The sequence below is a fragment of the Diceros bicornis genome, chromosome 32 (genome assembly GCF_020826845.1).
Source record: "Diceros bicornis minor isolate mBicDic1 chromosome 32, mDicBic1.mat.cur, whole genome shotgun sequence".
Taxonomy (NCBI): Eukaryota; Metazoa; Chordata; class Mammalia; order Perissodactyla; family Rhinocerotidae; genus Diceros; species Diceros bicornis.
The window spans coordinates 33,648,962-33,793,140 of record NC_080771.1 but is presented as its reverse complement, the minus strand read 5'-3'; the positions used below and the strand labels follow the sequence as shown (position 1 = coordinate 33,793,140).

General features: G+C 46.1%; 1 protein-coding gene across 2 annotated transcripts; it reads right to left on the bottom strand.

Moving 5' to 3' along the window:
- Positions 1 to 48,794: 48,794 nt before the first annotated feature.
- Positions 48,795 to 121,578, bottom strand: USP10 (ubiquitin specific peptidase 10). Of its 2 annotated transcripts, none has more exons than XM_058528398.1 (14): positions 121,473 to 121,578; positions 90,013 to 90,081; positions 83,497 to 83,557; positions 77,401 to 78,444; positions 66,898 to 66,989; positions 66,261 to 66,370; positions 65,776 to 65,831; positions 65,439 to 65,542; positions 62,602 to 62,701; positions 61,640 to 61,817; positions 58,855 to 59,020; positions 55,469 to 55,613; positions 53,531 to 53,596; positions 48,795 to 49,832 (listed from the first exon to the last, which is right to left on the bottom strand). In XM_058528398.1, exons 1-14 carry the CDS (start codon positions 121,491 to 121,493, stop codon positions 49,645 to 49,647), a joined length of 2,400 nt encoding a protein of 799 aa, XP_058384381.1. In that variant the 5' UTR covers positions 121,494 to 121,578; the 3' UTR covers positions 48,795 to 49,644. The 2 variants fall into 2 exon arrangements, with proteins under 2 accessions (XP_058384381.1, XP_058384380.1); XM_058528397.1 differs by lacking the exon at positions 121,473 to 121,578 and adding an exon at positions 90,362 to 90,417.
- Between the last annotated feature and the right edge of the window lie 22,601 nt (positions 121,579 to 144,179).

The following is a 144,179-nucleotide window of genomic DNA, read 5'->3' as shown; positions in this document are numbered from 1 at the left end:
GATAAAAATACCCGCCGTCCAGAGGGGAGGCCTGGCTCCCTTGCAGTGGGCGACATGTGGCCTCCCTCCTGAGGCATTCCCTTCGGGGCAGAGCCCCAGGGACGGTGGGGAGGACTCCTGAGCGCTCACTCGCCCCGCGGGGAATCAGACCAGTACCGTGGAACCTCTCGGGGCCCCGGATTCCTCCGAGGTCAGTCACACCACCATATATGGGCATTTCCCAGCTGCAGGGGGCAGGCGCAGAGAAGAGACGCCGAGACACGCTGACGCTGGACTGAGACGTGAGACGCAGTGAGAGCGGGGCTGACATCACAGAGCGGCCACTCCACCGTCACAATAACACTCGATTTGCTTTACGCTTAAGCAGCTTGAGGGGCAGGGCACCTCTGATTATGTGAATCGCTTATATGACTCCACTGTGACTCAACTAGACCAAAACCTGGGTTTGGTTTAGATCACCGATGGGCACAACTCACACGGCTACAGCAGGGGGATCAGTAAACAAACTGTGCATAGTCGTGGGTGCAATATCGCACAGCAGGTAACAGGAATGGCCTAGAGCCACATGAGTGTCCCCATAAATCAATCTCACATATGATGTTGGGTTAAAAAAGCAGGTTGTGGAGGGGGCCGGCCTGGGGGCGCAGCGGTTAAGTTCGCTCGCTCTGCTCGGGCAGCCCAGGCTTCACAGGTTCAGATCCCAGGTGCAGACCTACATACTGCTTGTCAAGCCACGCCTTGGCGGCGTCCCACGTATAAAGTAGAGGAAGATGGGCACGGATGTTAGCCCAGGGCCAATACTCCTCAGCAAAAAGAGGAGGATTGGCAACAGATGTTAGCTCAGGGCTAATCTTCCTCATCCAAAAAAAAAAAAAAAGCAAGTTATGGAATATTACACTAATGGTACTATTTGTGTAATTTTTTGTATTTATGTAAACTTAAAAACGTATCAACCATAGTTTGTTTAGTTTATGGATAATATGCATATGTCCATACTACACAAACATATGTATGTCTGTATATTATATACACACACATCTGTACACAAACATTCAGAGACAGATACTGTGCACAGTCCATGGTGGCGGCTGACTCCAGAGTGAGACAAGGAGAACGTGAGGGAGCTCATCGTTACCTGTAATAGAGTATTTCTATTTTAGAATCTCAAGCAACTACGGCACAGTGTCAGCCTCTGTTCACTTAGGTGGACGGGCCGAGGTGGCAGGAACTGCGAAGTGGGACGCAAGGAGGGCGCCCTCAGGGGCTGGACCTAGGTGGTAAGAGCATACTATCCTGTGGACTTGTCTATTTTTTATTCTTTTAAATAACAAAATGCCAAAGCACGACAGGACAATGAAACAGCTGCTGGTTCCAAGTGCATCCTTCTAGCACGTTCTCCCAAACAAGTGCGGCCTTACTCTGAAAGGCTGGACCAGCCGTCCTTATTTTGAAGGTTAAGGGCTTTCCGCACCGCACGGCCTTAGATGGCCCTTCCCTCCCGGGTTCCAGAGAGAAGTGACAGAGCCTGGGGCAGAGCTGTGGAGTCGGGAGCACAGGGGGTATCATGGAACCTTCCCGGGAAGTCTCACAAGTGAAAGGAGAGCAGACGAGGGCTTCTCCCGGTCAGTCGCTGGCCTGGAAATACAGACGTGTCCTGGGTGGCATCATTGGCGGCTCCGTGCTGGAGCTCAGGGGACCTGGGGTCCACGCCGGGAGGGGCAGGGCCTGGACCCTGACGCTCCAGCTCAGTCTGGGCTGCAGGAGGACGCTGAAGATTTGAGCAGAATCGCGACGGTAACAGGGCCAGCAGATGGTAACGGAGCCCAGCCCAGGGTTGGCACAGGGGAAACGAGCCCAGAGTCCTGGGCTGAGTTATGTCCCCCAAATTCACATGTTGACGCCCCAACCCCCACCCCAGAACATGACTGTATTTGGAGACGGGGCCTTTAAAGAGTGATTAAGTTAAATGAGGTCATTAGGGCGGCCCTCATCCAGAATGACTGGTGTCCTTATAAGAAGAGGGGATGAGGACACAGTGTCGCACAGAGGACGGCCATGTGAAGACACAGGGAGGAGACGGTGTCTACACGACAAGGGGAGAGGCCTCAGGAGAAGCCAGCCTGCCCGCACCCTGACCTCGGCCTCCCAGCCTCCAGGTCTGTGAGGAGATAAATCTCTGTTGTTGAAGACCCCAGTCTGCGGTACTTTGTCCTGGCAGCCCGAGCAGACCAATACATACATCAGCTCATAAGCGGATGAACAGAACTGTGTTCTGAATACCCCCCGCCCTGCATGGAAGGAGCAAGGGGAAATCAGAGAGGCCAGTTAGGAGGCCGAGGAACCTGTGCAGTGACGGCCAACTGGCCGAGGCCCACGTCACCAGGGCAACGCCAGCACCTCGGCCATGCTGACCACTCAGCCGCCACTGCCAAAGCCGCTCAATCAGAACTCAGGGCCCAATTTCAGCCCCTTGATCATCTACAATTAAAAAAAAAACAAAACCTTTCTCCAAGTGAGGCCTGTACACTGTCCAAGGCTGCCTGGGGCTTTGCAAGGACAAGTACAGCTCCCACCAGGGAGGCGGGGGCGGGGCTCACGTGGAGGGAGACCTACCGAGCGCCAGCTGCCGCATCATTTCACCCTCCCAACGACCCGGAGGTCGGGCGTCTGTCACTCCCATTTACAGATGAGGAGACCCAGGCTCTGGGGTTTAAGGAACCTGCCTCAGGTCACATGACTGCAAGCAGAGAAGCAGGGTTGGAAGGCAGCTCCCCCTGAGCTCAGAGCCCCTTGCTTACTGTCCCCTGCCTTCCGCGGGAGTGTACTTCCTTACAGATCCCCGTCACCACCCATGCAGGGGAGGGACCCCCATAAACAACCCCTGCAACCCTCCTCGCCCTCATCGGCTTCCTGGGCAGAGTGCTGGGCTCCTGGAGCCGAGGCACCGGCCTCCCGGATTGGACAGTGACTCTGCCCATGAGAAGGCATCAGTGTGTCACCCCCAGGGGAGCAAAACCTTCACATCATGGTGACATTTCCCCAAAACACGGCCCCGTCATCGGGCCTGGCACCCATCCATCCTCTATCTGCCCAGGCGCCTTTGACTCAGTTGTGACATGCTGACCTCTGACACCCGGTATCGAAGGGTCCTCTCTGCAAAGTGCTCTCTGGTGGCTCAGGTCCTGGCTGTTTTCCTAACGGCCTAGAGGAGCTCATGCTTCGGCAGCCGGTGGGGGAGGCAGACACGCTGGCTCTGCACTTTTGCCCCCGATTCTCCTCCGGTTGCCTAACGCAAGCCTCGTTTCCAGAGAAGCCCTCCTCAGCCTTCACTCCTGGCCTCTTTCCAAGAGTGTGAAACATCCGCCACCGACGGCTGTACGATGAAGCAGAAACGCTCCCTGCAAGACCCAGTTCTCCTTAGCTGCGGTTGCAAAACCCAGCCTGAAGACCACAAGGAAGATAACGGTGCCACAGTCTCATGAGAACACCCCAGAGCTCAGGCCACCAGGGGGGTGGGGAGGGGGATCAACAAGGCTTTCAAGCCCCAGAGTCCACAGGGAGACCGAAGCCTGGCAAACGAAAGTCGCAGGAGTCCAGTTCCAGCAGCACTGCCCAAAGCTCTCAAATGCATTTGGACTCTGCCAGGGAGGTGGATACTTTCAACCCCATTTTACAGAAAGTAAAACTGAGTCCAGGAGACAGTGCCTGGAATTTGCGAGGTTGTGTGGCTAGTTCGAAGTGGAGCCAGGACTTGAAATCAAGCTTTCTGGAAGCCTGGGGAACTTTCACCATATGTCTGCTGCCAGATCAGCCCTGCACCCACCCTCTTCCCCCTCGCCAGCCAAGGCTCTGAGGACATTTAGGGGACCAGCAGATCCTCGTGTTCCCAATCTAGCAACGGGGGCTCCTTGATGCCTATCTCCTGGGCGCTGTCACCACTCTCAGGAGCGAGTGAGAGAAAGGGAACGGGGTTTAAGTTCAGTGCGTCATCTCACCCGCTGCCTTCGCCTGTGTTTGGGAAAGTCTGCCAGAAAGATGAATCTTAGGACGGAGCCTGTCAGCCGTCAGCTCCCAGACTGTGCCAAGCTCTCTGCTTTTGCACATGCTGTTCCCACAGCTCATCCCATGACCCCAAGCCGCCCCCTCCGCCAGCCTGGCCAGGCAGACTAATTCCTGCTCTTTGGTTGAGACTCAGCTCCAGGGTCGGGCTGAATCACGCTCCCAGACCTGTCAGGCTTGCTGGCCGCGGAGTCGCCGCTGTCCAACCAGTCAGTGTTCAATAAACATTTACGCAACGAATGCGCGGACCCCTCCTCCTCCCAGCGAGGCCAGAAGAGCCGCAGGAGAACGATGGATGGTTTGGCTTCATTGTTGACAGCAGCCTGGGCTCTCAGGGAACAGAGACTGGGGTCCACTCCTGACCCTGCCCCTCACTAGCTGTGTGGCCTTGGACACGGCATTTAGGTTCTCTGGGCCCCAGTTTCTGCATCTATAAAGTGGAGGGGAATTACAGGATTTATCAGACGTTGGCGATTCAGCGATGAACTAGACCTACAGGTCTGCGGGTGTGATTGAGCCCCGGGGGGCTTCCAGGAAGCAGTGACCCTTCGGCTGAGTCTTCGCTGAGGAGCAGAGATTAATCTCTCTGGCCGGGGCTGGGGGATAGGGATAGGTCGGGGAGGGATGAGCTGGGGGGTGAGGAATGGATGGGATAATGGACATGAACATTGCAACATTAGTGTCAGCTACGTGGTGCAGAGCTAATAGCGTTAGCTGGTAAAGTCGTGGAGATGCTGCGGCATGCTCCCCAGACGCATTGTCTGAAGGAGTTTTTAGAAGGCTGGGATTAATAATGGAGAATTCACGGAAGAAGACTATTCTCTCTTCACCACATTATTTCAAAGTTCCACCTCTGCCTTCAGTCAAATCTGATTTTTAAAAATCCTATTAAATGGCTAATGCTTTGCGGGGGGGATCCTCCCCTAAATTTGAAACACACTTTACTCAGTGCGTGCCTTGAGCCGTGGCCACTTTTTCCCAGCTTCCTGGGGAAGCAGGTTCCAAGATGTTGTGACCCAAGTCTGGAGCATCGATGCTGACCACCTGGCCAGGAACTGTCTGTACAAATTCACATGGTAATTCATGTTGGTGACAATTACCAGGTGCAGACGCCATCGCTGCCATGAAGCTCCATCTCCTTCCAGGGCGTGGCCTCAGCCGAGTCAACAGACCCGTGGGTGGCCTAGGACTCACCGCCCTGCGTTGTGTCTGCTCACGCTATTTGCCTCTCCAGCTAGAGTACGCGCTTCTTGAGGGCTGGAAACTAGCGGTGTGCTGGTAACTGTTTAACAACCAACGCTCAAAAAGACAACAAAAAAGAAAATACCCTGATTCGTAGTGTCTGCCAATTCCCTTGATAGAAATACTCCCCCCACGGCCAATTTCAAGCAACCAATGTGAGGTCGCTGACTATGGAGTTTCTGGAAAGAGACTCTCAATGGCACCGTTATGTCGTCTTTCCATCACATGGATACGATCGATGATAGACACCAATACCCTCAAGAGCAGAGACGACAGTAAAGTGGAGTAAAAAATTAGGATGTGACAAGTTTTGAGTATTTATGACCCTCGTTTTGAATATGACTGACTTAACGGTAAGTTTATATAATTTAACCTTTAATGATGGTGCTGAACTGGCTCACAATCTTCCTGAAACTTGAACTATCGGCTCTCACGAGCCGGTAGGAGCTGGTACACGATGGCTCCAGCACACCACTGGCTGGCACGGAGTCTTGTTCAACTTTATACCCCAGCATGTATTAACTGCTCGACCAACATTCATCTCCAATAACCCAGCCAACGCTTGATGGGTGTGCACGAAGCAGCAGACAGTGTGCTGGGTCCTCTGCTCCCAGCATCTCCTAGTTCATCCTCTCCACAGACTGATGGGGTCACTGTGATGATCAGCCCTATTTTACAGACAGGAAAACCAAGGCTCAAAACAGATAAGCAGCTTGCTCACCGGCACGCAGAATGCCTGAGGACAGTGCCGATGGATCTGTCACCCTCCCTTCGCTCACCAACCCAGGCTCATCCATGCAGCAGCTCTCCAAAATGTCACGCAGGTCTGACCTACAGCCCCACGGCAGCCAGACTCATTCAGTCAGACCCGCCCACGGCACAGCAGCTAACCCCAGAGGCCAGGGGTGCGCAGGCTCTGCTCTTTCTGAGAAGCACAAAGGAGAACTCAAAATGTGAGCGAGGCCAAGGGCAGATCAGAGCCGTACCCACAAACCACCCAGAAATTCCGGGAACGGAGCCGTGGTTGGCAGGAGGGAAGAGGGACACCCCAGCACGTCTCAGGCAGATCCCAGGACTGGGCAGAACCTCCCCGGAAAGTGTCTGGGTTAGTACCAGACGGGCTGTCTCCCCTCCTTCATTGGAAACAGTCGCTTTCCTTAAGCCTTCTGGACAGGGTTAGGGCTGGACAGGGGAGGAAGCAGGCCCGTTCCTTCCCTTGCTGGCCACTCTGCCCCCAGCCCTGGGGCCCCCACAACCGAGGCCGGCCTGCCAACAGTCCGCTCGGCTTAAGAAACACCAACCCCACGGGCACCTTCCTTCCTCCTGTCCCCTCAGCAAAAGATGCGCCCTTATGGGATGTAAGAGACAATGTGTCTGGGTGCTAAATTGGATAAATACAATATACAAAACCCATTCTATTTTTTAATACTATGCTGAGGGTATAGGTACACAATTCCGGACAAAAAGACAAGAAAACTCATTCAACAACACTTAATCTTCTTTGTGCAAAAAAAGAACTAAAAACCAAGTGTGTTCACTGGTAGCCAAGATAATATATAAGAGAAGCCACGTTAGAGTGACTGGATAATAAATTAATATATTCTTAAAATAGCCAGTCCTAACTCCTGGGGCCCCTTTCTCCCTTCTTGCAGATGTGTGGGTGTTTCTTGGAAACGATGCTCCCAGCAAAGCTTTCAATAAATGGCAGGAAACCTCCACCTCCGAAGGATGAGAAGTTAAGGACTCCCAGAAGGCAGAGTGGAAAGGCGTTTGCATTGGGTCAGACGCGAGTTTGAATCCTGGCTCCACCACGTAGAGCTGTGTGCTGCCAGGTCCCTCAGCCTCGGAGTCTCCAATTCCTCACGGGCACGAGGAGGCCCCGAATCTCCCCCAGGGGCAAGGGAGGGAGGGTGCCAAGATGACACAAAATAGTGGTCTGGAGAGCAATCGGCAGAGCCCGGGAGTTCCCATGTTGAATGACTGTTCTTTCGCATCTCCTCCGGGTGAACTCAGGCACCCAGAGCATCTCTGCTCCAGGCTATGTGACTGGAGCACCTGGGCCTGCCTCCCGGGAGCCTGACCTGCGTGAGTCACTGGTGGTGGGTGGTATCTGCAGGGTGAGTCATGGCCCCTGGTTCTGAACCAAGCTCAAAGACACACGGCTCGGGAACTCTACAGCACCAGGCTATAGAATCTGCACCCTGCTTTGCAGGTGAAAATCCTCAGGGCAAACCCTCAGTGGCCGTGGAGTCCAAGGGTTACCCAGGTGAAGGAGACAATCCGCCCTTGACCTCGGGAACGGGAGGAGCCACTGCAGTAAGTTGATCAACACAAAAGGCAGGAGGCAAACAGCCCCAGGAAATGGGATGGTGACGGTGGGCAGAGGGGATAGGGACCACTCTGGCTGGGGTGGACAGCGAGGTCCCGCTGAGATCTCAAGGAATGGGAGCTCCAGGCAGCAGGCACCACACAGACAAAGGCTCAGAGGCGGTCACCGTCTCGGCGTGACTGAGGACAGGCGCAAAGCCAGTGGAGCCAGGGAGAAATGGGGTCACAGAGGCGGGCAGGGCCAGGTGGCCAGGGGCCTTGGAGGCCCGGTCGAGAAGCTTTGAGTTACCCTAAATGCAAAGAGGAGCGTCGGGGCGCGGGGAGTGAAGCCGATGGCGACAGGGCCTGATTTACGCTTTGACAGCCCATCGGCAAGCGACGACGCAGACGGGGCTCGAAGACCTAACAGTGAACAAGAGGAGCCAGACTCCCGTGATGAAACAGGCAGGGTTCCGTGTTTGTAAAGTGCAAAACCAGGCAAAACCAACCCAGGTCGTCAGAAGTCCGGAAACGCTTACTCTTGGGGGTGGGGCCGTGGGCGGGGCCCGGGGGCTGGCCAGGCTCTGCAGCTCCATGTGGGGCCGGAGCACACACGTGTGCACTCTGTGACAGCTCATGCACCATACAGTGAGTGAGCATTCTTCTCTAGCGTGGTAAACTTGAACAGACAGTTGGAAATCGCTCTGGCTTCTGTTTGAGGAACGGATCAGGAGAAGCCGGAGCGGCTGCAAGGAGAACACCAAGACGCACGGGAAACTGTTCAGGGCTCTCACCTGGAGGCGTCTCAGAGCAGAGACAAGCTCGGGCCTGGTCTCAGACAGCCCTTCGAAGTGACAGTAAACGTGCTGGAGCCCAGATCAAGCCGGTGGCCAAGGGGCCTCCCACTTGGCTCAGACACCGACGCGCCCAGACAGGGCCCGGTTCATCCCGAGTCTGAGAGGGCACTTTGTCCAGCGCCGCCAAAGCTGAAAATATCTTCAGTCCCAGCGAAGCCCGAGCCTTGAAGCTTCCCAGGAATAAACAGTGTTTCAGCGGCCGGTGCTTCCCCGATGAGAACAGACAGGCTGTGTCGGGAGCTGGTCTGGGGCAGGAGGGAGGGGCATGGCAGCAGATGATACACATACGTGCGACACGTTTTAGATGCTGTTGAGGAAACAGCTCATTCTCTCCGAGGGGGCATCTGGGGGTCACAAACAGATGCACTTCACAAGCTGTGGGGCACATGGGGCACTAAATACGCTGGAGAAAGATGCTGGACTCTCCGGACGCCTGCTCGCGCCCCAGAGCACCAGGAATCACAGCCCTCAGCGCCAGTGCTAACAGGCTGAGCATTCCTCCAGAAGAAAGGCGTATGGATCCGCCCACAACTGATCTCAAGGGGCCTCCTGACTCCAGACGGAAGTGGTCATTTCTGCTCCAGCCACTCACTCCATTCCTCCCCTGTGACTTCTTTCTGGTCACACCAGGCAGGGCCTTCCTCACAGCTTCACCTCTGCCCCCACTAGCCAGCCCCCACCCCCTTCTTTGTGCCAGAGCCCCAGGGCAAGTCTACAGGGCTTTCTAGGGCTGTGGGTCTCACCCTTGAGCCTGCACCAGAAAGTGCTGGAAGGCTCGTTAAAACACGGATTGCGGCCCCACCCCCTACAGCTTCTGATTCGGGAGGCCTGGGGTGGGGCCTGAGTCCCGGGAAGCTGTTGCTGGTCGGGGGACCCTACCTTGAGAACCGCTGCTCCAGATGCTAACAGCCTCTCCAATCTCCTCTAGCTCCACCTCAGCCCAGTGTTTCTCGAACTCCAACCCTTGGCACACACCTTCCCAAGCTTTGCCCACCTTCCTACCGTCTACCTGTATAAGTACATATTCCATATTTTTACTTAAGTTGGTCTGTTTTGAGGGGTCAAAGAAATTCACCTGTGAAAGGTCACTTTCTATCACCACCCTGTACAGAGAAGCTGAGCACTTCTGCCTCAAATGGAAGGCGGGAGTAAAATCAAGCACCAAGAAAACTGAACAAAGTCGGTATCTCCCTGCTGGGTGCTGATACCGCCAAAGGCTTTGTTGTAGAGAGCATGCCCTCTTTGTTGTAGTGGGGGGTCGGCGGGGGGGCATTAGGGACAGACACCACCTGAGCCATTCGCCTTGCCATGAGTAGAAGGACAACAGAGAGTTGAGAGAACGGCTCCTGGACTGGGGGCCTTTGCTGCTGGGCGTGTGCACATGCTCAGTCACTGCGGGGACCAGCAGAGATGGGCTGCCTGTACTACTTTCCAGGCTCAGTATAGCTCACCCCACCCAAAAGGCAGAGCCATGCCGCCCTGAGCCTGACCCTTAGATTCCACCACACGGAACTCCTCGCCATTCTCCAAGGGTGCCAGCCCCCCCCCCCACCTCCAGGCTTTTGCACACACAGTCCCTTTCCTTGGTGCACCCTCGACAACTCCTCACCATCACCTGTCCCTGCCAGCAGAAGGCGGCTGCCTGTTTGCTCTAGAAGGACTTCCTAGGCTCTCATCAAGTCAGTCTCAGCAGATGCCAGCGGATGCCAGCTCCCAATCTCACAGAGATCTGAGTGTGTTTTTTTTCCAATCCAAAAGAACTTTGAGTCAGCGTCAATTCCAGGACCATTTGACTGCAGGCAAAATGGCAGCTCAATTCTTTTTCCCTCTGGGATATTGCCATCCTGGACTCACAATGGGACATGGTCCAGAAATTCAGATTGAAAATGTGGGATTTCATAAGTTATAATATTTTTTAAATGATGGTCCAGAAGTTGCGTAACCCTCATTAGGACATTTCTTTTCCCCCTGAATCTGTGGTTTTTGTCGAAGCTGACGCAGCACTTGAGACAATCAGAGAAGATAAATCTCCCTCAGGCTGGATCACAAGAAACTGTCTGTCCTCATAGCCTTAAAAGGGGGGTGTCTGTCTGCGAGTACCCACAATTGTACAGCCTGGGGTGCAAATACGGCTCCCACAGAACAACATCTGAGACAGGATTCTCTGCCAGTTGCTGCCATGACCCTGGGTGGAATGCCAACACTTCCCCCAGACACCCAGATGCCAGATTTCCCTGCACCCACGGCGGAGGGCCTTGACTCATTCTGGAATGAGATGACCCGAGTTGATGCTTCTTCAAGAAGGACGTCAGGAAAGGGGACATGGGTTCCTCAGTCAGTGAGACATAAAGTCACCATGACCCGGCAATTCTAGCCTAGCTGTAGACCCAAAACAAATGGAAATGGGTGCTCAAACAACAACGTGTACATGACTGTCAATAGCGCATTATTCACAATAGCCAAAAGGTGGAAGCAGCCCAAATGTCCAGCAATGGAAGAATGGATAAACGAATGAAATGTGGTCCATACATACCACGGAACATTACTCAGCCATAAAAAAGGAATGAAGCACTGACACAGTCTACAACACGGATGAACCTCAAAAACCTCATGCTCAGTGATAGAAGCCAGATACAAATGGCCCTTATTGTGTGATTCCTTTTATGTGAAACGTCCAGAATAAGCAAATCCATAGAGTCAGAAAGCAGATTAGTGGTTGCTGGGGGCGGGGAGGAGAGAATGGGGAAGTGACTGCTCAAAATGGCCATGGGGTCTCCTTTTGGGATGATGAAAATGTTTTGGAATTAAGATAGCGGTGATGGTTGCACAACATTGCAAATGTACTAAATACCACTTAACTATATACCTTAAAATGGTTAAAATGGTAAATTTTATATTTATGTGTATTTTGCCACAATAAAACAATTTTATTCAAGGAGGAAAAAAAAAGGGAAAAAAGGGCATGGCTGGCCCTACCAACTACCACCCAGATCTGCTCAACCCTCCCAGTTCCAGAACAGAGCGTGCTCTACTTAGGACTTTACAAGGAGCTCCAATCCCCTTTCCATGAAGGTCTGAGCATCTGTTCAGCTCAATGACCTGAAGATGAAATGTAACGATGCCTGTGTTGTGTTTTCCATTCTTGACAAGCCGTCAGCCCCTGTGAGTGATGCTGGGTTTGCACATCTGGGACTGATCAAAAACCAGTGAGTTTGCAAAAAAAAAAAAGAAAAAAAAAAAGCCTCCTAGGTCGGGAGCAAGCAGACACAGAGGCACCTCCCATACATAGCAAATTACACTGGTGACAGAAAGAAGAAATGTTCCAGCTCCCGCAGGGCCAAAGAGGGCAGTGTTGGGGGTCCTGCCTCTAAAAGCCAGCTTTCAAATGCAACCTACAAAAGCCAGATATTCAATGTGGGGGCTTTGAGGGAGAGAGGAAGGGTGGGGGCTTTCAGAGGGATCATGCTCTTCTGCCAAAGCTCCAGGCCCTCCCCCACCAAGCCAGCTCTCCTCTGGGCCGGCCCCGTGGCTTAGCGGTTAGGTGCGTGCGCTTCGCTACTGGCGACCCGGGGTTCGGATCCCGGGCGCACACCGACGCACCACTTCTCCGGCCATGCTGAGGCCACGTCCCACATACAGCAACTAGAAGGATGTGCAACTATGACATACAACTATCTACTGGGGCTTTGGGGGGAAAAAAAAGCCAGCTCTCCTCTGCAGTCTGGAGGCGGGACTGCGGGAGCCAGCTTTGAGCTGAGTCCCGGGGCAGGGCTCTCTGCGCACTGATACCGGGACCTGTCGCAGAGTGGAGCTGGAGCCCCCGTGTTGGCGCATTCTCCCTCCAGGCCCACCCCCAACGGGGGCCAGAGACCCAGATCCAACATGGCACGAGAAGCCTTGGCCAGCAGCAAGCTCTGCTGTGCCAGCATGTGGCTAGCCCCGGACAAGCACCTTCCTCCAGAATCCGGGGTGGGGCCCAGCCAGGACGGCAGCTCTCTGCCGCCTTGGCTGTGTCATGTTGGGTCCATGCCTTACTCACTCTGAGCCTCCCTTTCCTCCTTGTAAAAGGAGGATGGTCCAGCACCCACCTCATAAAGAAGACAGTGATTTCATCCGTGTAAAACCCCAGGCATGTCTGGCCCGTAGTAAGTGCCGGATAAATGTCGGCTGCTGGTATGGTTATAAGTGTTAGTATTACTATTCCTACTCTTACTTGTTAAGAGACTCTGTGAAAATCAAAATTATTCTCTTCATTTTCCCCAGGTGTATTGTCAGGGACTCGGGGCTTGGACTCAACTCTGCTTACCGCTGTTTTACCCGGAGCCCCTCTCGGACAAAGGAATACCTGTGTGAAGGTCAGGTCCAGAGGTGGAGTCAGTGTTTGGGCAGAGAAGTGTCTTAAAGGAGGCAGGACCCAGGAGTTAAGAGTGTAGGGTCTGCAGCCAGACAGACCTAGGGGTGACAACATCACACACCAGCTATGGGACCTGAGCATGCACTTCACCTCTCTGAGCCTCAGTCTCCTCATCTGTGAAATGGAGATCAAGAGGCCTACTGCCCAGGTGTGTTGCAGGGATGATAATGCAGGTAAAGTGCATGGCACGGGGCCTCACACCTCACACCAGCAATACAGCTCCCACACTTTCTGCTCCTTGTCCCCTGTGGAAACCACCAGATCAGGGGCAGAAGCAGAAAATCAAGTGCACAAAACACCAAGAGCCCTGGGAGGTCCCCTCTCGGTCTACCTGGGGAAGGAGGCGTGCCCCTCATCTTGTTCTGCAGGACCCTGGTCTCTCATGTGTCAGACTCTAGACCCTAGATGTCCCGACCCGGCTGGGGAAGGCAGGCTTACCCTATTCTGCCAGGCAAGGAGCCCAAAGGCTCAAGGCATAAACTCACAAGTCCACTCTTGGTTGGAAGGTGAGCTGGGCATTTGCACAGGTTTCCAGTTGCTTCTTTCAACCAGAGCAGCAACTTATCTTTTGGCTAAAAGACACTGAATTCAAGTTAGACTTCGATGAGCAGCCATCAGCTAAGCCCTTTCTGGCTTGTCCACCAGCCCAGCCCTTGGCAAGGGAGGCTCTGGGTCTGTGCCGCACAAAGGGCTGGCTCTGGCTTTGTCCATCTAGGGCAGCCAATCTCCCTATGACCCCAGAGCTGAGCCCTCAGCTCCCAGCACAATTCTCCTCTACAAGGAGTTTGTGCAGATGGCCCCTCTGGCTGAAGAGACCCAGGAACATGTTCCCAAACCTGCAGGAACTCTGACATGCCCCACGCCTGGACACGTCCATCTGGAGCTTTGGAGGGAGCTAGAGCTGGGTTCTAGCCCTGGTCCTGCCTGGACAACTCACTTCACCTCTCTGACCCTCAGTGTCTTCATCTGAAATATGGGAAGAGGAAGGCTAACTTGCAGGTTTGTTGCAAATGAAATCCTAAAGGGGCGTGGCCCTGTAAACTGCGCAGCAGAATGCACATGCCCTTAGGATCATCCTGGCCGTCCACACGTGGGTAGAACACATTCAAACTCCTATCACAGCCACACCATCAGCTTTCCATTTATTGATACGAACTTTGTACAATGGAACGCAACAGATGCTAGCGAATTGCACAATGAAGGCAAGAGTACACAGCCTGGGAGCACAGATCTGTGGTCAGACCAGCTTTGAGTCTCTCACTTCCTGGCCGTGAGGTCTTGGGCAAACAACTTGGCTCGCTGAGCCTCAGTTTCTCCATCTGTGAAAGGGCATGCTGCTGAGCCCAGTTCTGAGATGCAGGCAGCGCGCTCAGCTTAGTGCTTCTAAGCCCGAAGAGACGGCATCTGCTCTCGCTGCTCCTCAGGGATTACGGGGAGCTGATCGCAACTTGCAGAGGAGAGGAATCTAAGTCACACTTACCTCCGCAGGGCTCCAAGCACCACCTCGCCGGCGTCTCCCGCGTCCAGCAGCAGCGGCAACGGATGCGGCCGCGCGGGCACAGCGGGTACAGCGGGTGCAGCGGGCGCAGCGGGCACAGGGGGAAGAGACGCCCGGTCACGGAACACACGACAACCGGGCCCCGGAGGGATGCACTGGGTCTGGGGGCACAGCGCGCGGCCTCTTGTAGGCTGCCCGGAGCCCGGAGGCCACGCCCCTCGGCGGCCGGCGACGGTGATAGGGCCGTGCCGCCGTGGCCCCGCACTGCCCTCCTCCGGCCCCGCCCCTCCCGGTCCCCCAGGCCCCGCCCTCCCCGGGCTCGCCCCGCCCTGGCGAGCCCCGCCCCGCGAGCCCCGCCCCGCGAGCCCCGCGGACTTGGGGAGGCGCCGGCGCCCGGAGGCCCTGGGCCGCGCGACAAGGGCCAGGGCGCCCGCGTCCTAAAATCTCGGCTTGGGAAGAGGACGTGCTCGGTTTTCTCATCGTGACCATAAAAGTATCGTTTCCACTGGGCGCTTACTATGCTCCCGGAGCGGTGCCAAGCACTTTCCACCAGGGGTTTATAAATTTACCAAATCCCGTTCTCTGGGCTCAACTGGAAAATGGGAATAGAGAGGCGACCTCCGGGGACTGCAGCAAATGTCATCGGGAAGGGCGTGGGCTCCGTAAACGGTGGCACAGAATACACACTTGCTAAATTTATTCCCATCCTCTGCACGTGGGTTGAAAACTTCCTTCTTGCCACCCTGACACACACACACACACTATTCCCAATGTGCAGATGAGATGAGGCAGTGCCACCACAGTCCAGGTAAGCGCTCTGCCTTCCTCCTCCCAGCACACGTTCACAGCAATCCAGGGAGGCGGAAAAGATCCCATTCACAGATCTGGCGACTGAGGCATGGAGAAGAGAGCCACAGCTGGTGAGCAGGCAGCGCAGGGTCAGACCTTGCTCTTACTGCCTTTTGCCCACAGGCCTTTAGCATCCTTGACCTGTTCAGGTAAATACAGGAATCAATTTAGAGCCAGAAGAAATCGCCTTTGAAACATGTAATCCAAGGCCCTTGTTGGCAGGTGAAGAAACCAAGGCTAGAGGAGCCGCAGGACTTCCCCCTGCTTTCCACTCAGGCACACAGTGTGGACCTACTGTGTGCAAGCAAGGGTGGGAGGGGGCTGTCCTCATGTGGCTTATCCCTGCATGAAGACACTGGAATCAGCTCACCACACACACTCCTGTTGAGTCACTGTGCTGCCCCTGGGGGATGCAGCGGAGAGCCAGCACAGAGAGGACCGCTCTGGGATCCCAGAGTCCGGGGCGCCCAGAGGGGTCAGAGCATGTGGGGCTGGGAGGAGAAGAGACGACCCTTTGGTGACTGGCGGGGCGTGGGTGACACAGATTCAGAAAGCTGGAAACCTGTGCCCAAGATTTTGGTGCAGCTCAAATGCAGATAAAGAATAATGCTATTTTCTTTTTTCATTTCTTTTACTTTTCTTTCTTTCAGTTTTGAAGCACCGTTCTCAGCTCAACATTCATTGATTCAATACTTATTAGGTACCTACTGTGTGTTGGGCTCTGTTCCCAGCATTGGGGCATGCAGTGGTGAACAAGAGACTGCTCCAGAACAACGGTCCTCGGTTTGACAAAGGGCATACCTCTGAGGCTGGTGCTGTTGCTTTCAGGAAATGGCACAGAGAGTGTAAGCAGCTTTCCTGAGGCCACACAGCTCCTGAATGGAGGAACTGGGATTTGAACTCATGCTCTCGCCTACTCAGTTCCACTGCCTATGTGCAGACATTAAGACTTGGGTACAGGGAGTGGGATAAATGGAGGCCCCGTCCCAGCAGAGGGGAAAGGTAGCTACACAGGATCGGATCTCTCATGTGCTCAGTGTTTGGGGGGGGTGGTTAATAATGAAATGTCCACCACAGCTCTGCTAACTCGGACCTCCCTCTGCTTACCGATGCTTTTTATGGCAACCCTGCAGGCTCCTTGCTGGTCCGGGATGGCTCTGGGGTCAGCCTTTCCACCCCAGGTGTTCCAGGAGCGTCGCCGGCAGAGCTGCAACCTGAGGGCACCTCTCTACAATGTCATCCCTTGGCCGAGCCACCAACTCTCGTCCAGCTTGGCAGCTACCACCCAAGCACCCTCACACCACGGAACCTTCCAGACCCGCCCCCCCCGTGTCTCCTTTCCTCTCCCTCTGTGGTCTTCTCCTCCTCTGCCCCCTGCTTCTCCTCTGCCCTGCTGAGCCTCCCTGGCCTGGCATCTGACCGTGCCCACCACTGCCCACTGACTTCAGCAGGACTCACATGTGCCGGGCTCTGGGCACAGGGCTTCACGGGCATTGGCCTGTGAACTCTCACAACCCGGTCAGGGGAGGGGCTATCGTTGGCCTTGTTTCATAGATGGGGAAACTGAGGCTCGGGTGGGCAAGGCACTTGCCCAAGGTCAGTTGGCTATTGAGTGGTGGGGTTGGGACTCCAATGCAGGTGCCCAGGACCACAGCCCTTGAACTTAGCCTCTAAGCCAGATGGCCTGAAGGGACTAGGGAGTTTGGGTTAGCTGCAGTGTGAACCCACGGGGCGTTTCTGGACTATTTCATTTCTCTTGAATCTCTCAGTTGGGTTAATGTTTCTCCAACGGGACGGCATGGTTACTATTGCTGTGTAACACGTGACCCCAAAAAGTGATGGCTTAAAACAACCCTTTTATTTCGCTCATTATTTTGCAGGTCAGGAATCCGGGACAGGCTGGGTGGACGGTTCTTCCTTAGGGGTCTCTCATGCGGCTGTGGTCTGATGCTGGCTGGGGCTGCAACATCCACAGGGCAACTGGGCTGGACATCCATGATGGTTTACCGATGTGGTGGGAGCTCAGCTGGGGCTGCAGACCGAAGCCCCTCCACGTGGCCTTTCCAGGAAGGCAGTCTCAGGGTCATCAGACTACTTCCCCCAGAGCAAGCCTCCCAAGAGAGCCAGGCGGAAGGTGCATGACCTTCTATGACTTGGCATTGGAAGTCACAGAACGTCACTTCTGCCATCCTCTTGGTCGAATCACAGAGCCTGCCAAAGGTCAAGGAGAGAGGACATAGATCACTTCTCGACAGGTGGAGATCAGAGAACTGCAGACGTGTTTTAAACCCTCTCCAGGTTTTAAAGCAGACAAGATATATGAAGACACACAGCACAATGCCTGGCACCAAGCAGACACGCAATAAAAGAGAAGCCATCCTTCCCAGGGAGCTAACCAGGCCATCCAGTGGAATGAGCACCATCTTTGCATCTAGACAGATGGGTTTGAATCTTGACTCCATCATGCAGCAGCTGTGTGTCTTTGCTCAAGTCACCCAACCTCTCTGAGCTACAACTCCTCCCAGGCCAGATTATTCAAGCAGCAGACTGAGTCCGTAGCTTGCTGGTTGCTGCCATCGTCTGGAACCAGTCAGGCTGGGTCCCAGTCCCGGTTCCTCCACTTCCGAGCTGTTGGCCTTGTGTTCAGCTTCCCATCTGTAAAATGGGGGTGCTGATAATGGCAGCTTTCTCCCTCAGGGACAAAGATACAGAAAATAATTGGAACAGGGCCTGGCACATGGCAAGTATTAGTTAATAGTATTGTTATCAGGGCCAACAAAGTAAAAAGAGAGACAGAGAAGTTTAATTTTGATCAACTTTTCCATCATTGTGCAATCTTAGAATCTAATTTCCAAAAAATAACATTTGAATTTGAATAAGATGGTGTGTCATGGGCAACGTGGTCTCCTGGAAGGTTCTGGATGGGAAAGGACCAGATGCACCCAACAGTTTTCCTGGGCAGGGACTGGCCACTGATATCCTTGGAAATCCCAGCAAAGGGTCCTGTTTGCTGTCCAGGCAGGAGTTAAGTCATGGAGAGTCTGAGACAAAGGAGAAGGTCCTTCTGGTCATAATGCAGCCCAACCCCGGAAAAAGGAACGCGTGGGCCTGGTCGGGACACCCTGGAGAGGTTCCAGCCCCTCCTGCTCGCTCTCTCGGAACCAAGGTGGGCTGGTGGGAGGACCACCACATGAGTGCAGACGGTGGGGTGGGATCATTCAGCGCAAAGATCAGGGTCTTTCTTTCCTATCTTGATGTGGCTGCCGTGGGACTGACGGGTCTTGAACTCACACCAATGTCGTCTTCTTCACTTGTTTTCATTGGAGTCTCTTGAGCTGGACATAAGAGCCAAGGCCGGGGAGTTCCAGTTTCTCGTCTGTTCCCGCCACACCCATTCAGCAGCTGCAGAACGTCACTGAGCCTCAATTCAGCAGCAAAGACCACTAATGGTGTGAGTCAAGGAGACCTGGAGGTACCATTCTGTGATGGGCATTGCTTAGCAAGGGGAGCCAAAAGGAGGGGAAGATGGCGACCCCTCTGCATTGACAGGTGCTAATTGTGTGGTCCTCAGGATCTCAGGGGATGGGTTTGCTGATTTGGAGAGGAGGGGTACCGGGTGGATTCCACATCTTAACATTGGCAGGAACTCTTAGGGGCAGTGCACGCCCTGCCGGTGCGGAGATCTGGGGCAAGATCTTGACCAATGTGCAAGTTGCAAGTAACAGAAACCCACTCAAGTTAGCTTAAGCAGAGAGGGGGGCTTCTTGGTAGGATACTGGGGTATTGTGGAACCCAAGAACAGCCCAAACCCTCAGAGAACTAGAATCAGTCCTGAAAGGGGTCAGGCCCCCGGCAGTGCTTTCTGTGTATTTCTCACCTCTTCGTATCCTTCCCCCTCTGCAGCCAGGCCTCACCCACTCGCTGTGGACTTGACCATCCCACCAGCATGGGGGTTCACATCTTCCTTGTTCCAGGGACCAGCTCAGGCTGTGCCCAGCCACCTCCCAGTTCTAACTTCCTGGAGAGAGAATCTAATTGGCCCTGTTGTGAGTAAATGTCACCCCTGGTCCAATCAAGTGAGACCAAGGGGACATTGCCAGGTACCGGGACCATGATGGCAAGGCACTGCGAGCTGGGTGGACACCCCAAAGGCCAGATTGATGGGAATGATCCACAACAAAGAGTCTGTTGATATAGCCAGAAAAAGGCCCAGAATCCAATGAGACAACGGCTTGGGGCAAAAACTCAACCTACAGGACTAAAGCAGATGGCCAGGGTTCCCCTCAAGTCCCTCAAACCCCCACCCATTTCTGCGCACACCAGCCTGACTTCCAACAGCCGCACCTGCGCCTGCTGGAGGGCTGCCCCTGGGCTGCACGTAGCTCACGAGCATGGTGGCCCCAAAGTGCCTACAATTTGATACCCCGGGACATCGGCTGACAACAGCTAACAGGGCTGGGGGTATAAACACTCCAGATCCTCTGCTCTCAGCTGGGAGATTCAGAGACAGGTGTTTCCTGGAAGGAGTCCCCAGTCGGCCACGTGGTAGCTGCCTTAATGACGCACAGGTTACCAGGCTCCTTCCTTTCCTGTATCACTAACTGGTCTCTTTCCTGTATTCCTTGAGCCTTTCAGATAAACTGCCTGCCCTCAAACCCTCAGCTTAGCATCTGCTTCTGGGAACCCAAACTAAGACAAGGACTCTGAAGTCTGGGGAGAGGGGCCCAGAAGTCACTCTCTGCTCTCAGGACACCTGTGCATTCATTCATCCAGCCACTGAATACTGGCCGAGTATCTACTACAGGCCAGGGAATGCGCCGACAAATATAGGAGAGAAATAGGAAAAACCCGACAGTCTCAACAGCCATATAAAGAGAGGAGGGCTTTTTACAAGAAGAGCTTGGGAAGCCAGAGGCTGAGCTGTGGTATTATTTAACTATATAAAAACTATGACTCACATAGGAAAAGTGAACACTGAGTCCCAGAATATGATGGGCACCCCCTTAAAATTGGAGAGAGGTAGTTTAGGGCAAATTAAAGGAATTCTTCATCCGACAGTGAATAGCAAATTTATCCAACTCCAGTTACCACACAAGAAGTAATACAAGCAGAAAATGTAAATAGATTTTTAAAAATAAATGAACGCTGGAGTTCATTTTTTATTCTATTTGACGACGTTGACTGAGGACTTTCTTTGGACCAGGCATTCTGGAAAAAAGAGGTGAGTAAGGCAGAGACAAGGCTTTTGATGGAAGGACCCCCAGTGAACGGTCAATGCAGGCTTCTGTTCTAAGTGCAATAACAGAGGGATCTAGGGTTCCAAGGAGCCCCGGAGAGGGCCGGGTGTTTGGAGCGAGGAGTGAACAGAGGCTTCACAGACGTGATGCAGGGCCAGTGTGGGAACCAGGCCTCTTCCGTGGCATGTTCCAGAGACTTAACTAGGACAGACTGAAAAAGAGGCCAGGTGTCGGCTCCTGTAAGTGGGAAGTCCCGGAGGGGGCTAGTTTCAGGTGTGTCTGGGTCCAGGACCTCAAACAAGATGGTCACGTCCCCTTCCCTCCCCTCCTGTGACCTCCCCCCTCCGTGGAGCTCTGCCTGGCCCCCTCCTGTGACTCTATGAGGCAGAGAAGGTGGCTGCTGGCAGCTATCGATTCAGCCCACCCCAGCTCTGACCCAACAGGCCAGCACCTCCCACCTGGCCGCAAACTGAGAAATAAAATCCCAGAGAAAGACACGATTGGCCTGGCTCAGGCCGTGCACCCACCCCAGCAGATGCCGTCATGCCCCATCCTGGTCCTCTGACCCTGACAGCCGTGATGCACGCCAGCCTGACTTCCAGCTGCCAGCACATGCATTCCCTTGCCTTGGAGCTTTCTCTGGGCACGGGCGCCCATGGCAAGCCAAAATCGACATGGAATTACATCCCTCAGAGCAGCAGCATCCAGTGATTTAATAAGAATTGGAGTATAGATACCCCCACTCCCTCGCCTCTCAGGCAGGACCACACTGGCTCCCTGAGGCCCCACAGGGTTACGCTCCAGGTGCCACAGCGGTAGCTGGTGAGACAGCTCACCCTTTAGGGGCTCCTTCCCCTCCCTGTCTCACTTCCTCACCCTCCTCCGGGTATTTCCTGGGGTCATCTCCCCAATAAACTACTTGCACTCACATCCTGACTCAGAGTCTGTTGGGAGGAGCCCAAACGAAGACACCCAGCCCTTGCCACAAGCTGTGGCCAGGAGACGGGACCTCGGGATCAGCTGGCTTGGCTCATGTGCTTGCCCAGGGGCCAGGGCAGCTGGAGTCTGTGACTGGAGGCGGGAGGAGCAGCTGCCCCAAGGAAGTGGGGCTGGGCGGAGAGACAGCCAAGACAGATGGATCCAGAAGGATGAACAGGAGACAGGCCAGGGGCTGTCTGAGCAGAGGGCAGCGTGTGCAAAACCCGGAGGCAGGAAACTCAGCACGTGCAAGCAGGGTCATAGCGGGCTGGATGGGTGGGTAGCGAGACTCAGGGTGAGAGCAGGAAACAGCACGTGCAAGCAGGGGTCATAGCAGGGGGCGAGACTCGGGGTGAGAGCCGTGAGTGAAGCCTGCTGAGCGATGTGGACTTTAACCCAGGAGGAGAGAACCAGGAGCCCCTGAAAGGCCAGACTTCCATTTTGGGCGGATTGCGGGGCATCCCTGGGGAGGGTGGCGGGGGGATGGCAGAGCTGGGATGCATGTTTTGGGGGAGCTCCTGGCACCAAAGAGAATGGCCAGCCATGGGCCCCGGAACAGTTCCCTTCCTCCCTGGGCACCTGGGTGAGCCCCGAGCTCAGAGGAGGGAACTGGGAACGCCAAGTTCATCGTCTGCTGAGCAGTTCACAAGAACTGGCATCCGTCCTCCCACCAACGCTGTGAGGTGGGATCCACAGCATCCCCATCAGACGGGGAAGAAAACCGAGGCTCACACGCATGAACACGGGGCCCAGGAACACACAGCAAGACGTACAGAGGGTGTGGACCCAGGGGACCCCGAAACCTGAGACTGTAACAATTCTGTGATGTGTTAATTGTTAATAGGTCCAATGCAGGTCCCCCCGCTTCCGAATCTATTCCGGTCCCGAGTACCAATTGTGAGCTTTCAGCTAGCGAGGGAGTCCTGTTGAGGCAATGAGGCAGTCAGAAGGGGGGTATCCTATTGAATCCTTCGGTTAGAAAGTACTGGAACATTTAGGCAGCTTTTTGTCACAGGACTTGGGATGGAAATGCGTTTATGGTTTTGAAGTATAAACAATTATCCTGGAACACTCACAAATCCTCCTCCTCAGCCAAGGAAAAGTTTATAAAAAGTGATGAGGCTGCCAAATCATCAACACCCTGAGTGACACAGTTTGTGGCCACCCTGGGATGATAATGCCAGCTTCCCAATTCTCCATCTCAGCGCAAGGTCCCTTTTACCAAAAAATTCCCCAGCAGTGGCACCGACTGCTCAAGTTCCCTCCCGATACCTTTTCTCTTTTCTTCCTTAAAAATAGGAAGATTCTTGATTTCTAATTGAATACACTGTCACTCAACTAAAAGACTATACTTCCCAGCCTGCCTTGTGGCTTCTCCTGTCCATAGAACTACGTTTAAGCCAAAGAGAAGTGAATAGAATAGTTGTGTGTGGCTTCAAGGAAGTCTCCCTAAAGGGAGGGGGAAGTTTGCCATTCATTGTTCTTATTCTTCCTTCCTCCCTGGAATATGGATATGATGGCTGGAGTACAGCAGCCAGCTTGGACCATGAGGTGCCTTGGGAACAAAAGCCATAAATGGTGGCACCTGGGTCCATGACACTGTAGGTCTCTATATAAGTCCCACTACCTATATCAGACTTCATTTACATAAAAGAGAAATAAATTTCTATCCCTATTTAGGTGGGGGGTGGGTGGGAGTGGTCTTCATTACTCATAGCAGCTAATCCTGATACACCTTCAGTTTAAAAGTGAAAACAGATCTAAGGTTAGAACCAGGGAATTTTCTTTGTTATTGTTTCTTAGTTTTCTCTCTTTTGAATCATCCATCTGGCACCTCTTCATTCTTAGGGGAAAATGAACAAATGGATGTATGATTACATCTCTACAAAAAGGGACAGACTCCATTTCACAATTTCATTGGAGACTTCTTGCTCACACTGCTTTCAAGTCATTAACCTGGGATGGCCTGAATCCACGTCCGAAACACGCCTGGTCCCCCATCAGCGGGGCTTCTGCCCCTCCCGTCTCTCCAACACCCAAGCACAGGAACCAGAGAACACCCCTGACCACGCATGACCGGGAATTCTTTGGGAAATTCAGCTTTTGGCCAATGCCACCACTGCGATTGCTTTCTCCCCGGGTGACAATCAGGCTTCTCCAGAGGAGGCTGGGCCCCGAGTTTCATGCCCAGAGTGTGGTGTTTCTGGAAGATTCTAAAACTTTCTGTCAGCCTGGGAGGGAGCCAAGCCTCCGGATGCTGCTTGCTCTCCCCGACGGTGTCCCCCTGGGCGTGTGCTGGGTCCCTACGTGGGCTGGACCCCTGCACGCCAGCCCGGGGCGGGGGGACAGGACAGAATGGAAGCCGGTCCCCCCTCCAGCCCCCAGCATGGGAATTGGCAGCACCCCACCCCTCCTGCTGGGGGGCCTCACACGTCTCCTCAGGGCACTGGGTGTCCAGGTCCCCTGGGCCTTGATTCCAGCTCCATCACTTCCTGCTTGAGACCCCGGACAACTGCCTGGACTTCCCGGTCCCTCAGTCTCTTCACCTGTAAAACGGGAATACCAACAGACCCACCCACAGTGCCACTGTAGCCAACGAGTCAACTGTTGAGCATTCTCAGCCAGCATCATCCCTGTCGTCTTTGTTCCCCAAGTTGTCACCACTCCTGGTTCTATAAACACTGTCCCTGCCAAGCATTACCTCCTAGGAGACACCCTCCCTGATCACCCCAGAAAACAATCAGACAAGTGTAGTTGTGGTCAGAGTTTGAAGAGCAGGGTGATGAGTGTGGTAGTGTCCTGAGGCGACCGTAACACACGACCACAAACGGAGAGGCTTTGAACAACTGAAGTTTGTTCTCTCACAGTACCAGAGGCCAGACTCGGAAATCGAGGTGTGGGCAGAGCCATGCTCCCTCTGGAGGCTCTACGGGAAGAGCCTTGCTTGCCTCTTCCAGCTTCCGATCTGCCCGTGTCTTCTCCACTTATGAGGACACCAGTCGTGTAGGATTAGGGGCCGCCCTGACTCAGTATGACCTCAGTATGGTTACAGATCACATCTGCAAGACAAAGATCCTATTTCCAAACAAGGCCACATTTGGAGGTTCCAGGAGGACGTGAATTTCAGGAGGACGCTATTCCCTTGACTCCAAATGGCATGACCAACAATATGGCGGAAGGGAGGCTTTGCCAGGCCTTAGGAAACTGACAGCTTCCACCTCTTCCTCTCTGGACGCTTGATCTGGGCAGCCCATCGCCATGCTGGGAGGAGGCCCACGCTGCCCACGGAGAGCGCCAACAGCCAGCACCAACCGGACCTACAGCTACGAGAGTGTGCCATCTCGGCGGAAAAACAAGAGAAACGCCTGCTGTTGTTCTAGGCCACCGGGTGTCGGGGCCTGCTGTGCAGCAACAGATAACAGGCACAGGAAGGATCAGCCTGCTCTGGCTTCCACTGCACAGTGCCGGGCACACAGCAGCGCTCGCCAAGTGCTTGCTGACTGGAACAGAACCATCTCCGACTCCCAAGAAGCTACTCAACAACCGCAACAATCACAGCCATTAATACCCTGGGATCTATTAACTGGAACGTGCCAGGCCTCTGTCTTCCTTCTTGCCTAAACCAAGATAAATTGAGATTTTTATTTCCAAAGGATGGTGTGGCTTCAGTGTTCCTGCTAAATAGGCAATACTGGCCCTAATGGAAGACAGACCTTCCGGAGTCCTTGGCAGGCGTTAGCGGGGTGAGTAAGTCAATTCCTGAGACCTGCAGCCGGGCAAGTCCTGGCGGGTGCTTTGACCTGGGGACAACAGCAAGGGTGATCTCATCCAGCCTGCGTGTATTCCAGATGGTTGTCATCGGCTGATGACTTGGGTCTGTTGGTCATTGGGTCTTGCTTTCAACTCAAGCCAAAGCCGAAATGTCTCCTCAAGAGTAATGGCCATGGGGTAAGTCACTATAGTGATGGCACCCAACGAACCCCACTTCCCTGTGTCCTCCCCCTGTTACCATGGGACTATGCCCCTTGTCTCATCTAGAGGTGGAGTCTATTTCTCCACGCCCCTGTACCTGGTTGGCCAATAGAATATGGTAGACGTGATGGAGCACCTGTTCCAAGCTTGGGACTCGGGGTATCTGCAGCTTCTGCTCTCACCCTCTTAGCACCTGAGACGGCCATGCCATAAAGAAGCCCAGTCTAGCCTCCTGGAGGATGAGAGGACATGTTGGGGCAAACCGACAGCCAGCACCAACTGCCAGGCATGAACGAGCGACCTTGAACCCTCAGCCCTAGTCAGGCTGTCAGCTGCATGAGAGAGCCCTGGCGAGACCACAGGAGGACCACCAGATTGCCACCCCACAGAACATGAGAACAATACACTGTCATCATTTGAGCCCCTAAAGTTCGGGATGCTTTGTTACGCAGCAAAGGCTAGCAGACAGATCATGTCATGTAACGACAAACCTTGTCAAGGAGAGATTGTTCTGAAAGCCATGGATTTCCCCTCCAATGCAGCCAGCTGTCCACTGAAAAATCCTGGGGAACATTTTGTACTTCTAAGCTGAATTGTGTCCCCCGCAAATTCATATGCTGAAGCCCCAAACTCCAGGACCTCCGAATGTGACTGTATTTGGAGATAGGTCTTTAAAAAGGTAATTGAGGGGCCGGCCCGGTGGGGCAAGCGGTTAAGTGCATGCACTCCGCTGTGGCGGCCTGGGGTTCACCGGTTTGGATCCTGGGTGCGCACAGACGCACCACTTGTCAGGCCATGCTGTGGCAGCATCCCATATAAAGTGGAGGAAGATGGGCACGAATGTTAGCCCAGGGTCAGTCTTCCTCAGCAAAAAAGAGGAGGATTGGCAGATGTTAGCTCAGGGCTGATCTTCCTCACAGAAAAAAAAAAAAGGTAATTGAGGTAAAATGAGGTCATCAGGGTGGGCTCTGATCCAGAATGGCTGGTGTCCTTAGAAGAGGAGGAGGTTCGGACACAGACACGCAAAGAGGCACGACCATGTGAGGACGTGGGGAGAAGGCGGCCATCTACATGCCAGGGAGAGAGGCCTCAGAGGAACCAGCCTGCCCACACCTTGATCTTGGACTTGTAACCTCCAGAACGGTGAGAAAGCAGCTCTCTGTTGGTTAGGCCTCCTGTCCTGTGGTACTTTGTTAGGGCCGCCCTAGCAGACTGATACAGCTTCCCACGCAGCCCCCCCCGAGGTCCCGCCTCCCTCCTCTCCACGCCCTTGAACTGGAAATTTGCACTGACCTTAGCTCAACCCTGCTTTGTCATCGAGGGAGAGGGAACCAGTTCATTTCTCCAAGGCCCAAGCGGCCCCCGGCCCTGAGCCCTGGCGAGGCGCTCGCTCAATACTGTTGAATGAGAACTCCCGATACGCCGGGCCCACGTGGTCTTTCGTGCAGCCCTCACACTAGGCAGGGGTAGGAGTCTCTTCCCCTCTCACAGTGAGGGAAGCCCAGAGGGGCTGCCGAACCTCCCCGTGGGCACACAGCTAACGGCGGGGCTGGGATTCGGACTGAGCCAGGCCCTTCCACCTCTCGGTCTCTAGCATCCCAGCTCCTCCCCGGCATGGAGGTTTCTCCACAGCTCTAGGGCTCTGTGGTCGGCTGAAGAATGGCCCCAGAGGTGTCCACATCTTACTCCCTGGACCGAGAATGTTACTTCCTGTGGTGCGTTCATTTCCTGGGGCTGCTGTAACAAAGGCCCACAAACGGGGGAGCTTAAAACAACAGAGATGCATTCTCGCACATTCTGGAGGCCAAAATCAAGGTGTCCACAGGGCCTCACTCCTCCAAAGGCTCCGAGGAAGGACTGGGTCCAGGCCTATCTCCCCGCTTCCTGTGGTGACCGGCCATCCTTGGCATTTCTTGGCTTGTGGCCACATCCCTCCAACCTCTGCCTCCATCTCCACATGGCTTCTCCCGTGCGTCTGTGTCCAAATGTCCCTCTTCTCACAAAGACGCCAGTCGCTGGATCAGGGCCCACCCTAACCCATGTAACTCGATTACATCTGCGAAGACCCTACTTCCAGATAAGGTCACATTCTGAGGCTCCAGGTGGACGTGAATTTGGGGAGACGCTATTCAACCTACTATGCATTGTAAACGGGACTTCGCACGTGTGATTAAGGATCTTGCGATGGGGAGCTCATCCTGAATTATCCCTATGGGCCCAATGTGACCAGGAGGTCATTCAGAGGAGAAGGCGATGTGATGATGAAGGCAGAGGTTGCAGCGATGCACTTTGAAGACGGAGGAAGGGCCACGAGCCAAGGAATGCAGGTGGCCTCTAGAAGCTGAAAAGGCCAGGAAACGGATCCTCTCCTGGAGCCTCCAGAGGGAAGCAGCCCTGTCAGCACCTTGACTTCAGCCCTGTGAGATGCATTCTGGGCTTCTGACCTTCAGAACTGCAGGAGAGTACATTTATGTTGTTTTACGCCACTAAGGCTGTTGTTTCTTACAGCAGCCACAGGACACTCGCGCAGATCTGTGACTAGTTGTGTCTGCAAAAGGCTTTAGGGCTGGGCCCCAGGCCCCTGGGCCGCCCCTCAAAGGGAAACCACCGTGAATCAGCCACAGCGGCGAGGACCGCTTCCAGGCAGAGCCGCGAGGAGGCCAAGGCAGCGGCCGCTCACAGACCACACAGCGCTCGGCACAGCCTGAGTCATCGGGCTCCGAGAGGCACCTCCTTAGAGCCTCTTTACCAGAAATGCCCTGAGTTCGCCTGATGATTTTCCTAGTGATCAAGTAACACTTTCCAGATGCAAAATTTGGCCGGTGGCCAGGCTCAGACTTTGCGTGGTCTGAGAGGTCCACCCAAGCCATGTGGGTGGGTTCTTCGGCCCGAGCCGCCGTCACTGCCCCTCGAGTGCCCTCGAGTGCCGGCAGCGTCCTGGTGGGCAGCAGCCATCCTGCCACCATCAGGGGAGCCCGAGACGCCTGCAGAAGCTCTGACCAGGCTGCACTCGAAAGTGGCCATGGCCGTGGGCAGAAAGCCCGCCGCGCCCTCCTCTGCGCATTCCTCATCCCCGTGGCTCGGGGCACCTACGTTCACACCCACATCTACTCGGAGGTGTGTGTTTATTTTCTGTAACGGGGAGGCTGGGGTGCTGCGAGGAGTGGGACTTAACTCGACAATCAGCAGCATCCCAGTTTCTCTCGCTTGACCTCGTCTCTGTTCATTTGAAAAGTCTCCGGTCACCAGTCCATGGATGTGCCATCTCGAGCCTCTCAGGGCAGGGTCTTCCTCGACTCTCCCCTTCCTCAGATGCCGACTGGGTGGGGGGAAAGTTTAGGGTCTTCACAGTTTTGCTGGGGGAGGGGAGCCCACCCAACCCCCACATCCTTTTACGCAACACAGGAGCCAAGATTAGCTTAGCTTCCCGGGGCTGCCGTAACAAATGACCACAAAACGGGGGGCTTGAGACCACAGGACTTTATTCTCCCACAGTCTGGAGGCCAGAAGTCTGAAATCCAGGTGTCAGCAGGGCTGCGCTCCCTCCAGAGGCTCTAGGGGAGGATCCTTCCCGCCTCTCCCAGCTCCTGGGGCTCCAGGCGTCCCTGTGGCAGCATCTCCCCAGTCTCCGCCTCCATCCTCACACGGCCTCTCCTCTTCTTACAAAAGGACACTCGTCATTGCACTGAGGGCCCACCCGGGGAACCTGGGACAGTTCATCTCGAGAGCCTTGACTTGATCACATCTGCAGACTCTTTCCAAACAAGGTCGCTTCACAGGTGCTGGGGATGAGCACTTGGACATATCCTTTTAGGGGCCCCCATTCAACCCACTACAGCAATCTCGGGCTCACCTCGGCCGCTCTCCTGACCAGGCCCTGCCAGCAGCCTGGGCTCACGGCGCCGCCTCATGTTGGAGCTGGACCGCCGTGCATGGGGGGCTCCCCTCCACAGCGCATCGGGAGGTGGTTCTCAGCCCCTCTGCTTTCAGCCTTCCCCTTAATCTACCTCCCTCCCTCAACCCCAGTTCAGGCCCAAGGGGGGACAGCTCAGGAGAATTAATGGCCAGTGGCCCCCCATCTCTGTTTCATCTCCCCCTCACCCAGCTGGAGCCCAGAGGGCAGGATTTCCCATCTTCTGGCATTGGAAAGGATGCCCCTCTCGAGAAGCACTGAATTTTATTTCCACTCTGCTGATCATCAGCTTGAAGATCAAGTTCAACAGGGCTGACTCTTGCTGCAGAAGTGGGAGCTACAGGAATTCAGAAAACCCTTTTGTCTTTAACCCACGTCAGCCTTCAGGACCATCCTCTCAGTAAGAACCCTGAAAGCTCAAGTCGGACTCCTTCTCTCTTGCTGAGCTCCTGCGAGGCGTGCCTCGTCCCCCGAGGCAGACAGGAGCCTCAGCTGAGAAGGGAAAAGATCACGTACCCCGAAACACAGCAGAGGAAAGCACACCCACGTGTTCTAAACACGATCCCCCCATTGATTAACGGCACCCGCACTGACCCAACCTCACCAGCAGGAGGCCTCAGAGGCGTTTTTAAGTCAACCTCATGGGAGGTCGACTTCATGTAGGATAAAGTGCACACAGTCGATCAGTTCTGACCACTATCTACACCCGACTCACCACAGTCACGACACAGTGTTTCCACCCCCTCCCGCCCCTCCCCAGTCAACCTTCCCCCGTCCTCCCCTCCTGCCCACCTCCCCCTCCCTCGGCTGTGCCTGTTCTAGAACATCACGGAAACGGAATCATACAGCGCGGTAAGGGCTGCTCCTGGCCCTTCCCTCCAGGTGAGCACACTCAGGCTTCCAGCTCCTTAAGCTTGGCCAATGAGGATGGATTTTAAAATAAATAAAAATTCATTGATTTGTATGTTAAAAAAATAATACCTATTTCACTATCTTGTCATGAGGTTCAAAAGCGATTAGGTGTACAAAGGGCCTGGCACTTATTTAAAAACCTATAAATGGTAGCCATTATTAATGTACCTCCTCTCTGTTCTCCACTCTGCAACCAGCATTATCTGAAAACTCAAGCCAGACCAAGATGATCCACTGCTTAAAAACCTCAAGTAGCTTCACTACTGGCTGCCTGCTGGGGTCGTCTCCTTCTACTGTACCAACTCCCTGCCAGACCCACAAACACCACCCACCCTATGCTTCTGCCTCACCAAACTTCCTCCTGCCCTCTGAACCCACAGGGCCTTTTGTGCCTCTGGGCCTTTGCACATGCTCTACCCCTTCTCCTGGGAACTCCACTCCACCTTTCCAGACCCAGCACAAATGCCACCTCCTCTGTGAAGATGTGTGGTGGGCAGGTCATAGTTGCTTATATCTCTGTCTTCCTTAGCAGCATCTTTGCCTCCTCTCTTTTTGCATTTATCACGCAAATTGCTTTACTCACCTGTCAAAATGGATGAGGTAAGTTGAATTATGCGTCCCAATTCTTCACTCTGCTGGAAGATTGCTCTACAGCTCCATGGCTTTGGGCTTGCCATGGCCTCATGGTGGGCAGAGAGTAATTCCCACCTCTTGGCTTTGAACTTGGCCGTGGGACTTGCTTTGACCAATGGGCTTCTGCTGCGGCCACCAGGAGAACATGCCACAGGTAACCCACTGGCCAAAGAACAAAGATGTGTGGAGTAGAATTGGCTCCAACTTGCAGCTTGGAGGCAAGCCCAGCTGAACCTGGCATAGAGCAGGTGACCCTCACCCCTCACTCCAGCTGACCTGCAGACATGGGAGCAAGATAGAGCTGCAGAGTTACAGGTGGCTTGTTACTCAGCATCACTGTGGCAAGAGCTGTTATGTTGGTTCCATCACCTCTTTTTACGACAAGCATCTAGAAGACAGAGACCATATCTCGCTCCCTCTGTCTCCCCAGCACCAGCACAGGGCTGATTCTTGAATGGGAAGACGTTCCAGAAGGCCCTGTGAAATAACGTATTGTCCATTTCAGCCATGGGGAAGAAAAGACAGAGACAGGAGATCCAAGCACGCTGGGCCCTCCCTGGGACAGCTTAGGGGTGAAGAGCGTGGATTCTGATTGTCGGACAGCCCCGGCTTGAATTCCAGCAGCTTCCTTAAGGGCCTGGGCCTCAGTTCCATCAGCCACAAAGTGGAGCTAATAACAGTGTGAACCTCACAGTGTTGCTGGCAGGAGTAAATGAACTAATGTAGGAAAAGCTGTGAGGATAGTGCCTGGCACATTGTCAGCCCCCAAAATACTCCTAAAATTGATATATGGGAGAGACACACAAGCTAACCCAAGAACTGTACTTAGCAAAGATAAGAACTGGAAAGCACCAGTTAAAGCGAAGTATCCTTTGGCTAGGGAAGTTTTGGAGCATGGAATATACAGCTCCAGGGAGAGAGGCTTAGCACAGAGAAAGAAGAGAGTTGTGGGGAAAGAGGAGCAGAGGTGGGCATGTCATTCCTGATGGCTGGGCTTTTAGCCCATGACCTCATTTCTCCCAAATTTCCAGAACTTTCTGCTTTGCTCCTTTGATGATTCAAACCATAGACACCACAATTGTGAGCTTAGGGAATAAAATGGACCAGCTCCTGGTGTAGGTTTATTCTGTTTCCTAATGGCAAATCCAAACATGCATTATTATCACTGACCTTTTCCTTAGCCAGTCATCTCGTGACTGGTCTCATTATTTTAGGGAAAATCTCTACTTTCTATACATCCCTAATGAAATGTCAACTTTTTAAATATCTGCAAGCAAATAATAGAGATAAATTGTAATCAGATGAGCTATGCAATTAATCTAAAAGACAAGAAAAGGGCCGGCCGTGGCTTAGCGGTTAAGTGCGCGCGCTCCACTGCTGGTGGCCCGGGTTCGGATCCCAGGCGTGCACAGATGCACTGCTTCTCCGGCCTCGGCCACGTCCCACATACAGCAACTAGAAGGATGTGCAGCTATGACATACAACTATCTACTGGGGCTTTGGGGGGAAAAAAATAAATAAATAAAAATCTTTAAAAAAAAAAAGAACAATTGTTTAAAAAAAAAAAAAGACAAGAAAAATGAGAAAAAAGTAACAAGGAAGAGATAAGACAAACTGAAAACAAATAGCAAATGGCAGATTTTAACCCAATTATATTGATATTTATATTAAATGTAAATGGTCTAAACACTCCAATTAAAATGCAGAGGTTGTCACGTTGGATAAAAAAGCAAGGCGCAACTAGACGCTGTCTACAAGAAACCAACTTTACATACAAAGATATTGATGGGTTAAAAGGAAAGGGATGGAAAATGTATACCATCCAACATGCTTATGCTAATCAAAAGTAGACTTCAGAACAAGGATTATTTCTAGGAATAAAGAGGAACTTATTATAATGATAATAAGGCCAACTCATTAAGAATATGTAAAATTCCTAAATGTGTGGATACCTAATAATAGAGCTTTAAAATACATAAAGCAAAAACATATAAAATTAAAAGGAGAAATAGGCAAATCCGAATCACAGTTGGAGAGTAAAATCTAAAAATACCATTTACAGTAGTTAAAAAATATGAAATACTTGTTAAATCTGACAAAAGATGAGCAAGATTTGTACATTGAAAACTACAAATGTTGCTGAGAGAAATTAAAGACCTGAATAAATGGAGAAATACACTGTGTTCCTGGACCAGAATCTCAGGAACTCTCCAACTCGATCTATACGTTAAATGCAACCTCAATAAAAATTCCAGCAAACTTTTTTTGGTGGAAATCAACAAGCAGATTGTAAAATACATATGGAAATATAAAGAATATAAAATAGTCAAACAACTTTGAAAAAAGAACAAAGCTAGAAGACATACATTCCTGTTCAAGATTGTTGTTATAAAACAGTAAGCAAGACAGTGAGGACTGGCATCAAGAGACACAAACAGACCAAGAAAACAGAATCAAGAGTCTAGAAATAGACGCACACAGACACAGTCAATTGTTTTTGCAAAAGTGCAAAGGCAAATTCAATGGGGAAAGGAGAGTATCTTTAACAGAATGTGCTGGAAGAATGGATATCCACAGGCAAAAGTTAAGTTTGATCCAGACCTCGCACCATATACAAAAATCAACTCCATCAGATCATAGACCTAAATGCAAAACCTAACACTTTATAGTTTCTGCTAGAAGAAAACATAGGAGAAACTCTTTATGACCTTGGGTTAGGCAATGATTTCTTAGATACAATATCAAAAGCACAATCCATAAAAGAACAAATTGATAAATCGGACTGTTTAAAGCAAATATGATAACGCTGAGTTCTTGGGTTTATAATAAGTATAGAAAAAATGTTTGTGACTACAGTAGCAGTAAACACGGGGGAGGGGTAACAGCTGGAAATATCCTGTTGCTCGGCTCCTGTATTCTCCTGGAGTAATCCAATATTAATTCTAAGTAGGTTGTGGTAAGTCAAAGTACACGCTAAAATCCCTAGATGGTGTTTTCCATGGCCTGGGGAAATATATTAAGCAAAAATAGAGGAAAACAGCATCATACCAAGGGTACAATCCTAAATATATGAAGAAAAAAAGGAATACAAAAAGGCCAAAAAGAAGTAGGCATGCATGTGAATGACGAGATTATGAGTTGTTGGTTTTTTCCCTACTGTTCTGTGCCTAACAAAAATGTTTAGAGTAAGTGTGTATTACTTGAGTAGGAAATGTGCAAAATAGGAAAATGAAAGAAAAATGAGATGGAGGGAAGAGGAAGGAAAAAAACAAGGAAAGAAGGGAGAGAGGGAGGGACAGAGGGAGCGCAGGAAAAACATGTGAGGGGAATCTGCAGAGCAGAGAGAGGAGGGATGGCCCGGGCATCTGCAAGCCAGGAGCTTCCCGCGGCCCCTAAGGCACTGTCAAGTGTGGGACGATGGCTGCCAGGTGACTGGCAAGAGCAGGGCATCCTGTGAACTCGGAGCAGCAGGCATGCACGTGTTCCACAGTCCACACCGTAGCCGCATGCTCTGGGCTCACTGTGATCTGAGGCAGATGGAGGCATGCGGCGACCTATTTATTAACTGAGATCAGCAACCAGATCTCCCTCTTGTAGCTATGAAAGCGTGCCAGCGACTGCCGGGAATGAAGTGCTTTCTGTGCCCATCCACAGCCTGAAGGGGGTCCTGCAGCAGCCCCCGTGGCCTGTTTCTGAGATCAACCAAAATGACAGGGAGGGGCCGGCCAGTTGGCAAAGTGGTTAAGTTTGCGAGCTCCGCTTCAGCAGCCCGGGGTTCGCAGGTCTGGATCCCGGGCACGGACCTACTCACCACTCATCAAGCCATGCTGTGGTGGCGGCCCACACACAAAATAGAGGAAAATGGGCACAGATGTTAGCCTAGGGCTAATCTTCCTCACCAAAAATAACAAAAACCAAAAAAGACAGAGTCAGGGAATTGCTGATTTCACCTCCCTCCAAGGCCTAGGGAAGGGGCGGGGATTCAGACCTCTGAGTCAGTCTTGCTGACCAAGACTGGGACGGGTCAGCGGAAGAGAAGGTTATGAGGTTCCCACGAGTGACGTGAGCTTGCTACATCTGCAGAAGCAGCCAGCTTTGGCAGGGAAACGGCAGCCCTCTACGCAGAAACACGTCCCTGGCTTCCCAGAATCTTAATCAAAACACCATAAACGACAAGCTTTTCAAGCGTAACTGTTCGTTACTAACATTTCCCATCGAGAAATTAAAGTCATCTGAGAGAGTGCTGGCTCCTTGGCCTCCTCATGAGGTCTCTGTGAAGAGTGTTTGCTGACACAGTGGCTGATCTGCTGGTTGTGCATTACAAAAGCTGTGATCAGCAGAAGCCTGCAATTCTGCAAGTCCATCACTGGAAGATAAGCCAGCCTGCTGTGTTTACCTGGCAGACATGTCTTCAGAATTTTATTTTTTAATTTATCTTGGCCAGGAGGCACCATAAAAATGGGCCTGGGTTCGAATCCTTGCCATAGCATTTCCTGGCTGTGTGCCCTTGGGAAAGTCACTTCCCTTCTCTGGGCCGCACTCTCCTCCTCTGGAAATGAGGACAGTGAGCATGATCGACCTCCTGGGGCTGCTGGGGAGATAAGTGAGAGGATTTTGAAGTGTAAATGTAAGTGTATAATGGTCAGTGTGCAAGTAAGCATTTAAGAAACGGTAGCTCTTGTTATTAGTTTTTAAAATACAGATTCTTGGCTGTGTGCACATGACCCAAACGCTTTCACTCCCTAGATGAGTCACGTTCTGTTGGCCGAGACTCCGAGCACCCTTCTGGCGTTGCCCAGGCCCCCTGGGGTTCAAGTACCCCAGTGCTGGTGTCAAAGCAGCACGGCCCTGGGAGGCGGGAGATCCAGGTGGGATCAGCTCTGCCACGCTTTCGCTCTTTGCACCTGGGTTTCTCCATTTGTGACGACAAGACTTGGCAAGCTCCCTAAGAGGCCTTCCACTCTGACCTTCTCCACTTTTCCAGTTTAGAGCAGACAGAAATTCAGCTCAACACACAAAATGTGGAGGGAAGCCGGGGACGCCCGTGTGCCCAGACAAGGTGAAGTCACAGTGGAACCCTATGCTATTGCAAAGGAAATGGCCTTCTGAATTTAAACCTGATGGACTTCCTGGGTCCCTGCGAGGCCAGGATGCGCCGAGTCCCTTGACACCCTCGACTGCCACTGGCTCCCACGTGGGTTATTTTTATTAAAAATAAACATGGGGAGGGGCCAGCCCGGTGGCGCAAGCAGTTAAGTGTGCGTGCTCCGCTGCGGCGGCCCGGGTTCGCCAGTTTGGATCCCGGGCGCGCACCGACGCACCGCTTGGCAGGCCATGCTGTGGCGGTGTCCCATATAAAGTAGAGGAAGATGGTCATGGATGTTAGCCCAGGGCCAGTCTTCCTTAGCTAAAAAAGAGGAGGATTGGCAGATCTTAGCTCAGGGCTGATCCTCCTTGCAAAAAATAAATAAATAAATAGAAATAAACATGAGGAGGTTGGGTTCCGTCCAGAGGGATAAGCACTGTCCTTCCCGTGTCTCCCACTGAACGCAACATAACCCCTGTAGGCACGCAGGGAGCAGCTCTCTGGGCACTGAGAAGCCAGCGGAAGCAGACACACCAGGAAGGAGCCAGGACTCAAAGTCTCATGGGAGCTGCAGTGCCTGTGCTCTTGTTTGTGGGTATCTCCAGGCCGGAGCTCATGGGCGCTGAAAGTGATCTGCGCACTGGGCACACCAGGCGAGGCCGAGAGAGCCCCTGTTTCTGGACTGAGCAACCCAAAGGGAAATTCTGAAGAGTCAGAGAGAGAAGGGGAGATGCCCAGGGTTATTTTTCCTTTGCTGTGTTTTTCCATCGTCTCCTGTGCCAGCCCCCAGGCAGTCTGCCACATGGACTCGGTCAGGCAGGCACCTGAAACTCCAAAGGCGGGGAGGCTGCTCTCTAATCAGAAAAACTGTGGTCCCAAGAATGGGGGGGATCCTCGTAGCTCTCCCCCTCACTCCGCCCTCTTGCCACTTGCCCTGGAGGTGGACAGCGGCAGGAAGAGTACAGCAGAGAAGGGCACTAAGGCCCAGGCTCTCTGGCCACAGGGTGGGGAAGGAGGCCCCCTGGGAGGGGAAAGCTTGGAGAGGTGTGAAGAGGAGGGGGCTCAAGAAAGCAACCTGAGAAGAGGTGTATGAATTCCCGGGCTCATCTCTGAGATGCACATGCATGGAAGTCTCCAGGGATATCAGAAAATGTTCTGAACTGAAAATGACAATAGAAAATATCAAAATTGGTGGGATGCAGCTAACGCCACGCTTAGAGAGGAATTTATAGCATTAGAAAAACTTGGAAAAAATAAATAAAGGTCTCAAATCCACAATTTAAGCTCCCACCTTAAGAAATCAGAAAAATAAGAGAAAAATAAACCCCAAAAAAGCATAACGTGGGAAATAATAAAGACAAAGATGAAAAGCAAAAATCAGTGACATTGAAGTCAGTGACAAAAAACCAATAGAGAAAATCAGTGAAATCTAAAAGCTGGTACTTTAGAAAGATCAATAAAATTTGACAAACCTCTAACAAGACTGACCAAAAAAAAAGAAGAGAGAGACACAAATGACCAAATGCTCAATATCCAGAATAAAAAGGAACCATTACCACAGACAGCCACACAGACATCAAAGGATAATGAGGGAACACTCCGAGCACCTCTATACACTTAAACTCACTGACTTAGATGAATCAGAACTACTCTGGAAAAGCCACAGAGGACCCAAACTCATCCAAGATGAAACAGATTATCTGAGAGTCCTATATCTACTAAAGAAATTGAACTTGTAGTTAAAATCCTTCTGAAAAGGAAATCTTCAGCCCCAGATGGCATCACTGGTGAATTCTACCAAACATTTAGAGACGAGATATCACCAATCCTACACAGTGTCTCCCAGAAAATAAGAGAAGGGAATGCTTACCAGTTCACTTTATAGGGCCAGTATTATTCTGACACCGAAACCGTATGAAGACAGGACAAGAACTGTGTTTGAACCATGAACATAGACACAAAAATCTTCAACAAATATTAGCAAATTGAATCCAGCAATAGAGTAAAAATATAACACACCGTGACCAAATGGTGTTGATCCCAGGAATGCAAGGCTGGTGGAATATTTAAAAAATCAGTCAATGGGCCGGCCCCATGGCTTAGCGATTAAGTGGGCGCGCTCCGCTGCTGGCGGCCCGGGTTCGGATCCCTGGCACACACTGACGCACCACTTCTCCAGCCATGCTGAGGCCGCGTCCCACATACAGCAACTAGAAGGATGTGCAGCTATGACATACAACTATCTACTGGGGCTTTGGGGGGAAAATAAATAAATAAATAAAATCTTTAAAAGAAAAAAATCAGTCAACATACTCCATCATATTAATAGACTAAAGAAGAGAAAACACACGATCATATCAATTGCTGCAGAAAAACATTTGACAGAATTCAATATCCATCGATGATAAAAACTTTCAGAAAACTTAGCATAGAAGGGAACCTCCTTAATTTGATAAAGAACATCTACCAAAACCCCAGAGCGAGCATTACATTTAATGGTGAAAGACCGAATGCCTTCCCTTAGGATCAGAAACAAGGCAAGTACATACATCCCTACCCTTCCTGTGCCACATTTTATTGGAGGGCCTAGCCAGTGAAGTATTGCAAGAAAAAGACATCGGAGGCATTCGGACTGGAAAAGAAGAAATAGAACTGTCCCTATTTGCATACATCATCGTCTATGTAGACAATCTTAAGGAACCTATAAAAAGAACCTTCTAGAAATAATGAGTTTAGCAAGGTCTCAGAATACAAAGTCAACATACAAAAATCATATTTCTATGTACTAGCAATAAACAATTGATAACTGAAATTTTAAACATAATACCAGTTACAATTGCTCCCCTCAAATGAAATACTGAGGTATAAATCTAACAGGATGCACGCAGGGTTTCTGTTTCATTTTGTGCGTTCTGTAACCCGAGCACTCACACACCCCCTTCACCTGGGTCCTGCTTTCCCCACTGACTCTCGACCCCTCAGGACGGCAGCTATCAGAATGCCCCCTCCTTCCAAGTTTGATCTCCCCACTACTGCAAGCGAAACCCGGCACCAAGTGGGCTCATGAACAGTCTGATGAATTAATAAGATACACTTGAAACTAACCCAAGACTCGATCCTGATAATGATTGATAGTGGACTGGGGGCAGGTATTTTTCGGGGAAAACAAAAGGGCTGTTTTGTGATTGTGGAGAGAGATTGGCCAGAGCAGTGTGACCCCCAGACCCCACTTGTGCCTGTATACATTCTCGGCACAGAGGTGTCCTTAGCCATTGACAGAACCAAGAATAGACTGAGAAAGCCCTTATAGACATAGTTATTAAGTATCCATTAGGATCTAGGCTGGAACCATGTAGGGTTTGGAAAAATGTTTTCAGATTATTTTCCAAGTGTTTGATGAAACCCCAAAGACATTTTTCCCAGGCATATTTTCCCCAGACGTTGGAAACCCATGAGTGTTTAAAGGAGAATTTAATCCTTAGGTTTAGGATCTGTCTGTGCTGAGCTCGTCCCGATGGAATGGCACACGACGCCGGGGGCTTGTGCTGTCTGTATTTTATACGTGGAATTAGATACTTGCATTTTGAGTGCATGCAACTGAATCTCACACTAATTCTCAAACCAGGACTTGAATTCCAAGAGGGTATAGACTTGGCAGACGTGTTCCCAATGACTGGAATCAAGAGAAGCCCCTTGGGTTGCTACACAGCCCAACTGCGGGTCTCGGAGAACTCGGGACCCTGGGTCTGCAGAGAAGTGGGGGTAGGCGGGGGCTCCAGCAGCTTCCCTAGGCAGGCAACACCAGGGTGGGAGAGACAGAGGAGAAAACATTTTTAAATCTAGAAAGTAAAAAATGCCCATTGTAGAAAACCTGGAATACACAAATAGAAAGATTGGAAAAAAAGAAAAAACCAACTTACAGAGACAACCCTTGGTGATACTCTGGACGAGGGTATTTGCATTCATTTTTCTTTTTTTTCCCCCTGGGCTTTGGGAATTGGCTTTCAAGGTGGCAAACCTGTGACTGACATGAAAGGCGGACTTGCGTGATTAATCAGCCCTTGGCCCCTCCGGTAAAGCCGGGTAGCCCTCCTGGTGGGCAGCAGGATGAAGGGGTGGCCAGCCAGAGGGCAGGGCCCGGAAACCAGGAATCAGGATTCCTGCGCCAGCCGCACCTGTCACTCAATGAAAATTTCGTCTAGAGAATGTGGACACCAGATTCTGCCCACCTCACAGAGGGAGTGGGAGCAAATCAGGGGAGAGAGGAGATATGCCGTCGTGGATAGAACATGGAGACTTGGCAAACCACCACCAGCTAAGCTTCAGTTTCCTCATCTATAAACGAGACTAATCCCGCCCCCTCCTAAGATTTTGGTGAGGATTGGGATGATATTGTGCGAAGACTCAATGTTACCTGTTTAGTGTGGCATTTGATTACTTGGGGAGCGTTCAGTAAGTGGTAACCAGGAAGAAAAGGGTTTTACATCGTTCTGAACTGTGAGAGCTTATCATTTGGGGAATAACTTATTAGTGGATACACTGTTATTAAAACTGGCACTCTGGGGGCTGGCCTGGTGACGTAGTGGTTAAGTTTGCACACTCTGCTTGGCGGCTCAGGGTTTGCAGGTTTGGATCCCGGGCACACACTGATGCCCTGCTTGTCAAGCTATGCTGTGGTGGCACCCCATATAAAGTAGAGGAAGATGGGTACAGATGTTAGCCCAGGGCCAATCCTTCTCAGCAAAAAGAGGAGGATTGGCAACGGATGTTAGCTCAGGACTAATCTTCCAAACAAAAAAAAAAAAAAAAAAGCCAAACTGGCACTCCAGATGTGTTTCTGTGTGCTTAAGTCTCCCTATTGTGAACTTCAACATCAAAAGGATTACATTGACCCTGCGGCACATTTAAAATCATGACCAGAGCCCCAGACTGGCTGGTGGGAGTGGAAACTGGTACAACCACTTTGGAAAACTGTGTGACGGTGTCTACTGATGCTAAACGTCACCTACCCCAGGACCCTGCACGTCCACTCCTGAGTGTGTACCCAAGAGAAACAAACACGCATGTGCACCAAAGACAAGTGTGGGAATCTTCAGAGCTTTATTCCAAGCAGCCCTACCTGGAAACGACAGACTGTCCACCAACAATAGAAGGCACAAATACACTGTGGTCTATTCCTATAATGGACTACTACTCAGCAAGGAAGAAGAACTACTGGGACAACCAACCACATGGATGAATTGCAGAGAAATAACGTTGAGTGAAAAGAGCCACAATGAGTACATACTATTTGATGCCATTTATGTGAAGCTCAAAACAGTCAAAATGATCTACGGCGTGGTTCTCAGCCAGGGTGATTTTGGCCCCCAGGGGACACTTGGCAATGACTGGAAACATATTTGGCTGTCACCACTGGAGGGGATATATTCCTGGTACCCAGTGGGTGGAGGTCAGGATGTTGCTAAACCTCCTACAAGGTACAGAACAGCCCCCACCACGTAGAATTACTGGCCTCGAATGTCCATAGCGCCAAGGAGAAAAAACTGATGCATAACAGACATCAGGTTCTGGTCACCCTTAGGGATGCGGTAGTGACAGGGAGGGAGCTCGGGGGCCCAGGGGTGCTGGAAATGCTCCTTGGGTGTGGAAGTATGCAAAAACCCATTTCCAGTTTGTGTGCTCTGCCATCTGTCAGTCATACCTCCGCTCCAGCCCCAAGGCCAGCCCCACGCTCCACAGCGTTACACCATCGTCCTCGCCGCCACTCCCACTTAAGTAGGACAGGACATTTTAGTCAATGCATCACTTTGACTCAAGTGAAATTAAAAGGTTTGGTTTTCGGGGATTCCAAGTCAAATATGAACCATATGAATGTGCAGACTCACGGTAGCCGCTCCGTTCTCTTGCACAATATTTTCCAAACCACCACCATTGCAGCGAACGGGTGTCTAGAGTTTACGGCCCCCCCAGCTTTGACTGCTCTGGCACTGCCGACTCAGAGAGCTCATCATTTCCGTGAAAAGGGGGCAGGCTCGGCCCACCCCTTCTGGCTCAGCCAGCCACAGACCTGCTCGGGGTGTCGGCGCTGGAGGGTCATCTGCTCAGTGGGCCAGGAGGTCAGTTGCGAGGAGCTGCAGCGGCTGGCTTGTGCTCAGGTTGAGCCACAATTTAATTCCGTCCCGTCCAGGGCAAGACCAGGCCAGACTGACGCTCTGGCTTGACCCTGCGAGGGTATTTTGCTGCGGCTACTGCTCCAGGCAGAGAGCTCTGAGGCTTCCACCCAGGAGGGGGAGGAGCCGTCTGCCCATTTGTTCTAATTTTGTTTCAGTGAATTTTATTTTCCCTTTCGTTCATATTAAATACCGTTAGGACTAACAAGACCAAAACACCGACACAGATTTGGTTCCAGGAGAAGACGATTCAGAAGTAAAGTAAATGTGGGTTTTCCAGGGCAACTTCAGGTGCTGGGGACTTCAACAGCCCGACGCCCTGAGAAGGCAGGCAGCCCACCCGCCTGTGAAGCTGGGACGGGCTTTCGCGCTAAGCGGACGGGCACCTCCGAATTTCTAACATGCAAACCGTATTGAAGACACTGAGACCTTGAGAATTCCAGAGTCAGCTTCATTTCTAGAAGAGAAACAACGACTAGCGTTTCCCTGTAGAGGTCAGGGGATGAGTGTAAAGGAAAGTGATGTCGGTGGCCGGTGGCCGCGGGGACTGTCAGCACTGCCTCCCCGAGGACCATGCTCCTCTCCTCTCCCCCATCTCCTCCACCGCCCCACACCCTCACCCTCCCCTGCCCTGAACTGACCAGAACTAAACCACACTTGGCTGTGTTTACTGAAGTGCGTGCTCTCTTCTTAGTTGTAAATGGCGGTGAGTTGAAGTTTTACCTTTCTATTTCTTTGAAAACAAATCTTAGGTTGCTCCAAATCTTAAGGTGGAGGCAGTCTTTGGCTTATTTTTCCTGTGCACTGGTGACTTTTAGTTTTAAAACAAGTCCTACTGTAGCTGTAAAGAAGAGTAGGAACAGAAAAATATAAGGCACGTACGTGCGGCAAACTCCTGATTACACATTCGAATGAAAGGAAGACAGTGGGAGGAAAACTTTTCTAACAAGCTATTCAGGATAACTTCCCTGGAGCAGTCCGTGATGAGACTGCCCACAACCCAGACTTTCAGACTATTTTTTAGTGGAAATTGGGCCAGCAACAAACGTCTTCATATCCTGGTGGACCCTGACCAGCTAGGAGACAATATCCAGCTATCTGGGTTGAAGAGAGGCATCCAGAACTGACAGGACGGCAGAATTCAAATGAGGGGACAGGCAAGCAGGGTCAAAGGTGATGGCAGGTAAAAGACAGAAATTTGGAAATTCGAAAGGCCAGTTGTCAGAAAGGAGGCCCCGGCCAGGCCATGCAATGATCTTCCCCAGGAAGGGCCCGCTCAGCCAGGGCTCCTGGCGCTGTGGCCTCCCCTGCAGGAGAATGCAACCCAGCTCCTCCCCCACGATCCCAGAAAGGCCACCAGTGTCCAGGGCTTGCTGAGCCTCCATGAGGTGCTACCAGATCACAACGATTACACCTTGTCTAATCCTGTCCCTGATGTGGTGCGGCAGTGCCACCCTGGCCATTTCATAGACAGACACTGGGCCACCTCCCCCAGGCCAGGTGACTGGTTAGTGCACGGTGAGTTTGGAAGGGAGGCGGTGTGGCTTCTGCAGCCCGCCTTTCATTACTTTGCTGTTTTTGTTTTAATGCTACAAGGGTTCATGCAGAGTTTTATCTGCCATTTCTCTGCAGTATCCCCGGCCCCGGCCTGCCATTCCAGTTTACTCCCACGTGCCAGGGACAGAACTCAGCAAGCAGGGAGGCTGCAGGGACCAAGAGGGGGAGCGCCTGCACACAGCACAGGGTATAGGGGCTCCGAGCAGACTCGGAAGGCAGCGCCAATTCCACAATGCAGGATGTAGGGAGAAGGTATCCATGGGGTCAACAGAGGGCCAAATGCCTGTGCAGAGCTCAGAAGTGGGCCTGGTCCATATATGTCTTAGCTATCACGGACAGATTAAAAAGAAAATATGTCAACCCCTGAGCCAAAGGAGAAAGACATCCTGGAGAGGGGAGGGGAGGCGGGGGAGCTGGAGGGAGCTGCTGAGGGGGGCGGCAAGCAGAAGCACCCGAGAGGTGACCACAAAGACTCTGCTGTGAGTTGCTGGTCCCAAAATGGGTGTGCTCCGGGGCACGAGCCTCACTGTGGGCAGCAGCACAAGCAGAGGGCTCCACTTGAGCCTGTGCTTCCTGCGCTGGGAGGTGTCGTCCTGGGGCAGCAAGGGGCCTTCGAAGCCACAGGAAACGGGTTACCTTGCTAAAAAGTCAGTTTTACTCACTACAAAGTTAACTGACACCTTTTCAAAAACAGGACAAATTTCATGTCCCTGCATCACTCCCTGGGAAGACCCAGTGGCTGGCCTCGGATGAGAAGGGAGGGATCCCCTGGGAAGCTGAGGGGCACCGACTTATTCTCTGCAGAGCACGGGAGTACACTGCTTGAAGCTGCGTGGGATAAAATAAGCAGCGAAGCAAACGCAGCCCCTCGGTCTCAGAAGCTGCTGAAGCAGCAATCAACAAAGGGAGCCTGTGCCAACAGACATGGATCAGCGGCGGTGACTCTGAGCCCAGGGCCGGCCCCCAGATGACAAGAGCAAACAAACAAGGATGAGTCCATTCGCAGATCTGTAAGTAAACCCACATGTTACACAAGAGGCTTCCACTTTTTTTTTTAAAGCAGAGGAAAAATTTTTTCTTAAATTATACAGAGAATAAGAAAATACATAAAGAGATTTGCTTTCTTCAAAAGATAGGTAGGAAACCCAAAGTCAGATTCACCAAACCCCAGAATCCAGGGCTCCCTGAACACTCTGAAAACCACGCAGATGGCCCGACGACGTAAACCAAAACACACTCCAGATGGGTATGGGTAAAGATGTTTAAAAAAACAAGAAGAAACATATTTAAAAAAAGACAAAAACATAGGGTTGAGGTTTATCCAGCTCCCCATGTGCCGACAGTCACACAGGCATTCCTCGGAAGCCTACCGGGAACTCTTCAAATGCACAAACATATTTTATTGGTTTGATACAGCAGAATAGACAAAGTTACCCTAATATTTTACTTGCTAGAAAACAAACAATATGTTCCCACCAAATGATAAATAAGACAAAGAGAGTGAGCACTTCAAGGGGACTCTACAAGAAAATGCAGTTTATAAAAGTTTCAGACAGAAGTATCTTAGATGCTATCTCTCAGTGTGAAATCCTAGAGGCAAAACAAAATGCTTCATCAAGACCACAGCAGCTGGGCCTGGGTAAATCTTTAATGCAAACAACAGTGATTTAAAAGCTTACTTGCCAATTGTTTCCAAGACCACTGGACAAACTGCTATTGTGTTCAGATCAGCGCTTAGCAAATTATCCCTAATGACGATCAGTGTACAGCCCAAGACGCCCGCACTGGCTAACTACAACAGTATGCCCTTTCCGGGGTGGGGAGTGATAAGAAGAGAGAGCGAAAAAGCAGAAAACAGGATCAAGCATTTATTCGTTTGTTTACTCTTTACAAGAACAAACACCACAAGGTGAAGGCAGGCCGTGAAATGAATTTCAGTTTTCAAGCAAGTACATTTTTCTCCAAAAAGTATAAATAAGATGGGAATGGTCAGACCAGATGAATAACAATGCTAAAAAAAAAAAAAAAAAAATCCTAGGGAGCAAGAGAAAGCGTTGATGAGTAGAAGGCATGCCTGCTTGGAATTTGCTATCATTGAGTTTGAAGAAGAGATATAACATTACAAGTAGGGTTGGCTGTTAACACGGGGCCTTGTGAGACGGATTATTTTTAAAACACTCGGATTTTGCCTTACGTTTTCTAAATCCACTGGCCCTCAGGAAACTGGTGTAATGGGTAACTATCCTCCCTGGGGACAGTCAACAAGATATTTTTCTTTCTTGAGCCACAGAATAGAAAAGTCCTGGGTCTTCTGTCTCTCCTGAGGGACTCTGCCCTTCCAGAGAGAAGCTGAAGAAACGGCTAGAATGACGAAGCCACCATGGCACAACTTCCCGCCGTTGACTCACTCAAGTTAGCTGATGGCCTTCAGTTCCAAACTCACTGGTTTATTTGGCTAACTAAAGCAACTGACTGACTGCTTAGCTTTCTAACCAGCTGGCCCAGTCAAGCACAAGTAGCCTCTGAGAGCAATAACCAGAAATTTCCACTAAGGAAAAGACATAAAGCGATGTGTTTTCTGATCACAAAGTTCCTGCTGGTGTCGCTTGCACGTTGGACCATGATGGTGTGACTGGCTACACTGAGAAATGAGAGCAGAGTGTGCCAGACCCACCCGGGCAGCTGAACCGTGTTACACAAATCGGACCATGAACTGACCGCCATTTTTCATTCTGAATGGAAGCCGCAGCGCCTCAGGCGCTTTCCCAGCTACTGGCAAACAACGTATCAACCAGGTAAACCTCATTACATTCTTCCCTCTAAGAGAACTTCTAAGTGTGTTAGAAATAATTTACACACTAAAGAAAAAGCTCCCTGTAATACACTTCTAACAATACCCTCATATTCACATTGGTTTAAAAGCCACCTATAAAGACACATCAAATACCAATGAACGAAAATCACTACATTTGCACCCGTGACACCAAGGTTAACGGGCCAAGTTCTAAGTGTAAATGACTTCAAGATAGGGAAATAGTCTATGAAACTTAGAAAAAATACTAAACATTGCAGCACAAAATACTAAATGTTGAGTTTAAAATCTCAAAAATGGATAACACGGGGGGCTAGCCCAGTGGCACAAGCGGTTAGTGAGCGCACTCTGCTGCGGCAGCCCGGGGTTCGCCGGTTCGGATCCCGGGTGTGCACGGACGCACTGCTTGGCCAGCCATGCTGTGGCGGCGTCCCATATAAAGTGGAGGAAAATGGGCACGGATGTTAGCCCAGGGCCAGTCTTCCTCAGCAAAAAAAAGAGGAGAATTGGCAGATATTAGCACAGGGCTGATCTTCCTCACCAAAAAAAAAAAAAAAAAAAAAGAATAGATAACACGGATAGGCCCACGATTTACTTGGGACCCCAGAAAATGCTGGATTTGCTAGAAAGATCTGATTCTCTCTCCATGAGCCAATTATTCACTCCAGGGACCAAATACAAATACTGTTAATTCCAGGCTGGCATCTCCTCGCTACATATCCTGTCCCTTCCTGAGTTTTGCACCTATCCACAGCCAGGTGTGCTGATCCCGCTGAAGCAAAACAGAATTGGGAAGCTCCATCTCTGTCATAAACACAGCTGGAGTTGCTAGGTGGTGTGGGGTTCTGCATGCTCTTTCAGACAAACAACACACTCACATACAGGGTCACCAAGGAGCCATCTGCTGCCTACCAGAGGGCTGAATTAACGAGTCCACCTGGGCCAAGGGGACAGCAGCCTCGAGAGTGAACGCAGTACTGCTACTCATCACAAGCTGACCAGGACACCCTAAGGTCCCATGGGACCTAATTCCTCTCTAACAACTTCTGAGACTTGAGATCTTTCAAAGTAAGTTTCTCAATATCTCAGCCATCTCCAAAATATTTTAGGCAGTTAGCATACCTTAGCAACGCAAAGACTATGTAGCAACTCCCACATATCTGAGGGAAGATCCTCTCGTCTAAACACACAGGACGTGCTCTAAGATCTGGAAGCAGGTTGGTGTACCCACAGCAGCATTCTCTGTCCGGCCTCTCGCTGCAGATGCCTGTAAATGTAGTCCCAGATCAGAGGGCCTTGCTCCTGACTGGCTGCTCAATACGCCTCACAGGGGACACTTTAATAACTTAAGCAGCAACAGAGCCCCTTTATCCTGCTGCAGGTGGACAACCAACAGCAGTTATGGAGGTGGGTCCTCAGGACAGATAAGCCATTCCCTACAGAAGGGACAGAACTCAACAAAGTACTTTAGAACAGGGTTTTATTTCATCTCTAGCTGGGTTATTGCTGGTGTGGGTTGCTTCCCCCAAAGTTTATTTGGCTTCCAAAATCCACGGTCCACAAAAGCTGTACATTATTTTAACGAGAAACTAATTATAATACGACTTTTAAGTTAGTCAAGCAAATCAGAGCAGGGTTACAACAGGGTAAGTAAGCCAAGTGGACAATGTCTGTCCTGTAATTTTAAAAAGCTAGCTCTGGAGCCAGGAGTGGCACAAGGCTACGATTAGGAACAGCAGATGGTTAAGAGGAAGAGGTTGGGGGAAAGGCTCAGACCACGTAAAACCGCTTCTCGGGGATCCCAGTACATTACTATGAATTGTCTGTACAGGCCAGAAGCCGGGGCACCAGAGGCACAAGAGCCACTGGGAACGGCCTGACCCGTGTCTGCGACGTCCCTCCTCTCCATCTCTTCTGTCTAGGAAGGCTTCCCTCCACAACCCGAGGGTGGCGTCTGGAGATGCTGCTAAGATGCCCCAGTGGCACACAATTAAAAGGATGCTCAGCCATAAAGCCACCACTTTGGTGACACTGAACAATGCTGGGGACAGAAACAACGATGGGAGAGTTTACCCCCCCTTTTCAGCCACTTGAAGATTCAGAAAATCCATTTACCCAAATCACTACAGTTAATACCTTTGGAAATATTAAACGAGCATAACCCAAGTCTCGGTTCAGCTTTCACAAACACAACAGGCGGATCAAAGGCTTCTTTTAATCCTGGAGGTGTAGCCATGCCCACCTGAGTTCCAAGTTACCGAAAAAGGCATTTGCAGTCAAAGAAACACCAGGCACAGGTTTAAACCAACTTTGTGATTTTTATTGATGGGCGACAACTTTATACTCCTAGATATCACTAAACTGTGTACAATTAGAGACGCAGCATTATAGAAGAGCAGACAGCAGAATTAAACGGAGCAGACTTAAGGAAAGATCAATCTTCATTATTTTGCCCATTTTTCATTATGTGTACACAGAAGCATGAAAGCAATTTGAACTCTTTTAACGGCAATAAAGTTACAATCACCCATCTATGTGACTAAAGTCTTAACTCCAAATATTTGACCTGCAATGTGCACGTAAGCAATTTCTCATCGCACAATTATTAAAATGTATTTTACTTATTAGGAACCAGCAACTTATTTTTTGTGTTTATTTTTCTTTTGAAGTAAGAACTATTTCTTCTCTGATAACTGGCTCATTTTTATTGTTTATCAAAAACTAAAGGGTGGGGGAGGAAAGTGTGATGGATTAAAAAATTTATTTTTTAAGGAAAGATAAAATTCATTTTCACAAATTTACAAGTGTTGTTGCTGGTGCAGGATTTATTCTACTAAGCAATTAGACTGGGAATCAAACGCAAGTTTCCCCTTCTTACTTAGGAATCAGCATTATTTCAGAAATATGGGTTTTTGTGTATTTTCTTAAATCAAGCAACAGTCTGTTTCGACCAAGTGATTTTGATTTGGAAGTTAGAAGTCGACATAAACTATGTTGCGCACAAGCCCCAAGGCGTCTCCTTTTCATCCTAGCCCATTTTTGCAAAAGGGAGAAAGAGTTTCTCTCTACAGAGTCGCTAAAGAGAAGAAGGAAGTCAGTGAGAGCTGGTGTTCTACAAGCGGGTGTCGGGCACACAGCGCACAGGCGGTCACAGCAGGTCCACGCGGCGGTAGTACAGGAGGTAGGCTGTGCGGTCAGCAGTGGGCTTCACCACCTGGTACTGGTTAATCACCTTGACCATCTGGTCGTCGATGCGCAGCCAGCCATTCAGACCAATCTGGAAGACGTCTGTAGTGTAGTGACCACCTGTCGCACTGCTGCCGTGGTGGTAGACCACTGGAAGAGAGGGCCGGGAGGTGACTCAGCGAGAAACTGCACCCACCTGACTCCCTCCAACACCGCCCCTCCAGACATTGCACCAAAGCAGTGCAACAGAGAAACGTAATTACACAAAGCAACATTGTTTCAACTCAAAACCCCTAAACAATTTACAATAAAAAGTTATACATATACATCTTCATGACATACTTAAAATGTTCAATACCTCAGAAAACAATGAAAGAAGTGCCAATTAAATGGGGTTGTCCCATTTGTCAGCCCTTTAAGCAAGGATTATCAACCATTTCGATATTTAATCCAGGCGAGAGCACACTGGAAAGCAGAGCTGAGAGACGCTGGCCCACAGAGCATCAGGAGAACAAACTAGCCACCCTCTGGAAACTCACATCCAGAGACCTAAAAACGTTCATGCCCTTCACTGGCCAATTCCACTTCTAGACTCCTCTAAAGAGATTATCTGAATCTTGGACAAAGATTTTACAACAGTGAAAAAATGGAAAAATCTAAATACCCACTAGAAAGAAAGATTAGTGAATTATATTACAATGATTTTTTTCATAGAACAGATTAAGAGTGTTCGGTGATGTAGGAATAGACTCATATTACATGAAAACAATGAGATCCCCAGGTTTTCTACAAATTGCCATTTCCAACCAGTGACAGCACCCAACCCAGGAGGGACGCCAGGACTGTTAGCTGGGCTGGGTGCGTGGTTGAGGAGTGACCCTGCAGAGATAGCACTAGTCATTACGTTTTTCTTTTAAAAACATTTCCAAGTTTTCCACAACAATCTTTTAACAGGAAGAAATACCACTTGTTATTTACCTAAAAAAAAAATCCTGTTAATTCAACCAAAAAGCCTTAGTCAAAGGCCTAAAACAAATCTGTCAGAAGACGCAATGAAGACATTAAAAGCAGCCAAAGGACGCATGCTTCCCTCCTATCAAGAGGGGCTGAGGGTGGGTCCCAGCCAGCAGCAGCCGGGGCCTGGAGAGGGCAACAGCCTCTGGGGAAATTCCAGGGAGGACGTAGTGCAGAGGCGTGAGCTGTGTGCTACCGTCAGTGGCTAAAGGACAGTCACTTGGAGAGGCACAATACTTAGCTCGTGGGGAATTTCAGCAAAACAGAAGCCCACATGTCACTGGGCTCTAGCAGCAGTTGTCACTTCTAGGGAGGCCCAAATCCACTCCGGGCCCATGAGCTGGGCTGGTCAGAGGAGGACGCTTACAGCTGCAGTCATTGGACAGACTCCTGGGCCACGCACAAAGAAGCCTCTATGCTGGGGGCGCAGAGGAGACTGTGGCCCGAGCCCTGGCCAGCCACATGACAAACATGGCTGGTCACACAGGGACAATCAGGTCGGAAACCAGCAACGGGACGGACACAAGGTCACTGCAGGTCATAGCAACTGAGTGGTTGCCACAGGGCACAGAAGAGGCTCAACATCAGCATGTCCCTCCTACCCACAAATCCACTTCAGGGTTTTTGTCCTGGATTTTCATTTCTAAGACCTGACTGACTTGGGTAAGAGTTCTTTCAACGTGATCGAGTCAAGAGGATTTAAAGGACCTGTGGGTTTAACTAATCTGTATTTCCTATAAGACACCTCCATTCTAAAATTTCAGAAGAGAAGAACACTATAGGCACTCAGGTTTCTTAAGCAGCAGCCCTGGTAACTAATCTGGTAATATGTCACGGACACCTGGCAAACTCGCCTGACAGGAACAGAACTCAGAATCAGTGAGTTTTTAAAAAGCTTATGCACTTAACTAACTTGTTCTCTTTGGTCCCACAATCAGAACCATTTTTAAAAAGTACCTCTTTCCTCACATTTTACAGAAAATTCTATCCAACCCAGTGACCTTATTTCTGCGATTAGAAGACTCAAGCTGAGGATTCAGGAGGGCAGGCGAGAGCAACTCAGGTGTGAATCCTGGGTCATGGCAGGGGTGGAGCACGCACCCACACCGGGCCCTCGACCAGGAGACACGGAATTCCTGCACCTGGCGGTTGCTCATCAGCCTTCCCCTGCACGAGCCCCAAAGGAGAGAGCTGCCGGGAGATGAGAAGAAACACGCCACCACCGCTGGACCTTGGTGCCCAACTCCAGGGAGCCTGGGACTCCGGACCAGGACTCCCCTGGTCTTGGAGGGAGCCCGCAGAGCCTGAGCGCCAGCCAAGGCCTCAGAGCTGCCACGGCAAGGAAAGGGCTGGAGACGCAACGAGAGCGAGGTGCCCATCGCCACCCTCTCTGGGTCCCCGCAAGCTGAGGATGAGCCGTGACCAGCCACCTTGGGGGAGAAGAAAAAGTCAAAAGCAATAGTGCCTGGTGGGAAGAAAGCTGACTGGGCCAAACACCTTCTGATGTGGCACAGGGATCTCACCCACTGACCAGGGGCCAATCCAACTACCTAAAACCTTGGGAGTGGACTGAGGGTAGAGGAGTTTGAAGCCTTGCTCTGCCACTGGAGTCACAGAGTGGTGAATGTCCCTCTTTGAGTGTCAGTTTATTCTGTTATAAAATGGGGATATCACCACTTACCTCTCAGGACAGTTGTAAGGAACAAATGAGATAATATATAAAAGGTATCTAGTAGAAAGGCTCAACAAACATGTGAGGGCCAATCAATGGCAGTGTTATTTTAAATTACAAACAGACTCATCAAAGGCAACACAAAGGAGGAATGAGAGAGAAGCTAGAAAATTCTAAAAAAAAGCAGCCAGAAAAGTAAACGCAACGGCAACTATCAAAAGAGATATAAAGCCTCAAAGGCACCAAAGATTCCGGCTGTAACAAAAAAGGGTGGAAGGAAGGACAGAGGGAAAAGGACAGAAGGTGTATTAGACAAACTGGCTCTAAGCCAGGAGATAAAAGGTCTTAGGGGGGCCGGCCCAGTGGCACAGCGGTTAAGTGCACGCACTCCACTTCGGCAGCCCGGGGTTCACAGGTTGGGATCCCGGGCGCAGACCTAGGCACTGCTTGTCAAGCCACGCTGTGGCAGCGTCCCATATAAAGCAGAGGAAGATGGGCATGGATGTTAGCTCAGGGCCAACCTTCCTCAGCAAAAAACAGAGGAGGATTGCCATCGGATGTTAGCTCAGGGCTGATCTTCCTCACACACACACAAAAGAGGTCTTAGGGGCCCAGTTCTGGGACCGGGCTGTGCCATCGTCCCCCTGGAGGATTCCGTGACTGCCAGAGGAGTGTGGCAGCTGAGGAGCCCGTGGGAGCTTGGGCAGCTTCTCAGGCACAACTGACAGCACCGTATGGAAGATGATCCAGTGGAACGCCAGTTTGGGGGCACTGTCCTAGCCCAGCTGAGTGACTGGATGTCAGGGCCACTCCACGGCACCGTCACCCACAGGTACAACTGCAGCGGGGAAAGGCCACGTTCTCAAATTGCCAGCCTGGCAGCCTGAAATTCACTTCTCTGACTCAAAGGCCGAAACGATCATGTTAAACAAGGTCTTATGTTGGGCTCAGCTTAGAGCCAAGAGGATATTCTGTCAACTTCCAAGCACCAAATTTCAGGTAAAACACACATTTTCAAATGATTTCCTGACTAATAAACTCCATAAGGATAGCAATAGAGAAAACCATTCTCTGTGTTAAGTGGTATTACAGCAAAATTGTGCCTGGATGCAAACTCTTTTATCATTTCTTTAGTAGGCAATCAATGTACAGATTTACTCACCTGCAAATAGCCTATAGGTTCTGTGGCATTTAAAATTCTTATTTTTAACTCCTGGAGAAAGCAGTTCTGAAAAACAAAATACCAACAGCTCCAATCTATAAAAGCGCTTCCAGAAAGGTCAGGGTGACAGGAGCAAAGGGGTAACAGCAGTCTGCACTCAAGCACACTGCTCGGCAGACCAGGAGACACAACAAAACTCCGTTCCTTTACCTGCATTACAATTGACCCATGAGGAAAACGAGCTGTGCAACATCTGGCACCCAACCCATTAAAGAAGTATGAGCAACACACTGACCCTATTAAGCTCATGCTAGAAACCCCTTAAAAGCAGATGTTGTAAAGCATGGAAAAGAAAAAAGCTGCCCACTTCAAAAAACAAAACAAAACAAAACAAAACAGCCCTGGAAAACCTGAGAATTAAAATGTTTCCCAGTGAGTGAGACCACAAAGCTTCAGAGAAGTGACAGCAAGGTGATTCCTCCAAAGGATGACAGTCTCCCAGCTGGTGCCAGCTGGGAAGTCCTCTCATGTGGAGTTCCCCTTTGCAGAAGCCCCCTCCAATGCCAGGAAGAGCTCATCTGGAGATGGCTGTTCTTGCAGCCAGCACTGCTTCCTTCTCTCCTCTCCACCTCAAGACCTAAGCTAGGTCTTCCTGTCCTCATTTATGTCATTTCTGTTTCTAGAAAGCATTTGAAGTGGCAGCTGATATAAAAATATACATAACAAGCAAGAAAAGATATGCAAATAAAATCAGTGAAAACCATACAAGTCAGTCCGTCAAGATGGTTAATTTGGGGGTGAGGGAAGATGCAGGCGTAGGGGTCAAAGGCCGCCAGCGGACTCAGAGGGCGCGCTATGTTTCCAGACAGCTATGCAACATGGGATGGACGACGAACACATGATTCTCGGCTGGCGTTTCTTCCCCTTTCTGGTCCTCAAATGGGATTAGAAAAATATGCTGCCTATGAACGAAGCAGCAGAAAGTGTGAGAGGAGGGATGGGCCATAAACTGGCACAGGAGTCAAATCGATCAGCTGAAGGTGGCAACTCTTGCGAACAGGTCTGAACCTTAACCTGAAGGAAATGCAAGGGCCCTGGAGTGCAGATGAAGCCGACCATCAACAGAAGCCAGCTACCCACCAGTTCCCGAGTCACAGGCCTGTGGAGGAGGTGTGGGTGCCGTGTTGTGGAGAGAGAAGGAAGGAGGGAAATGACAGGCTTACTCCTCTACGAAACCCAGGGATGACGTCCCACGTCCTCTTTTCTGTCTTCCAGACACCTTGACATTTTGAGAATCATCGCTAGCTTGTTCCACTCTCGATCAAGCTTCAGGATTGCACGATACATTTTTCACAAATTCTGAAGATTTCAAGGAAAGTTTTTCTTCACGCTGTGCTTTTAGCAAGACAACTTGAACTTGGTGCTCTTCTGCAAGAGTGTGCTAACGCTGCTGAGGCCCGGTTACCTGCCGGAGACCTGTGGCTGACAGAGTGCCACAAATCTAACACGTGTGTCAATGCAACCAGAGGTCAGAGGAACCCCAGTGGCCTATGGGAAACATTCTCAATTCACTAAAAAAGTCCATTTAACCAGACTGGTCACCACAGTTGTTAACACTTAGTATAAGAAAAATTATTTTGTACCATTCATCTATAAAATATTCACAGAAAAATGATGCTGATTTTAATGGACAAAAGCTCCTGTTTTTCTAATCTAGTAAAATTATACGGTTTATTCATTTTTGCTTTTATTTTTAAAAAGTCATTTTAGTGATAATTTTAATATAAAGGTCTATTAAATGTCTAGAAATTTAAAACAAAATAAGTCATGAAAGAGAACTTCCTTAATCTCAACATGACAGAAATGCTCAAGTGTCAAGCTCACTGATTTCCAGGAGTACTGGCACCATAAACGCTTTTCACCTTATATGTTTATTACCTTTACTAATTTCCAAGTCCACAGGATAGTCAATATTTTTGACAAGCTTCTGACATCCACCAGTCTTCTCATAAACGAATCGTTTCAGGTGCAGCACGAGAACAGGAGGGAGTTTTTCCAGAGTCACTCTCCGACTGATCTCGACCTAGGACACAAGCACACCAGGACACAGCGTCCTTCTCACTTAAAGCAGCAGGTGCCATCTCCACCTTCCATTCAAAGACCTCCTCTGAGAGCTGACTGCTTCAATTCCGAGTCAGTGCTTCTCAAACTTCCTGGGTCATGGGATAGTTTGAGAGCTACTGACATTCTTCTTAGAAAAAGGCACATATCCTATAAACACAAGTGCCGAGGATCCCCTGGGTCCCTGAGCCCATCTGTGAACTCCAAGTGAAGAACCTTTGCTCTGTGGCATTACTGATGAACTGGCATAAAAACAGAAAAGCTAACTTAGTAGTACCTTGAATTATGTATGTATTAACTTGTTTTTTAATAACTCTCACAGTATTGATAAAACTGAGGCCAACGTTCTTAAATTAGATGTTTTACATAACCCTAAAGCTACTTATTCTAACCATTAGTTTTATAACAGTTTCAGTTTTATCAATTTAAAGCGCCCATTAAGTACTTTCACAGATCTAACAAATGCTTTCTATTAAAATGCAACTTCAGGGGCTGGCCCGGTAGCACAGTGGTTAAGTTCGTGCACTCCACTTCGGCGGCCTGGAGTTTGCAGGTTTGGATCCTGGGCGCAGACCTACATATCACTCATCAAGCCATGTGTGGCGGCATCCCACATACACAAAAAGAGGAAGATGGGCACAGATGTTAGCTCAGGAACAATCTTCCTCAAGCAAAAAGAGAAAGATTGGCCAACAGATGTTAGCTCAAGGCCCATCTTCCTCAGCAAAAAAAATAAAGAAAAGAAACGCAACTTCACAAACAATATTTAATACCTTTATCTACTGTTCTCTGTACTTACAAACTCTTTGATGCTTCCTGTGTTATATGGAGAAGACTTTTGGTAGAAATATTTGTTAAACAATCCAAAAGACAGCAGCATATATAAGATACTGAGAAAGCTTTCAGAGCACTCAACAGGCATCTGGTTGAAGGTATCTCAAGGGGCACGAGGCTTTTGGAAAGCAAGCTCGTGGTTATCACTGCTCAGGCTGATTAAGTTTCCAGACCCTTCCCTGCCCGTCCCCCCTCCTAGACTAAGATCCCAGGTGCGGAAACCACCCTACACTTCTCTACATTCCCACTGTGTCTTTGTATTCTCATGTCTCTCTATCCAACAAGAATATGTGAATGAATAAAAGTGTGACTCCAGCTCAACAGTTAAAAGCAGAGAGGATGACGATAAGCCTCCACTCTCCTCACGTGTGAATCAAGCGAGCTGGAGGAAAGTGTCTCTAGGATGCTTCTCAGTGCTCATGACCTTTGATTCTGACCTTAAACTTTCAGGCAGTTCATTAAGTGGCTAATCTAAAATTCGTAAACGTGTATTTTGGGTTTCCAGACAAAGTGAAGCACACATTCTTATTATCCAACAAAAATCAGACCTCTTCTATACAGTGAATATTTTGTATAATCATATTTTCCCATGGACCTTCACGTGTTCCCACAGAAAAAAAACTTTTAACCTAAAAATATAATAAAATTAAACTCAGTATTTTAAAAAGCATATTTACAAAAATCACATTCCAGAAAATGTTATTTGCTCTTTACAGATATTCCCATACGAGCTGTCCAAAATCTTTCCTCAAACATCTGCTTTTCTGAGTGTTCTTGATCATACCTGATAACACATGAACACAATCATGGAGCTAGAACAGTTAGCATCACTCTTTTTCATCTTCAAGGCTCCACCAAAATGCCATTTCTTTCTTGGAGCCTTCCTCCAAATCTGCTATCTAGAATAAATCCTCTTGTCCTCACCACTCTCTGACAACAGGCCAACAATGACCTCCATCTCAATCCACACACCCACCCAAATCCCTCCCCAAAGTCAAAGTGTAATTGCAGCAGGAGCAAAAGATAGGAAAACAGATACGCCATGAAGGGAGCTATCCTGGTAGCCCACGGAAAGGCTGAACACCTCCCCATCAGTACGAGGGGCACAGACTTGCAATGCCGCCTCAAAGGCGAGCAAGAAGAGGGCACAGTGGCTAGGACAGCAATGCCACCTCTGAGTCACGGCTGCCACAGAATGAGCCAAGTGGACAGTCACCACAGCCAAACACACAACTCAGCCACACCAACCACCCTCCCTAAAACAAATAACCACTATCGCTCCCTCTGCATTAAGTTCCACCGCCAGACTCTTCTTAGCTTATTCAGTAAGTCAACTGCCAAGATCCTGTCTCTGGCTCCGACCACTTGATTTTTTAAACAAAACTGCCCATAAGAAGCCAGTCAGAAAATACAGTGGAGGATTAGTCGTAACTGCCACAGACTCCCCAAGAGCTGGCTTGACCCATCCAGAGCAGGAGACCCCAGATAAAGTGAAGGTCTCCATGTCCCTCTGCTCTTCACTTAGAGCGTGGGCTGCAAGGGCAGGCCCACCTCAGCCAGGCGAGATGCTGACAGGTCTTCCATGTTCCCCTCAGAGCCACCACACACTGACAGTTATTTAAATCAAGCTTCCTAGGAATATTATAAACTGTTCATCAAACTACTGCCCATAACTAGCCTGCATCGTCTCCCCAACACACTTTATGAATTCACTGCCACAATCCAGGACATGTAATAAAGAAGACATTCTCTACCGCAGAGGAGAAAACAGGCATAAACTGACCCAGCTGGACAGCCAAGAACTGATACGCTCTCCAAGAGCAGAGTATTATCCACCTCAGAGGTGACAAGGACACCACACTAAGCTATACTCTGCTTTTCTTGACTCCTGAAGACTCAAAGACTTTATCTTTTTCAGATCAAATCAAAGAGTAATAGGCATCAGAACAATTACTTTCTATTTTTCAATGTCCTTGAAGATCTACAATTAAATGCAAAATGGATGTGTTCAGAATCTGTCATAATCTGTCATATTCTAACTAATCTCATGAAACCATGCTGTATGAGATCAGAAAGGTACTGATTTTGTGATATCATGATTAGATTGCCAGAAAATGACATGTAGCTCAGGATAAATAATCCAAGAGATCATTATCTTGTTACACATCATTGAGAGCGAAAGGAGGCTGTTAACGATCATCTGTTTGAACCATTTCATTCTAAAAATGTGGAAACCTTCAGTCCTAAAAAGTTAAACAACTGCCTTTAAAGAGGCAGAATTCAAACCCACTTCTCCTCATTCCTAATTCTCTGTTTCCACCACACCAGAACGCCTCAGTATAAAGGTTCGAGATACACTGTAAATATACCTCTTGTTTGGTTTTTGTGGTATAACCTTGGACTGATTCTCTAGCCACCAAGCTTTCCAATGCATCCTGGACTGTACGAATCTTGTCAGACTGGATATCCAACTGCAACGTGAAAAATGGCTGCAAAGTGGCAGATTCTTTTGAACTCTGCTGGTAAACCACAGACCTAAGAATTGAAAACAAAAACAAAAAATTTAAGAGATCACTCCTTCCCACTTTCCCTTAAGATTATCCAACAGGAGAAGGGGAATAAATACTGAAAATAAGATTATTCAATATCATTTTCATAAGACCAAAAAGAACAGAAAAGCCAAAAACACATTGAATTTAAAAATAACTCTCCTAAGTACCACCTCCTAAGTATTTCTAACAACGAAATCCACCAGTTGATAATTTTCCCAGCTCAAGTGCTCTGAAGAAAACACATTTCATCTTCCAAATTCCTTCACCTCCTCTCCACAAATGATTTAATGCACCAGTTAATAAATGTGACTATCTTGCCACAGCCTCAAAATGCTGACACTGTTCATTTTCTCAAAGCATCATGGCCTGTTCTAATAAAATAGAGGAAACCCCGAGGTAAACAGAATATTTTTAATGGCATCTTTCCCTATAAAAATGACTTACAAAAGAAGAGGAGCAGGGTGTGTATAATAAAAACAAGTTAACATTCCAGGGAACAAGCCTACCACCCTCAAGAAGAAGGGTGCCAATTCAACCTTGTTTTCTTAGCTGGTTTTTCATTTCGTTTTTCTTTTTCTAAGTTTTTCTGAGTAAAAATTGTGTGTTCGGCCCATCTCTCATTTAGCCTCAGCAAGGAAACATTCCAGGAGTTCAACAAGGGATTCTATTTCTGCAGTCTGAGTGACCTAGTTTATAAACGGAATAAGATGGGTGTGGAGAGGTATTCAGACTTCATAGAGCAGATGCTGTGAAGAGCAGGCTGAAAGCTGCCCTGCCCGGGGTTTAATTTCCATGTGCTGCTCTCCCCGCACCCACTACGAGGAGGCACCTCCATGCCCTTGGTGTACAGACGTGAGAGCGACGGCCGTTCCCATGGTTCCAAAGAGGAAGAATAAAGCAGTCATTAAAGCTGGTGAAGAAGCCAAGAAGTGGTCCTCTTGAGTCAAAGGGCCTACATTTTATCAACAGTGTCCCAGGGGAAAGGTGGAGAAAGGTGCTGGTCTTTCTGGGGAAACTGGAAAACCACTCAAAGATGGTGAATTTTAGAAGAAAAGCTTTCAACTGGTCTGAATAAAGAATCATGCTTAATCAGGGCTATTATACACAGAAAAGAAGTTGCTAAATTATAAGTAGTTCAGTATCCTTCATCATTTTTCAAAAAGAAATATCAACAACCAATCTCAACACAAAGAGCCCACAGAGGTCGAGGCTAGTGGCCACAGCAGAGCCATTTAGGCCAAGCTAGAAATTTCTCCAAAGTGGACTCTGGTTTTTCCCACTGATTATTCTCAAACAAATTTGGGATCTTTGGGTATGCTGGCCATCAGTGGCCTTGCAATTCTGACACTCCACCTACCTTACATCCATTTCGGCCGTTCCCTCACCCCTCTCCCCCATCTATAAGTGAGCACCCCTAGAATGCTATCATCAGGCTGCTGGTCTAATGGAGAGCTAAGCGCACAGAAGGCCTCCTCTCACTGCTGTTTACCAACCTGGATCCCTGCTTCCCTCTCCCCAAACAGCCCATCCCAAGGAACCCTATCTGGCAAAAACAAGTGAGAGGGGCAGCAGTCGGGGGCTTGGTGTTCCCCAGAGCACACCTGACCACAAGGCTGACACGGAGAGACTCCAGAATAGAAGGGGCCTGCAGAGTCTAGCTCACAGTGAAGAGCCCAGAAACGGCTTGTTCAAGGTCCCATGGCAGCAGCACATCCAGGCCTACATAGCATCGCCGACTAGCTTGTGAGGGAGTCAGCAGAATGTCTGAGGTTTTCACTAGCCTGTTTAAAGAGGCTCAACCTAAGTTGTTTTAGAGCAGAGAGAGACTGAACTAATAAGTCTTGACACCTTGAAAAGGGTGTTACTTCTTTGGGAAACATAGCATTTGGGACAACAAAAGGAGAAGAGTCTCACTAAAAGCCACCCTCGTAGGTCATGCTGTGAGGCCTTCAGAGACAACATCGTGCTCTTCAGGTGAGGAAACCTCCCTGGAGATGGAGCAAGTTCTAGTGAATTTCATATCACAGTGGTACTGAATGGCTCTAATGTAAATAAATAAAAACCTTTTAGAAGGACCTCGTGAACGAGAAAAAGCAGCTGGTGAAGGGCACTGGGGCAGAGGAGGTGCCCGGGTCTCCTGGAAGGTACGTGTCCTCCTTTATGTCAGAGTACCTTCCTCCACACTCCCTTAACTTCGCAGCTCACTTGGTTCCAGTGCCTAAAATTCCTCCAATCAGATACATGAATTTCTCCTCTTAACAAAACACAGATTTCCACTAACTTGCTTTTCTCTTTCTACCTAGCTGTGAGCAGCCGGAGGGGGGAATGTAAGTACTGATGGAGTGAGAGGAGCGAGGAGCTCACTGTGGCTGACGGGGCGTGGGGGACAGTGACCCCTGCAGAAACGCCACGATGGGTAGTATGAGAGCAGGGGGGCGCCAAGAGAAGCATTAGGAAGTCCAAGAGAAGAGCAGGCACAGAAGTGTAAAGGCAAACCATCGAGTCCAAAATTTCTCAGGACAAGTCTTACACCTTCCCCCTTTAGCAAAACGGCAAAACCCTGAAAAAGGCAAATACTAAATTATTCCAGAAAAGCATAAACCTGATGTGTCCACCAAAAATGCCGGTGATTGGAGTCTGAACAAAATCCGCCTGGCGAGTGACTGAAGTCTTATTTCTGGGGCCCACTTGCTCCCACTCGTCCTCACTTCCTTCGCCTGGTTCTTCCTGCTCTTCTTCGTTCACTGAGTGGCTTTTGGGTCCATTGGAAATAGTAAGTTCTGAAAAGCAGACAGTCCGCTTAGTACTATTTACAACAAGAACAGCAATAAACAAAAATAAATAAAGGTTCTACATAAACCACCTACACGGACTTGTCAATTGTAGCTTTAAAAACGAAATCAGAGTGTGTTCTACATTAAGAACAAACACGACGTGTGACTTTACTGAATCCCTGCCACGTAAACTGCTCTAGAAGACATTCTGGGGACAACTGGAGAAATCTGAAGACAAACTGGACAACAGGTATTACTGTGTAGTTATTTTTCTTAATTTGACAAAGGGCTTTGCTCATGTAAAAGAATATTCTTATCTTCAGGAGACGCATGCTTTAGCATTTAGGGGTGAACTAAACTGTTATCTGCACTTAATTTTGACTCTTTCAGGAAAAATGTGTACATACGTTGTGTGTGTGGACAGAAAGAGAGATAAATAATGAAAACATGTTAACAAGTGCAGAATCCAGCAGTTTCACAGGTATCCATCAAACTATTCCTTCAGCTTTTCTGCATGTGTGATCATTTTCCTAATTAAAAGTTTAAGGAAAAAAAGCAGAGCTTCTGGGTAAATTTTGATTTATCCAAACATAACATTCTCAATGGTATACAATAAGCATTATAAAAGTAACTAGAGTTATCCAAATGAGTAAATAAGTGATTTTTGGAGGGCAAATGACTGTTGGAGGGAAAAAAGCAACTTAATATATGAGCACATAACATTTGTTTAAGAATAATTCTTAAGAAAAATCTTCTCACACGATTCTGGAGCAAATACACCATAACCTACTTTCATCATTTGGTGAGAGCAGTTTCTTTAGGTTCAACATTTCCTCATGAAGTCCATTTAGAATGAAGCCCAGGTACTCCTCAGCATCTTCTTGTCGGCCCTGGGAAGGTTAGATATGATGCCATGAATTATAACGGATTACTATGCAAGGTATGACAGGAATATGATACCTGTATATTCAAACTATGCCTCCTCTTAAATTTTCAACAAGATGTAAGTAAAGTGTTTCCAAAAAATCACATGAACTTTTCTTTGGGTAGCTGAGATGGGGGAGCGAGGGAGGTGAAGGGGAGGGAGAGAGATTAAACACTTATCTCTAAGTGACAGAACTAATGGGGATTTTTATTTTATTATGCTTTTCTATATTTTGGAAATTTTCTACAACAAATACACATTCCCTAATAATAAAAACATTATTTAAAAGTTGCTTCTCTGGGGCCGGCCCCGTGGCTTAGTAGTTGAGTGCGCGCGCTCCGCTACTGGCGGCCCGGGTTCGGATCCCGGGCGTGCACTGACGCACCACTGCTCCGGCCATGCTGAGGCCGCGCCCCACATACAGCAACTAGAAGGATGTGCAACTATGAAGTACAACTATCTACTGGGGCTTTGGGGGGTGGGGAGGAGTTGCTTCTCTGTTTAAATGAAATAGAGCAACAAGAACTCAATGTCTAGGACCACCTCACTACACAATGCCAGGGGTTATCATTCACACTGAGAGCTGTGAAGTTAGCAGCCCTGTATGTCTCCTTGTCTATTTTTGATGATGAGCAACGATAGGGGAAAGGACCCAAATTCTATGTGAAAAACTCTATTGATTTAAAGATTTAACTGACCATTTTAAATACACACATGTCGACAAAACCATTCATAGCTTAGTCACACAATACAGTCACATATTAGTTTTATAATCTCACAATGGTTTTGTTTGATTATATAATCTACCACAACTAGTTCATATTTCATTCTTTGGAGCATAACCGCAAGTTCCAAAGATCTGTAAATTCTTCTGCTTTCGGTCTGTGGGTAGATTTGTTTGCTCCAAATGGAACTGCAGCTACGGACAGCAGCTGTTTGCTGTGAGTGTGCTCTGCACGTGTGTGGAAAAGGGCAGAAACTGGCATAGCACAAGATGCAGAAAAGAATTAACACAGCAGACCTGAGGCTACTGTCCTTGGAAAGTGTGCTTGCTGGGTTGGTCCTTAGCTGGCATGTGGGAACCTGGATTTCAGGAAGGTTCCCATCATTCCCAGAACTGATAAGGACTGTGCCTAAACTGTGCAAACAGTGTGGCTGATGCTGAACACCTGCTTTCCCTTCTGGGAGTCTGGGATTTTGGATTGTGCTAGGGAGAGGGTGCCTATGTGACCAGCCCCTATTAAAACCCTCGGACACTGAGTCTCTAATGAGCTTCCCTGGGAGACAATACTTCCCACGTGCTGTCACAACCTAATGCTAGAGATTAAGCACGCCCTGTGTGACAGCTCTGGGAGAGGGGTCTCGCAGGTTCCTGCAGACGTTGCCCCATACCTTTACTCTGTGCTGTTTTTGCTTTGCGTTCTTGCCCTATACTAAACCCTAACCACGGGGGCAACAGCTTCTGAGTCCTGTGAGTCCTTCTAGTGAATCACCAAACCTGAGGGTGGTCTTGGGGACCACGACAGAGCCAATACTAATTAACTTCAAAAGACACTTTTGTCCATGAACGTAACTTCTGAGCACGATCTCAGTGGGTCTCAACCACAGGAAGGCCCTGAACTTCACCTCTTTACCTCTGCCTCCACCTGAACTGGGCGGCCCTTCTCTGGCTTCTAAAGCATCTGTATATGCATCTATCTTAGCACTTCCCTTGTTGTCTGTTTTCTCAGATTATAGATCTAACTCCCCTACTGGACAGTGAGCTATCTGAGGGCAGAGGGCACAGTTTACTCCATTTCTGCATTCCTAACACTCTGCACATCTCCCATTACTTGGGAAATGTCAATTCCGAGCTTGTTACCAAAAGCTACATTATGAGCATGTAAAAGTCCCTGCTGGTATCCTGATACACTGCCCTGGGCATTCACCCTTCTCCAAAACAATGGAGCTTCAATATTACTTTACTCAGTTTTAATGGAAGTTTCTTGACTATTTTTCTCTCTAAAAATTTCCCTGAACATCATTTCAATTGCTTGTATTGATTCATCACAAACTCTGTCAGGGACGAAAGAAATGCTCCAGCTAACTATGCAAAGGATGCCTCTGAGTCACTCTCAACACCGTCGGACGCCTTTACAGGACCGCCTTGGCCCTTAGTCCCAGGCCTTTCGCAGCAAAGTGTATGATAAAAAATGTAGGTAAGAGAGTAAGGACCCAAGAAGCTGCCAAAGCGTGTGAGTGTGAGGAAGACAGAAGCTCTTCCGAACGCTGCCACTATTCCACTCCCTATCACCCCACTCTACCGGAAAGGCAGGACCGCGCAGCAGTCAAGGAGCTAACTCGAACACCGGGGTCTACCATTTATTAGCTGCGTGACCTTGCACAATGACTTCACTTTTCTCAAACGTAACAAGGAGACAATAATCATAGTTTACTCACAGGGGTAAGTAAGTTAATATATGGAAAGAACTTAGAACAGTACTTAGCGCACAGTAAATGATACGGCCCTGATTATGACAATTATCATCATACTCTTTAAATTCATCCAGGCAACTGACTCCATAACGAGGCTGGATCCTACTGAACCCCCAGCAAATCACAGCACTTAAAGCAGAGGGGCAAGCACTGAATGAGCAACAGTCAGGGCACACACTGGAGCAAAGGCCACCCTTCATCCCGGCTACGTCAGAGCAGTCCCAAACCTTTTCAGACAAGCTCGACTTGATGACTGTCAGGAGTCTATAAATATACGTGGGTTCAAAGGCAGCTCCAGGGCGGATGTCCCTCACGATTTTATCCCCAAGAGCTGCAAAGAAAACAGGACATAGACTTTCACAACTGAAATGAAGTCTCAAACTGATGAAAAGCAAAATCATCAAAACTCCTCCCACCCCCACCCAATGCTGAGAAGAGCACTGTGTAGCAACCTGTATTTAAAGAGACATTTTCTTTCCAGACAGACTGAATTTATCAAATCCAGTCATCTGACGTCATAACTCCCAGGATGTAAGAACATCAGAAGACTTCGTCTGTACTCACCTTGTCTGGGTTTTGGAGGTACTGGCATATTAGTAAACTCATTCATGAGACGAACACTAAACGTGGGGGGAGGGGAAAAACTTTAATTTAAATAGCACTTTTTTAAAAGACATACTTTTACTAAAGAGCCTTGATGGCTAAGGAGAATATTAATTAGTATGAAGACAGCAAATTTTAGGTAACCAATGCTACAAAAGCTAGTGAGTTTTTAAATCTTTCCTGTATAAGTTTTTGGGATATTTTAAGTGATATAAACTGGTAAACACTAAAATTTATTCAACTGAATCTAAGGAACACAGATGAATATGCTCCAATTCCATTTCTGGTTAGCTTACATATAAAATCATGAATGCTAAATTTAAAAAAAAAATAGAATTATAGGACTCATTTACAGGAAATCAAGAACTTTGCTAAGTTATTTGAATTCTAATTATCAGAAAGGAAGGAACTCAGCCCTTTAAAACATTTGTAAGCACCTTACTTACAAGCTATCTATCATGGGTGTTGACGTACAAGGCCTCTGCACTTTTGAGTACAGAGGAATGAACTTCATCAGGTGGTACATCGGAGGGCAGGCGACCAGGGCCTGCAGCGTCTACACATCGGCAGTAAGGAAGCGTAAAGGAAATGAAACAGACACTCCAGATTTCCGAAAGGCACCTTCAACACAACAGCATATAAAACAAGCCAAGGACACTGAACAACTTAGAGTACACACAAAAAAGAATAAACCAAGCCACCACGGGATAACTGCCTTGTGATATCCATATAAGGGGTTACTATGCACCCAGTGGTTTATACATGAGAACTCAATACAACCAAGATAATCAAATCTATTAAAGCAAAATTTCCAGCTGTGAGTGATCATTCTGCCCTATTATGTGGGACCATTCTAATGAGAATAAAACTCATCTGATTCTGTCAGTCACAGGTCAACAAATCATCCCTTTATGGGGCAGGAATAACCCTGTTTATAAGAAAGGTAGGCAGACTGAGTAAGGAACCAAGTTTTTGGATTCAAAATGTGGGGTAGACGCCCCATGGAAGCTGAACCAAGTCAAATGCACCTGAGAGAGAAAACTGCAGTCGGCTGGCCTTGGGGACAGCATCTGAGAAGGATACAGCGTTAATGTAGCACCAGTTTCCTTTATTGATCAGTCCACGGGGTTGCAGTGACACTGGCTTATGTATTAGGGTTACATTCTCCAGTAACTCTGAAAGAGTGAAGAAGCACAGGGAAGACGTTAATGACATCTACTGAATAACAGTGAGGTAAATTCTTACACTCTACACTGGGAGTGTTAAAAACCTCTCAAGAAAATACATACCCAAAGAAAAGTCATATTGTGCTAAAGCTTTCATTCAACATCATGTACATTATTTAATGATTAAAAATTTTTCAAAATGTTTCCCCCCCAAACACCAATATTTATTTATCTTACTGTGGGAATATAATTCAGGAGAGTGAAAACTATTTTAATGAGAAACAGAAAAAGCCTAGAAAACAACATATCAGTATTAGAGAATAGATCTAAAAGATGCAGGCTTCTTTCCTGACACACTGACAGTAGGCACGCCTCGCTGACAGCATGGTCCGTCAGACACTAGCTGTAAAGGTGTTTCCGTGAGAACCTGAGTCTCATTCATGCCTGAACCCCAGCAACTACTACAGCACCCAACACACCACAGTGGGTGCTCAGTGACCACTCAGTGAGTGACGATACTTCTTTTTGGGACAACTGTCTCCTACTTACTAAATTGTATTTATCAGTACAATGCCAATTTAGGGACTGTGTTATACAGTGGAATTCCTTCATTCCATTTAGAAACAAGCTCCTTATCCTCAGATTCACCCTTTGCCATCACTCTCCTTCATAGTCTTAAGATAACTGTGAATGCCATCTTTATACAATGTTTAATGCTTTAAATAATTAAATGCTTTAAATAAGTTTTCCCAGAAATGCTTTAAAACAAGTCTCCCCATGTCCCACTATGAAACTTCTAACAGTGACAGCTACAACTTATGGACACCTTCTAAACTCAGCAAGTGCTTTACATACAAACGTTAACCGGCTATATTTAATCCTCAGTAACCCGGAGTACCACCACCAACCCCTTTCACCAATGAGGAAACTGAGGCTCAGAAAGGTTAACTAGCTTGCCTGTGACCACACAGGAGCCAGGTAGTACAGCCAGTGCCTGAAATCCATAATCTGTGGCCATACCACAGTGCCTCCCTTTACTTTTAAATTATGTTCCAGGAAAGAAAAACCAACTGAGCACACCATTTCATAGTAGGATCCATCCAAGGCATCACTCAAAAGAAGGCCTTCTTTTCTAAAACAGTTGGACTGGTAGGTCCTAGACTTAAGCATTAGTCAAACGAGAAGCTAATTTGCAATCTGCAAAATTCTAACGTCAACACACACACATTCACTCCCTCCCTCCTGAGGGTAAATGCCCTCTTTCCTCTATTTGATGAAGCACAGGGAATAATTTTCATATTTATAGAAAGGAAAACATTACAGGCTCAAGAGAACCCAATGGAATCTGTTCAACTAGAGTAAGCTTGCAAAGCTCCTCTCATCTCCCTTCTACTACAGGGTACAATACTGGGCCTTCAATGAGTAACAGCTCAGTTACAAAACTGAACCACAGGCCTACTCGTGACAATACCCAGCACAGACAGTCCCAATCACATGGCAGACACTGTGCTAGGAGCTCGATCTGTCTAATTCATAACTGTCCTAACAACTCTGTCAAAGAGACAGCATTAACACCCCCATTTTACAGGTGAGAAAACTGAGGTCCAGGGGTGTTAGGTAATTGATGTAGGTCATATAATTGAGCTGACACGTGACTCCAGAGGCCAAGCTCTTTCTTCTCAATAGATAAGGCACTCCACTTTAAAATTCTTTTACTCCGAGGTTTCAGATACTAACTCTTCCCCACAGGATTAAGATCCTCTACTTACCATGGATTTTTACATTTGTCTTTGAGCCATATCATAACAACAATCCATTGTTTCCAGTGTGTGCCAAAGAATAGCAATTATTTAACATAATTACTCTACAAAAAAAATCTGTGCATTTTCAAATAAGCATCAACCCCCTCAATCCCAAATGAACACTCAAGCATGACACCTGTGAATCTTTGCCATGGTATTTTTATATCTAAAAACAATGAATAATAAGTTTTTTCATAAGCATAAGACTCAAAATCAACTGCCTTCCTAACACAGGGACCTCTGTTAAATGACACACTGCGATTTGCTGAGTCCTGCTTGGCACCAGGTCCTGGAGGGACAGAGATGACTGAGAGGTGGCCCTGCTGCAGAAGAGCTTGCAGACCAGTGACAAAGGGACATGGCAGTGCAGGCAAGCTGAAGAGGTTCAGTGAAGAGGTGCTCAGCCCAATCCAAGGACTGGAGGAACCCTGAGGAGGCCAGGGGCCAATGACAGCCAACTGCAGCTGACACCAGAAGAACGTCTCCGGCTGGGACAGCGGTGCCTTCCACTTGGAGGAGGAACACAAAAGGACGAGAGGGTTACTTCCTGTTGTGTGCAGTGATGAGATAATGAGTTCAGTCTTCAGGGTGCTGGTAAGAGGTACACCAGCAAACAGTACACCCAGACCAGCAGATAATGTATTCTCATACACACACAGCCCTGCAGCTCAGGGCTGGAACTGGACCTTCTGGCAGCACAGGCGGCAAGATGAACAGTGAGCCAGAAGGGGAACCTGAAGCACAACTACGCCTAAGTGACAGGCCAGGAAGAACCCATACGGTGACCTAGACAGAGCAGTGTGAATCAGTGGGCGGGGGGGGGGTAGAAGCAGGTTCTAGAGCCTCTAGGAGGGAAGAGACAGTGGATACCACACATGCAGGGTCCTCTGGCCGGAAGCCCGGCTGAGAAGTGAGACAGGATGGGGTCACTAAGGGGCTCACGGGACTGTGGGAGGGAAGGAGCTAAGGAAGGGCAGACTCACCAAGGTTTATGGAAGGAGGAGAAAGGAAATAGCAACCCCAATTTTCTTGATGATATGGGAGGCAAAGTCTTCTAGGGTGAGGGCAGGGGTGAAGGTTGCGGGAGGGGTGAGGAGGGGGCTTGACGATATTAATTCTTGTTTAATACAGACAATGGAAATGAAATGAAAAGGGATAGGCATACAAGATCTATCTAACACTTCCTTTTCATGTCAACTGTTTTAACAGACTCAAAAACATGCTTACAGATGGTCAAAAGCACTTTGAATTCATATCTTGTTAAATAAAAAAAATCGTTTATGAGAAAGCTAACTCCATTCTCAAACGGGAAGCAGGTGCAAAAATATCAAGAACTAACTGCTCTAAGCTGCACTGGAAAACACATCTCCTCTTATGTTCTTAACTGAGTTACGTGCTCAGAATAATCCACACACCTGGAGGCAGGAATATTCAAGCCCTGTGGAATCAGAAAATACACCCAATTTAAAATTGACCATTAGCTGACTTCTTTCCAACATTTATCTGGGAACCAGTGTGTACTGGTTGGACAGAAACCTTTAGTTTGTACATCAACCCTTCCCTTGAATCAATGCCAGCTTCTGGCCATTAATTTCGGTTTGCTTATTTTAAGGAGCAGGTAAAAAAGGTAAAGAGGCTGTTCCACCGCTGATCTTGCACAATATTAGACTCAAGTCGTTTACTATCACCTAGTGGTTTGTTCAGTAACTGCAAGTGATGGAACATTCCGAGTAGACATATATCTACAAAATCAGAAAGGCAAAACTCTAAAACATAATGTAGAACAAAAGAACACTCAGTATGTTTATTAGAGAATGTACTAAACTAGCTTCTTTTCAAGTCTTTAACATTCTTAAAGAGCCTTCTAGCACAATATTCATAAATGTAGATTATTAGGTCCTTACAGACTTAGAAAATACAGAGACAATGAACAATCTAGATTTTCCTTAATAACTATGCTGTTATTCTAAAAAAATTTTCCCCACTGTGGCAAGTCTTCTATGAGCTAAAACATAGTACCATTCTGCTGTTCTATCTTCCAGTGAGCCTCAACCCCACTCTCAAAGTAAGACTGCAGGCTGCTGGGGGACAGTCTTCCCCACAGGCACCTGGCAGCTGCGCACCGTGGGTCTCCAAGGGAGCAGACACCTCGCTATCTATCTTGTGTTAGGGTGTGCAGCTCCTTCCTTGAGCAGGGAGCTCCTCACAGACAACACCCTCACACAGCAGCCGCACAGCTGAGTCCTCCCCATGCAGGGTAACAGGACTTCAGGCCTTCTCTGTCCCCAGCCTGATATGCCATCCTCACTGGCTCCATCAGGTCACCCCCTCACCTCCTTCCCCTACACCCCTCTGCAAATGATTACTTCTCTCCTTCAGCTAAAAACAACTGCCATCTGTTCCTTTCCTATCTTATTCCTTGGACAACCCTCCAGGCAAGGCAATTGCTACTCACTGACCCAGTGGATGGCATCCAGTAAGTACTCATTAGACAGTAATTTGGGACAAATTAAACACCTGGAGACTAAAGTTGTTGATTATGGTTCATCACTCCTTCCGGGTTTGTTTGTCAGAAATGACCCCATGGACTTTAAAAGTCACTCTACCACATAGTTCAGAGAGCCTCCAGGAGCACTCCATGGGGAAGACAACTAAGGGCAAGAGTCCAGGAAGACAACCAGACGACAGGGTTCACAGCCTGCCTCTGCCACCTCCTTCATCCTGCCACCTGGAGCAGATGCCTTCGCTCCTCACCTGAGACAGAGACAACGAGCTGCACCATGCACAGCTCTGTGAGGATGCGGGGTAAGGAAGGCATGTACAGAAAACACCTAGCAGGATGGCCAGCTCATTACAGACGCTCCGTAAACCACATTAGAAAATAAAGAGGTAATACAGGCAGGAAGAGAAGGAAAAAAGAAATTGAGTTCGAAAGGAGTTTGAGAGAACCAACAATTTTCAGTGCTCCAAGAAGAAATAAGTTAGCTTAAATTCCTTAAAATTAACTTTTGAACGTTTTGTGAATACATATTAATAATTTCAAAAAGAATGAAAGACCGTAAAAAAAATTCAGATTAAATATTGTCTAGGATTTTCTCTTAAAAACCAAATATCCAAACAATTTAAAGGTTCAGTTTTGTGACATATTGTACATTGAGCCTTTTTCCCCCTGAATAATTTCAATAACCACAAACTGATCCAGACAGTAACACCTGATAAAGTCCATCCATGTGCTCCTCCTCTTCTCCCTCCTAATGAAATAGCGCAAGTGCAAAGACAATTCTAATTATCACCCATCACTATTATTGAATCCTGTTAAAATGAATGAATCCTAGTGATATGATTCAAAAGTCAATTATTCATGATTTGCAGACAAGCTAGTATGAATACTGCTTTTAATTTTTTGGTATAACTCTCGGCTCTATTAAGTTCCTTTTATAACACCACCACCATTTCCATTTACTGTTTTATTCCTAGCCTGAAGTCCAAGAAGCACTAGAATTATGGAGGTCAAAAGAACCATAACTGGGAAGGGCAGCCACGAAGGAGAGAAGGTAGGCTACTTCCTGAGGTTGAAACTTTAAATCTGACCTGCGGCCCAAAGTCATCACTGTTGGTTATCTATTTTACCTTCTTTTAGGGCAAATAATCAGAAGTTGGCTGTAATAACAAACTTTTCCCCCAGAGGCCTTCTTTTCAATTCATCATTGTTAGTGCAATTTACCACCCAGATCCATTTAGACACAACTTCAGGAACATGGCCTCCCCACTCCATCTTTCTTACAGGAATTGGTGGGGCTACCCAGAACAATGTCACTGGAATGGCACAAAACGCCAAGAGGACTCCATCCCAGAAAAGATACAGAATGGAAACTGGTCTCCTCACCTTTGTATTACCTCCAACATTAAGTGGTTGAATTAAAGTTCAACTTTCTTATGAAATCTGCTGACAGAAAAACTGAGTGGTTAACATCCTTTCTTGTATCTCAAGACATACACAGTAGCTTACATGTTGCCACAAATTATTCAAATGAAATGATTTACACACTGGATGGCAATACTAGCACTGTAAACTTTTATGTCAACATAAGCTGCGATGATACTTACACATATTTTACGCATCAAATTTTGTTTTCCTAAAATTAGGATGTAGAGGTTATATTATCACTTAAAACCCAAGAAAATGCAAGGTGCAGAACTTTTTTTGATTCTTAAGGCTCAATAACTGGCCCATAATCGACCTTCTGATGTTGCTGACCTGCTTTTCTGTCATATTCCTAACTGTCTAGAACATTCTCCACGTGTTTTTCTTTTCCTCATTACCTCATTTTGGAAGCACACACACTATCTTCGCTACCTAATCAGGTGGAGGACAGCAAAGTGACCAAAACATACCACTACCCACTGGCTACAGATCAACTTACATTTTATAAGTGGAGGGGTCTCAATTTAGTTCTATAAAATAGAGAGCATCATAAGAATCAGCAAGGACACAATCCATATGGAATCAGATATGGAATGAACTCTCGACCCCCAAGCATGGACTCCTGCACACAGGAGCTGCAGCTTCTCAGCTTAGGGCATGCTACATTGTCACAACCTTTGCCACTTGGGACAATTTGAAGAGAAAACGCAAAATATTTGATAAACCATTTCCCAAGGAGGGGGGAAGTATAAATACAATTTATAAGCCACAAAAATAAAGATCATAGGATATATTTTTGTTTACATTTAAAATAAATACGGACACAGGAATTCATTTTTCTGAGCAGATTCAACTTGTAATGATTTTGTTGTTCCCTCCAGGAAAAATTTTTAGGTATAAAACCACAGTGCAAAATCATATACTAAACAAGTCTGGACAAAAATTCATATAAATGATATTAGCAGATACTTCAACTTCCTCACAGAATAGAATTTTTTTTTAGAGCTGTCAAAAACCTCAGTTTATCGGGCCGGCCCCGTGGCTTAGCGGTTAAGTGCACACGCTCCGCTGCTGGCAGCCTGGGTTTGGATCCCGGGCGCGCACCGACGCACCGCTTCTCCGGCCACGCTGAGGCCGCATCCCACATACAGCAGCTAGAACGATGTGCAGCTATGACATACAACTATCTACCGGGGCTTTGGGGGGAAAAAATAAATAAATAAAATCTTTAAAAAAAAAACAAAAAACCTCAGTTTATCTAATTCTCTTTCACTGAAATTTTAACTCATTTTATTTGGGCATTTGGCCTAGATTCTCTCCTTGCCCACCATTATCTACACTCCTTTAAAACAAAATACACTGATACACAATTTAAAAAGAAAACAAAATACAAAATAGCTCTATTTGTGATTTGAAAGCATCTGATACAATTTAGGTTTGGGGAAATGATAAATGTACCTCAGTAAAAACCCAGGAAAAGTTTAATGTTCGTTAAAGGGATATATTTAATTTCAAACAACTCTCAATGACGGGTGTTAATGGAGGGAGCAACAGCACAGACAATCCCTACGTCACTTGTATTTGTCACACTTGCTCCTGAATATGGGTATGTCTAATGTTGTGCAACCACTTTCAAACACAAGCTAAGATCTTCAAGTTTATTTTTCTCACCTCCAGGCTCAGTTATTCCTACTGAAAAATGGCAAATATCCCCTCTCAGAGCACAGACACCACGCACTGACACACAGGTCCCCTATGCGCACCTCTGCAGCCTCTGTTCCGGGTCACACTCCCTGTGGGGTCGGGAAGACACTTAGTGTGTTCAGTGAAGTGCTCCTCCTCTACCTCCTTCTTAACTACGAGTTTATACTTAAAGAAGAAACAGCCAACGGAACAAAACGTTGACAAATAACCTACACCGTGAAGATGGCCCTGCCACCAAGAAGGTGAAAGCAGAACCCACTAAACTAACAGGTAACAGTTTACGAGTAATCAAGAGCTGGCTGTATTTCACTTCAAAATGCCTTACATGTGATTCTTCTTTGTTTACAGTTGATTTGTCTTCCTAATTTGTATTTCACTTGTGATTATACAAAAATTAGTTGGCATTTATTAAGCGCAGACTTATGAAAGGGCAGATGATCTAGGAATGTAGACATCCAAAATAAATGAACCTGGGATCAAAAATTTGCTATGGAGGGGCCAGCCCAGTGGCATAGTGGTTAAGTTTGTGCACTGCTCTTTGGCGGCCTGGGGTTCACAGGTTTGGATCCCGGGCGTGGACCTACTCACCACTTATCAAGCCATGCTGTGGCGGCATCCCACACATAAAGTAGAGGAAGATGGGCACGGATGTTAGCCCAGGACCAACCTTCCTCAGCAAAAAGAGGATTGGCAACAGATGTTAGCTCAGGGCTAATCTTCCTCACCAAAAAAAAAAAAAGGGCTGTGGATATTGTTATTACTCTAAGAACTCAAACAATAAACTTGATAATCTGAACTGTTCCCTTCTCCCTCTTTCCCAAAAGTTAGTAAGTAAATGATAAACATAAAAATTACTTTCTCAGTAGAACCAGTTAGATGCTAACGCAAGTCAAATTCTATGATAACCAACATCAATAGATCTTTTAATGGAGCCAGAATTTCACAGTTAAACGCTGCTTAAAGTAAGTGGCCCTACGCTTAAAAGCATGCCCATTAAAGGGAAGTCTGTGGTCGTGGATCTGACTTACAACAAACTGAACATATTTTACCATTTTTACAAAGTAAATCTCTAAGTAGAAGAACACGACAAAAGGAAAAAAATTCCAAATGCCACTTTACTTAAGCTCTACATGATTCCAAGAGTTATTAAGTGTGACTACTATCACTGAGTTATTTTACAGGACGTAATACTGAAAACCGTCAGCATCTACATTCTACACTTCTAAGCCTCAATCGACAAGCTCAAAAGAATGAAGTATTTTAAAAGGAACTACACTTTTACCCAGATAATTAAAACACTTTTATAACTGGCCTAATCAAAACAGGATTAAGAAAATAAATCTGCTGGGGAGGCATGGGGGAACAGAATACATCAGTGCAAATATAACTACTTGGATTGTTTGCAACAACGCTCTCCACCAATACACGGAACTGAGAGTGTCTTACCACACACTGTCTTACAAAGCAGGTTAACAGATTTTAGCAGGTTACTTAGATTTTAACATAAGCAGAACACAGCAAACTATGTATCAAACCACATTTAAAGTAACATGACTAGAATGTTTTAAAACATTTAAAATGAAGCTTTTCTTTCTTATTTTAAATAAAGATTGAAAAAATTTCCCAGGAATAGGAGGTTTTCCTTTGTGAAGTAGGAACAAAGGTATAATTACAAGGTCTTCATGACTTTGAACTTAAAACACACATTTTAAAAAGCATCCCACCACGCATTTCTCATTCATTATAGGTTAAAAATAAACTTTTAACTTAAATGATCTATAACAAAGGTTCATGCAGTCTTATCCTAACTATAACAACATTCCCTTGCAATGAATACATTCTGAAAGTTATAATAAAGAAACTACCCGGCTTTTAAAAATATATATGAAGCTCAAAATGACTGGCCTATTAATTACCTTCTCATTTTAAGAGAACTCCAGGCACCAAGATATTCAAAATTAAGTATTTTCTATAAGAGATAAAATGCTCACTTTTTTCTTTTAAAGTATTGCTTGCTGTCACCTTACTGCCATCAAAAGAATGTTTTCTACGTGATGGAATTCTGACCATTCATCAAAGGGTATGCATTTTGCAGCTTGCTACTGCATTCATTCTCATCCTGGAAATGCTGCCAGGCGTTCCAAAATGTTAAATCAGAAAATATCACATAAAACATACATGAGACCGCTTATTTTAACTCAGCTAATGGAGCAAGAATCTGAAGAGGTGGCTACTAAACTTCTTGGTACAATGAAACCAGAGAAATATCTCTGGCTTCTTAGATACCTATAAATATCCACACTCCTCTGTATTTCTGGCTTCCTACTTGAACTTAAAAAACAACTGCAAATTATGCAGCTTTATATTTTTATTGTGAATGGGTCCTACTTTTGAGCTTTAGCACTTCAAAATAAAATGTTAACTTTGGGCCAAACTGTTAGTTTTCCTTTTCCCGTCAAGAGCTGACCTTGGCGTGCTAAAACTGAGTAAAACCCATTTATTCAGTCCAAAACAGGCATTAAAAAGAAAAAACCCAAATGCTTTCTTATATCTTAAGAAATGGAGGAAAGAAACAGTGCAAAGTGAGTTCACATCAGGGATTCCCATACCAAAGGTGTACAACAGCTATAACACAGAGGACAAGTCCATTACACAGTCACACAACGGGCAGAGCTACTTAATCAAAAGCAAGAAATGGAAACGTCAATTTGTCAATAGAAAAGGACTGGTAATAGACAAGGATTTTTCTCTTAACATAAAGGTTATGACACCCCCCCCCCATTTTGCTTATGTATCATTTTACTTTTAGATAACATTTAAGGCACACACGTTCTTCAGAAATTCCTATTAACACACAGGTAATCCACTACTGCTCTGGGTAATGATCTATCACCACAGTTTATAAGCCCAAACTGTCTCAAACTTCTCATTCAACAGGCAATGAGATCTGCTCCCATCTTCACTTCGAACTGTATCTTTTCAACTATACCTGCAATCTTTATGGCTACAGGATCCTCTGAAACTGGAACAAGCCCTTCCTTGACTTCGGCCTGCTTTTCAGAGACCAGAGGAGATGTGGCAGGAGGGGAATACTTAGTTTCCACAGAAGCCACAGGCGAGGAGGAAGAGGGCTTAGAATCATGAAAAAGACTGGCCCATGACTTAGCAGGCTGACTGGCGGGAGCAGCGCCTGCAGCAGAGGCCGGGGCGTCAGCAAGAGGGGAAGCGCTCTCGGCTTTAGCCGGGTCCGAGTCTGTGCCTTCCACAGTGTGCAACTCCACCCCGTTGGCAGCTGTGCCCTCACCCAAGGATTCAAGTATTTGTCCATTAGCAACTCCAAGGTTTTCAGTAGTATCAGTCCCAACATAAGGCTGAGCCACAGCTGTCCTCAACAGGCTGTCCCTGCCAGCCTCTGCAGGGAGGCAGGATTGTTCAAAGTCAGCCCCGGGGCAGCCCTCAGGCTGCCCTGCAGTCCTGGTATCGCTGTCGAGGGCTCCAGGGAAAGAACCACCAGGCACAGCGTCACTGACAAAGTCCGTGGAGTCCTGAGGGCTGCTACAAGTTCTGGGTGTCCCCGACGGGGGGACATCGCCCATCAACTCTGCATCCTCTGTGCCTACACTGTTCGGGACTGCTGGATTGGCATGGCCATTGACCAGGGCTTCTGTGGAAATACTACCCTCACCGCCATCTTTCAAGTAACTGTAATACCCAGGTGGACGTTTTTTCTTCTTTTTACGCTCCCTTTGTCCAAGACCACCAGAGGCGTTGTCATTTTCCAAAACTTCTGCCTCCACATTAGAACTGCCACCCAGAGCAAGCGCAGAGCTTGGGTACTGGCAGTCGATGGAGCTGTAGTTCGCTTCTTTATCCAGGTCATCAGGGGTCTTTTTGGAAGTTGTGCAACTAAGAATAAATTCAGGGGCCTGAGGATTCAATGTGCTTGAAATACTGTAGCTGGGAGTTCTCGGCAAAGCGTCATTGGGTTCAATTACTTCATTCACACCAAACTCAATTCTCTGATATTCCTGTCCTGTTTAGAAAGAAAACCATCAGTAATTATCCCATTAGTTAAGAACACAGCTATACAAACTAGAAAAGTCTCAATAATTTTTTATTTTCTTTTTGAAAACTGAAACCTTGAAGTCTTCTTCTAATTAATAAAGCTATGACATATCTGTGCTGAATAAGTAATTTGCTGAAAATAAATAACTATAAAATTATATTTAATTTGGGAATATGAAAAACAGAAGCCTGTATTTACTTTCCACTCTCAGAGTAGCTAAGGGAGACTTTCAGAAGTTAGAAATTAAAATGAAATTATAACAAAAAGCAAATAATATTTTGCCTGTCTAAAAACACCCCTCCTTACGCACCCCTATGTTCATTGTAGCATTATTCACTATAGCCAAGACATGGAAGCAACCCAAGTGTCCTTTGACTGATGATGGGATAAAGAAGATGTGGTATATATGTACGACGGAATACTACTCAGCCATAAAAAAAGACAAAATCGTCCCATTTGCAACAACATGGATGGACCTGGAGGGTATTATGTTAAGTGAAATAAGCCAGAAAGAGAAAGACAAACAGTGCATGATTTCACTCATATGTAGAAGATAAACCAACACACAGACAGACAGAACTGTCTGGTGGTTATCAGGGGCCAGGGGGGTGGGGGATGGGCACAAGGGGTGGAGGAATGCACGTATATGGTGACTGATAAACAAGAATGTACAACAAAAATTTCACAATAAATAAATAAATAAATAAAATCCCTCAATGAAATCTGACTTCATTAGCTCACACGATGCCTGAGACTATGGTACATGTATTTTGGACAACTTAATTAAAAAAAAAAATCATGATGACTATAACCTAAGGACTTAAAATCACTGCTATATGTACAGCTTCTCTAGTTAGTGCAATTTAATAATTCAAAACATATGAACTACACCAAGAATTAAGGCTCTATATAAAAGTGCACTTCAGAGGCACTCTTTCGAATTATCCATCTCCTGATAATCTCCACTGACAACATTAACTGAAGTCTGAAAATAGCCTTGCAAGAATGCATGTAAACATCTACTAAATGAATTCATATTGGATTAATTCCATGGGTGGTGAGAGTACTTCCAAAAATACTAAAAGATAAAGTTAGCCCTGCGAACTTTAAAAATCTCTTTGCAAACTTCAATACTTCCTGCCAACTGACAACAATCGATATATTTCATCAATTCTAAGATGTACATTTTTTCATAGTTCACATCTCTGAAATTAGGGTGAGTTTTAGAATCACTTGTGTCTTTCAATAGATGCCAAGCATTAATGTCATCTTATATTTGATGAAATAGTTATAAATTTTGAAGTTAAGGAAAAGATACATGCCTTAAATTATTTTTAGTGCACAGCTGAAGATTTCTCCAAGTCTAGTATAAGAGGCCAACTTTTTTTCAAGGTACGTATTTCAAGCAAAAGAACCTTAATACCAAGAGTCGTGTTCTATTACAGAGAACTGAATATATTTTACCTTGGAAGTCTTTTTATAGAAGGAAAAATAGAGCCCCAGAGCAGAGCCAGTTAAGTGCAAGTTAGTGGGGGGCCGGGGCCTAAACAATCTCCTAATTCTTCATTTGTTTCGATATCACACCCCCTTGGGAGGGAGGGGGGGAGATATACCTGCCCAACAACAAAAAGAAGTTCCTGAAAAAAGAATACTAATGATGATGACACCTAACAGCAAGTTTATATAAAAAGCCACCAATATGACAATTTAAATCCTCTGGCTCCTGAGCACTAATTTTCTGTTTCCTTACTCTGAAAAGAATTACCAAAGAGAAATTTATTTCTCTATTATTATACCTAAAGGTGAAGTGTCCATTTTGCTTCCAGGCATCACCTATTTCACGACGTTTCAAGGGTGCAACGCTGCTACATGGACTGAAATGGATGTACCTGAAAAAGTGAAGAACACTCCGCATGGGGAGGCTACCCTTTGGAGACTGTGGTGTACGTTGTGAATTAAATTAAAAATTAGTACACACCATGTCATGTAGCTTGTGCAAGATTTTGATTATCTCCAACAGACACAGTGCCTTCCACATCTCAATTCTTAATCTTATCATATCATAAAACATTCCAGAATGTGATGTGACGTTAATGGAACTATTTCAATATGCTACAGCTATTATCAAAACATTCACCCAGAATAACATCTGATCACATCACTGGAAGACAGATTCCTACCCAGAACAGTTCCTTTTCTTATCTAGGAACACTCGTCATGGACACACATGTCACTGCACTGCAAGGCAGAGAGGTCAGCACAAAGCCCAATCTGCCAGCTGGAGGAGTCGGGGGAGGCCTGCAAACTCGTGCTTTCAACAACCCAGTCGATATACTGGGTAAGTGGGAACTCCGCGCTCGGCACATGCAGGCAGTGGGTTTGCTGGGGGAAGGAAAACCAGCTTGAGTAAAACCATGACATCCTAACACAGCATTTCTCTAAGTCGGCTCACTGCAGCACACGCAGTACAATGGCCCGGGATGCCTGGATGGGGTCCCGCAGTCTGCGACGTTCAGAGGCACCCAGGTGATTCTCATGCCCACTACTACTTGAGAACTGTTGATTAAGTGGCTTCCTCAGGGCCGGCCCGTGGCTTAGGGGTTAAGTGCGTGCGCTCCGCTACTGGCGGCCCAGGTTCGGATCCCGGGCGCGCACCGACGCACTGCTTCTCCGGCCATGCTGAGGCCGCGTCCCACATACAGCAACTAGAAGCATGTGCAACTATGACATACAACTATCTACTGGGGCTTTGGGGAGAAAAAGGAGGAGGATTGGCAATAGATGTTAGCTCAGAGCCAGTCTTCCTCGGCAAAAAGAGGAGGATTAGCATGGATGTTAGCTCAGGGCTGATCTTCCTCACAAAAAAAAAAAAAAAGTAAAAACCTTAAAGACATATATACCTCAAGATGGAAAAAGATGTAAATAAAAAATAATTTATAAGTGGCTTCCTCAGCTGATTTTCACAATCAATTCTTAGCAAGCTGATTCAATAATCATGAGCACCTAGCTATGTGCAAAGTGCTTATCATGGGATTAGTAAGGCAAGGTCCCTGCCTCAGGGAGTTACACTTACTAGGGAGACAACACATGGGACTGAAGATGACAATGCAGAGGGAGGGTGAGATGAGTCCTCAACAGCTTGACAGAAAGAATGCTTCCGGACACAGAAGAAAGCGGTCAATTTCAATCAGAAGCTATAGAGAGGTCAGTGGAACTGGCACGAAACTGAATTTGTGGGGTGAAGGGGAGCATAGGCTATTTCAAGCTTTAGGAACCGACTCAAAAACGCACAGGTATAAAAGCATGCCATGAGGAGGAGCCCCTGCAAAGAGCTTGCTGAAGCTGGCTGTGGTGGGAGGTAGAATAAATCATTCTAAATTATTCATCCAAAAACATGTTGAGGGTCTACAACATTCCAGACACTACAGAAATGGATGAATTATGGTCCCTGCCCTCCATAGCTGAACTCAACATAAACAGGGAGGCAGATTCATTACTGCACAGGGGGATAGGCACTGTAAAAGAAATAAAAGTAATGGAGACACAAGAGGACAGAAACGCCTCAGAGAAAAGGGGGCCTTGAAGCTGGCCTGTCACTAACAGTGTGAGCAGGTGACAAGATTCCAGTTGTGTTTTCAGCAGAATAAAAGATAGAGTTGAGGGAAGAGAGGAGTGAATGGAGAAAAAGAGCCAAGAAGCAATAACTGCACAGGGAGGACAGCCTGGAAGGAAGGGCGTGGCGTGAGAAAGAGGAGGAGGAAATGGACTCGAGGAAAGCGGAATCAGGACTCTGCATGCTGGGAGGAGGAGTTGGTGGAGGCTGCAATCTACACCGCAGTGAAGATGGTGGAGCCACTAACTGAACTGAAACAAAAGAGTAACAGGAAAGAGAAAATAATCAAACCCTTCTAAGCACTGAGTAAACATCTGCAGCATGCTTACTATGAGCAAAGTACATGGAGAGAGAGAGAAATCTGACTGACTCTAATGAAAAAGCCCCTCCAGGGGCTGGGCAGCCCCGGCAAGGGCGTTTGGGTCCCCCTAGCTTCATTTACGTTATTCTCGTCCTAAGCCATCATTAGAACCGCTCTTTCCTTTATGGGCTCCTACATCACTGTTTCTTTTAAAACTGCTAATAATTTTAGATATAATCACTTTCTGATTTTACCATAGAGAAAAAGTTTGGATAGCCTTTTCAAGATTTATATTTAAACCTAAATTATAATTAAACCACTTTCATAGATCTGACCACACTAACGAAACTGGGAACCAAATCCCTGGCTCTCAAATAAAAGGTCTGGCTTTCAGCTTCTCCAAGGCCAGCAACAGCCTTTAACATGATCCAACTGAAAAATGGTCTACACAGATCTGACTTGTGCCATGGCAACCTCCAATAATTAAATGAGCCCGCTGTTATTTAAACACTGGGTGCTTAAACAACACAAAATCACAGCATCTCAATAAGTACCATCTCCACTACTCAGCTCAGTGTCTGTGACAGAGGCGAAAAACAGTAGCAAACCAGGAGGTAAAGAGGTTACCTGAATTCTCAAGAGCATCAGCAACAGACAGAGACAGAAAAGCAAACTGCAGAAACCAAAGACTGGAACTGCCCCTGAGGCATGCAAAGAGCACACCCCAGAGACTCGCCAGCTCTGGGCCCAGCAGCCCCCACACCAGGCCGAAAGCCCCCTTCACAACTCTTACAGACAGCGCTCACTATGCAGAAAGAACATACCTGTGCCACTGAGAACTGTGAGGAAAAACAGAATTGAACAACTATTTCCTTAACTAAACCTTGAACATCTGATACCCTGAAGCACAGAATAAACTTTAATTCATTAGTCAAAGTGGTTCAGTGATAAAACCTGCTATAGTTTACAGCAAAAACATCAAGCAGTAAGGGAATGTTTACTCAAAAAGTATGAACAAACAGGAAATGCTGCCTCCAGGTAGCCTGCCCCCCAGCACGTACGGCCAGAATTCACATCAGGGGAATACAGGAGAGAACTAGCTTACCATCAGGTAGTTCGTCTGCAGCCTGTGCGCCACACAGAACTGTTCCATTGTACGGAGGAAGCTGCACAGGGAAGTGGAAAACAAATTTTAATTCAACAAAACATTAAAATCTGACACACACTATTTCATGAAAGCAACACTTCATTATAACTCTTTATCCATGCCACTTCTTCTCATGACATTATTTTTACCAAAATAACACACATGGAGAGATAGTAAAATTCAATCATCTTCATTTAAGAAAAAAACACCATAGGAATGCTTTTAAATATTTATTGTTATTAAACAGATCCAAAAATGAGGCAAAAAACAAAAATGGACTCCAATAGACATGTAAATCAGCTAGGATAAAATGCTTACGATACACCCTTTGTTCTACAGGATGTTAGAGACTGCCCCCTTGTGTTTGTCCACTAGTAAAGACGACTCTTAGGGAGCGCCTGTACTTTATGTTCAGGATCACCCTGTATGTCAGCACAGCCAGCAGAGGCCGGGCCCATGGCAGAAGGAGGCGAAAGCCCACTGGGAATGGGAAGTCTGGTAATTGAGGCTCCCTTTTTAACACGGTGCCTTAAAAAACCGAATTAACAGTTAGAAATCACATTCCCTGTTTGGAAGAGAGAAAGCAAAACAGCAAGTGTCTGACCTCTTTGTAAAAAGAAGGGAGAGTATTATGAATACACCAAATTTTTCTCCTTCCTAGCTATTTCATAATATTGAAGAGTTGGAACTGTTTCAAATGGACATGTTTGAGATGAGGAAGTTTAGGATGGTAAGGGGTAAGGTAAATGCAAAGATAACTGCTACCTGAAGGCAAAACAAAACCATGACATCCTAACGCAGCATTTCTCTAAGTCTGCTCACTGCATCACCTGCAGTGCAATTGCCTGGGGTGCCTGGATGGGTCCCGCAGTCTGCGACATTCAGAGGCACCCAGGTGATTCTTATGCCCACTACTACTTGAGAACTGCTGTTTAAGTGGCTTCCTCAGCTGATTTCCACAATCAACTCTTAGCAAGTCGATTCAATAATCACAGAGATAAAAGCTTATCACTCCAAGTAACCAAGTTCTCTCCCCAGAGAATTAATGACAAATAAGAAGCTAAGAAAACACAGTGATTCAAAAACTGAATGCTCTCAGGACTTGAGACTGCACACATTTCCACCTCATGGGGGCATCCAAGTATTCATCACAGTGACACAAAAGGAGAAAGCATTCTGTGTGCTGAAATGGACTACACTTGGCCTGGCAGCTGCAGTGCAAAGACCATTCCACTACCATTCAAACACTCGCAGCAGGCGCTCCAGCACTTACTGCCGGAACGGACCTATGGAGCAGAAAGGTGCATCTGAGGAAGCCAGGAGTCAGGTTCATGTCCCTCTGCAGTCACAAAAGAAGTTTAGCAAACTCCCATACACAGAATGCCTTCTCTTTTTCTATCAATGACACTAGGATGCCCCCTGGTGCTGGAAATGTTAAGGAGCTAAAAGCGTTTTGTTTGTTTTTTAAAAGCACACAACATCTAGTTAAGCGGTAGAGGCAGGATCTGAAAGACTACCCAGCTGACTCCAGGGCGTGATACCGCCATTTTCTGTTAGTGTGCTTAAAACACTTATTTTGATTTACTAATCTGGTAAGAGTGTACTTGTGGGAGTTACTAAATATTGAAATGAGTTCCGGCACAGAAGAAATGTGTGTGTGTATTTCCTTCTCTAGAGGCATATGGCTCCTTTAATTCAAAACACCTCTGCCACTCATAAGATGTCCCTTAGTCTGTGGTAATTGAGTATAATAAATACACAGCAGAATAAAATTATAAGAATTGTTCTAAGTTCCCTTTTTAACTATACAGCTAGTTAAAAGAACACAGAATTTAAAAATCAAAGCAAAAACATCAAATCTCACAAACAAATGCAAACTGAGCAATGTAAAAAACTGAAATCTAGTTATATTAGATACAAAGTCAAATCAACTTAGTCTGAAAACAGTTCTACTGTCTTGTGAAGTCAATACTTGGGCCCTTCAGTAAGAAGGCAATGCTTTAAAATCTTTTTGGCTGCCACTATTTGTTCCATCAACAGGACCCTCATGAACCCTGAATCTCTCCTCTGAAATCCCATTAAGACACCAAACCACTGAGAATAACTGTCTTAACTCTGCATTACACCACACACACACACACACACACGTGCACGCGCCTATGGCCTGTACTATGCTATCCTGGGCTTGTTTATTCAGTAACTGGTTGAGGTATACGTGTTGCCTCCAATGCTGTGATTCTAGGAAGTTTCAAGAACAATGAGCATTCTCTCCCTATTTTGAACACCAATAACATGATTATGACTGGGATTCAAAACATGCTTATTCAATAAGTTGACTTTATTTTTTCCAGTTGGAGAAATTCATTTTTAAATCACCCTGGCTTATAAACTAGAGCACAGCTTTAGAAAAGATATCAGTTACCTTTTATAAATTTACCCTCCCATTTAAGAGCACATACAAAAATCAGTGGAACTTGTTTCTTCTGATTCTGTTAAACCAAGGACCACCCTATCTTCCCAGTGGCAAGCTTTCAAACAGGCAAACTAAAAAGGAGTCAAAACATTCTCAGCTGAGGGGTATGATGATTTTTGCAGAAAGAGAGAGCTTACACATTTTTAACACCCTACATTTCTCAAATTTTGATTTTTCAATTCTGGGCCTCAAGTAGAGAAAAAATGCTTTATCAAGTTCCTTATAGCCAAAAAAGTATTCGAAGAATAGGGCTGGATTCTAATTTGTGCCATGGCCACATGGAAGGAACAGTGCAGGTACAAGGTGCAATTCTTTCACCTTCGAGATGAAAGGCCAAACAAATGACAATGCAGTGGAAGTGAGGTATCATTCCTCACACACCCACCATCCAACCACACACCACCCCATTAAACAGTCCATGTCCTATTGTGATTATATTATTATTAAAATCCAAACCCCTGAATTATAATAATTATATACTGAGAAAGACAACTCAGCCCGATCACATTAATTAGCCCGCATTTCCCTTTTGTGGGTTACTGGATCATACGTGATTTTGACAGACAACACTTGTCATACCTTCCCCCAAATTCAATGCATGCTCAAAGGCAAAAAAAACAGAAAATCCCCAAATAAGCTCAGACATACTAAGATTTCTGGCTATAACTCATTTTGATGAGAGACAGTCATTAATTACTTTTGCAAATAAAAAGTCTGACATAAGTCTACCACGAACATCCTTCATATCTACTAACATTTGGTACTCACTAAATGTTATCACATCATACATTAATGATTTCCCAATATTTCTGTGAGGTAAATAAGCATTCTCCATTTTTCAAATTAAAAAAAAAAAAAAAGAGGCACAACGAGATGGAGGAAACTGCCCAAGACTGCTGGCCCTGTTTAGGTGGCAACATGAGGAAGGAACCCAGCTCTTCAGACTTGAAATATGACACATCTTCTACTTTCATATCGTGGGAAAACGTAAGTTTGTATTCTGACACTGACCTGCAAACAGGCACTCACAAACCCACACATAAACACACATCTGAGAAAAGCTATAACGTACACAAATTCGGCTTTATCATTTTTTAAAACCTTAATCTCAAAGAACACAGTTAGATTGTGGTGTTCCTGGCAACCATTTTACTGTGATTCAAAGACAGAAAGTATTTAAAATTTGAATTACTAGTAGAGTATTAACAGTAAGGCTTGAGGAATATGGGATCTGATTACATTTTTCCTAATTAACTGTTTTTTAATCAGAAAAAACTAAACTTCAATCTTTATTCTACAGAATTCTAAAATGCATAAATATATTTTATTGCCTTAGGAAATACAATAAATAATTTAGCTTTCACTATTTCCTAGCTCATATCCTCAGATTCCTTAAAATCATAACTGTTAACATCAATGAGCACAAGAGATAGAGATGACGCTGAACTGAATTTACCCATTTTCTAAAATGAAATGTAATATAAGCTTTATTTTCTTTGATTTCCTTCTTTTTCCTAAAGTGAAGGAGAAGAAAACAAGTAACAAATCTTTCCTACATCTGTATAGTGTAAATACTGCTTTCAGTATGTTCTCATTTAACCCTACCTCCACAACCCTAAAAAAAAATTTAGAATTGAAGCAGTCAAGGTGAAGAGGGAAGGACTTGCCAAGGTCACATGTAAGTGGCCCACTCAGACCCCAACCCTGGCCTTTGACTCCTATGCTAAGAAGTCAGCTTCTCCTACCCCATTTTATCAAATAACAGAACTCCCTACATAAATATTTAATACATGTGCCAACAGACAACTGTGTATCTCTATCAGGGGTTCTAAAATTAAGGGATCTAGGGCCGGCCCCGTGGCTTAGCGGTTAAGTGCGCGTGCTCCGATGCTGGCGGCCCGGGTTCGGATCCCGGGCGCTCACCGATGCACCGCTTCTCCGGCCATGCTGAGGCCGTGTCCCACATACAGCAACTAGAAGGATGTGCAGCTATGACATACAACTATCTACTGGGGCTTTGGGGGAAAAATAAATAAATAAAATCTTAAAATTAAGGGATCTAAAAGTTAACTAAGATTTAACTTGATGTACTTACTTCTCCCCCCTTTTTTCCTTTTCAAAGCAATTTAAACAGTTTTCATATTTAAAACATAAAGCTGAAAAATGTTCCAAATAAGTTTTTACTAAACTAAAACAGAAACCATTAATCACATAAGGAGTGGACATACAAGAAGACCTCAATGAATGGAGAAATACACCACAATCATGTTTAGAAAACCTATCATAAAGATGTTAATTCTCCTACAAATTATCTATAATTTTAATGCAATTTCAACTGAAATTTCAATAGGATTTTTCATGAAACTTGACATACTGATCATAAATTCCTAAGAAAGAGTTAAGGATGAAGGAGAGCCAAAATACTTGTAAGTATAAGAAGAGGGTGTGTGTCCTACCATCAGACTGATTATAAAGCTGAAGCAATTAAAACATGGGGTATTGATACAGAGATAAAGCAAAAGGCCCACACAACAGGGGACCCACAACCAACTGAGCATATATGGAGATGTGCGACCTGACGCGGGGGCACTACAAATAAGGGCTGAGTTCTCAGTGCCACTCACACTGCCATGGGGGAGAGGAAGTTAGATCCCTACCTGACACACACAAATCAGTACCTCAATTTCAGTTATATTACATACTAAAGTGAAAACAAAAACCTTAAAACTTTTAGAAGAAAACAAATGTCTTTATTACCTCAGGGAAGAGAAGAATTTCTTAAAGATATTTTATTAAAAACCAAAAATCCACAAACCATGAGGAAAAAAAAAATCAATGTATTTGACATTATAAAGATAAAAATGCACTGCCCTTACCCACCAAAAAAAAGAAAAAAAGCATCACATATGAAGTTTAAAAGCCCTCATGCCAGGAAGAGATACCCATAATATGCAAAACCGAAGATTATTACTCCTATAAATCAATAAGAAAAAAGATATGCCATTTGATAAAAAATACGGACAAGGGATACAGACGGGATAATTCATAGAAGCAGAAGTCTATACTGCCAATGGACATATGAAAATAATGAAATAGTGCTCAACTCTTTGTAATCTGGGAATGTAAATTAAAACAATGAGAATCCATTTATTACCCATCAGGTTAACAAAAATTTTATATATGCCTATACTGAGAATTACCAAGAATTAAAAAAAAAAAAATAAGATCAAGAAAACTCTTGTGCACTGTTGATGGGAACGGAGACTGTTAAAACCACTTAAAAAGAACATCAGCTGTCTCTAGTAAAACTAGAGACAGAAATTGCAGAACCCAGCAATTCCATCCCTAGGAATATATTCTGGAGAAACACAGAGGAGCATGAGGAGACATGACAAAATATGTTTATCGCAACATTTTTGTAATAGTGGAAGAACTAAAGACCTAAATGGTCTTCAACAGAAAAAAAGGTAAATAAATCATGGTATGTTCCACCAATGGTATTTAGCAATTAAAATCAAAGAACAAGAACAAAATGTATCTGCATAAATAAATCTAAAGAATACGTTAGCTTAAAATAAAAAACTACAAAATGATGAATATAATATGAAACCATTTATGTGACATTTTAAACCACATAAAACAATACAACGTACTATCTGTTGCTACACAACACAGGTATATGTAATAAAAGGCAAAAACCATAGCCAGGAAAAAAAACTTACCAATTTTAGCCGAGTTGTTATTTCTGGGGAAGAAGGGAATGAGACAGGAGAGGGGTACAATGGAGGCTTCAACTGTATCTGTAATGTTTTGCCATTTATAAATATAGCAAAATGTTAATATTAGTCAAATCTGGTTGGTGGGTTCAGGCATTTCTCATATTAGTCTCTGCACTTTTCTGTACACTTGAATTCTTTATCAAAAAGCATAAATTAATAAAAAGTAAAACAACCATTAATTTTATCTACACATATACTCAACAAAACAAAGTTTTGTCTTACCTCAACTGAACAGCGAGGAGTCACAAAGAACTGATTGAATTCATCAGGGCTAAAATCTCCAAAAATATACTGAAAAAAAGAGAATCACTGATCACATAAAATGCACAAATTATATACTTTTGGAAAAAATGCTATATATTATAATAATCCTATGAAATATTTGGGCCAGAATCCCCAAGACCCTTTCTCGGTTAAACAAAACAAGGGTCTGCAAACTGAGATTTCTAGGTGTAGTATTTTCCAATTACAAACATGAAAATACTACTTAGCCTTCTCCATAAATTGTCAAAGAAAACTCAAGTTGATAAAGCTTATTTTGAAATAGGTCGATTTTGTACACCAAACTTACAAGCAGAGTCCTGCTTGCAGGAGAATTTTTTTGGTTCACAAACATTTCCAGTTGTTCCATTTACCTTTCTGCTGACTCATGTCATTACCTCCTTTTCAGTTTTCTCTGCCATACATACTAAAGAAAAGCAGAAAATGTGGTTCAAATGGGGAGATAGGGAAATCCAAAAGAGCAAAATGTTAATGATCCTGATGAATGATCTTTAAAAATATATGTGATTTTTATCTTAAAAGTGTACTGGAACATGACGCACAGATAAACATTATTCAATAGACACAAGCACAGTTGTGAATCCTCATTTCAGAGAATTCTAAATGTGACTTGATGGAAAAACAACTGGCTAAACTACATGGAAGCAAGTTTGGCAACTGCCTAACAGTTCTTCAAGAAATAAGTCCTAGACAAGGAATCAGTATGCCTAGATTTCTACAACAGAAAATCACTCGCTAGTTACTCATTCACTTACTCCATAACATTTAGAGCCTACTAAGTGCCACGCACGATCATTGGCACCGGGGATAAAAATGGTACAGCAGAGTTGTGATTCCTCCACTCTAATGGAGCCGATAGTCCAGTAACTTGGAGGGAAATCTACAAGCATGTGATTCACATATAACCAATAGCTTATTATTATACAAATGGATAATACCCACTATTACCATAAATGTGAATAAATGGCAACTAACTCTCGTACCCTATCGGTAAGAAGGCACTGATATTTCTGGGGAAAATATTTCTGGAAGGCTCTTTGGCAATAGCTACCAAGACTGTAAATACAGATTTAAAACCAAAATATCTTCATAAAATATTTACATATACTTCCAAAAGTCCACAAAGAAACTGTGCACTGATAGTAATGGTGAAAATAAGGAGAGTCCCAAAACAATCTAGAAATGGTCTTCTGAAACACTTTCACTGTGAGCTCAGTGAGCTTAAACTGTCTTATCATCTCCAACCTGGGGGTAAAGCTTATATTAAAGTCACTTAGGCACAACACCAAGCACTGGAAGGGAAAGGTATCTTTTAAGTGAAAAGGAAGCAGAAGAGAGGTCAGGGTGAGGTGTGTGTGAAGAAATGACACTGCTGACTAGTATTCTTTACAGTTCCACGGCAGATAAAGATCTTTAAGTCTAGATGTAAACCTTAAAACTTAGGAGAAAATTAAAAAGACAAGCCACAGACTAGGAGAATATATGTCTGACAACACAAGTGCCAGCAAGGACGTGAAGCAACTGGAACTCCCTACGTGGCTGATACAGATGCAGAATGCTACAGGCACTCTGGAAAAGAGTCTGGCAGGTTCTTATAAAGTTACTTACCATACAACCCAGCAATGCCACTCCTAGGTACTTATCCAAGAGAACTGAAGACCTATGTCCACAAAAAAACCCCGTATGCTGATGTTTACAGCAGCTCTATTCATAACCGCCAAAAGCTGGAAACAACCCAAATGTCCATCAAGTGGTGGATGTGGTAGTCTACACAACGAAATACTACTCAATGACTCTAAAAGAGCATCATGCTAAGTGAAAGAAGTCAGACTCAAAAGGCTACAAATGTTGTTTAATTGCATTTATATAACATTCAAGGACAAAATTATAGGCACAGAAAACAGATCAGTGGTTGTCAAGGTCTGGAGAAGGTCTGATTAAAGAGGCACAAAAGAACTTTTGCGGGTGATGAAAATTTTCACAAGAGAATCCTGCTGGAGAAACAGCAACCACCTTAACTGCCGAGGAAACACACCCACTAAAATATGATTTCAGCCCTCATATATGAATGGACAACAAACAATCACAAGACATGTGAGGGGTAAATTAGGGGGAATTAAAATTACGGGAAAATGATTGAGTAAACAGAACACAGAAACAGAAAAGAACTTAAAAAAAATTCTGATTTGTATCCTTAAAGCAATTCTAGCAGGTAAAATAAACAGAATGCCAAGAAAAAGGACCTACTAGAGAACAAGGAAGTGTCCACAGAAATCAGAAGATTATTAAATTTAAATTACTAAATTTACAAACTCAACAGAAGGTCTTAACAGCAGAATCAACAAGACTAGAAAACAATGGAGCAGTATTTTGAAAGTTCCAAGAAAAAAGTATTTTGTTCCTAGAATTCTAAAGTATTTTGTTTTCATAGAATTCTATTCTATTGTGAAGATTATTACTCAAGTGCAAAAGAAAAACAACATTCTGACACCCCTACACTCTTTTGTTGGAGTGGGGTGGGGAGGTGCCTGCTTAAGAATTCCAGAAAAGGAACTCAAGAGACACAAGAGTGGTAAACAGAGAAGGAGACCCAGGACACTGCTGACACTGTAGCTGTGAGGTCTAAAGAAAACATGAAGAGTCACTACACTGGAATCACGCTGTTTTATTTAATACCAACAGCAGAAACGTTGCAGTAAAAGATCCATTTTATCTTCTCTTACGAATGGTAAGGAAGGACTCTACTTTAATTCAGAACGTGGGGAAGACATAAGGATGAAAACTGGAATGTTCTACAGGATTGTTAAGCTATTTTCTTTAGGTAGCTTTTCTTCTTGGAAAAATAAAAATGAAATGCTCATTTAACACACACTTCTAAGCACATTCTCTTACTTGAGTACACATACAGTCTAAACTCTTTTAAAGAGAGAGATCTGGTTAACCCAGTAAGAGAACTAAAATTCCAAATGATTTAATAAAATCTGGTCAATAAGAGGGAGAGGGAGGAGGAAACGTGACTCCAAGCTACTCGCACACAAGCCTTCCCGCCTGCATGCAGGCCCCGGGGCCCAGCGCTAGTCCAGTCCCTGCGCTAGTCGGCTGGGCTGGGAGCCAACCCACAGCCAACCACTGGAATGCTTAGAAAGGTTCCAGAAAAGACTTCTTCTATTATTTTCAATTTTACTATTTTTATTTATTTCCAAAGTATTATTTAAAAACGTTGCTATAGATTGTAAATGTGCTTTTCTTACAACTTCATGTCAATAATTTCTCCACAGATATGCACCTTCAATCTGCTTACAAGAGTCACTCACTGGGGGAAAATGAGGAAGAGCTTGACGTACAGATCCGGAGAAACGTCCAAGGTACTGTTAAATGAAGAAAACATTCTTGCTGTAAAAAAGGGAGGAAAATAGAAATATCTACTTGTGTTTGCATAAAGAGATATTGGAAAAGGAACCCAGGAGAGGATGCAGCCGTCTACCTACTCAGAGCCATGGGGACCCCAAGTGGGGGGAGTGGAGCGGGAGGGAGATTTGTTAGTTTGTATCTTCTCAGAGTTTTTAGTTCTGAACCATATTAATACCTTATCTATTCCAAAAATTAACTGTAAAAAGTCAATGTAAACAACAGAAATCATTGTACAACTATTCAAATATACCCATTTTGCAGAGATGTTATAAGTTTGCACCTGTGTTAGTTTCAAGATCTCACTGACAACAGATTAGATCTTGATGAAAACATTTAATCCAAGAAAGACACCATAAGCAACTGCTATCAACTATGCAATGCCAAAATATCATTTAACACTTGACAGTGGCTAGCCAGAGCTGTTTTGAACTCCAAGTAATTTCCTTAACACTGGCTCACATATATTAATAGACAACCCTGACAAAATACACGAGTCACATCCTCTTGCCATAATCAGATCTATTTTCAATCCTCAAATGCATAAATTTTTGAAAGTGAGCAGTTACACTTCACCCAATATAAAAAACAGCTATTTCAACTTTGTCACAGAGTTAAAAGAGGGGATCGCTAAGAAGCTGGTACCAAGGATTACGAGCGTCTCTGCAAGGGGTTCACCACCAGGAGGTCTGGTTAGGATTTCCATTTCCTGTAGAATGAGTATTCCCCATACACTCACGGCAGATAAGCTACATGTAGCTTCTTCCTATGTGTCCGCACACATATTACTTATTCTCAAACAGGAATCAAATGTAATGCAGTAACTGCAGACAAAGGGAGGCTTGATATCCGGGGAGCTCATTCTCAAAGGTCAGAAAAGGCCAAGTCCCTGAGGTCTCAGGCTAGGGGAGGCTCATGAATAAAAGGGAATTTCCTACCACCAGAGTGCGTGTAAAAAAAGGAAAAACATTTCTTTCTAGGCCTCTTTGGTAACCGTCCAAACATTCATTCAGAATGATTTCATAAAATGTCCCATATAAACTTGAGGCAATGACATCATTCAGTGCTTAACAAAACCATGTGCCTCATTCAAAATGATTACAGGAAGTATACTATGAAGAAGCATTTATTATCCACACTGTTTCATAAAGGCAAATACAAGGATGGCTTATAAAATAAAATTTAGCTTAAATAAATTTATTGGGAGAAAACAGGTAATTTTTTGATATCCTGATAAAACTACAAAAGCAAAGAAAAGGCCAAATATTTACTCAGTAGTAAATCCCAGTGAGTGGACATAAATTACATTGCCCTGCATTTTAGTGACAATTATTTAACTAAAATTACATCTGACTAAAGGCTGAATCAACACAAGTGTTGTGACACTAAAGAGTTTATCACAGAAATTCAGGACAGCCAATTGCCATTAAAATGTTCAGCGTTCACCACCTCCTTCTCCAAAAGCCTTCCTAATTTTCAATCACAAATTATTTTAGGTGTTGGGCAAAATGAAGAATGTTACCAAAAAGGGGGGAGGCAGGGGACTGTGCTCTTCAAAAATGTCAATGTCATGAATGGCTGTGGAAAAGTCCCAGATTACAGGAAGCTCAAGAGACATGACAGCTAAGTGCAATACACCTGACCCTAGACTGGATCCCGTCCTGAAAGGGAAATGCCATAAAGGAGATTATTAGGTCGACTGACAAAATTAGAATATGCACAGTAGATTAGAAAGAAGTATTGCATCAGTGCGAACTTATGAAAGTGATAACCGTCCTACCGTGGTTATGTAAGAGAACATCTCTATTCTTAGAAAATACACATTCATGCATACAAGGGTAAAGCGTCATGGTGTACATAACCTACCCTCAAATCTCAGAGGTGCAGAAAAAACTGTATGTGCGTGTGCCTGTCTGGGAACATCTGTGTGTATTGTGAAGAGACAAAACGCAAGTGTGCACAAGCAAACGGGGTTAAATCTTAACAGGTCAATCTCGGTAAAGGAGTAAATGTACTTTTGTACTATCTTTGCAACTTTTGTAAATTTGAAATTCCCAAATATAAAGAGATTTTAAAAAGCCAAAGCTGCAAACACTCAGTTGTGAGGAAAACCTTTACCCTTCTCTTCATGTGAGTGTTGAAACGCTCTCCTTCCTCTGGAGGATTAATAAATATATTTTAAAGTCTACTTTTAGGGAAAAAATATTGTAGGTGTTTGGGTAAAAAAGGATGAAAATGATTCTGTGCCTGATTTCACAGGATTTCTAATCTAGTGGGGAAGAAAATGCTGCTGACAGCATGAATTAGTTTTGTCCTGTAAGAGCAGAGTGAGATAAAACACCGGACAATTAAGCCTGCATGGGAGACTAAACAGGAGGAACAAGTGCGTTCTTTCTTGTATTTCCAAAGCCCAGCGCAGGGCCTGGCACATCCTCCTGCTCAATAAATGGGTGCTGCGAGGATAAAACAAAAGAAGGTGCCTGAAGGCCCTCAGCTAGCCACACAGCATTACAGAAAGGTTTATCTTGTTATTAATGACCCTACTCTTCTAATAGCTATGCCAAATTCTGTAAGGCAAAGCTGGAAATTCCCCTGGGTTTTAAGCAATGCCCCACCCCAGAGTTAGAGGAATAATGGAGTCAAGAGGAGGAACAAGAAAGCAACATCCATTGCTCCTTTCCCAGCTGCTGTGATGCCCACAGGAAAGGCCTGCGGTCAGGGCACACACCACAAGAACTTTCGGCCTCTCCACCCCCCTCCTGGGGAAGCGAGCCTGTGAGGTGGGGCAGCTCTTCTCCACCATCACCAGGAGCTGAGCTCAGCTCCAGCTCATTTCTAACTGACCCCGCTCAGGCTTTCAGAACTCCCACTATTCACATGTTGGATTATTTTCTGATCCTTTCGAGATAGGACATTAAAAAGTATATACACATATAAGAAACACTCCAGGAGAAGAGGGCAAGCCCACAACACAGTTAGGATGGAAACAGGACACCTCACTGAAGCAGAGCCCCTGGGCGGACCGCTCTGGGTTTCATCTTCTGGAGGAGACCAGAGGCCAAAGGGAAGGGACTGGGCAAAACTCGAAATACCAGTGTTCCTGCTAAAGGAAAAGCAAAGACACAATCTCAGCCCAAGGAAGGTGAGAAAGAGATGTTTACCGTTCCCCTGCACCACCTACAGCTCTCCACAGATCTAATGAAGCCACAGGAAACACCACTTTCTGCACAACCCAGGAGAATCAGAGGACTACCACTACAGCATGGCACTAGGGGGTGCTGGAGAACAGCATGCTGAGCCTTCAGTCAAACTTCCCAAAATTTCATCTCCAGAAACACAAATAAATGCCAGTCATGTGTTGTTTAAGACTAGAATACAGGTCAGCCCCGTGGCTTAGTGGTTAAGTGCGTGCACTCTGCTGCTGGCGGCCCAGGGTTCGGATCCCGGGCGCGCACTAATGCACCGCTTCTCCAGCCATGCTGAGGCTGCGTCCCACATACAGCAGCTAGAAGGACGTGCAGCTATGACATACAACTATCTACTGGGGCTTTAGGGGGAAAAAAACAACTAAATAAAATCTAAAAAAAAAAAAAGACGAGAATACATTCCGAGAAATGCATCGTCAGCAGATTTCGTTGTTGTGTGAACATCACAGAGTGTACTGAAGAGGAACAAAATTTGCCACCCCAAAATGTCTCTCTTTAACATGAGGATTATTTCAGGCAGATTATTTTTAAGAAACAATAGACTCAAAGGTTTTCTTGTTACCTCCCCCTTGACTGCCTAAAAGAATTCAGATAAAAAAAACCTGTCTCAGGAAGCAAGCTCTCACCTTAGCATAATGTGAACTATGGGGTAGACAGGGAGGAACCTAGAAAAGTCTGTTGGGCTCCCCTCTGTGTTCTTCTGTTTCTGTGTGGCCAAACACTTGTTTTCCAAACGTTTGCTCCTTTTCACCTACCTGTGAATTGTCTTCCTTCCCTTTGAAGTCCCTGACTCTCCCCTCCCCCAACATCTTTTGTCTTTACCTGAGGATGGTATTTAAGATGAGGGCTTCAGCCATTTTGGTGAGTTACTCAGTCTTCTTGGGTGTCTCCCACGTATGTTATTGTTTGTTTTTCTCCTGTTAATCTGTCTCATGTCAATTTAACTCTTAGACCAGCCAGGAGAATCTTGAAGGATAGAGGAAAATTTCTTCCTCCTCTACAGTACTTAAACAAACCTAGATAGTACAGCCTACTACACACCCAGGCTTTATGGTACTAATCTGATGGGGCCACCATTCTATATGTGGTCTGTCATTGACCGAAGCGGCGTTATGTGCCACGACTGTATCAGGTGCCACCAAATCAATGTTCTCTGCCTTCAAAAGGATTCACGGAAATAAGAAATCAGCCTCTGGGGTAAAAAAAATTAAGAAACAAAGGCAGTGATCAATAAACCCTTTCCTGAATGTGCATCGTACTTCAGTTGCAAGGCAGTCAGACAACTATGACTCCAGCTCCAGGAATGATCTGTGTACAGACGCAAAGCCAAGCCTCACAGGGTTAAAAGACAAAACCAAGTCACAGCTAACAAACAGCTGAGAAGTACAAAGTCTTCTCCCTCCTTTCCTGACTCAAGGAAACTGAATTTGGGAGATACGAGTTAACATTAAGGAGTAATAAACTGTTTTGAGAGTGATAAAGCCTTAATTTCATCTCTAAAATGAAAGTGTACTGGACTAGACAGCCTCCAAAGTTCTCTCCAGCTCCAAAAATATCTCCTGGATCTAACAAGGACTAAGAAACACAGTTTGAAAATATCCTCAAACTAACACATGCTACCACATGGACGAACCCTGAAGCACACAGACTGAAAGAAGCCAGACTCAAATGGCCACATGTCGTATGATTCCATTCATATGAAATGTCCAGAAGAGGCAAATCCCTCGAGAAAGAAAGCAGACTGTGGTCGCCAGGGGCTCGGGGGAGGGGTCAGTGGGGAGTCACTGTCAATGAATAGAGGGTTTCTTTTTGGAGTGATGAAATGTTCTAAAACTGACTAAAATTGATATCACTATCTAAAATTAGTGATGGTTGCACAACTCAATATACTAAAAACCACTGAAATGCACACTTATTTGAATGGGTGAATTCTACGATACGTGAATTATATCTCAATAAAGTAAAAAAAAAAAATCAGGCCAGTACTGGATGGATGCTAACTGACATCTATTGAATAGTTACAGTGTGCTTTCAACTTTGGAAAGTGGTGTGGGTGATCTGGGGGACATTTGGAGATGGCATTGTTCAAACAGTCAACACACAGCAGGAATTTCATTGATTTAACAACATGTATTGAGTACCAACTATCCACACTAAACTCTGCTAGCCTATGAGAATAAACTTTGAATAAGACAGACACAGGGTTCAGGACATCGCGACATTTATAGCTTTGTCACAGCGCAAGTGGACTGCAAGCTGCAGTGAGTGTTACAAAAGGCAAAAGCAAAGCAAAGAGGGAGGCAGAGACAGCGTGTTCCTCGGCTGGCTGGGCTGTAGCAGAATTCTGCTTTACTTTCTTGGGGCAGAGGGGTCCTGAGAAGGGAACAAAATGGACAAACCATGTGACAAAGCCACTTCCACAGACAGCAGCCCTCCTTATTAGGATTCAAATGTCTAAGTACTGCAATTTAGGGTCAGTTTCATGTGGTTTGTGTATTTTATTCTGACTATTAAAGTCTTATCAAAAGACAGCCTCTCACCTTCCAAAGGAGGATTTTTTTATTGATGTCATAATAGTTTATAACATTGTGAAATTTGTACATTATTATTCGTCAGTCATCATATAAATGCGCCCCTTCACCTCTTGTGCCCACCCCCTAACCCCTCTGCCCCCAGTAACCACCAAACTATTCTCTCTGTTCAAAGGAGAGCTTTTAATAGGTTGGCTGCATATTCTTTAAGTACTTTCATGGAGATTCTGAGCTAAAACTTGTTTCCACAGACTGCATCTCCAAATTAGAAAACATGATTCATTTAACAGAAATCCACTTTTACCAACTTTCCAGTCCTATGTCTGCATTAGAGTTACAATACAGAATGGTAGTTAAATTTTAACTTGCTTTGCTCTAAACTGGTACTAAACAGCAAGATAATAGAGATAGCCCTCATTATATAATAACTTGCTATACAGAATTTTTATCACATGGAACAGAGATGATAAATTAGGGAGTGAATTCAGTGCATGTTATCTGGGATAGCCCTAGGAAAAGTTCAAGATTCCACCTATTTTCATATCGATTACAATCACCATGGTGCTAATCTCGGAAGGGAGGGAGGGAGGGAGGGAGGGAGGAAAAAGAAGAGAAAGACAAAAAAAAGCAGAAGGCCAATAAAAAACAAACTGTAACAGTAGTTCTACCTTTGCTGGGCCAGGGATGAGAGGACAGGTTGCAAGAGGCACAAGGGAAACTTTTGGGAGCGATGGAAATGGTGGAAACGGTATCTCAACTGTGGAGGTGATTACACAAATATATACATTTGTTAAAATTCATCAAACTATATACTTGAAATGGGTGAAAATCACTACATGTATATTACACCCCATAAAGTTGGTTTTTAAACAGGAACCAAGTTAAATTCATCTTTGTATCGCCAGCAGGTAATACAATATCTGGCATACAGTAGGTACTCGAAATAGCTTTGTTGAACAAATGAATTCAGGAAGAAGAAGAAGAAACAACCCACAACAAACACAAAGATAAGGAATAAGGAATGATAACCTCTCCATCCTCCACAACAATAGTTTAAACTTCCCAGATATCAGTGGGCTGCAAAATTTTAACTTGATCCCTCTAATTGGTTTTTATTCTCCTGTTTTTATTATCACCAGAGATGTTCCAGTCAAGAGCACAATTTTCATTTTTAAATATAATCTTTATATATAATCAAGATATAACATTTAATTTTTAAATATAACATTTAAACATAATCAAGACAACTAATTAAGCTTTACAGAAAACTTGAAGAGAATATCTGTTTTGACCTAGAGGAAAACCAATCTCAATTACCACGTGGTCTCCCAAACTAAAGAAAAATCAACTTTCAAAATTTTAAATCTAGAAGAAAAAAAGGGCAAAACAAACCATAGATGTGATCAGAAAGTATCACGGCAGGTTTTTTCCTGCCCTGATATTTTTTTTCCCCACCCCCCACTACCCTTGACAACCAAATAAGTCACCTGTGTCCAGCACGAAGAAGGCACTCTCCTAGACTTTCTTGTCCCCCTCTTTTTGCTTAAACTTAAACTTTTTTCTTGATATATTTCACTAAGTAACACATATTTGCAGTCAGATTCACTTTTCTGTCATAGACGTGGACTCATGTTCCTGTGGACAAAAAATTCTTTCCTTTTAAATTGATGCACAATAAAATTAAGAAGACTGACAACACTAAGTGTTGGTGAGGATGGAGAAGAAGGAGAATTATCATGTACTGCTGGTGTGAATGTAAAACAATACGGCCACTTTGGAAAAGCCTGGCAGTTTCTCATAAAGTAAAACATACACTTACCAAATGACCCAACAATTCCACTTCTAGGTATTTTACCCACGAAGAATGAAAACATATGTCCACACAGACTGGTACATGAATACAGACAACAGCTTCGTTCATAATAGTCAAACAGTGGAATGACAAATGTCCATTAAGAGGTGAAGAGATAAATTGTGGCAGGTCCATATAATGAATGGAATACTACTCGGCACTGAAAAGGAAGGAACTCTTACACAACATGGATGAATCTCAAAGCTGTTATGCAGAGTCAAAGATGCCAGAGAGATGAGTACACTCTATATAATTCCATGTAAAGGAAATTCTAGAAAGGGTAAACTCAGCCTACAGTGACAGAAAGCAGATCAGTAATTGCCTGGGTACAGGATGGGGATTCACAGCAAAACAGCATGACGGTACTTTCTGGGCAACGGAAATATTCTATATCTTGACTGTGGTGGTAGTTACCCTAATGTATATATCTGTCAAAACTCAAACTGCAGGACCGGCCCCGTGGCTTAGCGGTTAAGTACACACGCTCCACTGCTGGCAGCCCGGGTTCGGATCCTGGCCGCACACGGACGCACCCCTTCTCCGGCCATGCTGAGGCCGCGTCCCACATACAGCAACTAGAAGGATGTGCAACTATGACGTACCACTATCTACTGGGGCTTTGGGGGAAAAAATAAATAAATAAAAATTAAAAAAAAAAAAAAAACTCAAACTGCAAACTTAAAATGGGTACATTTATTGTACTGAATTATATCAACACAGTTGATTTTTTTAAATTGATGCACAAATTAATTAATTGATGCACATCTACAAATAAGTGGATGAGGCAGCTGTATTATAAATACAACTTTGAAGACCAAGGACCATATTATTAATCTTTCACTTACATAAGTAGAATTCCTTTTTTTTTTTTTTTTTGGTGAGGAAGATCAGCCCCAAGCTAACATCCATGCTAATCCTTCTCTTTTTGCTGAGGAAGACTGGCTCTGAGCTAACATCTATTGCCAATCCTCCTCCTTTTTTTATTCCCCCAAAGCCCCAGTAGATAGTTGTATGTCATCCTTCTAGTTGCTGTATGTGGGACCCAGCCTCAGCATGGCCAGACGAGCGGTGCATCGGTGCGCGCCAGGGATCTGAACTCTGGCCGCCAGTAGCAGAGTGCGTGCACTTAACCGCTAAGCCGAGGGGCCGGCCCAGTAGAATTCTTTAGTACTTGGTATTTGTACACATCTACATATTGGGATTTTTTTTTTTAAGATTTCATGTTCCTTGGTCCAAAGACTCTTACTAGTGGTACACAACACCTAAACTATTGTGCACAATATCTGCATTTTTCTCCCAGTTATCACTGTAAGGGTGCCCATCCTTCTTTAAGCCTCCATCTGTCATTACCCAAACACCATCTCGGATTGTTCGCACCTGGCTGGGCCTTTATAACTGCCTAGATCCCCTGACCACCGTCTCAAACCACACACCACACACAGAGACAATTACTGCTAACAACACTGAATCCGAACTCTAGTGTTTCATTAAACAGAGTGCTACATGGGCAGAAACTTGTAAGTGCATCTGTTCTACAGGATTTTTCACTTAATGAAATATGCTGGAACCAAACCAATAAAAGCTGGGCTTCTGAAGGCCACCTGCCAGAAAGGAAAGGGCATCACTAACCAGAGCTTCATATTAAAAGACATTCAGGAAAAAAGAAGTATGACTACACAAATGATTTTCTTCTAATTTGCTGGCCATTGCCAATGGTCTCTTCAAATAGCTTGGAAAATTCAGAGCTGCCTAATAAGTATTTCCGTTAGCTGCTACATACAGCCCTCTCCTTCCAATTTTAAGGAGGAAATATACAATGTTTCCCTTAACGAGCTGCTTTGGCTGTTTATGAAAATCAGCTACTTAAAAGAGTTGTCGAAGCAGTTAACGCTGCAAAATTAATATCTGCTGAAAATAAAAGAATGCAAAAAGGAGTGCGGAAAGCTAGGGATCTGCCAATCCACTGAGGAAGCAGTCCACTCTACCTTCTCAATTTAACTTCCACCTAAATGATCTGTTGAAAAGCAGCCTCCAAAGATGGTAATTATGAAGGTATAGTTTACCAGCCAAAATAACAGACTGCACTTCATTCTTGAATTATGTATTTAAGTTCATTGTTATTATTAAAAATCTTTTATTAGAAAAACGAAACTCAAGACTTCAGAAAGTCCCCTTTATGGTAAATATTCGGAGCTCGTGACTTGAGTATCCTGGAAAAGAGATTTTTTTCACCCAATCAACTCACAATACTCTGTTTTGCGTACAGAAGCAGAAAACCAACCCCTGGTGGGGCTCACCTAGCAGGGGGAGCAAGACCAGCTGTAGAGAACCTAAGGCAGTGGTTCTCAGCCCCGGCTACACCTCAGAAGCACTTGAGGAGCCTCAGGCCACACCTGCAACAACTCTGGGTTCAGTGGTCTGAGGGGAGCCCAGGCTTCACCCAACATTTTCAACACTTCCTGTGTCATTCTGATGTGCAGTCAGGGTTCAGAATCACTGTGCAGGGGTGTTTCCATGCTCCAAGAAACAGCTCTCCCATTACAGGCAAGTGAGAGTACGCAGACAAGCAGAGCTACTTTGTCACTCAGTTATGCCTGCAAACCAGACAGAAGAAACTATAAAACAATTTGAGAGGATTATTCACTTTATAAGAGGACCCACTTATATCTTGACGAACAACATCCAGAGGAGATGTTTTCAAAATGGGAACTCTTTTAGTGCTGTTAAGGGTTTATTGATCATTAACAACTTAACAAAGGCAAACAACAAAGCTAAATGTCAATCAGAAGAAAAACTATAATGCAACTAAACTAGAAATAATTTGATAGAAAAATTCAACTCCCATGCAACTTTTCAGAAATATCTTTTCCACAAAGACACTTCTTTTGTAACCGAACTCATTACCTATTTGCTTTTTTTTTAAAGATTTTATTTATTTATTTTTTGCCCCCCAAAGCCCCAGTAGACTGTTGTATGTCATAGTTGCACATCCTTCTAGTTGCTGTATGTGGGACGCGGCCTCAGCATGGCCGGAGAAGTGGTGCGTCGGTGCGCACCCGGGATCCGAACCCAGGCCGCCAGCAGCGGAGCGCGCACACTTAACCGCTAAGCCACAGGGCCGGCCCGATTGTCTTTTTTGTGTGTGTGAGGAGATCAGCCCTGAGCTAACATCTGCCAATCCTCCTCTTTTTCTGCTGAGGAAGACTGGCCCTGGGCTAACATCCGTGCCCATCTTCCCCCACTTTATATGGGACGCCGACACAGCATGGCTTGCCAAGCAGTGCATAGTGCGCGCCCAGGATCTGAACCGGCGAACCCTGGGCCGCCATAGCAAAGTGCGCATACTTAACCACTTGCGCCACCAGGCCGCCCCCTATTTGCTCTTTTAACTCACTGAAATCTAACTTTCTCCTCCAACACTCTGCTTTTTCAAAAATAACCTTCCAATCCAATCCAAGGTCATTTTACATCCTCAAGCTAGTCAGTTTCTCTATCAAGCATCTGATTAGTAACAAGATCTGCCCCCCACACACACTTTCCATAACACTCTTGCCTGCAGTGGCTTCCGTAACTCTGCAAGACTGGGTTCCAGTCTCTTGAACCATTCTCTCCCTCTCCTCTGGCCAGCACCTAGATATTCCCCCTAAGCAGGTCTCCTTCTCTCACAGCCTCAACTATGTTGATGAATTCCAAATTCACAGCTTCAACTTGCACTGTTCAATTATAGTGCAGTTCCATTTTTCAGGCTGCCAACCCCACAGTACTTCCACTTTTATGTTCTAGTTTAACCTTAAATTCTAAAGGCCCATTATTTTCTCAAAACCAGCTTCTACACTTATGTCAATGGCATACTTCATCGGTCTTCCAGCCCCCTAGATGAGAAACTTCGAAGATTATCTCGAATTATATACGCCCCCCCCCCTTTTTTTTTGCTGAGGAAGATTCACCCTGAGCTAACATCCGCTGCCAATCTTCCTCTTTTCGTATGTGCACTGCCACCACAGCAAGGCCAATGACATGAGTGGCGTAGGTCTGTGCCCAGGAACCGAACCCAGGCTACCAAAGCAGAGCACACCAAACTTAACCACTAGGCCACTGGGGCTGGCCCATACCCTTTCCATCCCAAATCGCTGGGACAATCTCAACAAAATACCAAAATGTTCAGAAAATTATATTTGGCAAGAACAATAGCAGCTATGTGTACCGAAATAAGCATTCTAATTAACTGATCCATACCGACACCCCGATCTCAACGAATCAAAGGCAGGAGTAGCACCTTTCTGAACATATATTATACTTCAATAATAAGATTACTAAAAAAAAATCTGATTCACCCCCTCTTCGATCCTACTGTTACTATCCAGCCTAAGCCCTGATGACCCCCTCCATGCCTGGATTTCTGCAATAACCAAGACTACATGGCAGCCTCAATACCTAATAAAATGCTTGGCACATAAGAGACCCTCAAATGTTGACAGAATGGCTAACAGTCCTAAAACAGTTTGTCACCAAACTAAACAGATTGTTATTGAGCACCAATGGTACAGAAGATACTAGAAAGATATTTAAAATGTTTAAGCAATGTTTCTTGCCTTCAAAGAACTTGGCAGTGGAGGGGTCTGGGAGGGAAGGAGGACAGATACCTAACACACACTGAGTGACTATTATGAGTTAGGCACTGTGTTAAAGGCATTTAATATACAGATCTTATTTAATCATCACATTATTTCTAAAAGGCATGATTCCTAACCTCTTTTGGGTAGTGGCAGTCCCCCCAAGAATCTGATGTAAACAAACGTGGCCCACTACCTGAAGAATGCACATTCACACACTTTTGCATATGATTTCAGGCACTTTGCAGACCCTCTGATGTTCCTATGTCCTACACTACCCTGCTACTCAAAGTGTGGTCCCCAAGCCAGCAGCAAAGGCATCACCTGGGAGCTTATGCAGCTCTCAGGCCCCATTCCAGATCTACTGAAGCCAAATGTGCCATTAACAAGATCCCCAGTGCCATTAACAAGATCCCCAGCTGATTCTTAATGTAGTTTAAGCTAGAGAAGCACCGCAATGCTGTATCTCATGTGATCCCAGGGTCCCACTATAAGGTAAGCCTTTCATTCCTGTACACTGCTATCATATGGCTCTCAACTCCTACTTTAAGTTGGGTGACCATTTATCATCCAAATTGGAGGCACCTTTCAGAGTGAAAAGATCACATTAACTACCTTGGAACAACAGGTGTAAACCAGGACGTACGGTCACCTTAATTGTAAGGTATACAGAGATGGAATCTAAACTCTTTTTTTTTTTTTTTTAAAGGAAGCATTTTTTTTTTTTAACTTTATTTATTTTTCCCCCCAAAGCCCCAGTAGATAGTTGTATGTCATAGTTCCACATCCTTCTAGTTGCTGTATGTGGGACGCGGCCTCAGCATGGCCTGAGAAGCGGTGCGTCGGTGCACGCCCAGGATCCGAACCAGGGCCGCCAGCAGCGGAGTGCGCGCACTTAACCACTAAGCCACGGGGCTGGCCCTGGAATCTAAACTCTTTAGCTTGGTGTAGTAGCTGTCCTGCCTAAACAATCTGGCTTCATCTCCTTGTGCACCTAAGACCCCAGTTACTCTAGATGTACTCACTATTCTCTGGCCAAGAGGCTTTCGTGCAGGCAGCTCCCTCTTCCTGCACTGCTCTGATGAACTCCTGCTTACCCATCAAGGCTTTAACAAAGGCATCACTTCCTCAGGGAAGTCTTCCCAACCCCTATTTCTATCAAAGCATTGTTCACATCTCATAATAATTCTCATTTATCTATATATCTCTGTGAATGAATTGTGATCTCCTTGTGTCTTCCAGTTCTGGACTGTCCACTTAAGCACAGTACTTAGAATCTGGTAAGTATCTGTTGACTGAGTGATGAAGATGAAAACAACTTGAAGTTCAGAGAAATAACCTTGCCCAAGAGCCCACGAACAGAAAATGGGAGAGCCAGGATTGGAACCTGGGGCTGACCCAAGGCACAGATACATGAACAGTGAAGCAACAATAAAATTTAAGAAAGACTATAAGATACAATAAGATGCCATTGGACAGTACAGGATGATGTGTCAAGGACAAAGGACAGTCTTAAGTCAGAAGAGTCCAAACAAAGGAATAACTGACAAACCTAGAGAAGGAGAGTGTGAAGGGACAGGGCTTCAGGGTGGGGCAGTAATGGACTTGGCAGCCATCGTTCATTCTCTTCCTCCCCTGTCAGATGGCAGCCACTCAGTTCAAAAGGCTGACACACATCCACGCCCAGCTCCAGAGGAGAGCCTAGCACGGCATGCCACCCTCCTAGCCCACATTATTTGGTTCAGGGCTGGCCCAAAGGGCACAAAGCTCAGAATTCTCAAAACTGCCGAGAATTCTGGGACACACAGCCACTCTGTTGTGGTTGCTGTGGTGTAGGCTGGGAGCAAATGTGAAGCCCGCACATGCAGCAGCCATTTTGCTATTTGAGGGAAAACTAGCCTTAGAAGAATACTGATACAACAGAAGTGGAGAACCAGGTCATTACAGATAACCACTGAATTGATGAATCAAACCAACCTTGAAGCCTGACCTACCTCTGAGATTTCTAGTTCCATGAGCCAATAAATCTCCAGTTTATGGTGAAAGCCAGTTAGAGTTGGGCTTTCTTTTACTTGTTATCAAAAGCATCCTAAGACAGTAATGTAGTGAGTGATAGAACGCTTGTTCCAAGTTCAGTGGCAGCGATCAAGGGATTCATATAAAGTAAGATCACTCAAAAAGCAAAAAATAGGTTAATCTGATTTCTGTTTGCCCACACAGAATGCCCTCCTCTTTCCTCTCCATTTGCCCAAATCCTATTCATTCTCAAGGCTACTCATTGCCCATCTCCTTCACTCCCTGAATTACTGCTGCAGAACTTATCATGTGCATCACGTAATTCAGCACTTAATTACACACCTCGTAATGTGCCCCAGTTGTTTCCTATGCCTTAGTCACGTGCTTGATTATCCACAATCTGCTTTGGTTACCTTCCTAATATCTAGATAGAGCAGAAGCTAAAAGAGTTGGCCTTCACCAGACACAAGCCAGCTTACTGACAAATACTGTATAAAAAGATATTTTTCAGGGGCCGGCCCAGTGGCACAAGAGGTTAAGTGCATGCACTCCGCTGCGGTGGCCTGGGGTTCGCCAGTTCGGATCCCGGGCACGCACCGACGCACTGCTTGGCAAGCCATGCTGTGGCGGCATCCCATATAAAGTGGAGGAAGATGGGCACGGATGTTAGCCCAGGGCCAGTCTTCCTCAGCGAAAAAAAAAGAGGAGGATTGGCAGATGTTAGCACAGGGCTGATCTCCTCACAAATATTTCATATGTATAACTTGCTTTTGATCAAATTAGTATGGTACGTAGTTTTAAAATCCAAAAACATAAAAAAAACTTCATGTTTTAAATTATCGCTAATTATTTTCTCAATATTACTTAGCAAAATATATTTTCTGCTCTGCCCCCAAAATAATCAATGAATTAAAGATGTTCATCTTTCAGTTTACAATGCTGTGCTTTAATTAACTCTGGGAAATAAGATAATCAACTCACAATCAGAAACAACTAAAAATTGGATCCAAAAAATGCCAAACATCACTGTTTTTAGTATGCATAAAATATAATTTGTGAATACTCTGCAGTACTAAAAATAATAGTGAAGAAAAATGTTTAACAATGAAGACTATTCACAATACAAGTGGGAAAAAACACTTTACTACACAACATACACTATAATCCTATTTTATTAAAAAAGAAAACGCATTACTACAAATACATTACAATGAGGCTGCCTAGCTCCCTACGCATCCTCTTACAACCAGTCATCCCAAAGCCTTCACTTCCTCTCCCCACTGCACTGCCTGAGCTGAGGCCTGCAGCACGTCTCCCCAATCACTGTGAGTGCCTAAGTGGTCTGCCTCCAGCCTCACCCTTCATCCTCCAGACCACATGCGGCCACCACAGTGCTTTCTCTAAAATGTGCATCTGATTATTTTGGTCCCTAGGAACAAGCTTACAAGGTTGTTCCTTTCAGGATAAAAGGCTCCCCTCACGCCCCTTACAGCCCCGGGCTGCAGCTCCCTCGGTGCACTTTCCCGCCACCGTGCACGGGGGACAGGGGTCTCTTGTGTCGCGTCAAGTGCCTTTTCTCTGGCTTCCACTGGCCTGGCTGACTGCACCTCACACTATAGAACTCAGTCTCAGAGTCATCTTCGCAAACTACTATCCTAACAAGCCTGCTGAGTTCCTCACTCTGGATTTTAAGTCGATGAGTCTCCTTCCTACACTCGACTGTGGACTTCCTGAATCTACGGACTGTGTTAGAGCGCTCATTAATTTATTCATCGATGAATATTTATTGGACACTATGTTCTAGGCGCTGGGAATGTATCAGTGAACTACACAAATCCCTGCTCTCATTAAACATACATTCTCGTAGGGGAGACAGAAAATGAACCAAACACCTACGTGAGGCTACTAGACACACAGGGTATCGGAACGTGGTGAGAGCGTGGACGAGAAAGCAAGGCAAGAGGGTGGCAAGAGAGGAGGGCGAGGCTTTCAAGAGGGCAGTACAGCAGGCCTCCCTGAGAGGACGCCATCAACACAGGGAGTGGCCGAGAGCCAGGGAGCAGGCCACGTGGACAGGCAGGAGCGTGTCTAGAGCACAGGGTCTCAGATAGAGAACGACTTGTTCACACTCACTCTTGGACACACAGTGCCTACCACAGAGCTGAGCTCAAAAGATAACTAGTGGATGCATGATGACACTGGTTGGGATATCTAAGGTGACAAAGGTGGCAAATATAAAAAATAACCGAGGCAAGCCACCTGAAAAGTCCTCTTTCCACACTCATCAGACATACAGTTAGGCTCTCTACCTGAGAAGGTTGACGGCCCCGGGGCTCTAGACACACAGGGTATCGGAACGTGGGGGATCCTTTGTTGACCAGGTCAACAAAGGATCACTGCCATGGACCACTAACTGGTGTGGGAAAGCTGCACTTCATCTGCCTCAGTCACTGTCCTCTGATCTCAGGACTACATTTGTGGAGAAACAGCCCCAAGAATGAAATGAAACAGCTTATTTAGCTGATATACAGGTCAGTCACCTGCATTCAAGAAGCTACACAACAGAGATAAAGTGAGCCAGGAAAAACCTTACAAGAAGCTTAGAGGTCACCCATCATTCTTTTTTTTTTTTAATTGATTAAATAATTTTATTTATTTATTTTTCCCCCCAAAGCCCCAGCAGATAGTTGTATGTCATAGCTGCACATCCTTCTAGCTGCCGTATGTGGGCGCAGCCTCAGCACGACCAGAGAAGCAGTGAGTCGGTGCGCACCCGGGATCCAAACCCAGGCCGCCAGCGGTGGAGCGCGCGCACCTAACCGCTAAGCCACGGGGCCGGCCCGTCACCCATCATTCTTAATGCAGAAATTATGGGTTTCTACAGCAGGCAAATCTGTCCCTCACGGGCAGATTTGCACACTGTGGGCCTGATCTTCATTCCTAGAACCAGAAACACCAAAACAAACCCATATGCAGTCCTGATCAGACTGAATGACAACCAGCCCTTCTCTTTATTTCCTTCAACGGGTCCCGCTGTCAGTTAACTTACCAGTTCCACACATAGTGAAGCAGGACGCCGCACTGGGCAGCGGGGGTGCTGGAGGAGGACCAGATCACACGACACTCAAGAAAGCCTTCTTGAGCCGCCAGACCACTCCCAGGGCCCTACTCCTACCCCAGAGTAGCTGCCAGAGGTCTAGTTGGACAACCATCTGTGTGGTGTTCCCCTCCGCCAGGCAGGGCCCTGTCCTCCTTCCGCCGCTCTGGGCACAGGGCCCACATGGGGCCTGGCAGGCTGCAGGGCTCCGTGAACGGCTGACTAACCATCAGAGGAAAGATAGGGCAACTATAGAATCAAAGTCCACTGGGCCCTCAAAGCTCACCATGACGCTACATACATGGGATTCCTTTCCTTCTTCATAGAGAAGTGACAGACTAATTATACCTAACTCAAATCTATGTTTCCACCAAAAATAAATCAATGGCAAAGAAAGAAAATGGCAATGAACCTTACTTTCTGTCCACCTTAAAAAGAAAAGAAACCCGTTTGTCCACATGTGCCATGGGATGCAAGGCAAACTCTTTCCCAACACAGCTCTGGTAACTGTGTCCGGGACTAGTCACAGCTAGCATATTGCTACAGTATCACTGTGTGTGGAGTTCAAGTTATAGTCAGCGAAGCTCCCAGCTGAAACGGAAGAGAATGCTTTTTAAGATTTTTTTTAAAAAGCTACCTCATCTCTTTCTCACTGAATAAAACTCTAGTCACAGATGAAAAAGAAAGTTTATGCTCCTGGCGCTTAACTCACACTGTGTACTTGTGGCACAGAAAAGTCCACTGTTCAATAAGAACCAAGACGAAACCAAGAGAATTATTTTTGCACCAGTTTCTGAAAAACTGGAGGCAAGAATTTCCTAAACTGACAAATCCATGACCAGCAACAAAAAAGGCAGCAAGAATTTCTGATGGCAAATTGGCTTCATGCTGTGCACACATCCTCAAAAAGATTTTGACCACAAGCAGGCTTCAGGATGAATGAGAAGTTTGTTCCAACTCTCTGAGACATGAGATGGTCACAGTTAAAATGAGCTGTGTGGCATCTGTGCTGTGCCCATACCATCCACTGGGCCCCATTTCATGATACGGAGCACAGCAGTCAGCAGAGCGGCTCTTACGGCTTTGGGGGAACGCATTTGTACTTACATATTTTTCTGTAACTGTGTTTTGCAACTTACAAAACCAATATAGGCCCCAGCATACAGCAAGAGCTGGATAAATGTTTGTTGAAAAGGAATTAATTACTCAGTTAGTTAATGAACTTCAAACAAAACTGAAATCTCATTCTGAAGATCCAATGCAGCGGATCTTCAAAGTGGCGGAACTGTCAGGTTTCTCAGCTGGTTCTGTTTCCACAATTCATTCCACTCTGTGCTAAAATTAGATACTATCACCTCTCAAAGTCGTACAAACTTGTATTTGTTGTTGTTGTTCACACCTAACCTAGACTGGGAAAGTCAAAAAGTTTTTGCCCAAAATATGATTTACTTAATCCTATTCATGGGAAGTGCTCAACACATTAAGTGAAAAAAAGCTGTAAACAAAACCATGTGCAGGTTCTAGAACTTGAGTGTGGCTGAGACAGCCACACAGACTGGGGGCTGGCCACAGGGATCGCTACTCAGTAGGTCGGGATGGCACACAGGCTGCCAGGTGATTCTGATGGGAGAGGACCATGACCAAGGATCACAACTTAAGAAATACTACTATATAAAATGATCCCAAATGTCTAAAATGTACTACAAAAAGTACTAAAGGGAAACATTTCAAATTTTAAAAGAAGTCATCTCAGAGTCATGGGATTTAGGGGTGAAATGTTTCTCTTTATTTCCTAGGAGCATATCAAGAAACAAACACTTGTTTTTAAAGGTACCCCCTAAAAATTAAAGGGAATAATGTCCCCAAATGACATTCCCAACGACTCTATCCAATTATCACTGAGGACTTTCAAGGGTTACTTGCCTTGCATTTATCTGCTTCCGATATCCCCAAAAGAACGCCTTAGATTCTTCCCCTCAAAGTTTTGGGGTTCAAGATGCTTGGGGTACTGAGGTGAGCAGAGAGTACATTCCCAGATCTGGTGGAAAGCCTGAAGAGCGAAACCCTTGACGAACCAGGAAGGACCCCAATCAGCCCCCAACACCATCATCTCCATCAGCAATGCTAACGCAGAGAGGTCCTACCCACTTCCTAAAACCTGTGGTTTCTCAGCGGCACCCACCTGCTTAGAAGACAAATGCAGTCTATGGCTGGTCTCTCAAGGTCCTTCACCCTCCTCTGACACCTGTCCCACCTCTTCACCCTACACACCACGTCAGCCACACATTTATCTCGGGTTCCCAGACACGCTGCAGCCTTTGGGACTTGGCTCCTCTGAATGTTCTCCCTCCGTATGCCCTGTCCTCATGCTTCTCTGCCCAAATGTCACCTTTCTAGAAGAGACATCTTCCCAGCTTCCCCTGATACTCAGCCACACTCTCTTCCTCTCTCAGTCCACCTCACACTGAAATATCTTTGTATCATGCCACTTCTCTCCACCTCCACTGCACCCTCCTCCCTAGTCAAAAGTCTAAGAGCCCCCCTACTTGATCTCCTCATGGCCACAGGGACCCTGCTGGAGTCTATGCTACACCGGGGAGTCAGAGCCTGAGCCCAAACTGCAACCTGATTGTGAGGTTCTGTGGTCAAGTGCTATATCATCCCCTCTTCCACATTTTTCTCAGGATAAAGACAATAACACCTAAGAAAGGCTGCAAGGTTGAATACATCCGTCTACCTCCCTCCTCCAGCATTAAGCTCAAGACACACAAGCTTTCTCTGAGTTCTCTTAAGCACTCCAAACTCCCTCCAGCCACAGAGCCACTGCACATGCTGTTCCCACTGTCTCATGCATGCATCTCAGCAAAGGCACTAACTCTGGGGGAACCCTTCCTTAACATCCCCAGGCCACTCCAACACACTGTGTTCCTTTCCTTCCAGACACTTTTCTCAATTTGGAATGACACACGCATTACTGTGATTATCTGATTAGCAACGATCTTCCTCATTAGACAGTAAGCTCCCTGGTAAGAGGGACAATGCCTATTTTTGCTCATCACTCCATCCTCAGTGCCTGGTACACAGTAGCCACTTAATAACTATTTGCTGAATGAATGAATGAATGAATGAATGAAAGTTCTTGACTGTTGTTCACATTTCTGTTAAAGGAATTACCACCCTAAAACAGGATTCACCAATTAGCCTGTTTCTCTCCCTCACTACTCTGTGAACTTCTAAAGCACAGGAACTCTCTTTTCAGCTCTATACTGCTAATGCCCAGCCATCAAAAATCTTTGTCTGAACAATCACAAAAGATATAAACTACTTTATATGTGGTTCTGAATAAAAGTGTTGATATACTACAAATTAATTCCAAATGTAGGAGAATGCTACCCTTGGAAGACCTGATTTTGCATTTTATTAAGAGTCAGCAGTGGCTGAATGTGGCTATCTCTGGGGAGAGGAAGCTGACATGGGGAGTCAGAGAGTGTTTTATTTTTTGCCATTGCAGTACTTTGATAAAAACAAAGGGGGAGCCAGCCCCGTGGCTTGGCAGTTGGGTGCCCGTGCTCCACTACTGGCGGCCCGGGTTCGGATCCCGGGTGCACACTGACACACCGCTTCTCCAGCCATGCTGAGGCCGCGTCCTGCATACAGCAACTAGAAGGATGTGCAACTATGACATACAACTATCTACTGGGGCTTTGGGGAAAAAAAGGAGGAGGATTGGCAATAGATGTTAGCTCAGAGCCGGTCTTCCTCAGCATAAAGAGGAGGATTGGCATGGATGTTAGCTCAGGGCTGATCTTCCTCACAAAAAGGGGGGGGGGGGAGGGCAGGAGAAGAAAACCTGATTTTGGAGAAGACGGAAACATCCAGGTGAATTACCCAATTCCTCACTATTCACTCACGTCAGTGACCTACCAATCTCTCCGACTAAGGAAAGGTTTGTCCTCTCAGTAATTTTCTCTAGTGCAGAGGTGACCGATAGACAAGAATGTGAATTTCAATCAGACCACTTTTACAATATAAAAATTGGACAGCATGACTGCCCTAATTAAGGGGTTCAATGTCTTCAAAATATCATTTCTTAGGGAAAAAAAAGTTGTCTGAACATTTTATCACTCAGAAATTTCTACAGCACTTCCATAGTCCTCAGTATACTGGGTCCCAATGAGCCCCTTTAACTTCCAGAATATCTGCTCCATTCCCTGGCAAAATCGGGTAAAAATAAGAAAACTTACTATACTTGAATAGATGCCTTCAATAATTTTAAAAACAAGATTTACTCCAAAAAGCTCAGCTCAGTGACTATCTGGTTAGAACAGACCGTATTATGATACAATGGAACAACAACAAAAATGCCCTAACAGAAAAAAGCAAAGATATACATCAAATGAGGATTAAGGATTGAAGAGGAAGAGAATGACATACTTTTCACTTTAAATACTTCTGTATTATCTGCATGTTTTAGAAATAGCATGTCTTTATATATAAAAACAAAATCAATATAGACGTTTATCAAAATGCACCTCACACAAAATTTAGTAATTAATAATTGGTAACATATTAGTACCACTTAGTAATTAGTAACATATTAGTGTCTTTAAACATTTAAATCTTTATTTCATTCATTCCTCCATTCCCTAAACTTTCCTTGAGGAACTACTGTAGAGAAGTCATAATGTGAAACATTACGCCTTTATCAGTCTCTTCTAGAAAAGCAGTTTGACAAAGTAGAAAAGGCAACGAATTTAGAAGTCCAGGGACCTGCTTTTAAGTCCCGATCACTTACGATCACTCACTTAATAGCCACATGACTCCAAACCACAAGCTCTCTGGGTTTCACGTCACTCATCTGTAAAATGGTGACATTAACAACACTGCAGAGCTGCTGTAAGGATCAGACAAGCCCTGGCACTTTATAAACCATGCAGTTCACATACTGCACAATGTTGTCCACTTGTTGATCACCGCAATGCTTAATTAGTGTCTTATAATGAATATGTTCTTCCTTGTCCAATTATCAGATCTACTCAGAAGGCTTACTCCAGGTTTCAAATAAATACACGCATCTTGGCAGCCATCTAAAGGGAATTACTGCTTAAAATATCAAGGGAAGTATTTTACAACACTGGGCAAGAATCTCCAAAAACTCTACAATTAAACTTCATTTCCAAATTCTCTTCTATTTCCCCCAAAGCTTTAACATGTCCTATTGAAAGGAAAAAGACTGATATTTTCAGAAAGAATAGGGAGAACACGTATTTTAATCATATAAGATGAAAGGCTTCTGAGAGGCATTCTTTCACTTCTCTAGTTATTAAACTATCTAACATAGGAGAAACACAAAAGAAAAGGAACACTAGAAATCCTCTTGACAGTTACCAGAACACCAAATAAATTCACAATTAGTCCTGACTAAATTTAAGTGACTATAATAAAACTAAAAATGTACTGTTCATATCCAGGGCAAAGGACACTGTCACATGTACGCAAGAACAATGGAGCAATGCAGACATAACTCGGTAGACCAAAAGGCAAACCCAAATTTTCTACACAGAGCCATATATTAAATATTCTTGGGCAGTTCCAGTTCACAAGGTCCATAGCTTGCAAAATGTAATATATACAGAGATCTGGCTTAATTCAGTATATTTTAAAACATAAAAATGAGTATTTTGATATGTACTCACAATAATGGTAAACTTCTATTTTTGAGGACAGTGAGGAGAAAAAGTTGAGAAAAGCCGTCCCCACCACTTCCAGTACAACCCGTGGATCTCATGGAAGGACTACAGTTCGGGGGGTGGGGGGGGTGCACTATTCACGGGACTCCCCACTTCCCACCCTAGCCAGCAGTCCACAACAAGAGGTCTGTAACGTGAACCCCTCTATTTTGTGCAGTCCTAATGCGTGTTTTTTCCTACATTCAGTTTCTTACAGCAGGGCATACCTGATACATCTAATATTATTCGATTAACTCCTAACATATTTTTTCCCCACCGTGGCTCCAATGAGAATATAAGTTTGGAGCTGTCACAGTGAATCTTTTGATACTTTTAAGACTACTTTGCCAGAAAAGAGCAAGGGCATACCAACCTGTCTGCACCCAATACACACAGATGAAAAGGAGCACTTCTTCATAACACAAGGACAAATGGGGAAACAAAAACCCACCACCATCAGATATGTTTAAAAAAGAAACACAGAGAGACAGAGAGAGAGAAAGGAAGAGCAGGAGAGAGAGGGAAGGGAAGGGAGGGAGGGAAAGAGGCAGCCAGGTGTAAAAATCAAGCAGCGAAGACGCAAGAGCGGGGGGACACCGGCCTTCCTACGAGGAGGCACTTTCATTTCTAATGCACTAGTTGTGAGACTTACATCAGAGTGCAGGATTACGAGATGGCCCTCAAGCAGATTCCAGAAAAATAAATTGAGAATTGATCTGAAGAAGGACAACCAATAAAGCTGCAGACAAAGCCCAGGAAGGAGAGGCCTGAGGATCACGAGAGCAGCCATCATTAACGCGCAGACACTCGGGCAGGCGCTGGGCTAACCCTCCACATGCACAGCATCATCTAACACTCTCAAGTCAGCCAGAAACGGAAAGTCTAGGAAGATATGCTCTAATCCTTCCCAGCCCCAAACCACCCTTCTACCTCTACTCCTCACCTACTTATTGGCAGGAGAGGGTAGCCAGAGCAGGGTATGTTTCAAGATGGGGCAGAATGCAGTTACTGGTTGACAGCTGCTGGTTTCTCAGGGCTTCTGCTGAAAACGGGGTCACGACTGAGGAGCTTTCAAATAGTCAGAAAGTAGCCAGCTCATGAAAACTCGACATTCTGAAAACTCCACATCTAGGTTTATGACAGATTCTACAATTTCCGACCCTTGAAACGAATACTACGAACACACTCCATGGGCTATCTTTACTTCACCTGCACTAGTTTTTAATCCAGCTGTACTGACAGAAATGGTCACAGAAAGACTTTTTGGGAGATCTCGTCAATAAACAGCAAAACTGCAGTCCAAGCACATGTAAGTCTTTGGAAATGAACATCTACACTGCTGAAGTAGCACTAACGTGACAAACGACAGTAATCCAATGGCCCAAGGCCAGTAAATTCCATTGTAAACAGATTTATCTGTTTTGTGCCACAGTGGTTCTTGCGTGTGTGGCAGTAAATAGAAATGTAGCGGCCTGATTACAAATTCAAAAGCAAGCTCTTCCTACTGTCTTTCATACTTCAGTACAATACCAGTAAGAAGGTCCGCAGCACCCACCTTTAACGTGCCACTTGAGAAACCAGATCCATCCATATCAAGTACTTACATGTCTAAAATTTGTAAAAACACAAAAACAAACAAAAAAATAACCTTGATGTAACTAATTCAAGTAGAGATGATACAACTCTTCTCAAATACTGGAATATTATATTCTGAGCAAAACACAAATAAATGTGCCACTAGGCTTGGCATTAAATAATCATTAAGCTTTGTAATCTCCCTCTCCTCTAAATTTTCCTATGTGAACTACTATTTAAATCATGTCAGTTCCGGGGCCGGCCCCGTGGCTTAGCGGTTGAGTGCGCGCGATCCGCTGCTGGCGGCCCGGGTTCGGATCCTGGGCGCATACCAACGCACCGCTTCTCCGGCCATGCTGAGGCCGCGTCCCACATACAGCAACTAGAAGGATGTGCAGCTATGACATACAACTATCTACTGGGGCTCTGGCGGAAAAAAATAAAAAATAAAATAAATAAATAAAATTTAAATCATGTCAGTTTCACATACAAGAGCCCTGGAGTATATGTCCTAACCTCTGCTCTAGAAAGGAATTTAGAATGAGGCGGGTCCACTTATCATTCACTGTAATTTCAGTACCCTGTGGCCCCAACAAGACAGGCTCCAGAGCACGGGGGCAAGGCCCTGGGTATGGCTCATCTGCACTGCCACAGAAACCAGAGGCAACCATCAACTCACAAACTTTCCACAACATATCCAGTCTTAGGACATGTTTCAATATTTTGCTGTCACTATGCAAAAGAAAACTGGTATCTCCAAACATCCTGTATTTCAAATAATTTTATTTATGTCAGCTGCTCACTGCCTGAGACTCGAATAAAAATGTATCTCTTTCAAGAATTACTAATACAGCTGTCAGTTATAAAGATCTTCAATGATACAGTAACACTCTGCCATACGCTGTAAACTGGATCCAAGAAATTCCACAGAGTAAAACGTGGGCGCCCACTATTGAGGGGTGATGAGAAGACTGCAGTGAGCCCGCTGCAGAGGACCAGGACAGGAGCAGCAGCATGACATCCAAATACCGTGTAGGAAGCATTATGGAAGGGATTTCACTATAAACGACTTCAATGATCACAAAAATTTCTTCTGGTTTAAGGGAGAACCGGTCAACTCAAACTAATTATCCCAAATCATTTAATCCCAAACCGTTCCTTTGTGACAACAAATATTCATAAATCAGAGATGTACTTACACTTCAATTGTCAAAGTTCATCATTGGTATTTGTTAAAATGTTGAAAGTTGTTAGCATTAGAAAAGTTTCTGAGTTTTGCACTGTTTCACTTCAATCCAGGGAACAGGGTTCAATCAATAATATGGAAATATGATATAATCTATATAAATTTTTTAAATAATCTATATAAAATTTTCAAATTCCAATTTTTTAAAAAGACTCTTACTGTCATTCTGTGTTTGTCATTCCCAATAGTAAACAAGTGATATGCATATGATGGTGCTTAGCACATAGTAAGTGCTCAATCAATATTTGTTGAATTAATGAATGAATGGCCATTAAGGCTGCAGGACCCTTAGGACAGCAAGTAACTGAATAAAACAAATGTATTAAAATGCTCAGCCTGACTCAAGCAGGATACAATTCTTAAATCCTGTCACATATGATTTCATTATTGTTTTCATTACTATTCTTGCACAAAGAAAATTCTGAGAAACCAAACTATTTCCTTTGCTATCTTCTCCACAGTAGAACATACAAGCATTTAAATCAAAAGAATAAACCCAAAGTGTCACTAACATTCATGTTCAGCTAACTTTTGCCACTCCAATTTTCTAAAGATGTATATAGGCAATACTGTGGTATAAAATGTAAATGCTAGGACAATAAATGCAAGTGAAATTACAATTAAGTTTACGTATTATCACCACTAATTAACATTTCAATCAATTTTGCATTGTGACTGGTGCTTATAATAATGGAAGTGAATTATGCCTAAACACGCTTTCTTCATTTCAAAATCACTATGAATATTATATTACACATTAGTTCACAATGAACTTTGTACCAGTTCATACTAATTTTAACAATAAGCTATTTATATTAATATTTAAGTTGAGAAAAAGGCAAATACCAAATCCCTTAAGAAAAAAAATCTTTGAATGACACATTTGTAAAAATTATTCAACCAAGCCCCTTTTTTGCGCCAAGAACTATACTAAATACTCACAGAGGCAGACGTGCAAGTAAACAAAAAGTTAAAGGGAGAAAGTTCTAGCGCAGACTAAAGTACTAAAAATTTAACAAAATTGCTGTTTCCTGTAAGATCTAATTTTTTCAAAGGTTTTCGCCTATTAAATTCCACAACACGCATTAATTACAACACTTATTAAAATCAACTTCATTTCCAAAAGGGCAACAAAAACCAATAGTTTATAAAAGGGTAGGATTTACTGGCCACCAGTTTTCCGAATAGTTACTTAGTTTCATTTTCCCATTTTTAATACAAAAGCACATTGAGATGGTATAAAAGTGTGCAATAATTTCTAAGGATTAATGTCAACAGATCAGCAAGCCTGACAAATAATACCACATGCCGATTTTTGTCCAGAGTAATTGTAATGGGGGGAGAAGGGGAATAACAACTCAACTCTACACGTACTTCTCCCTAAAAGCAAAAGGCGCGCTTTACTCTTCCTTTCCACTACGGGATTATCATCAACGGCCCCTAAACTTTAGATGCTTTCTGACAGGGTGCGTTAGTGGCAACCAGGCTGAGATGGATTCGTGCAAAAGATGTCACTCAAATGCGAGTACAGGTACAGTCCTGCCGACTTATTTTGAGTTTCCTTTGCAACAGTAACCTAAGGCTGCCCCTTAGTGACTTGAGTCTAAAAACCAGCAAGCCCCCCGTGGTCCATCAAGCTGAGAAAGCAGCCTCTGGGGGCATGGGGGAAACCGGGCACCCCCAAACCTTGGTGGCTGGCTCCGGGCAAAGAGACGACCCGGGTGCGTGGAAGCCCCTGCCGCCCCGGGGGCCTTCCGAAGCCAGCGGGCCGCCTCCCCGGGGCGACCAGGGCCCCACTTGCCCACCCGCGCGGTCCAGCCCGGGAGGTTAACCCCTTCGCGCCCCCCACGCTGCCTCCGAGCGGGCCCGGGCGCCCCCTCTCCCGCGCTGCCCCGAGGCGGGGCGGGGGCCCGCCGGGCTCGGGCGCGGGCCGGCGGCGGCGGGCGGCCGAGGCGCGGCGGCGGCGGCGGGCGGCTCGGGCCTAGTCCCGGGCAGCATGTCCCGGCGCCCTCCCCCACTCCCACACGCCCGCTCGGGGCCGGGGTGCGCCCGCCGCCCGCCCGCCCGGGCGCCCGCCTGCCCGCGACTCGGGGCCCCTCCCCGCCGAGGGCGCGGGCCGGCGGCTACCTGCGGGCTGCGGAGGGCCATGGCGGCCCGTTTCAATGAGCCTCGGTGCTCGCCTGACTCCTCACGCTGCTTCCCCCGCCGCCGCCATCTTCTCGCCCGCACATACACACTCGCATCGGCCGCCGCGCCTGCGCACTGGCCGCGCGCCGCGGGGCGTGGGGAGGCCGGGCGCGCCGGCCGGGCGCTGCGCATGCGCAGCCGACAGGTGGGCGTGCGCGGCGGGAGCTGGACCCGGGTGGACTCTGAGCCGGCGCCCCTCGGGCGGTGCGGGCCCGCGGGCTGAGAGCTAGGAGCGACCGGGCTCAGCAGCCGTGCCGGAAGGAGCAGGGGCGGGGGACGGAGATGGTAGCGCCAAAGCGCGCATCTGGCCGGGTCCCTCACCTGCCGGGAGGCCATCTGGGTGCTGGGCCTGACTCTGGACGTCCGGACCCCGGCGCCGCGGCCTGAGGTCGGCCCGGGGCCCCCGAACCCCAGGGTCTCCGAAGTGAGCGCTGAAGACCCCGGAGGAGTGCCCTGGTTGATGGAGGTCACATCCGTCCATTCATTCATTCATTCACTCTTCATTCATTCCACAAACGTTGACCGCCTGCTCTGAGCCACCTCTTTTGCTAGACATTGGAGAACATTCAGAAAAATAAACGCACACGTCAAGCGCTTAAAGAGTAACCACTAAATAAGTGTTACCTATTACACACCTACAAGCGTGTATACAGACAGACCGGCTGTGGGTCATTGGTTCAAGAAACAGCGAGCCCCCTACCTGACCACGCAGTTTTCCATCTGGTTTGGCCCCGTTTCTAGCTGAGGGATTTCAGGCAAGTGACTTCTCTTTCCTAAGCCTTGGCGTCCTCACCTGTGAATGAGACTAATAAAATATCTTAACTCATAAGATTTCTGTGAGGATCAAATTAGACGAGTGTGAACGCACTGGCCAAGAGAGCCAGCCTTCCATAAAAATTAACTACTGTGATTATTATTCATAACTGTTATCACTGGTTTCACTTCAACAAACAGCCTGCTATTGCCAGACCCTGTGCTTAGCAGCAGAGATCAACAGTATGATCCATGCCCACATTCCATAAGACAGAGGGCCTGTCTTTTCAAAAATGGGATGCCATGAAAAATATAAGGGTGAGGAAGGATTGTGCTAAAATAAAAGCTAAAAGACATAACCAGATACAGTGCGTGAATCTTGATTGGATCCCGGTATGTTTTTTAAGCTGGTAAATATTTTTTGACAATTGAAGAAATTTGAGTATGGCTTGGATATAGACGATTTTAGTGGATTATTGGTAATTTCATAGTGTATTAATGATATTGTACTCATGTAAGAGAATGTTCTTATTGGTAGAATATGCATCTGAAGAATTTAAGGGTCAATGTCATAATGCCTGGGAGTTATTTTTTAATGGTTCAACAAAAAATAAATCATAAAAAGACACAAATATATACAGAGAGAAAGCAAATAAGGCAAATGTTAACAACTGTTGGATCTAAGTGGTACTATTAACTTTTCCGTATGTTTGAAAATTTTTATAACAAACAGCTGGGGAAATAGAATATAATATTGTATCCATGCTATGGTTACACACTACAGAAAAATTATGTCTGCACATGGATAAAGACTGGAAGGGATATGAAACCCCATTGGTGACTTATGGTGGTTGATGTCTGATTTTTATCATAATGGTGCTTGAACAAAAACATAAAAATTATAATGAATAAGACCCAGTTCTCATTTTCAAATCACTCACGAAGGCATTAACACGTGATTTGGATATAAGGAGATAAATGTCAAAAGGAAAACATGAGCTAGCACTGTGGGCCCTGTAGCATCCAGCAGGCCCAGGTACTCCCAAGGAGGCTATGGGCAGTGGAGGAACCAAGTCAAGACAGGCCTGAATTAAAATCCCGACTCCCCCACTAGCTGGTCGTGTGACCTTCAGCAGACACACTTCACCTTTCTGTGAATCTTTTGATAAAAATGGGTGTAGTGGGCAGAATAATGCCACCCCACACCATCCCCAAAATGTCTATGTCCTAACCCCTGGAACCGGTAAATATGTGACCTTACATGGCAAAAGGGATTTTGCAGATGTGATTAAATTGAGGGCTTTAAGATGCAGCGATTATTCTGGGTTATTGGGGGGGGGCATGTCATGTCAAGCATCCTAATAAGGGGAAAAAGGAGGAGGCCAGAGAGTCAGACAATGAAACAAGGAGATGTGACAAGAAGCAGAGTAGAGAGAGAGAGAAATGGAGAGAGGTTGATATCAAGATGCTATGCTGCTAGCTTTGAAGATGGAGGGAGGGGCCATGAGCCAAGGAACGCAGGCAGTCTCTAGAAGCTAGAAAAGGCAAGGAAACAGATTCTCCCCTGGAGCCTCGGGAAGGAACATAGCCTTGCCTACACCTTAATTTTAGCCCAGTGCATCTTCTGACCTACAGAACTGTAAAATAATCATTTATAAACCAGTAAATTTGTGGTCATTTGTTACAGCAGCAATAGGAAATTAACACAGGGGATAATACCACCTACTTTGCAAGCATGTTGCCAGGAGGAAATGAAGTAACGGGTCTAGCACATGGAATATGGTGCCTGGCACTTTTTAACTACCATTCAACAAGTGGTAAGGGACTTTTTATTATATCCCAGGGAGGGTGTAAGTTTTCTCCAAAGAGGTGACATTTGAGCTAAGTCTTGATGAGTATGTCTTGAGGGGGATCCATATTACCCCGTTGAAACCAATGGATACATGGTCTCACAAGCAAGATTTAATTCCTGGGCCCAATGGGACAGGGTATTTCAATTAGGCCTGTCCTACTTGGAAAATTCTTTTCTGGAATTCTGATAGTTTAGAAGAGTGCCACTAGCGTGTGACCTTGGGCAAGTACCTAACCTCTCTGGATTTCAGTTTCCTCACTGTAAAATTGGAGAAATAATTCCTCTCAGAGATGTAGCGAAATGAATATAATAACAAGATAACATATGTAAATTGCTTAGTATGATGTCCAGCATACAGCAAGAGCTCGATAAATGGTGGAAATTACCATTATTATTCCCAGACTCCTTGGAAAGGAAGGTTCTTTGCACAGGAAGGACTCAGTGCATTTGACAGAATTTATTGCTGATGATAAAATTCACGCTTTCAAATAAAAATTAGAATTTTGGAAAATTCATATTCCCCATTGTGAGCTAGGCAGCTTCCCAACACTTAAAGACTTTTCTGGTAAGATTGGTGGTGATAATAACAAATGAGATTTTTTTTTTTAGATAATGAATAATGGAATGTTTCAACATTTGGAAATTCTGCATAAATCAGTGAATCAATATTTTCCAAATGACCCAGTTGGGATGTTATAAAATCACACACTAGTAAAAGATTCATTCAAAGTACAAAATAGACCAATGGATTTTAATCTAACAGAGTACAAAAAGTTCATTGTTACGATTTCACATTCCACTTTGCAATTTTTCTTTAAGAAATTTGTCTGCTTTTGGCAAAACAACAAAGAAAAGTATCCACAATTATCTAAAAAGGCCATTCCTTTTGAGGAATATACTTTTTAGGAAAATACCCCTTCCTCCCTTTCCCAGCTCCGTTATCTGTGTGAGATGGAATTTTCTTCATATACTTCAATCAAAGCAATCTATCACTGAATTCCGTAGCAGATACAAGAATCCAGCTGTTTTCCTATTAAGCCAAACATTAAGGAGCATTACAAAAATACAAAATAACGCCACTCTTCTTTTTTGTTTTAGAAAATATTTATTTTTCATCAAAAATATGTTATTTTTTATGTTGATGTACAATGTTTATGATTAATAAGTTGTCATACATATTTTTTAATGTCTCAGTTTCCATTCCTAAGTGGTAGATAGCAATAGATATAACTCACAAAAACAAAAGCATTTTGGGGTCAGCAATAATTTTGAAGAATGTCAAGAGACCCGAGATGGAGAAGTCTGAGACTGACAGCTCTAGGCGCCAGGCAGGCTCCTGCTTCACTTTGCCTGTGCCCTTCCATCTGCCTGGAACTTTCCTTCCCTCACTCACTCAGGTCTCTGACGGCCATCTCCTCTGAGAGGACTTCACTGAGCCCTCTGTCAGGAACAGCAGCCCTACCATAGTCCCTCCTGATAGCCTGCTTGGTTTTCTCCACGGCGCTTGTCACCAGCTGACAGTCTAGAGTGTTTATTGCGTGTGTAACTTGTCTGTCTCCTCCGCTGGACTCTGAGCTCCGGGTAGCCAGGTGCTTGCTCTTACTGATGTTTTTCCAGCACCTATAACAGTTCCAGACATTTGGCAGCCACTCAGTAAATATTTCTTGAATGAATGAACAAATGATCAGACATTTATTCTCTCACAGCTCTGGAGGCCAGAAGTCTGAAATCAAGGTGTCAGCAGGGTTCATTCCTTCTGGAGGCTCTGAGGTAGCATCCATTCCGTGCCCCTCTCCAGCTTCCAGTGTTGCTGGCAATCTTTGGCGTTCCGCGGCTTATAGCTCCATCACTCCAATCTCTACCTCCATTGTCAGTCGGCTCTCGTCCCTGTGTGGCTCTGTCTCTGTCACTTAATAAAACCAACATAGAGGATTTTTCATCCAGAGCCAAATCAAATCTCAGGTTGTCTACTTGAGCCCCTAATTACGGCTTGCTCTGCAGGACATGTTATCTGAAATCTGTTTATCTTTAAACATCAACATCCAGCTCAGCCCAGCAACCTGCCCTAGGAGGGAAGGGAGCAGACGGAGGAGCACAGGTTGCTGTCTCTCACCCCACACTCACCAAGATGTGTCCACTCACTGAGTGGCAGGTTGGGTGGGCTTGCTCAGCCTTCTAGTTCTTCTCATTTTCTTCCTCTCTTTTATTTTGGGTCGTAGAACTCATATAGTCGAAGTCTCTTCTTAAGTAAAATATCCATGCAATGCCGTTCCTCACTTCTGCACTGTATTTATTTCCTAGCCTCTGCTCTCCCCAGGGTTTGGCGCTGTCCCCAGACAACACACTAAACATGCAGACACCACCATCTTAAAAGACCTTGGCTGGGGGTGGGGGGACGACACTGCTAAAGAGAGGGAGTAAAGAGAAGGACAGAAGCATCACTGTCTGGATTGCATCCTTCCTTCTGACCCCGAGTCACTCTAAGACCTCGGAGGAATCGCTGATTTTCTGTAGCTCGGTTCCTACGTAATGAGGAAAGTCCTGTGTCCTGCCTGCCTCACAGGGTGGTTACCTACATCCACTAGGATGATGGCTGTGACAGCAGCTTAAATCACGTAAAATGATCCATTACTGCAGTGCTTTCGCATTATTAATGAGTTAAAGTGACGACATTGCTATTTAATGCCCTTTCATTTTTCTTGATCCTTTCACCCCGACAAACCCTTCCTATTCCCATTCATCCAAGAATTTCTTATTTTTCATCCATTTTCATCTAACTTAGGTTTCTATTTTCTGCCAGACAGACAGCATGAGGGGAAAAAAACATTCTTTCCATCTCCTTTAGCCTACAAAAATAAGTATCGTTTCTACTCTAAAGGCAAGATTGATTATTGTAACAAAATCAAGCGATTTTGAAGAAAAAAAATACACCAGCACCCTGGCACAAAAGCTGTGGTTGTTTGGTTTCGCCTGAGCTTGCTGTTAGCATGGACGTGACGGGAATCTGGGAAGTGGACTTTGGAGTCCGGAAGGTCGGAGCTCAGCTCCCAGCACCCCGATCAGCAGCAGGTGGACCTGGGCCTGTCCACCACAGGAAGCCTCAGTTTCCTCGTCCGACGCCTTTCTCACAGGGTTGTGGTCGGGGTTAAAGGAGATCGTAGGCACCAGCTAGAGCAGTGTGAGCTGAGGGACGTAGGGAAGGTCCGCCAAGGCACCCCGAGAAGCCACTACCAACCCTCCAAGGCGTGTGGTGGGGTGTGAGGGGTGGAGAGGAGTGGGGTCCAGGAACAACTAGAGGAGTCCACCCCGTACCCCTAAAGCACAGGGCCGAATTGGCAGCTGAGTGGGGGTGAGGGAGGCAGGGAGCCTCGGCAGAGATGGTGTTGGAGAAATGGGCAGGGGGCAGGTCATATACTAACATCCACCATTTCCTGGGGGCTGCGTGCTAGGCACTTTGATTAAAGCCTCTATATGCCTCAGCCGATTATTTATTCGTGTATTTATTCATCCCATGAAAACATATTGAGCTCCTATTGTATGCAAGTGTTAATCCAGATGCTGGAAACGTGAGGGTGAGTCAAACAGGATATCCATGCAGAAGGTGTCCACATACAGACGGTGTACACAGATAGACACACATGCTCTCCACTCACATTATCCGACACATAGGTTGTTTCCAGGACTTCACCATCTCTGACAACACGGCCATGAAATGTGTGTTTCTTAACTTGTCTTCCTCTGACTTTATTTTTGATTATCAAGTAATCGAATAAGCAATGACTTGGTGGCCAGTGAACACATTTCAGGCAAGGGATGGCCCAAGGGTTTCCTGGCGGCTGTGACTCCTCATAAAGGAGGCCACTTCCTGCTGAGGAACTTGAGCAGGAGACTGGTTGTTTTGTCCCATCGCACGCTGGTGAGTGAGAGCCACGAGGTTTCCTGGTTCTGCCCCAACAATCCTGATAGTGCTCCGGGGAGGAGGGGACCACGCACACCATGCTTTCCGTTGTAGCTTCAGCACAAAGGCGAACCCCTGACACACGGCGAGTGCTCCACCAGTGCCTAATGAAGCAATGAGGAACCGGATCCCCAAAGAACATTCAAACAGTAGCTAGAATTTCTAGACGAGGAGGCAACAGCTTCCAAGCCTTCGAAACCCACTTCACATTTTCTCCTGAGTAGACACTCTCTTTCCCCGGATCCAGGACAAACTAGGTTTTCCAAACTTGACAAGGTGACCCAGCTAGTTAGAGACAAAGAAAAATTAGCCGCTCACACGTTGCCTGGATGATTGCAATACCCTACTAATGCAATATCCTACTGCCCCACCCTTGTCTCTTTCAGTCTGCTGTCCACACAGTGGCCAGAGAGATCCTGTTACAACTCAGATTTGATCCTATCCCTCCTCTGCTCAGAACCCTCCACTGGCTCCCATTGCTCTGAGTTGAAGTGCATACAATGACCTATCAGGCCCTCCATGATCTGGTCCAGCCTTCCCTCATCTCCTACTCCTCTCTCCTACGCTCTCTTTGCTCCCACACACAGCCCAGGACACTCCTGCCCCAGGACATTTGCACTTGCTGGTCCCTTGCCCGAATGTCCTCCCCACATCGCCATGGCCACTCCTCCACTTTCTCCAGGGTCACCCTCTCACGAGGACTTCCCTGGCTGCCCGGGATAAAATGGGAACATCCTCCCCAACACTGTTTATCCTCTTCTTTGTTTCATTTTTTCTCCTTAGAACTTATCACTAACATGCCACATATTTAATTTATTTCCTTTAACGTCTGTCTTGTCCCCTAAAATGGAAGCTCCATGAAAGCAGAGATGTTTCTTTATTCACTATAATATCTTCAGAGCCTAGAACAGCACCTGTCGCATAAGGGCTCCATAAATACGTGCTGAATTGATGAAGGAGTTAATTAATGAACCAGACTGAGGGTCTCCTGAGAGCCAAGACAGGTCACTTCATCTGAGGTGACACATAGAGGGTAGCCCACGTCTCTAAGATCCCTTTTGCGTCTGACGACCATTACTTCCAAATATGAAGATTTTGACTACTCATCCTTTGGTTTTCAAAACATTTTTTTTTTTTTGTGAGGAAGATCAGCCCTGAGCTAACATCCATGCTAATCCTCCTCTTTTTTTGCTGAGGAAGACCGGCTCTGAGCTAACATCTATTGCCAATCCTCCTCCTTTCCCCCCACCCCCCAAAGCCCCAGTAGATAGTTGTGTGTCATAATTGCACATCCTTCTAGTTGCTGTATGTGGGGCACGGCCTCAGCATGGCCGGAGAAGCGGTGCCTCAGTGCGCGCCCGGGATCCGAACCCGGGCCGCCAGTAGCGGAGCTCGCGCAGTTAACCGCTAAGCCACCGGGCAGGCCCTCAAAACATTTTTTTTTCCATCTGAAATGTGCTCCAGAGTGTGCTGGCCTATAGCTCCACCTGCTCAAAGGCACCGTGGGGATTTCTTCCTGAGTTAACAGCCTGGAGCCATCTGTGTGGAAGATGAAAGACAGCTGCCAATTCTTTGACAAAATCTCTGGGTGTGGGCCTGGGCACAGGTGTTTTATGAACGCCCCCAGCTGTTCTGACATGCAGCCTGGACAGAGAGCCACCACATGGGCTCTCCGGCCTGGCCACGGCCTCGCAGGTTTGCTGTCCCCTAGAGGCAACATGGTCTCTTACAGCTCCGTAGCTTAGCAGTACCCTTCCCTCCATCTACAACACCCTTCCCTAATCCCTCCAGTCTAGCCTGGCGAACTCCTATTTATGCATCTTGCAAGTCCCAGCACAAGCATTATTGGAAACCACGCAAGCTTTGGATTTGGATGGACTTGGTCACAATCCCTGCCACTTGTTAGCTGTGTGGACTTGGGGGGGGGGTCCTTAGCTTTCCCAGGCCTCAGTGTCTCCATCTGTGAAATGGAGCTAATGCAGGTAGGTATTATGTGGAGCTGTTGGTGATGGGAAACAGATCATGCATGACCAGCAATTAGGTGGAGTACTGAGTCCTTAGTATGAACTCAATAAACACCAGATGTTTTTCTTAGTATTATTATTAGTTGTTGTTGCTGTAGTCACAGTAGTAACAGTCTGTAGTAGCAGAAGGAATGTGCTGGTCTGCCCTGCACCCCGCTCCCATTCCAGAATAATCTTGGTCCTTCCAGTGGGCAGCTCCCAAGCCCCTCCCCAAGGGACAGGCTCCTAAGCTGGACCCAGCTGATCAGAGGGTGATTCTCATTGGCTGGGCTCAGTGCGTGGCTCCTGGAGGGCACCTGACCCAAGCTGGTCACTCGGACTCCTCCCAGGTTACACCAGAGCCACTGGGAAAGATGGGCACTAGGACAGGCCACACACTCATTGCTGGGGCCTCTGGGGACAATCTGTGGTCATGTGAGAGCGCCTGCTGTGGAAGAAGCCAAGCAGATGTCAGCAGAGGCGAAAGATGGAGAGAGGGAGGGAGAGTGAGAGAGACATGGGGGGCAGAGAGAGACATGGGGGAAGGAGAGAGTGAGAGACATGGGGGAGGGAGAGAGATGTGGGGGAGGGAGAGAGAGAGAGAGGAAGGGAGACAGGGAGAGAGAAAGAGAAGGAGAGAGAAAAAGGGAGAGAGGGGGCAGTGGAGGGAGAAAGAGAAAGACAGAGACAGAGAGACAGAGACAGAGGCAGAGAGAGACCTGATGATGTCACTTAGGCCCCAGGATACAGCCAGCCTGAAACTGGAGACAACTCAGATTTCCACATAAACTGAGATACCTGCTACTCTCTCCCAGCTTTAAACTTTGCTACTTCAACTTGGGATTTTGTCACTTGCAACCAAATAAGTGTCATAAATACATTATTGTGTTGTTGTTGTGCAAATATCATTTTCAAAAAGTTAAAACTGACCTCATGCAAATACGTAGAGAGCCCAAGTCAGAGGTTCGCTTAGCTCATTAATGAGGAAAGCAGCAGGATGGGAAGCGGGTTCAAGGGAGGATGCAGGAGACCCCTGTATACATAGTGAATGAAAGGCAGAACACTGGGATAAGACTGGAAAGTCCAACACAAAGGTGAATACCCTACATGGCAATAAAATGGTTACATTTGGGGCTATCTTTTCTTCCAGACATAAATCATTTTCGTCTCTATGGGACAAAAGTCATTTGTAACTTACTAATACTCTACAAGTTAGCATCTAACTTGACAAAGCATAGGCCCTAATACTAAGTAATAAGTCAAACAAAATGACCATTCCCCGGAGAGGCAAACTGTGGGCCAGCTAAGGCCCACCGCTTGTTTATGTAAATAAAGTTTTATTAGAACACAGTCATGGCCATGCATTTACATATCATCTGTGGCTGCTTTCCTGCTACAACAGCAGAGGTTAGCAGTTGCAACAGAGACCATCTGGCCCACAAAGTCTAAAATCTTTACTATCTGGCCATTTCCAGTAAAAATTTCCTGACCTTACCCTAGAGCTGTGGTTCTTAAACTGTGGTCCCTGGATCAGCAGCATCAGCCCCTGGGAATTGTTAGAAATGTAAATACTTGGGCTCCACCTGAATTCAGACCCACTGAATAAGCAACTCCAGGAGCAGGCCCTCCAAGGGGGTCCTGCTGCCTTTGAGAGTTGGATGACCCTCAAGCAGACTTGAGGACATTGCTCTAGTAGTCTGTTATGACATCCAGAGGGCTTTCAGTGTCCCAAGTTCAGGATAATTTTTCTTTATATGGCACATGGGGAAAAACGGTGGGAAATGAGATTGGAGAGCTGGGAAGACGGCAGATAGTTCCAAGGCTGGAAGTTAAGCTATTATCTTGCCCTCAAAAACTTTTGGCACAGGAATGGTGCTCAGACTTTCATTTTAGAAAGACATCTCAGGTGTTGGCATGTAAACCAGTGGGGGTAGGAAGGTGGTGATGTTGGAGGAGCACAAAGAGATAAGAGGACTTGTAGCTAGTTAAGAGCCTGTAACCAAATCCCAGGCTAGAGACACATTGCAAGCTCCTGGATACAGCCATGCCTGAAGCTAGAAGGAATTCATAGACTTTCCATTTAAGCCATCCTGAATAGGATGCTGTAGAGGAGTTGGGTTCACAGGGGAAAGAATTGAAAAATACTGAGGTAATGGAATCCATCAACTGATACGAAAGGTGAGAGACAGGCAATGTTATCCTAATGCCATATTTCTCATTTGTTGGACTGGGTAGATGAGGCAGTCCCAGAGGAGGTGTTTTAGCTACACATGGAACCTCTCTGGTTGCTCTCAATCTGATGGGAGAGAGAGACACAAGCAAAGGGAATGACAGTGCTCCTGGGGAGGCACAGGATACACGTCTTGTCCTTCTCTTCATTTCCATTGGTATACCTCTGTGAACACCACAGCAGAGGTTAAGAACATATCTCTACTGGAAACGTGGCTTGGTGGCTAAGACCGCCTTGCTTCTGAGTTAAATGCTCCTAGGCTTAAATTAGCTCTGCCCCCTCAACAAGCCATTTAATCTTTCTTGGTCTTTGTTTTTTCATCTGTAATCTTGATAACGAGACAAACCTCCAGCACAGCAGTGAGGAATACATATTGAGACATTGAATGCAAAAAGCTTTGACGCCTGGTATGTGGTAAGTGTTTCACAAGGGGTGGATATTATGATGATCACTCTGAGACCTGCAAACAGAAAAACATTTTCTGACTAACTGGCTTGTGACATGCATTGTTTCTTTCCAATTTAAGATGTTTTCTTTTAATGGAATTAAAAATAAATAAATAAAAGCGTGATTACCACTGGATAGGTTATTCCTATGCTGTGCTTGCTCTACAATTAAATAAAAGTGATTTGCATATAAGATAATGTTGCTGCTGTTAGCACGACTGATACATCGGTTATACAGTAATTTTGAGTTTAACTTCATGGGCAGGTTCTGGGGACGGTAGCCTGCCAGGAAAGGGAGAGGGGCAGCCCGCCACCTGCCGTCGCTATGCCCTCTAGGACCGTGACCTCCAATAAGCTGGATGAAGGGTCAGAGGCAGGAGACCGAGGCTCCAGACTACCTAAAAAAATCCAGTTTGCTTTAATTCTTTCCAATTATCAAGGCAATACAAGCTCAATACGGTAAAGAAGGTAAAGTAAAAGAAAGAAGAAAAAACTCATTTCTCTTCAAGGACAAACACTGTTGTCTTCTTCCAAGTCTATTTTTTTAGTACATATATGTATACATAGTTTTTTTTTGCTGAGGAAGACTTGCTCTAACATCTGTGCCAATCTTCCTCTATTTTGTATGTGGGACCCCGCCACAGCATGGCTGACGTGTAGTGTCGGGTCCACACCTGGGATCTGAACCTGCAAACCCGGGCTGCCAAAGTGGAGTGCGCCAGACTTAACCACTGCGCCACGGGGCTGGCCCCTTTAATATATTTTTAACATAGCGAGAATTTCATTTAGTTCAATGATACATATAAAACACCCAAGATGGTGCCTGGCACTTAGTTAGTGCTCAAGAAACGAGGGTGTTATTATTATTGTTATTGGATATCTGATTTTGTGTTCTGGCTTTTCCCATGACATTAATGCAAGTATTTTTCCATTTTATTAAAGAAAAAAACCCCATAATTATTTTAAGTGATTGTACAATATTCTGTCCTGTGCCTGTTTCACGTATATAAATTGTTTCTAATTGTTCACTCAGGAATATTAATGAACATATTTATGCTAAGGTCTTGTCTACATTTCAAGTTATCACATTCTATTAGAGTTCTCCAGTGAAACAGAACCAATAGAAGATAGATAGATAGATAGATAGATAGATAGATAGATAGATAGATAGATAGATGAGAGATAGATTATAGGTAGATAATAGATAGATGTAGATATATAGATCTATAAAGATTTATTACGAGGAATTGGCTCATGTGATTATGGAGGCTGAGGGAGTTCCACGATCTGCCATCTGGAAGCTGGAGACCCAGGAGGGCTGATGGTGTAGTTCCAGTCTGAGAACAAAAGAAGATCAATGTCCCAGCTCGAAAATAGTCAGGCAGAGAGCAAATTCTCCCTTACCCCACCTTTTGTTCTATTCAGGCCTCCAATGGATTGGATGGGGCCCACCCACACTGGGGAGGGCCATCTGCTTTACTCAGTCTACGGATTGAAATGTTAATCTCATTCAGAAACACCCTCACAGATAGACCCAGAATAATGTTTATCCAAATACCTGGGCACCCCATGGTCCAGTCACGTTGACATATAAAATCAACCATCACACTCATGATTTCTTGCATTCATGTCCAGTCCTAAGTCTGAGGATTCTACAAGGATCTTTTGTGGAAATCTGGTTGGAAACCTGTCAGGTATACAGGACCCAGCGTCTGCCCAACTGTGGGGAAATGGGCACTCTGGTGGAAGTATGCATGGGTATAACCTTTCTCCTAGGAGTTTGACAATAGGTTTCTAAAAGTGTTTCAATAAAATAGTCTGGATGATACTCTTTTGGTTACAAGTAACAGAAATTCATCTCGAGTGTAAGGAAAAAAAATTACTGCCTGTTGGAACTGGAAGTCTAGCGTTTCAGGCATGGCTGGATCTAGGATTCAAATGATGCCATTAGGGCTCCATGTTGCTCTCTCCATCTCCCATCCTTGCTTTCCTCTTGGTTGGCTCCATTCTTAGGCCACCTTCTTCCATTGTGATAAGGTAGTACCAGGAGCCCCTTGATGGCATCTTTTTCTTAGCATCTGCAGTGGAACCAGCATTTCTTTTCACCAACTGTACAAACAAAAGACCCAGAGCACAGCCTCATTTGCATGATCCTGGGTCATGTCTCTGTGCCTACACCAGTGACTCCTGCCGGGAAGATTCTGATTCTTTGACTGCCTGGGCTTGGGTCCATGGAGTGAGCACAGTTCCAATAGCAGCAGCAGACTCCAGAAGCTGGGGAAATGGATGCTGGGTCAGCAAAAGCAACAAAGGGCCACCACACTCTCAGCCCTCCTGGGCACTCCATCTAGGAAATCAGTGTGCATACACGGGTATTCACTGTATAACTGTTTATAATATTGAACAATGGAAATGGCCCAATTGTCAACAATAGGGACTAACTGTGTAAATTATGATATAGCCATATCATGAAAGGCTAGGAAACCATTGAAAATGACATTGTAGAAAAATATTTCTTAACATGAGGGAAACGTCCCCAAGTTGAGGCACTGTTTCAGGATTAAACAAGCCTGGGTTTGAATCTTGGCTCTGCCACTTAATAGCTGTGTGACCTGGGGCCAATTCCTTAATCCCCGGGGCCCCAGTTCACTCATCTGTAAGGTGAGGATGAAAGTGTCGGCCTTGTAGGGTTGCTCTGAGAGGTGAAAGTGTGTAAAACATTTAGCAGAGTCCTTGGCATATAATAAGGACCACATAAATTAAAATCATCATTGCTAAATTGAAAGGCAAAACGGTGGGGCCGGCCTAGTGGCATCGCGGTTAAGTGCGTGCACTCCGCTTCGGCCACCCGGGGTTCGCAGGTTTGGATCCCGGGCTCGGACAGACGCACCGCTTTGTCAAGCCACACTGTGGCGGCGTCCCATATAAAGTAGAGGAAGATGGGCACGGAAGTTAGCCCAGGGCCAATCTTCCTCAGCAAAGAAAGAGGAGGATTCACAACAGATGTTAGCTCTGGGCTGATCTTCCTCTCACACACACACACGAAAAAGACAAAAAGGAAAACGTGCGTACACGATATTGGAAAGACATATAGCAGAAGGTAATCATCTTTGGTATTGAGATTTGGGTGTTTTGTAAGTTTCTACTTTGTTCTTTTCTGCATTTTCCAAGATGTCTATAGTGAAAATGTATTATTACAAAAATAATACAAAAAAATCCCCCGATAAATGTTACTTTCCAAAAGCAGCTGCGGTTTTACTGGTGGTGGTAAAGCAAAACGGAGAGAGAGTCAAGAGCTTTCCACACAGCCACCCGCAGGCTCACATTGCGGTACAAAGTGAAAAGGATGGGCATACACATGGAGTCAAGGTTACTCACTTATTTTTTAGCTTTATTGAGATATAATTTACATACCATAAAATTCAGTCTTTTAACATATTCCACCAGGTGGAAGTCAGAGCTTAAAGTTTAACGGTGATCTCTCTGTGCCCCCAGATGGAAATGTTAACCCCTCTGGGAACCTGGGGTTAACAGAGCTGGAAGTTGCAGGGAGGAAGTACATCTCTTACTGGGTCACTGAGAGTGACACTATGCAGGGCCATGCCTACTTCCATCTCGTGGATAGTAAGCCAACCATCTTTGATCTCTTTGTGGCATCTTTCCATGTGAGGGATGGGACATTCACTGGATCTTTGACTGTCAGAGTTGATGGGACACAGAAACCTTTATCTTCCCATTTCCCAAAGGGTGTTGTGTCAACACAGTCTCTGTAGTTATTAATAGAGGAGAAAGGGGGAGGGGGCCAGGGGCAAACAAGTGTGAGGATTCCTGGTTTAAGCAAAGTTAGGTGGTGTCTTTGATGGGAATTTCAGAGGCTGTAATATACAAATATGTACCCTGATGTGAATCTCCAAGAGGGCGACCTTGCCTCCAGAGTTCCCCAAACCTTTTCTGACCAGGACTCCTTTAGATAGCTGTGTAGGGGACAACGGGTCTGCAGGTCACATCCTGAGGGACATGAATGGTCTCCAGCCATCTCATCCCCCAGCAGGAAGAACCGAGACTTAAGAGATGAATGCCTTGCCCAGGTGGCATGTGACAAAGCCGAGGCTGAAACTCACTCTCCTGATGCACCTCCCTGTGCTCCGTCCATGTCACAAAGATGGGATCTAGCCCCGTTCCAAGAATAGGAGACACCGAGCAAAGCCTTGTTCAAGGCTAATTAGTTATGAACATCGGATTGGAATCCAGGTCTCTTGAATTTCAGCCTGGAACAAAAGAGGCCCCTTCTAAGCATTGGTGCACTTAGAAGTTCGTAACTGCATATAGGAGTTATATATTTCCAGCACCTTTGGGGTGGCTGAAGCAGTGGGGCTGTGACTCCTGGGCGAGATGAATCACTCTTGTGGCATGCCCGGTGAAAGGATTCTATCGCGCAGAGCATGAAGTCCCAGAGCCAGCGGATGCTGGAGATCCTTCAAAGGGCTGGGCTGCACCCCAGAGCTTCCTGCCTCCGTCAACAGGAAGTCCACAGACGAGGTTCACTTTCTCCGGGATGCAGCACGTGTGTGGCCCCTGCAGAGGTTTGCTCCAAGACCTTCTCCAGCCTCCCCAAGCTGGAAGCTTCAGCTACCCCTAGACCAGGTTGTACTTAACCAGAGACAAGCCCTGTGGTTCAGGTTCTGGCCAGCACACACTGGACACAGCTATAGGTGACTTGGCAGAGACGCATAGCCCAGGAAGGCCTGTGGATGCAGAAAGGAGACAGAACCCTCTAGAGAGCAGTGGTTCTCAATGGAGCATGCATTAGACTCACCAGGAGGGCTTGTGAAAACACACATTGCTGGGCCCCACCCCAGGAGTGGCTGATTCAGCAGATCTGGGGTCAGGGCTGAGAATCTGCATTCCTAAGGACTTCCCTGTGACACTGATGCTGCTGCTCCGGGGACCGCTGTCTGAGGACCACTGCTCTAGAGCGCCCTCTGGAGGATGCTCTGAGGTCTGCGCACACAGAATTTCTCCCTAGGGGCTGAAATGAATGTGGCCTCTATTCTCACCGTTTTGTCCCCAATTTTAGAACCCAGATAGGGAAGTTTGTCTCCTGGCTCTCAACCTGTAGCTATCTGGGAGACCAACACACAGAACTCAGAGAGTGGGGTGAATTCTTCCTTTAATATTTTAAATAGCTTTATTGAGATATAATTCACATACTACACAATTCAATGACTTTTCGTATAGTCAGAGATACGTGCATCCACAACCACATTCAATTTTAGGGCATTTTCATCACCACAAGGAGAAACCCTGTACCCTTTAGCTATTGGTCCCCTGTTCTCTCTCATCTCCACCCCGGCCCTGAGCATCCACTCATCTACTTTCTGTTTCTGTAGATTCGTCTATTCTAGCTGTTGCATATAAATGAAATCATACACTATGTGGTCCTTTGCGTCAGGCTTCTTTGACTTAGCATAATGTTTTCAAGGTTCATCCACGTTGTAGCCTGTGTCAGTGCTTCATTCCTGTTCATGGCTGAGTAATATTCCATTATATGGATAGACCACATTTTGTTTATCCATTCATCCATTGTTGGGCTTTCATTTTTACAGTGAATAACGGATTGGTTGTTTGTTAAAATTCATAGAACTGTGTACACACACAGAGTAAATTTCACCATACGTTAATTTTTAGAAAAAGTACATGGGCAGCTTCCACTTCCTGTCTCTTGGAACAGGGCTGCCCTGAGCCTCCAGGTGAGAACTCCTCAGACGTCTCTGAGACCACCACGTGGGGAAGGCCAGGTGGCCAGTCGACGGTCCCAGGTGAGGCCAGCCTTCCCCTCCAAAGCAGACACGTGAATGAAGCCAGACCACTGAGAGATCCCGGCAAAAGCCACGTGGAGCAGCCGAATCTCACAGCTGAGCCCCATCCAAATTCCTGTCCCACGAGACTGTAAGATGTAATTAAGCTGTTGTTTTCAGCCACCAGATCCAGGTGTGGTTTGCTTCACAGTGATAGTATCTGGGACGGCTGTGGTGCCTTCCCGCGAGGGATGCGTCAGGGAAGTCTCTGCTCCTGGCCACCCTCGTCCACATGCAGGCGTGACAGAGGCCTCTGGACAGGTCTCCCTCCTTCCAGCCTTCCTTTCTTTCCCTCCCCTCTGGCAGCCAGCCAACGCTTTCCTTTGAAAATGGAAGTCAAGTCACTTCCCTGCTCTGCTCAGACCCTCTGAGATTTGCCCTCAGCTCTCCGTTCTTTTATTGTGTGTGTGAGAAAGATTGGCCCTGAGCTAACATCTGTTGCCAATCGTCCTCTTTTTGCTTGAGGAAGATTAGCCCTGAGCTAACATCTGTGCCAATCTTCCTCTATTTTGTATGTGGGACGCTGCCATAGCATGGCTTGATAAGCAGTGTGTAGGTCTGTGCCCAGGATCCGAACCCACGAACCCCAGGCTGCTGAAGCAGAGCACGTGAAGTTAACCACTAGCCACTTGGCCGGCCTCCCCAGCTCTCCTTTCTCACCTTTCTCTCTCTCTCTCTCTCTCAGTGCCTTTTGTTTCTCCTCTAACCTGCCGTGCGTACTCCCAACACAGAGTTTTAAAAAAAGCTTTGTCAAGATACAATTCACATACGTAAAATGTATCCATCGAGAGTGTGCAGTCCGCCCCGTGGCTTAGCAGTTAAGTGCATGTGCTCTGCTGCTGGCGGCCCGGGTTCGGATCCTGGGCGCGCACCAACGCACCGCTTCTCTGGCCATGCTGAGGCCGCAATCCACATACAGCAACTAGAAGGATGTGCAGCTATGACGTACAACTATCTATTTGGGCTTTGGGGGAAAAAATAAATAAAATAGAAAGTGTGCAGTCAGTGGGTTTTTGTACACGCCTATCACCTGCCCTACCTGACCTGCGTTTGTCAGTCTGTTTCTCCCCACGAGGATGTCAGCCCGTGGGACAGACATTTTGCTGCCTCCTTCACTACTGTTTTCGCAGCCTCTACACAGTACCTGCCTGGCACAGGGCGGATGCCTAGTGGATGTGTGTCACCCTCATGAACACAGAATTGTCCAGCTCCACGGAGGTGAGATATGAACTGGTCTTAATTCAAGGCTGTGGGCATGTCCTTGAGACAATGGCTGGGGCCTCAGCTGACCTGTGGTGAGGACCTCATTTGTGTGGGGCTCTGGAGAGACGGGTGTGGGTCCTCGCTCTGCCCTCCACCCAGCCCCACGCTGACTTACCTGTCCCATACCTGCGGCCACCTCTGAGTGAGGGGACAGAAATCTTTGTGGATGGTTGAGTGAAAGCTAAGGGCTCCCCGGGCTAGCCCCTCAGCTCACATATTTGCATCTTAGGGGGGCCTTTTGGGGACACAATACCCCAAAGTCCCCACGTGGGGACTTTAAATGGTGGTTGTTTTCGAATAGTAGAAAGAGCAGGGTCTGAGCTGGCAGACCTGGGTTAAAATCCAGCCCCCAGCACAGCAGGTGCCTTCAGTGTCCATCACAGACCCCCCGCCCTCCTCTGGTTCTACCTCAGGGCAGTGGCCGTTCAGGGCGGGCTCAGCTGGCTGCAGGCTGACAGGGTCACCCTCTCACACACCGTGTTTTCTGCCCCAGGGCCTCTCAGACACTGAACAGCCGGCTCGGTGTGCACAGAGAACCCAGGAGTGGAGGGTGCTGACCGAGGGGGCAGAGGTCAGGAAACGCTCCCGCTCTCCTTCCTGGGAAGATGCGCGGGACACACCTGCTGCCGCCATTCATCCACTCTGCCAGCAAGAGGTGCCATCTCTGTCTCTGCCCCCTCCAACCTGGGGGGCCTTGTGATGGCCTCAAGGAGCCGGATGCAGCAGAGGGACGCTCCATGACTTCCTAGACTGGGTTAGAAAAAGCCATGTGGCTGCTGCCAATCACACTTGGGACACTGGCTCTGGGAGCCTCTGACTGCCACATAAGAAGTTTGGGTAAGGCCACCGTGTGGAGAGACCAGAAAGAGAGAGAGAGACTAAACAGGAGAGGGAGAGAGAGACAGAGAGCGGGATGGGGAGAGGAGGGGGAGTGAGGGGTGCTGGAGGAGCCCCAGCTGCTGAGGCCCCCACTCAGGCCCCACCGTGCGAGCCTCCAGGAACCACCGCCTGACCGTGGCTGCATGGGAGACCCAGGTGAGAGCTGCTAAGCCCAGTCAACCCGCAGATTCGTCAGCAAAAATAATTATTATCGTTTTAAGCCACTGCTTGGGGGTGACATTACTCAGCAATAGACAAAGCACCTTCTGATCAGCTTTTCCTCCTTCCTTGCCCGGCTCCGGCTTCCCGGAGACCACCTCCGCAAATAGACCGCCTGCCTTCAAGTCCTCATCTAAGTTCTGCATTCAAGAGAACACAAACCAAGCCATCCACTGACCAGCCGGGTAGGTAAGGTGATCCAACTCGAGTAAGATCATCACCCCAAGATTTGGGTGCTGCATACGGAAAATGGGAAGAGTATCATTTCTAACCTGGGATTCTTCTGAGGCTGAAATGAAAGAATCCAGGTGAACTTAGCATCTGGCAGCCAGTGTCCCATTTGGAGCAGCTCATTGGCTCAGAGGCAAATTCGAATCCAGTTTCCAGGTGTGACGGGCATGGCAGGTACCTCCTGCCATCCTCCCAATGCTGAATTGCTAAAGGTTCAGCGAAGAGGTGCCAGCTGTGACTGGGCTTGTCTGCTGATGGTCTGGTAAAAGCCCAGCGGGGCAGGGGAGCCACCATCCTCTTCTCGGGCCCTGAGGGAAAGCAAGCAGACTTTGTTCTTACAGAAATGTTATTGTATCTTTCTGATAAAGGCAACAAATTGCTTGTCGTAAGCTATGTTTCCCATGGTTTCTATTTTTCTTTTCCAATCAAATTACCCCACTGGACACTAATTTAGGCAAATAGTTTCATTTCAGGTCACAGGATTTAGTACTGCAATCAAGGATCTGAATGAAATTTCTGGCAAAATACAGTAATTAGAAGCACAGTGAAAGCAGACTCGAAATGTCCCAGCCTCCCACAACACTAACAGGCAGTCTGGTTAATTTCCAAATTATATTTGGGCTCAACATGCAAGGAGTTCTTTTTCATTCCGGCAGAGAAAATAGGACTGAAGATCATTACAATAACCACACAAGACTAGGAATGTAATTATAAAATAAACCATACTCTAGCAGGCAAATCATTTTAATGTGTTCCAAGAATTGAATACTCTGTGTAGAATTAAAAACAAAGAAAAAAAATTAACGTGCAGAAAATTAATTAAAAAGAGGTAAGACATAGAAAAGCTTCGAGTGTCATAAAATTACAAATACAAAGGCAACAAATTAAAATACACACACATACAATTACAGATTTCGATAACATTAGTAGCCAGAACACTCCCAATGAATTATTTAATCATCAAATATCTTACTAATTTTGAAAGTGGGCTGGTGGTGATGATGAATTTCAATTGATCCAAAGGACTTTACCTTTCCTTCCATTGCGAGCAAACCTGTAAAGATGGTTAAGTAATTTTGAAAAAGTGGAGTTCCTTTTCTCAAAGAAAACTGATATGAAAAGGTTTATCCCCTCTGCCTCCCTCCACCACCAAAATGTATACATTCGTTCAACTCTTTTAACTAAGGCAACCAAAAGACAATTTCTTGAGACCCCCAAACACCCTCAGAAGCTGCTGATTCCATCCATGTAAGAAAAGAAAAGAAAAAAAAAAGAAAAGAAATGAACAATCCCCAAAGCTGAGGACAATGATTCTATAAAGTACAGGATCGTTCACTGTTACAGCTTTTGTGGATTTCATGTGAAAATGTCTTTAAAAGAAGGGGTGGATGGGAGTGGATCAGACCCAGCCACGCCCTGGGTCAAGAAATGGCCTGCCTGAGAAAGGTGATGAACGGATCAGTCTTCAGGGTCTTTCAAACCCTGTGCACACTGCTGAGGTAGGAGCTTCGCAAGAATGCAGACCATCTTAAGGGCGTTTGCGGCCTCATGGCAAATCAGCACCCTCTCGCTCAGTTGGGGGCCTAAGATGGTCCTACTCAGGGGCCACGTGTGACCTTACAAAATGCGACCATTATGTCAGATCGCAGCCCCGTACCAGAGCAAGATCCAAGACACAGCCACATGCACCGGGTGAGACTCTGGTGCTGACCACAGGGCATTTGCTGTCCAGTGCAGGCTCAAGGGGGTGGGGGTAGGGGTGAGGTGGAAAACCACAGCAGGCAACCTACAAAATGGTTATTAGCAAATGTATCAAAAAGTATCAAAAGAGTTAAAAAAAACGTTAAAAACTGCCCAGCTTGGCAGAGACACAGGGCAGATCTCCCAGTACCCGTGGAGCTGCCCTGCCCCCAGAGGTTTACCCTGGAGCCCAGGACACCGCCCCCTCCCCTCTGAACACACTCAGAATCCAGAGACAGCGAGATGTCCAGGCCACGGCCGGAAGTGCCCCTCCAGGTCTGGGACCAGCGGTCTGAGATTCGAGCCAAAAGCCTGTGAGGTGCTGCTCAGGCTGCTGCTGGGCAAGCCGCACGCCGTGGGGGCAGCGTGAGGACGCAGGCCGACGCCTCCACGGGGCGCTGGTGTGGTGGGTCCCTCCACCTGCCACACTGCTGCAAACCAGCAGGCCACGCTGGCTTAGGGGCCAGGTAGTCTGAACCACAGGTTAACTCACCTGAACTCACAGACGGGACCCTGGACCTCAGAGGAGGGACTCCACTCCCCTTTGGTGTTTAGGTTCCCACCCAAAACTGAACACCCCTTAGGGCTGGCTTCTGGGGTTCCTACTACGTCACCATGAGGTCACCTTATCTGTAAGGGGCTGGGGGAGGGGCGTTGAGAGTATAAATACACATGAGGCTTCCTGCTCAGATCGAGAACAAGAAGTCCTACCCGGAAATCTTTCTAAAACGCCAGAATACTGAAAATACGGATTGGGCCACATGTACAAGCAAGTTGCTGAGACAATCTCTGTGCATCTTATACAGCAGAAAGACCACTGCAAGTAACAAGGGTTCTTCAGCTTTTCTCTCCCCTTCCCTTCTGTTATTACGGTTATGTCTTAAAAGCAGGGTTCCAACCTGGGGGAGGATCAAACGCAAAATGTACAACTAATATGAAGTTAAAACTCTAGTTCTTTAAAAGTGAGAAGAAAACAAAATCTGAATGAAAGCCCACCATGCTTATGTTCAAAGATCAAAAAAACGGTCCAGATGTTCTCAAAGGTCAAGCAGAACAGCTTGGAGCACCGACAGTTTGACACCATAGAGGCAGACGTCACTGTGTTTGATTCGAGACACCCGCCTGCAAGAATCCGGCCTTCGTCACTTTGGTTTGAAGCCACATTACCGTGATTTTGCAGTTCAAGTGGCCACCTGCATAAGTACATCCCCGAGC

Coding starts and splice junctions, on each gene's coding strand:
- USP10 (XM_058528397.1), bottom strand. CDS start 90,406: ATGTTTGTGAACCAAAAAAATTCTCCTGCAAGCAGGACTCTGCTT. Junction 62,702..65,438: donor AGTCGAGCTTGTCTGAAAAG/GTTTGGGACTGC, acceptor TAACCTTCCCAG/GGCCGACAAGAAGATGCTGA. Junction 49,833..53,530: donor AACCTATAGGCTATTTGCAG/GTGAGTAAATCT, acceptor CCTCTCTTCCAG/TGGTCTACCACCACGGCAGC.